Raw genomic sequence first — 144,179 nt, 5'->3', positions numbered from 1 at the left:
AGGAGAAGAGCTCGACAGGCAGTTTATTGGCCCAACATAAATTCGGACATCGATTGCCGAAGCAAGAGTTGTAGCACATGCAATAAATTTCAGTACTCGCAAAAATACGAACCACTCATTATGCGTGATACGCCGAATCGTCCTTGGGACAGAGTCGCGACAGATTTGTTTCAGCTTAATGGAAAAAACTACATTGTAGTCATAGACGCTTTTTCCAGCTACCTTGAAGTAGAAGCTCTTAAAACAATTACGGCAAATGTAGTAATAAAAAGTCTCAAACGAGTATTCGCCCGCCATGGAATTCCAATGGAATTACTGTCCGACAATGTACCCTTCGATTCATCTGAATTCCGTAAGTTTGCAATCGACTATGGATTCAAGAGTACACTTTCTAGTCCGCGATACGCGAGGTCAAACGGTTTAGCAGAGAAAGGAGTTCAAATAGCGAAACGACTTTTGAAGAAGGCTATAGACGCCAATGAGGATTTTGAACTTGGACTTCTTAGTTATCGGAACACTCCTTTGCATTGTGGGAAATCACCTTCGGAATTACTCATGGGACGAAATTGTAGAACAAGACTACCTTACGTCGTCAAAGCAAGCAATGTTACTTATCCGAAGAAGCAAAAGCAAACAACAAAGGGAAAAGAACTGTCGGAGCTCAAACCGGGTGAAGTGGTTCGAATTCACAGTCAAGGAGAGTGGACAAGGAAAGCGAAGGTGTTGAAGAAAGTCGCCATACGTTCGTATGTGGTTGAAACTACAGACGGAGCAATATTGCGTCGAAATAGACATCAACTGTTGAAAACGTCTGAGACTTTGCACACTGCTAAAAGAGTTATTTCGGGTTCCGTCCAGAGTGAAGCTACACAACGACGTGGCGTCCAAAGTCAGACATCTGAAACCATTCCAACACCGCAGATCTCCACACCGCAGATCTCCACACCGCAGATCTCCACACCGCAGATCTCCACACCGCAGATCTCCACACCGCAGATCTCCACACCGCAGATCTCCACACCGCAGATCTCCACACCTCAGATCTCCACACCCCGAGATCGTCAAGCACAAGTGCCAAACCGGTCAACTTCCGTTCCACAAAGAAAGTCGGAAAGAGTGAAACGCAAGCCACATAAACTTGATTTATAAGCTGAACATTATATTCGACGTCACGTTCAATTAAGTTTTATTTCATGTTTAGAAGTTAAAGTTAAACTTCAGTATAATCAAATTAAATTATGTTATTACATTTTAAATGCTTGGTAAAGAAACCATCTGAGAGGAAAGATGTAGTGATATCAGTTCTAGATATTTTCATAGTTTGGCCTACCGCCTCTAGGTGGCGCGCGCATCGGAATAAAACAGTTAGGCAGTTGTAAGATGGCGTCCGTAATAAACTCACGTTGTTGTTAACCTCTCGTTGTTGATTAAACCAAATATCATTACACATATTCACATTTGTCAGACGTCACCGCGTTTCAGGTATACGCGTTTGTTACGTTCGGCAACTTCTCGATCGTAAAATTACGGTGAATAACCTACTCTTTGAAGGGTCGGTTTCGGTTTTGTCATTCGATGCATCTACTTCTTTAGTTCATATTCAGATGACAAGGGAAAATGAACTATATAAACAAGATGTTAATTCATTTTTACTAACTTTGCTGATTCCATAGAGCATGTGTGTTCGGTCTGAATCTGGAATGTCTTTGAGACTTAAAACGCTTTTAAACTTGTCTTTGTTTCGGAAAATGCTATTGGCGTAAATTTCATCAATGACAATGTGTATTTTCACCCTGGAAAAATAAACCAACAGTGATAAACCAAATATTTACGGCTTAAAATTATAATTACTTCGCGCAAAAGTCCATAATGTCCCGAAGTAACGGTTCCTCGTAAATTTGTCCTATTGGATTTCCTGGATTTAGTAAAACCAGGCCACAAATTTTCTTTCCCTAAAAATGGTGGTCGCCATTACAATGATAATTGTATACTAAGATTTCCGCCACTGGGATGTACTAGATTCAGTAGAAGCGCCTAAACGTAGCCAAGGTTCCCAATTTAATTCACTTTTGGATTACGTCAGCTTGTTTCTTTTCCGGGGTCTATGAAAATCATGACTTGATATCTAGGAATAGTTTTTTGTAGGGGTGTGCAAATACCTTTTTTTGGAGACCAAATCAAATATCAAATATTTTTTTAAGATCATCAAATACCAAATCAAATATTTGAAAAGTCAAATAATTTGGTCAAATAGTATTTGGTTAAAAATATTTGATCAAATACCAAATAGTATTCAAATATCAAATACTAGATCAAATATCAAATAATTTGGTTTTCAAATAGTGTCAAATAGTTGTCTACAACCAGTTTCAATTTAAATAAGTAAAATAACTTAACCTCCATTTCATTTATATTTAACAATAAGTCAATTACTCAATGAAACTATCTTAATTATCATTAATCAATTAATCATCAAACTATTCAGTTTAACTATTTATAATTATAGATATTAATATTACGATCCATGGTTTTAAAATTTAAGTAATAGAAATTAAAAAGACAGATACTTTATTACCAAGTCATAAAAAGGTAGCTTTCGGCCCAAATGTTAACAATACTAGCACTTACAATATTTACAATTACATCGCTGACAATAAAAAATAATATCATCCCTTTTTTATATATTTTTTTTATACAACCTATTTATAGTTTGTTAATTATAAAGTGATTCCATTGTAATATCCAATAACTAATTTTATAGGTTTAATTTACTCCAACCAAATATGTGAACCGTGCCTTTATCTAGATTTATAAGTATTAAGTGACAATTAAGTCTAATAGAAATGGAATTTTAAATTGTTTCTTACCATTAGTGTAAGTTGTTCAAGTCCTAATCTTGAACTTTTCTAATTAACTTAAGTCTCAAACTATTTAAATAAAAGCATTTATTAATGCCGGTTTAACATAAATAAATTTAAATAATAATAAATTTAACTAAAACAATAGACTAACTAGTAGTAAAGAACGAAGTTTCTTTTACACTGGTCCAGCTTATAATGCTTCTTGCTTTGTGTTTTAGTTTCGCTTTCATATTTCCATTGTTCAGCCAATGGCCAAAGCGCGCGAGCTTTAAAATTTTTGGCGGGAAAACCCAGACAACTTCTAGCGGTTAATTGATTATTTGACTAATATATCTAATTAAAAATACTAAAATTTTGTTCCATGGTCGAATATCTTAATGTAAAATGTAATAAAAGTTCTGCTACTGCATGGAGGTCAAATAAAAAATAAATAAATTTTATTTTATTTGACCTCCATGCAGTAGCAGAACTTTTATTAAATTTTACATTAATTTATCTAATATTTGAAATTAACAAATTCTATTTGAAGACACCAAATTATTTGATTTTGGAACTATTTGACCAAATACCAAACTATTTGATATTATCAAATACTTTTTATAGCTATTTTCAAATATCAAATTATTTGGTCAAGAAATAAAATATTTGACAAATAGTTTTAAACACTATTTGATTTGGAAACCGGTTATTTGATTTGGTATTTGGTCCAAATAATTTGGTAGTACCAAATATTTTGCACACCCCTAGTTTTTTGTGCTGTTTTGATTAATTTAGTTTAACTTAGGGTAAGTTTAAGGCTAGGTTTCGGTTACGGTTCGATTAGGTTAAGGCTAAGGGTAAGTAAAAAATTATTTACTAAGGTATTTTAGTAGAAAAATTACTTTGGGCTGCTGTCGATTTTTGGCCAATGAAATCTGGGAACCGTTGCTACGTTTAGTCACACTTGGGCAAGCGGGCGTCTTAAGCAGACGGCGCGTTTTTCGACATCTCTGAACTGTTTCGTCGTCTGCTTAAAAGACCGATAGCACGGTACCACTCCTAGGGTATAAAATTTAAGTTTACACTTATTCCACATCCGTGTAATTAACGTCTTTACAAACCTTTCGACCAGCGCTTTCGTAGGAATTTTTTACGTGTTCCAGTGTTAATTTAAAATTATTCTGTAAAAATTAAACCACAAAATAAGCCTTTGCTCTTAAAAGTTTCTTTCTTCAGGAAACTATACACTTGGAATGTGAAAGGATCCATTGGCACAATTCTGAAAATGCATCTGGAGAAACGGGCGAGCTAATACTACGTTGGATATAAGATAATAATCAAGGCCACAATAGTCTTACTTATAGCGTTTTCCATTTGATTGCTCGAGATTCGCTATGAATCTGTCTCTGACGTCATAGATCTGGCCCCAATCGACTAGAGTTAAAAAGCAAATGGAACATTCCATGAACATATTCCCGCGATTTGTTGTTTTTCGTCTGCTTGTAATTTGAATTTTCGCGTCTTGGTCTGCCATTTTGCCAAAAATCTACAAGGAACACGCGAAAATTTGCTCCGATCTCGATCTCGATGTGTTGATCTGTCGAAATCGGCAGATCGGTTTTAGGCGATCTCAGAGCACCCGAGAGCGGGAAATGGAACACGCGAAACTTGATCGGAGCAGATCCGAGCAAGCAAATGGAACATAAAATGTTGATCAGAGCGATCTAGAGTGCTCGAGAGCAGTCAAATGGAAAACGCTATTAGACATTCCAAGCGTATACATATACAGTGTTCTGTTTGTACACTAGTCAATTAAAAAATAACAGATAATTTTAAAATGTTGTACTTGGCTTGTAAGCGGTATTGGCCACATTTCTAGTAATGAACGGTTTTTCAATATTGTTTCGATCATGGGATACTGCGGCGTAACGCACATGACGACATCTACAGGGATAAATAGGGATGAATCGAGTTTTCTTCAGCTTGTTGTATTTGCTTAATTCTAACGCGTACCGCCAGGATCACCAATAAAGTGGGCCAACACGTCCAAACAAGAGAGAGCTCCAGAACCGAAACGTATCTGGAAAGAGTAGTATTTGAAACTATAAGTAATTTTCGCCAAGTACCATAATTATGGAAGTGGTTAAAATTTAGTATGATAATTAATGAAGTGGTTAAAATTTAGTATGATGATTAATGAAGTGGTCAAAATTTAGTATGATAATTAATGAAGTGGTTAAAATTTAGAATGATAATTAATGAAGTGGTTAAAATTTAGAATAATAAATAATGAAGTGGTTAAAATTTAGATTATAATTAATGAAGTGGTTAAAATTTAGATTATAATTAATGAAGAGGTTAAAATTTAGTTTATAATTAATGAAGTGGTTAAAATTTAGATTATAATTAATGAAGTGGTTAAAATTTAGATTATTATTAATGAAATGGTTAAAATTTAGATTATAATTAATGAGGTGGTTAAAATTTAGATTATAATTAATGAAGTGGTTAAAATTTAGATTATAATTAATGAAGTGGTTAAAATTTAGTATGATAATTAATGAAGTGGTTAAAATTTAGAATGATAATTAATTAAGTGATTAAAATATAGTATTATAAATTATGAAGTCGTTATAGGCTAGTACGATAGTAGTCGTTGTCTTTAAATGATAATACCGTAGTTGATGAGTTCTTTGGAGGGTAATACGAAAGTTATAGCAATTGTTAAAACTTTAATACGAAAATTATAAAAGTAGCTAATGTGTTAAAATTTAATACTATATAGTTATCGATGTATTAAAAGGGTAACACGGTTAGTTATCGAAGTAAAAGAATTAGCTCACACAATCAGGATCAACATCTTCAGCGTCGAAGAACTTCACTAAGTAATTGGCAGCAGCTTTTCTAAGTCTGATAACACGGAACATTAGGAAAAAATGGAACTAAAAACCAAAACGTTCAACAAGTGGTAGGGATAATTACCGGGGAATGCCCTCCTCTTGAAAATAATCGTACATATTGTATTTTTCCACCGAATTTTCCGACAAGGCGGATTTGAAAACATCATCTTGCAACAACTATCGAAAACGCAAGAATACTATTATTCTTAATTGAATAAGGAAGTAAACTACGAAAAAATAATTTAAATAAACACTTTTAAAATCCATTCTTTAAAATGTGTCCTAATTAATAAACAGTGTATTGTAATATGAAGAATGTATTTATTTACACTTAGGGAGAATGACTATGCGGAGACGATGTTTAGAGTTGCTCCGAATTTGCTCGAGCTCGAAAAGGAAGCTCATTCCCCTTAAACAGGCCCGGACTGGCCATAGGGCAGATCGGGCAAATTCCCGATGGGCCGGTCTGGGCAAATTCTTGGTGGGCCGATCTGGGCCGTCTAGCCAGCGTCTAGTAGGGGCCGGCGTCTCTACAATGCCCGAGCCGATTTTAGGTGCCAGTCCGAGCCTGCCCTTAAACAAAATCAAACCAGCTCATTATCTCACTGGTTCCTTTCCCCAACTCGTGTCGATTCGGTCAATGATTCTTCCAAGTATAAACAAATATATTCTTCGTAATAAACAACCGAGTTGCCCTTTATGTGAGCTTTACATTGTAATTGATTGTGAAGTTCTTCACTATTGCATGGTGATTCAATTGAAAAATCATTTGAGGAAATCCAACTTTGAAGTTTTTAATTGCAGGAATTTTACCTGAATATTTCAATTTAAATATTATTAAGATTTAAATGAAATGATAAACAAGTTCGTGGTTTTAAAAAATCAGTAAAAAAATTGATAATAAGATAGAGTTTTTAAATAATACAATTTTACGCCAGAAAATTTAAAATAAAGATTTACGATAAAAGTAGAATATTTTTTAAATTCAGGTAACGAAAAACTATTTAAGCCAGCGTAATGATTTTATCAAAGACTTACTAAGAAATATTATTTTCTTTCCGAACCACTGCGTAAATTATCTTACGATATTTCAATTTCGATACCCCACCGTGATGAATTCGAATTTGTACTGATTTGGGATCATCCAAAATGTTTAGAGAATTCCATTTAACGAGTAATCGAATTTCAAAATTGCGTTTTGTTCGAAAACTGGACTTAGATTGTTTAAGGAACAAGAGAAAATCCGATAAAATTTAGGGTTATCTGGCTGCTAAAAGTGAGTATCCGATACCAAAACGCAACGCAGATAACACACAAGGCCCGCAAAGTTCCTAATCTATAAATCCATAGAGTAAATTACTTGTTTGACTTGCCATTATCCTTTATTAATTTTAAATATTTCAGTTTGAATAAGGTAGATAATTAATAATAAATAAAGAAAAATCTGGTGTAACCATTTTCGTAACATCTATAAGGCCTCTTACTATGAAATTTTATCCACTTTAGCTATCAGTAGTTATTTCAATATTAAGGTTGATAAAATTAGCGAATAAGTAGATAAGCCCATTATTAAAAGGGATAATAAAGCTAAATCCTAAACAAATTTAAATAAATTTAAAAACTTACTAATAGCTCGTACCGATAGGTCTTCGAGCAAACAAAAAACGCGAAACTCGGACCAAATAGATCTTCGAGTGAAAAATTAAATGAAATTAAAATAAATAGCCAGAAATTCCAACGGTAGACCGGTTTCGTCCTATTTGGGACTCTTCAGTACCGTGCGGGAAATCTTGCTTGCGACTATAGGTGGTTTTTTTCGCTTGTCCGGGGACAAAAGTGTAAACTTTTTACCCTAAGACGTTTTATTCGCCTGTTCTCGGGGTAAGATTTACCCTGTCCCGAATTTTGTTCGCTTGTTCCAGAGCTCTAAGGTTACACTTTTTACTCCTCCTCGAAAGGAGGTGTAGAGGGAGTAATCTAGCTTGGTCGTCTGCTTAAATTTCGTTTCACGAAAACATGACGAGAAACTTTTTATAAATAACCTTTAACCTTTGACTACTTCCTTCTTACTCCAACTCATTTTTTTCGTCAAGACAGAATTGAAGTAAAATGACGTCATATGGCTACACTTTTTAACCTGCTCAAAAAACCCAGAACAGGCGGAAAAAACCACCTTATAACACCGAATAGAGAAACTAAGCCTAAATATTAAAAAGTTCAAAACGAGTTGCATAGCAACGGAAAGCCGAATAGGGGGAGAGTGGTGGAGAATAGTATTTACGCAATGTTAAGTTAAAAGGAACATCCTATGGACTGCATTGTAAAGGTTGATAAAATTAGCGAATAAGTAGATAAGCCCATTATTAAAAGGGAATATCCCTTTTAATAATGGACTTATCTACTTATACTAAGGTGTTAAGAGAAACCTGTCGCTTCGGATATATGAAACATAATTGCGCGTTTCGTTTTGACATTTTATTAAATCTAAACCGAGATAAGCCTTTGTCTTTTCAGCAAAAGAAAATATTTCGTAAAAAATATTTTAAAATTTACAGAAACTTTTAAAACGTTTAAAATCATTTTCAAATAATATTATTACATGTTTCTACAATATTGTTGATAATATTAAATTAATCTTAAAAGAGCTTCCCTGCTAAAACAACGCCTGAAAACTGAACTGAACTGAACTATAGAGAAAAGTCAAATCGGTTGCGTTCTGCTTCAAGTTCTACCACATTTTCTACAATTTTGGACAAAACAAAATAGTAACTTGCCTTTTCGGAGATTAAATCTCGAGTCAATCCATTTACAGCCGTTCCCATGTTAATAAAACCCTAAAAAGTAAGCGAAAATATCCAAGATATATCAAAGATGATAAAGAAATAACTTTAAATAAAATATTATATTATATTACCTTGGGATTATTTTCCTTTTCGTACGGATTTTTAAGACTTTCCAAAATGTAATTAATTGATAGATCATCTTCGGCGATACTTTGGCATCTTGAAGAGAGTACTGACGCCATTACATGAATGTTCCAATTAATTCCAGTGTATGAGGAAAACGACCTTGCTACACGACGGGCAAAAGAAAATCGAGGTTGAATACGGTAAAACAACCATCAGTTTCTGTCTACTGTAACTGCTGTCGTACGCGTTTCTGAAACCTATCTCGCGAAAGATAGGAATGTCAAAAGTAATCTTTGATAAAATTCATACCATTTGTTCTCTATACTGAATGTTCTAAAAGTGCTAAGGACCAAGTATACTCTCAAGTATTTGGCCAAAGGAGTAAGCGAAGGAAAGTAATATAAGAGCTATAAGTATGACAATAATGTAAAGGTTTTTTTACAACATTTCTTCCCATTGACGTCAAAAAATAGTGAAATAGCGCTATCTGGCGGCCCTATATGTTGGGAGTACTATCTTCAGTACTTTCTACGCTCATTCAACCAGTAATTAATTAAACTAGGTGGTTTACCGAAATATTCAATAAACTAAAAATTACATGCAGTCATTTACTTAACGTTAATGAGTTATTGCCTAGTACCTTAGAATTAAGTATGGAACAATTAGAAAACTCAGCGGAATATTTCGTAGGAAATTAATGTATAGTTGATCTGAGAGGGATTCTGACCCCACCAATTAAAAATTAAATTACACGGAATTAAGAAAGGAGTTTAGAAATAAACACTTTCAATTTGACTAGAATTTAAAAAAATACACTTCTTTTAAACATCTCTTATCACGTTCGTATGATTTTCATAGGTGACCTGTTATTACATTGTAGAATGTAATTACTATTAAATTACTCAGAAATGAGAATGGAGTTTAAAATTAAACGCTTTAAATTTAACTAGAATTTTAAGTTATTTGTCATAGGAAAAGATAATATTGTTTCAAACTTTTCTTATTACGTTCGTCTCATTTTCATAAATGAACTGTTATTACATTGTAGAATGAAGTAATTTCTTTTAAAACAATTTCGACTAAATTATTAAGAAAAATATTTATAATTATAGGTTCGAAAATATTAAGTAATATCGATTAATTTACTCTGAAAAAATTTATTAATTTTTTAGAAAAATGAATTTCTCCTTATCGTACATATAAATTAGAAGATTATTCTTTAAAACTTATTTTTCATTTTAATTGGTGTAAAAAAAATAAATGAAATTGTTAATGTCTCCGGATTAAATGTGGAGCAAATAAAAATTTTAATGAAATACTGTGGAGAAAAATAATGCCGAAGTAATGGCTGTTTGTGTTTTGAATTGCGAAGAGATTTGGGGGGGGGCAACGCAACTTTTTAAACTTTAAATAACTTCGGTTTGAAAATGGAGCAAAATGTTTTGGAAGGAAGCGGGCGTCGGAGCAAGATGAGAAGTTAAAGAATTTACATTTTGATATTAATCGGAACAGATGGGGGGTATAAATGTTAACTTGGCCCCGGATTAAAATGTAATTAACTCCCTATTGCATATGGAGCAAAAGTTCTAACTAACTTGTAAGTGCAATCGTTAGAGCCTTAGAGCGAAAAATAGTATTTTAAGTTTAAAAGAGATCGGTGAACTGGGGGGCAAGCGTTAACTTAGCCCAAACAATTAGAAATTAGTTATCTCGATTAGCGATGTGGAGCAAAATCTGATTTTTGAGGGGAATAATAGAGCAAAACAAGGATAATTAATTTATCTATTTAATTCAGGGTTGCCACACGTCAGGGAAATCATGGAAAAGTCAGGGAACTTCAAAATGGGCCTAAAACGTCAGGGAGATGTCAGAGAAATTTAAGAATTTGTAAAGATTCGGGGAAAAGTCAGGGAATTCAATTTTATCATGGCACTTTTTGAGGGTATTTTTACTCTAGATATATGACCAATTCTATGATTATCATTTATTTCCTTGAAAGTTTGGCAAATTTTTTCAACATTGCAGTAACCTTTTTACTGAAATATAAGTTCATTTAAATTTATTAATTTCTGATAAAAGTAAAATATAGAAAAAAAAATGGCCTTAAGAAGTCAGGGAAAATCTCTTAACATGGTCAGGGAATAGTCAGGGAATTTGAATCTCAAAATTTTGTGGCAACCCCGTAATTGTTGTTTTATTATAAGTGGGGGGTCTAATTGTGAACTTAGCCCCCCTCCAATTAAAATGTTAATAAGTATTTAATAGAGGCGGAGCAAAATGGTTACGACAAGGAGCGTAATAGAGCGAAACGGGAGCAAAATATTGGAATAAGTAAATTTTATTAGGAGGTTTGGAGGGGCCAAGTTAACGGAGTCCCTTGACAGTCTTATGGTAGCTAGTATAAATAGTACCGTAAGAAAGTGCAATCGAAATTATTACTTTCTAACTTACCAACCGATTTTTTCAACATAGCTAAAGTGACCTACATTAATAGAATATTTTTTTTTAAATATAGGAAATTTATCAGTGGCAGAGTGGTTTGCGCTTTCGCCTTGCAGCAAGAGGATCCGGGTGCAAACTCTGAACAACTTCTTCCGCGTTGAGTTTACAAGTTCTCTCCCCACTGGTTAAAGGGGTTTTCCTCCGAGTTCTTCGGTTTATCCTTTACATATACTATTGTTGAGGTTAACGGTAATAGTGCGTGTAGGGGGCTTTTGGCTCGCGTGGCAAACTGTAACGTGAAACGGAATTAGATAATAACATAAGTTTATAATATACTAGCTAGTATATTATCAACTTATGGTATTTAATTTTCTTTTTCCAATTTTTTGAGAAACTTGCCTCAAAAATGTTGGTTCTTTAATTATTAATGCGCAATTAGTAATTTCAGTTTACAAAGAGCCGCGTAGCGGCCAACGCGGGAAGCTGATATACTGCTTCATTTTCGTCTGCTGAGCGGACGTTTTGTGATTTATGATAGCAAATTGTTTCTTTAGCAGACGAAAATCTAAAAGCTTATGAGATTCCCGCGTTGGCCGCGACGTGGCTCTTTGTAAATTGAAAAGGCTAATTAATACTCTTAGAAAAAACGAAAACTTCATTTTAGTTTTAATTCAAAAATAGCACGGTAAGTTAGCGGATGTGCACCACTTTTGATCAAATAACGCACTTTACGAGAGTCGTATCTAGAGCTCGGCGGAACAGATAAATTAACCCCCAAAATTTCAATTATTCATAAAAATTTCGGTTAAAGTGTTGGTTGCACGAAAAATCGATAGTAATAAAAACGAATGAATGCGGGCTTGTTTTGAAGCCCAGGACGTTCTCTTTCCAAAAATGTCATTGTCGAAACAAATTTCCAAGCCTAAGTGTATTAACTTTGAGTCGGAAACTGACCTTTTTCGCTCCTCAAAATCCTGAAATTTTCGGCCTCCGTAGCACGAGCAATTTGGGGCAAATCAAAGCTGTAGTTTTATTCCTAAAATAGAAGGAACTGAAGTGGAGGGATTCTGTTTACTTGTAGAAGTTTTCAAACCAGAGGTTTTTAATCATAATATTAGGCTTATTATCGAAATAAAAAATATTTTTTTTTACGCGCGCGCTAAGCGGCAGGCGCGACCCGACGTTTATCAAATAATTTACGAGGAGCCTTCGGTTTCATATCGTTTTTCTACTACGTAGGCTTGTGTATGCCTATTTCAATTACTACTGCGTAGGACTTTTTCCTGGGTGTTAAATCAACCTGCTTTTAATCCCAGATGTAAAGAAATGTATTACAGACAATTAGCCAATGATACGCTTCGCATTTTCTGACGTCATGGGTGCCGAGAAGTCTGGAAATTCGCCGAAAAACTCGACTTCCACCATTTCGACTTCTTTTTATAATAATTCAAAGACCACTTAACCGATTTTGATGAAATTTTCTGTACTTGCTATAAAATGTTTGCTCTTTTTAATGAACCATTAATTAGAATTTCGTGCAACCAACACTTTAACTGTTTAAAGACCCTAGGAGCAACAAACACAAGGAGAACGCAGCTAGCCTTTAAACACGCTAACGAAGGGTTGTGTACCAATTTCATTGGACGAGCGTTACGAGCCTTTACGCTGAACGTTTTACGGGCGGGGGGAAGACAATTTTCGAATTTTCCCCTTCCGACGGCAGCCGGCGCTAAAGCGTCTAGCCAATGAAAAACGTACACAAGAAAATCCACGACTTTTGACGGGTTGCGTTCTCCTTGTGTGGGGTGTTGTGTTTGTTGCTCCTAGATAGACCCATGATGAAAGTTGGGGGCCGAAAATTTACATTTAATAATAATAATAATAATAATAATCAGCTAGGCTAATACCCAAGGCACCACCTTAGGCCTAAGTCATCAAGCGACTTTTGAAGCCATTAATTCAGGTGGCCGGGTTACAATGCGTAGGAGGGTGGTGGCAAGCCCTGGCAACTCAGCATTTGGTCGGAACATCCGTTTCCTGACTTCCGCCTGTATATTTCAATGGCGGTCACGTGGTTCGAAACGTCACAAACAGGATGTTCCATCCAGAGGTCTAACTTAAGCCACGTCTGCGGCCCCTCTTTTGTTATGGGTCTATTCGCGGTTATAAAACGAATTAATATGCAAAACATAATATTTTATTCGGATAATTTTCGACTATAGATAAAAACCAATAAATCGCATATTTCTGATCCAAACGCCCACCTCTAGAGGTATCCATCTACGCCATGAAAATGAAAAATGATCATTCTCTCGAGGCAGTTTTCAATGGAAGCGATTTAAGCCATGGAAGCGGACAAATAAACTCCGTAAATGGTGTCTGCTATGGTCAAATTATAGAAAACTGCCTAAATATCAGAATCGAGGGAACATCATGGCCATCTCTACCATTCAATAAACACCCGGCCATGTGAAAAGGGCTGCCTGAAAGGTAAAGACGGGGAACATCATGGCCATCTCTACCATTCAATAAACACCCGGCCATGTGAAAAGGGCTGCCTGAAAGGTAAAGACGGGGAACATCATGGCCATCTCTACCATTCAATAAACACCCGGCCATGTGAAAAGGGCTGCCTGAAAGGTAAAGACGGGGAACATCATGGCCATCTCTACCATTCAATAAACACCCGGCCATGTGAAAAGGGCTGCCTGAAAGGTAAAGACGGGGAACATCATGGCCATCTCTACCATTCAATAAACACCCGGCCATGTGAAAAGGGCTGCCTGAAAGGTAAAGACGGGGAACATCAAATGTTGTAAAATATTAATAAAATGTTAATATGAACGTTTAGCTTCTATTTGATCCATCATAGCCTTCTAATACGTGTAATCGCGTACCAAGAATGTCTTAGCTAATGGCGGTCTACTGTGATTAATACTAAAGTTCTACGAAGAGCTATTTACAAGACATCTGCTTCTGATGAGAACTAAGCGAGAAATGGTCCTCAAGGGGGAACCAGGCGAAAAGGGGAGTATCTGTTTATACCCCTATTCAGTGGCGTAGACAAGGTAGGTTTTTCTGGGTCCAGACCCCCCTTGGGACTACCTTAGACTGTACTAAATTCCCACCCCTTCTCGACCCCCTCTTAACATTCACATACTTCGACCCCCCCCCCCCTTGACGAATTTCTGGCTACGCCACTGCCCTTATTACGTATACAAAAATGTAGCAACCTCTATGTTTCGGTATTTGGAAGTCTTTTTATTTTTGCGAATCACGACCGACTGAAAAACCGCGTTTTCTAATTTTAATTTAATAAATGAAGCTTTTCACTATGACTCGGTTTAATCTCGTAAAACTTTCACTCCCAATACATTAAATAAACTTAATTTGATCGACCGTTTCACTCCTTCGAAAACCAATTCTCAACTGGCAAAACCTTTTTTTTTAAACCTTTGTTTTGCGCGGACAGTGAAACGTTTCACGCACAAACTCGAGCAATTTTTTCAATACATTCCTAATCAAAAATGTAAGGCACAAAAGATATTAGTACGCGATACATGTATAAAACTATTCATTACAGTTCAAAAATAAAGTAATTCTTTTACAATGTTTTACAACTGAAATTTATATATTAACTTTCAAATATTTCCTTTTTAGATAAATATATTTTAACGAAATTCGCAACACCGCCTTTATGTATGTTAGGGTTAAAACGCAATTTAGCTGTTTTTAATATAAGATTGTTAGTTTGCATGCATATTCAACAGCCACCTATCTAGTTTTTCCACCCCAGTCTATTTCATGTATCAGTATAGACAGAAGAACACTTCTCTCATAAGATATGTATTTAAAACTAATGATAATATTAAAACTCCACGTCGAGGAAATGTTGTTCTTTACAGGAATCAGTTCTAGGAAGTTTTTGCAATAAGTAGCAGCTTCCCCACACTAATTTGAAAAAAATTACCTTGTCAAAAATGTACGTTGATATTTCAATACTGTATTTAAACATTTTAACAAATTTCTTTAATTTTGGTTATTTGAAATTTCCTTAGAATTACCATAAATATTTAAGCGACGGTAAAGGGTACGCAACAATAACTTAAATTATTAATTTAATAATCTTAATACAACCATTACTGTAGAAAATTACCTTTTTACACAATGCTCTATTATTTAATTGTAGAAGCAGATTTATCGAATTATACCAATATAATTTCGGAGAATGATTTCTGGGGGGTAGGTACATTTGTACGAATTTCAATCGTCCGAACGGTGGAACAAATGTTCGAATTTCATTCGTCTGAACCGCCGAAATAACAAATGTTTCAATTGTTCGAATTGGCGAACTTGTTGTTTGAATCGGTAGCATCACTTGTCCGAATTCTGTCGCTAAATTAGTATTTCTTATTGCTGTTTTAGGTTAGGTTAGGTTAGGTTCACGTTAATGTTACTATTTTCTTATATTAACGGACAAACGATTATTCGAACAAATGAAATTCGCCAGTAAAGTTAACATAAATTGAACGACTAAATCACCCAACCAAAGTTGTGATAAATTTTTTGGGCAATGAAATACGTTTTCGGACATACAATCCTGTTTTCCGGCATTCGGACATTTGTAGCACCGTTCGGACGAATGAAATTCGAACAAATGTACCCAAATCATTTCTGGCATTGCCCCTAAAGGTTCCTTCCAATAAACAGAGAGTGTAAAGATTATGAGAGGCGTCTCTCTTTCAAAAAAGCGTACTAACTTTTTTTTTCCAAAACTGTCCACTACTACCGTAAGAGCGATGGCGCCACCAGTGGCGCCGTTCTCACAGCGCGCGCGTTTCGATGTTAGGTTTAAAAGACGCAAAAACTTTCCCGATTTTTAATGCTAGTTTTACAAGGTTTTTAAATAGTTTATTATGCCTGGGATATATTGTTCCGTTTTAAATTGTAAAACATCAAAAATAAGAAATCCTCGTTTATCTTTTTTTAAGTTTCCAAAAGAAAAAGACCGGTAAATTCGCATTTTCATTAGATAGGCTTATTTGTATATTAACTTAATATAAATTTTAGTTCCATTTTGTGGCTGAAAAATGTAAATAATGATGGGCTTACAAATAAAACTACGGAATATTTACACGTTAACCATCGAATTTGCGCGAATCATTTCAATGATGACAGTTTTATGAATACTAGAACTAAAAACAGGCTCACACCATCCGCTGTTCCAACAATTTTCATTCTTAATGACTCTACACCATTGGAAATTTCAGAAAGTGGTAATTCAAAAGACTTTGTATCCTTGATAGCTATTAGATTTTAATTGATAAAACATTACAATGCCTACAGTGAATCAAAATGGAAAAAGAACTTTGGATTTAAACCTGGATTTTACAGAGACAGCTAAACGGCGTAAACGCGTACAACTAGATCACAGTTATAGCTTTAGCAATCCAACCGAAATAAGCGATCCAACAAAAACAATCCATCCAAACAACACCTGCGTAATAAATAACCATAATGAATATGGTATGATAAATATTATTTTTTAAATTTAGGGCATTTAATTAAGGGCTTTTCAAATTATTTACAGCACATCTAAATGTAGGAGCCGAAGTTTCAGTGAAGCAAAGCAATGATCAGGCTGTCCAAGTAAAAGGATTGAAAACAAAAAGAGAGTCAAGACTTATTAGAAAAACCAATAAGCAACATGCCAAAATTCAAAGAATGGAGAAACAGATAAGAAGCTTAAAAGAAAAACTGGCAGACAGTGAAAAGATTTGTGATGTTAGCAATGCTACGAGGTTCTTAACTGGTTTTTCGAAAGAACTCTTCGATTCAGAGTTGAAACTTCGACAAAGAAATAAAAAGGGAAGGAGGTATTCCACAATGCTTAAGAAATGGTCACTTTCTCTATTCTACCATAGTCCCCAAGCATATAGGATGTGGCAAGCTGTGTTATGTCTTCCAACGAAAAGAACCTTGGAGAAATGGCTTGGTCGCATGAAAATTGCACCTGGTTTTGATCATAAAACACTCGAAGCCTTGAAGATGAAATTCCAGAATAAGAAACTAAGTGATAAAGTGGTTTTAATTTCTTTTGATGAAATGAGCTTAAAAGAAAAACTCACCCTTGACCAATGCAATGATATTATTGAAGGCTTTGTTGATTATGGGCCACATGGAAGAACCAAGCAGTACGCAAATCAGGCCCTTGTCTTCATGGCTAAAGGCCTAAAACTAAAATGGAAACAACCAATTGGTTACTTCCTCACCAAGGATGCTTGCTCTTGGCAGACTTTGGAACTGCTCCTTAAAGATTGCATAAAACACCTTGAAAATATTGGCCTAATTGTCAAAGCCGTAGTTTGCGACCAAGGAACAGGCAACCAAAATCTATTTAAAAATCTCGGAATAACAACGGAAAAGCCTTACATTGAAATTGATGGCAAGAAAATATATTTCTTCTTTGATCCGCCTCATCTCTTAAAAAGTGTTAGAAACAATTTCAAGAAATATCCAATTATGGTAGAAGGCAACATAGTTTATTGGAAGGACCTAGAAATTTTTTTTGAGTTAGACCAAAAAATTGGAAAGTTCCGCGGTGCTCACAAGTTAAAATCCAAACATGTCAAGTTACCGGCATTTTCCAACATGAAAGTTAGCTTAGCAGCCCAAGTTTTCAGCCGAAGTGTTTCCAACTGTATCCAAACAGCGTGTTCATTGGGATTAGGAGACCTGACATTAAATAGCACATTCACAGCAGAGTTCCTTCTCCACATGAATGATCTTTTTGATTTATTCAACAGTAGGACCCTTAATAATGAAACGCTGTGTAAGAGAGGAATGAGGGATTCGTCAATTCACGTACAAATGTTGAATGATAAATTGGAATGGTTTAGCACATGGAAGCCTCAAAACTGCAGATATAGAACCCTACCTTGTATTGAAGGATGGAAAATTTCAATTCAAGCCTTGCTACTCCTCTGGGAAGATCTAAAGGAGAAGTTTGGTTTCAAGTTTTTATTAACGGGCAGGATTAGCCAAGATTTTGTAGAGAATTTTTTTGGATCTATAAGACAGAAAGGAGGCAACCGTGATCATCCCAATCCACAACAATTTCGAGCTGCATACAGGGCTGCCTCTGTGAATAATCTCTTGAAACCACCGGATTCTAATTGCATTGATGATTTGGATGAGTTCATTTTAAACATTGACACTTTTAAAACTGCAGCTCCAGGACCGGATGAAGATTTCTCCAATTTTGAAAATCTTTTAGTCTTGCAAAGCCAGGGGCGATGTTCCGATGAAGACTTAGAAATTTGTAATTCTATTGAAAGTCCAAACCTGCTAAAACAAAATGTTCTTAGTTACATTTCCGGATATCTAATTCACCGCTGCTACTCAAACCATCAATGCTCTTCTTGCATAAGTCAACTCAAAAAAGACAATCCAATTGTTGACCCAACAAATCTGCTCTCTTACTTTAAAGCGTTCAAAACATCAAAGAATTCTTCTATCAGCAGCCTCATCATACCAACTGATAATTTCTTCAAATTTGTAACGGAGACAAATGAAGTATTTGACACCAGTTTTAAGCTTTTATCGCACATGACAAATATTAAAGGACGTTTGGAGAGATTCATCACCCGAAGAATTGACAAGAAATGGTTTAAAGTTACCGAAGATTCTCCATGTGCAACTGCATACCAAAACATGATATCTTTTTTCATAGAATTCTGCATACATAGTTCCCTTAAAAAACAAGATCTCGACCATGAATACATGAAAACCCAGAAAAGATTAGATAGGAAACTGTTAAAAATACAACATTAATCTCATTTTACCTACTTCAATGTTTCCTCGTATTTTTTAATTTATTCCGCTCTAATTTGTATTAATTACATCATATTTTTAATTTATTGTGTTGTTAAGCCTCGGCCATTTCATCAAATTTACAATGAATTTCCTTGGTTAATCAAACAAATTAATTCTTTCTTGTACTTACGTTTCTTTATTTTCATGGAATTGAATTTTATTAATTTTAAATTAGCATAATTCAACTATGTTCAACAGCCATGACTGATGAAAAATATTTTCCGGATGTTTACAAAATTGAAATTTCTTTGAGTAGCGCCATCGTATGGCGGGTAGTATCGGAACCTCTCCTACGGGCGCGCGCTCTCAAAATCTTGTACGAAATTTTAACGTTACGGGAATGGGAAGAGACGCCTCTCATAATCTTTACACTCTCTGCAATAAAGAAAAATCATATCAGCGGGTTTTCTTATTGGTTCCACAAAGCACACGCCGGTGACGTTTTTAGTTCACCCCCTCTCGTTCTGGGGGAATGAATTGCCATTCTCCGCCTGTATAAATAAATACATTGTTGTTGTTAAATTTTAATTAAAATAATAATTTTTAAGAGCCTCTTGTTTTTATTTAAACTATCTGTATTTTATTATTACTTCAAAACAATTTAGCGCACTGTATTTGAAGGCAGGGGGCTGAAAATGGAAAATTATTTATAATATAGGATATCTATTTATAGACCGATTTTAGTTTTTCTAATTTCATTTCTTGATTGTGTCACTACAAGTATTACTCTAGCTGCTCGGGCTCGTCTCAAATAAACGTGAGTTTGATGACTTAACATGCATCTGAATAAACATAAAAATTCTTAAGTCATGCAACGAAATATTAATGAAAAGTAGACACCACATATACGAAGTATACCAAAATAATTTTTAGCTTCTTAGAAATTGACAAGACAGATATGATAACTTCTGCTTAATATTAATACTTATACCAATAGTTAATTTATATCGAGAATGACTACGTTGAGACGACCTACCAATCCCCCCCATTCTTTCTCGAAGAGTAAACTTCTTCCCCAAACAAAACCATATCAGCTTCGGTATCTCATTGGTTCCCTACAACTGAAGTCTTCCCGCTCGATTAAAGCGCATGCCGGTAACGTTTTTCCTTCCACCCTCTCGTGCCAGGGGAAAACTTCAACCTATAACTCTTACACTTGAAGTATTTAATTATACAGGGTGTTTCAAAAGCTTATGCAAAAATCTTAAGGAGTTGTAGGGGGTGCGTTGAGAAGTATGTCTGTTTTTTTTTTTTTTTTTTTCATTTTCCTACGATGAGTTGAAAGAGCGCCAGAGAGCTTCAAAGTGTGGCCAACTAGCCCCTGGAAGAAGGCTGCAACAAGCGCAAAACCAAAAAGCACGGAAACGCGAACATTAAGGTTTGGGTTCGTGTGACAGGTAAAAAAGGACTTTGTAAACAAATCGAGGTTAACCAGCGTAAAAAAGTAAACTTAAACAGTATTTAAAGTCCCTGCTGCTTGGTTTTGCGCTTGTTGCAGCCTACTTCCAGAGGCTAGTACGCCACAATTTGAAACACCTTGATTATTGACTATAGCGTACCAGAAACGATTAAGTCCTCTATTGCGTGTTTAGATTTTCTTTCTACGTAACTAGCTGTGTCGATTATAATTCATAAATATAAAAAGACGGCGCTGGAATCATCAAAGGAACCTCTTCTTTTAAATCCCGTTCATGCCGAGACACTTAATTGGAAATTGGGCTCGTGACATTGAGACGAACATTTTTTAACAATTTTTATATTTATAAATTTTATTTTTTATATAATTCGAGGAAAATTACTGAATCTGATAAAATTAAAATATTTAGCTCTGCGGTGACGGTATTTTACTGGGTGTCTTTGGTGTAATACGTACAAGCATCTAAGGGGTTTTTCCTTGGAGTCGCCACTTGCTTTAAACGTTAACTGATTGCCAGGGGTTGCATTCACTCCTCGCCTCTGAATTGGCTTAGTTCCTGTCCCTCACCCAGCCACGCGTTGTCCATTGAGTTGGGAATAAATAGAGGTACAACTAAATCTGGCTGGCGCGGGACCAATTTCGTTCAATAAGGAGACTTTATCAACTTTATCGTTCTACCGTGGCGGCATCTGTCTCTAGTGGTGGCAACTATATTGCAATTGAATTTTTTCGCGAATCTGATGCGAAATTGAAATGTTTAAAAATAATTTTATTCTGTCAACACGATCCTTTTTAACTCAAGTTACGGTGAGTTAGCTAATAATTATTTATTTTTAGCCATATAACTTTACAAAATATACATGGCGCTACCGCCTAATTATAAAGATGAATCAGAACAGGTACCGCGTAACCATGTCAACCGAAATCGTAATTGTAATTCTAGCAGTATTATTCCCAATTCAATGGCGTTGTCACGACCAAAACAGCATTTCCTAAATCTAGCGTCGATGGAACGACAGATTTTAAGCAAATCTGTGTTAAATATAAATCTATTATTAAATATCTGTTTTCTAAGCCACAAGTAAAATTATTTTGCATCTAGTAGTTTAGAATTTAAAATTAAATTTAGTTGTTAAATTGGTCGAGTGGAATAATGGACAAAGTATGGGTACTGCATTAACTACTTTATCGTAGAGACGATTCTGGAAAGAGAAGACTACGTTGCCAGTGGCGGCTTAAGAAGGCTGGGTCCCCGGGGCGGCGGCAGTGTTTGGTGAGACCCCCAGGACCGTGCAGAAGTTTTAACAGGTCCGTCTTCTTCAAGTTTAATCGAGCTTCCCCGATGGCACCCCTGGCTACCCTGGTACCCGGGGCGGACCGCCCCCTCGCCCCCCCCCCCTTACGCCGCCACTGTACGGAGCTATTTCAAGAGCTTTGTAGGCCCTATTTCTAAGAAGATATTTATTAATGGTTTTTTTCATACTCATAAACTTTTTTATGCCCCTTCAACCCTTCGTAGGCCCTGGGCACAGTGCCCATTGTGCACATTAGACATTGAATAAAACTGCCCTGCCTGGGAGTGGCTCCCTGTTGTCCCTACGCTTATCGCGTCTCTTAAAATATCAACTGAATACAAGTTGAACCCTTCTCAAATACTCTCAGCCTATACAGTCTTTTTCGCACCTTTTCCCCTCTCTTATACCCCCCCCCCCCCCACGCCTTCGCCATTACCTACACCCTCGGCGGGGAGTACATGCTTGGGTCTTTGGTTGGTGGATATGGAGACCTAGCCGAGAATGCAGCCCTTGTGTGTTTCGAGGCACTTCACCCCTGTAAGGCCCCCCTGCCCCTTTTCCCCATGCCAGAATTATCGGGGTACCCTTTTTCCCTCGCAAAAATAACTTAAAAACACGCCTTTCCCTCTCGTCCCAAACCCCCCAGTAAGGCACCCCTCCCCCTTTTTCCCATACCAGAATTACCTTGGTACCCTTTTTCCCCGCAAAAATAACTAAAAACTCGCTTTTCTCTTTCGTCCCAAACCCCCCCAGTAAGGCACCCTTCCCCCTTTTTCCCATGCGATAATTACTGTGGTACCCTTTTACCCCTCAAAAACTCTCCTTTCTCTCTCTTCCAAACCCCCATAGGCGTAGAGTTCTATAGACCCGTTGGGCCCGAGCCCTCCCAATAATTTTAATTGTGATATCGAGCCCCTCCAAAAAATTGCAAGCATTGTTTGCTGACAAATTTACTCCTAAGTTTGTTGTATTGTCCAAACAAACAATTTCGTTCGTCGTGTGTCTTACTTCAGTACAAATACCTAAGCTATCAAGGTATTTACCAAATAGTCGCCGGCAACTATCGTTGTAGATTCAGACCAGGTGATATTTTTTACGACCAAACGCTAGAGAACTTTATTTTATTTCTTCATGATTCCGCTTCACGAACGTATATGTACTTCCAAAACTTACGCATTTGTTTTGAAAAAAAGCTGCGGGGATTTTCCGGAAAATGGATAAATTGGTTATCAAACGTCCTCGGCTATCATCAGGTAATACTGAAAATACTTAAAATAAATAATTTAAGAAATTCGCCAACTATTGGAAATGGCTCTATAGAGTAATGGCAGTGTAACGTCACGGCACGTCACACATGCTTTCTCCTATAGATAAAAAATCGCGACCAAAATGGCGACCATGGACAAAGCTACGGAGTGCCATTACTCTAAAGACCCAGAAACATTCGTTGACACTTTGGCTGATGAGACTTTACAACTTGAGGGTGACCTGGAGTTATCGGATGGTGATAGGGCAAAGGACAGTAAAGGTCCTCACGTAGAGAGGCATTCCAAACAGCGAAATAAAGGACGAAGCTTCCAAAATCATTGGACAGAAGAATACCCGTGGATTTATTTTGATGAAGAAAAGAAGAAAGTCTTCCGTTCGTTTTGTCAAAAAGCATTCGAAAATAACATTCTCACTTGTAAAAAGATAGATCACGGGTTTATTTCGGATGGGGTTAATGACGGGAAACACGATAAAGACAAATTTAAGGCGCACCAGAAGACTAATTGAAATTATGAAGCTATTGAAAAATGTAATTATTTAAAATGAAACGTGAGCATATCGGACAAGCTCAATTCAGCGCATAGCGTAGAAATGATAAATTCCAGAAACGCTCTTCGCATTATATTTTCTAGTTTAAAATACCTTTGTTCGTGACCAGGCGCAGGGCAAATCTACCATTCGGGACTAGCTAAGGGAGCATCGATTAGAATGAATAAATGCAACCGTATTCATAATAGACACACTAATGAATTTAATTTCTTCTATATATATCATACATAAAAAACATGTTAAAACAATAAACGCAAATATTGGCAAATTGTCGAATAAGGAAACCGACAAAGGTGGGCAAACTCTCAAAATTCGCAACGATTCAACAACCTTTTTCGTCAAGGATTGCCCATTCGAGGACATACCGAAACGGAGTCAAATTTTTATCAATTTTTGCAAACATGGTCTGAAGATACAGTCTTGGTTAAAACGAAAAGAAAAATTGAAGTGGATATCGCCTGAAATTCAGAACGAAATATTACAAGCAATGGCGCATGACGTGTTGCGGAATGTAGTGCATTCGATTCAGGGCGAGATTCCGCCGTACTTTTCTTTGATTATTGATGAAACTACGGATATTTAGGACAAGTTACATAGGACAAGTTAGCATTACAATTCGGCACGTAAATAACCGCCTTGAGGTTTTCGAAAATTTCTTTGGATTTTATCAAACCGAAAGCACAACAGCAGAGACACTACTAAAAATAGTGGAAGACGTTTTCAAAAGATTTAATTTATCTTTTGAAAATTTCCGAGGTCAGTGCTACGATGGGGCGGCGAATGTAGCTGGTCTTCTAAATGGCCTTCAGGAAAAAATAAAAAAACAAAGCAGCCGTCAGCAATTTATGTTCATTGCACCGCTCATTGTTTGAACCTTGCAGGGTCTGACGTGATGAAACTTGTTACAATTGTGAGAGATTCTATGAACCTTGTTAGGGAGTCTAAAAAAGGCTTAGCAATTTTCAAAAATGTGCAACACGATGACCCTTAAGCCTTACGCCCTCTATGCCCAACTCGTTGGCTCTATCGTGTCAGTAGTGTTGAAAGCGTTGTAAAAAATTATCAAGAGTGTATGGAATTTCTTGAACAATTTGGAAATGTATGCAATGATAACGAGTTGGCGTCGAAATGCAACGGATTCTTGAAGAAATTCATGAATTTTGGATTTTACATTTCGTTAAAAATGATTGAATATACTTTGGGTATGGTCGAAGAAGTTAATGCCAAAATTCAAAGTCCACAAATGTCTCTAAGATCAGTTGAAGAAAAGCCCGATCTCCTTCGCGACGTTTTAGTTTCTCGTCGCAAAGAGGAATGTTTCGATAAATTGTGGCAGTTTTCGCTAGGTGAAACATCAAAGTTATGCCCCGATTTTACCACGGATACGAAGGGTACCGAAAATATTCGGCAGCAATTCTGAGCCTCACGCTTTTGAAACTCCGAAAGATTACTACCGAAAAAACTTTTTCGAACTAGCAGACACTGCCATTTGCACAATTGACAAAAGGTATAAAAATTGCGAAGTGTTTAAAAAATTGCGCAATTTAGAACAGGCTGTAATTAACGCTCTTAACTCGTCGTTGAGTAGTGAAACAACTGACTTGCAAAAAGTTGTGGAAGAAATATTCCCCGGGGATTTAAATTTTGATCATCTGAACTTACATTTGAAAATGTTGTCGGACATTTGCAAAACTCGCAAAATAAAACTAAGTAATTTTAATGATATTAAGGATTTACATCTGAGAGATGAAGGTGTAATGACAACTTTCACTGAAGTAGTGACATTAGTTAGACTATTTTACGTTGTTCCAGCTACCACCAGCACAGCTGAACGATCATTTAGAATGCTACGCCGTCTTAAATCGTATTTGCAGTCAACTATGAAGCAACTAAACCACTTAGCAATACTACATTGCTATAAGGAAATCCTTGATGAACTTTCACTTGAAAAGCTCATAAACGAATTCATTTAAAAAAATTCTCAACGGAGAAATGTGTTTGCAATTTACAGTTAGGCCTATGTTTTACATTGTAACGTAGTATAATAAACTAACTGCCCTAAAACAGTGCATTTCTTTTAAACACAATAGCCTCACGAAGGATAATGGAAACACCAAGGGCCCGAATTGTGTGAAGCCGCGCCGTTTGGTACTCTAAAAAAGAACTGATTGGCACTGAAACGCATTTTAAGACCTTAAATATTTATAATTATCAATAGAAAATGCAAATTTCAATTTTCTGCCGAAATTATGTGGATTAAAGACTGCAATAAAATTACGGTTAATTTTACTAGACTGGTAGTTTCCTGCAATTTTTATTTCGTCGCGTAACCTTCTTTACTCTTAAATATTGTTTTCACGAACTTTCGAAATTTGACGTAAAAAAGAACCCGTGTGTCCTCTCGGAGAGGCGTTCTTACCTTGGAAAGTCGGGCGCCACCTGCGGCTTTGTAAAATTCCCATCATGCTCTTTTTGGTCGGACGTCATCAAGCCACAATGATGGCAGATAAAGCTGACGTCCGACCAAAAACCGGGGTAGTCTGGGTAATTCTAACAGCAATAGGCGGGAAAGGACGTTCTTATTACCGCTATGGGATTTTCCACTCCAGAATACTTCCCATCTCCAAGTTCTTACTTGGTTAAATTTTGATATATTTGATTAGCTGAACAAATGTGCTAAAAGGTGTGTTGCTTATAAAATTTAAATTAAGTGCCAATGATTTTATTATACGTCAATTTTAAGTAAATTCGTGAATTATGCATTCTTCGACTCATATTAAGTATAATGTTGAGGTTGAATCGACCTATTTTAAGCGGTGTATGCCTATTCAATGTAGTCCATACGATCATATAAGTTAAAATATTTTACCATGGTTTTGTGTAGTGTGTAATACTTTTAAAATAAATATTTAATTCAGTGCACGACTAATACTTCATGGTCTTTTTATTTCAAATAAATTAAATTAAATTAAAAACCTTAACAAAAATTAAAAAGACATTTTACATTTACTACTATACGCTTCAGTGGGGGTGGGCATGTACCACTGTTCTCCCCACTTTGCTACGCCACTGAATCCCATAAAGGTATTGGCCGGACGGCCCGAGCCCCTCCAATAATTTTAGAAACTTTACGCCTATGCAAACCCCCTGTACCCCTGTAAACCCCCTGTATCCAATGGCAGATTTGCTCCCCCTCATAAAGAAAAGAAACAAATACGCTCGTCCCTGAACCCCGATTCCCCTCTGCCCCGCGCTGTTTATAGTCGAACCACCACCAGTAAGGCCCCTGCCCCTTTTCCCCAACCAGAATTACCGGGGTACCCTTCCCCCCGCAAAAATAACATTAAAACTCGTCTTTCTCTCTCGTCCCACCCCCCCCCCCACCCCCGTTAGGCACCACCTCTCCCCTTTTTCTCATGTGAAAATTTCCGTGGTACCCTTTTCCTCATAGTCGAACCACCCCAGTAAGGCAGTCCTCCCCAGAATTACCGGGGTACACTTAAAACTTGCCTTTCTCTCTCGTACCCACCCAACCCCCCAGTAAGGCACCCCTTCCCCTTTTTCCCATGCGAGAATTACAGTGGTACCCTTTTCCCTACAAAAATTACTCAAAAACTCGTCTTTCTCTCTCGTCCCAAACCCCCCTAGTAAAGCACCCCTCCCCTTTTTCCCATGCGAGAATAACCGGAGTACTCTTTTCCCCCCGCGAAAATAACTAAAAAACTCGCCCTTGTAACTCGTCCCAAACCCCCTGTATCCAATGGCAGATTTTCTCCCCCCCCCCCCCATGACGAACAGAAAACTACGCTCGTCCTTAAGCCCCGACTTCCCTCTGTCCCGCTCTATCTACAGTATAGTCGAACCACCTCAGTAACAAAGCGAAAGGCAGTCGGTTTCCCTCTGTTCCGCGGGTCGCTTTCTCTTCCCCGGCCCGCCTTCGCCCTTCTTACTGACTAACCAAAAGCTCGAACGACGAAGACGATGTGGTTTTTATAATATAGATAGGTAATATAGATGGGAGCTAAAAGGGGAAATGGACGCTCCCAACAAAATACGGCAAAAAAGAGTGTATTTTATTCACACCTCCATCAGTGTGTCTTTAATTTTCTTATCGTGTTAGAAAATAAGAATTACCACGCTACTCTGCTTTTTTAGTGTATATGACTTTGTTTGTATATGTTTGAACCATTTGCGTTAAATTGCTTGTTATTCCCATTTCTATTCGCCATGTACAGCGTGACCACCTTCACCAATTACCTAAAGTTGATTAGGTAACGAACATGTTGACGTTATTTGATTAACACCGGGTTCAAAATGGCTACCCTCCTCCCTCCCAGTAGCGGCCCCAGCAATTTTTTATGGTGGTGCGAGATCTCATTGTGGCGCCCCCCCCCCCCCCATATGCCGTCGTATATTCGTGATTTTTTAATATATTTTCACTGTGGAGTCTCATTTGGAGGCTGTGTATTTAGAAGATTAATTTTCTAAATTTACTAGCGATTTAACTCCTCTTGACTTCGGTTTGACGTACTCCACTGTTAGACGCTACCTACAACGACTATCGGTTGCTAAATCTCCAGGTCCAGATAATGTTCACCCTCGGCTGCTACGTGAGGGCGCTTCGATTTAAGCCTCGCCTTTACTCTCTCTTGATACGCGCTCTATCTCACTGGGTAGACTTCCTGGGTTGTGGAAACATGCGATCATCCGTGCTATCCGTAAAACCCCTGGCTCCTGTGCCTATGATAATTTTAGAGGCATTAGTCTCACCTGTATCCCTTGTAAACATTTGAAGACAAATGTTCGAGATACTTAGGTGTCTTTCCTCGAGGGCCGATCGTTCTTCTCTAAAGATCAACATGGTTTCCTGTTACGGCGATCTTGTTTCACTAATATGTTGGCAACTCTTGAGGCGGTCACTCGATGTCTTGAAGGTGGTGACTCCTTTTATTTCATTTATTTGGACCTGCGGAAAGCTTTTGACACGGTGCCACATTCTCTACTTATTTGTAAACTGGAGCTTTTAGAGGTCCCCTCTACGATTGCACATTGGATTTCTGAATTCTAGACTGGTCGCTCTCAGCGGGTTGTTTTGGGGGGTGCGCGTTCTTCTTGGTGTGAGGTGACCAGCGGTGTCCCCCAGGGTTCGGTTTTGTGTCAAACTCTCTTTGTCATCTTCATCAATGACATGCTACAGGTTGTCAAGGAGTCTTTTCTGAAACTATTTGCAGACGACAACAAAATGTGCCGCAAAATTTCGTCACTGGGTGACTCGACGTCCCTACAGAATGACATCCAAGCTCTTGAGCAATGGGTGTCTTCCAAAAGCAGGGGTTTCAACGCCTCTAAGTCAATGGTACTGCATTGTGGGGATAAAAACCCCTCTTTTGGGTACCGTTTGGGTGGTAGGCTGATTGACGCTCGAACTGAAGTCCGTGATCTTTGGGTTATGCTCTGTGGCCGTATGTTTGGAGCTATATACTCATAGTCGCGCTGCCACTGATCGTGTTATGCGCGCTCTCTGTTTACTTCAACGTAATTTTCGCATTTCAGTGTTAAGTCGTTTACAATAATTTACAACTTTTGTATATATTCGCCCTCATCTCGAATACTGCTCGAGTATTTGGTCGCCCCATCTAGTCAAAGATATTGAGCATATCGAGAGTACAAAAAAGACTCGAAATTGGTTAATTGTATGCGTACTCTTTCTTACGAAGAGCGCCTTAAACGCTTAAATTTAATGTCCCTTAACAACAGGCGTGCAAGAAATGATCTCATTGAGACGTTCAAAATTATTCAGGGTCTCTACAATGTCCAATATAATGAGTTTTTTTAGGTCAAATGGTCTGAGCGCAAAGCCCCCACAATTATCAAAAAGCACTGTAATAGCGCGCAACGCCGTGTGTTTTTCACTCAACGGGTTGTAAATGATTGGATTCAGCTCCCGACAATTGTGAAAGTTCAAACCTCAGCCCCAGCGTTCAAGACCCGCCTTGATAAGTTTTGTGGCTGGTAAAAAAATAAATAAAAAAATGTATATATATATATCTATATAACTTTCTATCTGCTGTATACCCATATTGGCCCTTAACGGGTCGGAGTGTGCAATAACTGGTGGCTTAACCGGGGAGTAAGGGTCCGAATCTTGTAACCCATAAGGGCGGTGGCGCACTGGGAGATGTTAGGTCAGGTTTGGGCTGGATTCTGAGCTTCGGCTCAGGCTAACGGAGAGGGTCCGTGCAAACCGGCCGCCTCGGTTGATTGGGTAGCCTGCTGTGGGGCGGCGGGCCTCCGTATGAGGGCACGGCGGTCCTGTTTCCCGGCCTCGTTGTTCCCCTTTATCTCACTCCAAAGCGTTTGACTCCTTACTTCCTTAATCCCACTGCTGTGTGCGAAGTGGGAATTGGTCCGCCCATTGCTGTACCTTCTGCTGGGTTGAGTGGCTTGCGTCAAAGGTGCGACCATCAGCTACAGATGCTGGATTTGTCACCGGTCCGGGCTAGGTGGACGCTAGCATAGGGCACTATGATGATAGACATCCGGTGGTATGGTCTTTGTTACTAGGTACGCCGGGCTATAAATTCTGTTTGTATATTTCGTGTTTCAGGGCTCAATAAGTGTATTTCACTCTCTTTTCCTGACTAATAAAATTATTATTATTATAGTAATAGTACTGTTTATAAAAAGTAACTTTTTTTATAAACAGGATTACGGGACTATTACTAATATTGTTCCTAACTTTCGTTATATAATATAACTTATATTTTGGCCAAACTAACGTTAAAAGTTTAGTATTCATTTCATTACTAATTACTAATAAGTTAGATACTGACACATAGTACCTGAAATTGTCTTCAGCTGAAAACTTGACTGCTTCTGTGAAAGTTCGTTACACAACTAAAAACTTTAATAAGGGCCTTTCGTCTAGAGTTCTAGACTACCGTTCTAAATTGACAATTTTAACTTATTTCACAACAAATAATTTGCTTCAAATACAACGAATTACGGTTTGTTTTTCTTTAGTACGTCGTTGGTTCTGCTCTATCGAGAATTTGATATCATTTACCGATTAATTTCCCAACGAAATCGAATCGAGATTACTTCGTGCTCGTTTAACTTGGAAGTGAAATAATATAGTAACGCAAAATACACGAATGGAAATGTATAGTTGGGCATGACTAAATATAATATGTTAATAGAATATATTTTATTGATTTTGTTTACTTACTTTGATATTTTTTTAGGGTGCAAAATTATATTTACAGACGTTTCGGTCTTGCGGTCAAAAGGTATTGGTCCCGTCGTCCCGATCCCGTTTCGGCGCACCCACCTATGACGGCGCCCGGTGCGGTCGCACCGTTCGCACCGCCCTAGGGCCGGCGCTGCTCCCTCCATCCCTTTACCTTCCAAAACAAAGGCCTGCACTCCGTTATAATAATAATCATAATCAGCTAGGCTAATACCCTTCGCACCACCTTAGGCCTAAGTCATCAAGCAACTTTTGAAGCCATTAATTCAGGTGGCCGGGTTACAATGCGTAGGAGGGTGGTGGAAAGCCCTTCATGCCACGCGAGCCAACAGCTCCCTACACTAACTATTACCGTTAACCTCGACAAGTTTTTATTGTTCCCTCTACCCTCCGGTCTATATGTGTCTCCCACCACCATTTGACCGTCAGCTCTCCGGAGATAAGGATTGTCCCCTCCACCCTCCGGAGCAAAGGTCTTCTTTCCGTAATTGTTCCCTCCTTCCCCCAGAGAAAAGCTTTACACTCCATAATTGGTCCCTCAGCCAAAGAATATCCACCCCCTGGAATGGAAAGTAGGATATTATTAGTCGCGGCTCCAGGTAGTCTCACGAACTTCCGGTAAAAGAAAAAATCGTCTGCTTATAGTCTGGCCTAGGTATTTCTATTATTGTTAATTTCTTTTTTACTTTGCTTTTTCCTGATGGTTTTATGAAAAGATCAAGTAGTGAAAAAAAATATAATATATACGTGATAAGTATGTCGGATATCAAACGAACAGGTAAACAACACTTAATCGTTTAAAAATCAGCAATTTTAACAATTTTTTCCTTTCATAGTTGCTTGTACTGCTGCATTGAAATGCACCCTAAAACACATGAGCAATAATTCAAAGGACTTTGCCCATTTATATGCTATTTCTTTCTTCAAAATGTTATCTAATTATGAATAAATATCATTTAAACATGTCTTCTTCTCTTTAAATGAAGTTTTAATCACATTTGTTAGGTTAGATGTAATGCAATGTAAATCCCGAGAGGATTATTTTGTGGAAATGCAGAAAATTTTATTAGATGAAGTTATTCGTGAAAAATTTAAAACCGTTTTTGGAAAATTGCAAGGTTTTGATGGTTTGGCTGACAACTTAAAAAGTTTTGCATTAGTAAATATATTCTTTGCAAGACTATTCCCACAAACTTATGTTGGAATTAAAAATTGGCGTTGAAAACAATGTTTTAAAAGATACCAAAAAGAAATAAAAAGGTGGAAACTAAGAGACGAGTTAGGAATAAATGACGTTGTGCACAATGTTACTGATAAGCCCAATACTCATCTTGATACGTTGCATTTTGTAGCAGGTTTTGTGGTGCAAAGATTGAGTGTGAAAAATTGTCCACAAACTATAATAAAAGCGCTTATAAAAGATACATCTGACTCTTCTAAGCCAAATGCAAGTTAAGAATGGACACTTGCTCTCACTAGAGGAAAATTAAGAATTGTTACTAAATAGTGTTTGGAATTATTTACCAAAATGAAAAACATTGCTGACAACTATTACAATTACAATTTGACCACACTAAGAGGATCAAATATAAAAGAAATGGCCATGAAGAAAATAACAGAAGATCTAATCAAGGATTGGGAACAGCTTACTAACGGAGATCAAAAATGGTTTTGTAAAGTTGTTGATGTTTTCCTCAATACTAGGGGAAAAGTTCTAGTAAAGGATTGTAAAGAGGAATATCAACATGAAAACAAAGAATCAATAAAGAGAAAATTTTCATTAAGAAAAGCCTTAAAGGAGAAAAATAAATAAGATGGTATTACTTTGAAAAATCCAAAAGCTGGAAAAGAAAATTATCCGTTAAAAAAATGCTAAATGTGAATCTCTCATATCTAGTCAAAGTCAACCGTCGGGTTCAAGATGATCCAGAAGCGGATTTATATTTGCAATATATGTAATTTTTACAATTACAAAAAGCACATTGTGAATTTCTTAATGAAATGTATCAATTCTCAATAAGCATATTAATAGTTACAGGGAATTTGATGACCTTTTTTATTGATGATAAAAAGTGCCAAAATATGTTAAGTAAAACTGGCTTAAATGCATTAAAAATTTTAAAAATTTATTCAGTGATTTAAGTTTGTCAATATTGCATTGGCATTGCCATACAGAAGGATTAGTATTTCTTCCGCCAGCAGCTCGGTGACGTCCTAACTCCTGTTCTAGAATATCTTGATTTAGATGCTGGGTTAGTACGTAAGAAGCTCCTTTCTTTAATAGAAACTTGACAATTGCGGATGATGATATAGCTAGTAAATGTAGACGTTAAGCTATAAATCTCAAATTGATATAAACATTTGACATTTAAAATATTGTACCGGTCAATTTCAGTCCTAAGCAGCATGTTTAACCTTCCTGATTTGGAATATTCCCCCGGTCTGGTCATGACTTCCCTTTCCCAGTCGTTCAAATAATTCATGAAGTCAACTTCCAACCACTCGAAAACAAAAAGCTTTTAATAACGTGTGAAATATATGAAAATAGAATTAACGACCTTTAATCTTTCATCATCTACAGTGCGATATGGAGCTTTATTTTCCTTTAGATACCGGGCCGCTTCGGTGCAGTTTTTCACATTGCATAAATCAAAGAATTTGTTGAATGTAATTCTTAGAAATGACACAGTTTGTCCTGTTTAACCACCATTTCAACTGCAGAAGCAACTGTTTCGCTGAGAACTTGTGTTGCGTATGAAACTTTAATTTTAGACTGGTTATTCAGAAATACATGAGAATAGGTCAATTTTGGCAAATGTTTCAACTCTCCTTTGTCTCGAAGTTGTTTGTAGTATAATCTTACAATCACTTTGGAATTATTAAATTCCCACTTTTCCACAATTTTCTACTTAAGGAAAACAAGGCTTTCCTAACAGATTTCATTAGATGGGGAGCATCGGAGATAAAAAAATTAACGATCTTCGTCAAAGGAGGTGAAGTAAGGCACATCTGCATTTCCTCCCTTAAAGTTGGTGTGGCACGTTCTAAAAAATTTGCGGTTAGTCGAAGCTCCATCTGCGACTACAGCAAGAATTCTGAAACCGTGCGATTCTAGTCTACTAATTGTATACAATGCACTAGATGTTGCTGTTGTCGTCGAAAAGTAGTCGAACGGTATCTTGACATTCGTTTGGAATGTTTTTGGGGGAAATACATATTCATTACAAGTATATTTACTAGGCTACAACAATAGAACCAACTATAGAGATCCTTCCAGAAATAGTTCCAAAAGGGATTATAATATGTAAGCCCAAACGGATTTCACCAGGCTAGCGCCATTCAATCTACACCGGAGAAAAACAAGTTGTCCTAGTCCTATATGCTATTTTTAAAAACACTAAAATATAGTTGAGTTGACTTAACTATTTCGACACACTTTCCAGGTGGACCGTAGCATGGTCCAATTAATGAATTTCAGATTATTCAGGTCATTTAATTAATTAACCTAATCTAACCTTACCTAAAGATAGTCATGGCTGTGAAACCTCCCCTCACCTCCCTTCAGCTAAGTTATTAACCAATAAGATAGTCAATATGAAGGGATACTGTCATGACGTTCGAAATCAAAGGATACTGTTATGACGTTCAAAATTAAGGAATAATTTTATGATGTTCAAAATAATGGAACACTGTTATGATGCTAAAAATAAAGGGATGATGTTATGATGTTCTATATCAAGGGATACTGAAATGATGTTCAATATAAAGGGACATTGTACGTTACGACGTTCAGAATTAAGGGACACTGTTATGGCGTTCAAAATCAAGGATTATCGTTTTTACCTTTGCTAGGGCCCTCAAAAACCTTGAGGGATATAGGTACGATGTACTTACATTGTTAGTTGAGCCCCTTAAAAACCTTCCCTCGCGGTTGTCATTAAGTGGCAGTCAAACAGTTGCATCGACAAGAGAAGGGTGTTCGTGTCGACCCCTTAAGGCGTATTTTTGACGATTCGGATTTTTAACCTTCTCCCCAACCTCCATCCTGAACTTACATAGTTTGACCATCGACAAATAACATAGGGACTCATAAGGCAAGCATAGAAATGTTTGTCCATTTATGTCTAGCCTAACTAACGACGCGCCCTCTAGCGCGACTCTCTGGAGTAAGAAATTTAGGGCAAAATGGCAACGTCCAAACGAGTCAACGAGAAGTCGCTAATAAAAGGTAAAAAATGTTTTTTGAGTAATTTTGATACAGGATTAATTAATTTTGTGTTAGTAATAATAAATTTTGAATAGTTAGAAAATGTAATGAATCTTTCTAGCCTTGTGTTTAAAATATTTTTTTTTGATAATTGCTTATGACTTCTAGGCCTTGGCTAATAGGTTTTTTTTTCAGATATTCTTAACAACGATTTTGAAAACCTAATATGTGAATTATTATAAACAGACTGATTAATTATCTTTCCAATTAGTGGAACTGGATGTGGATTTAAAATAGTTGGTCCAGATTGTCCTATGAAATGTAGTGAGCAAACATATTTGGCACTCTTCTTGTAGTCGAATTTATCAATATAGGCCAAGTCCCAACCGCTGTTCAATAACCACGTTTCAAATTTTGTAAATTGTTTTTCAGGGTTTGGAATCATTCTTGCAGTCGCCATAAAAACACTTTTTTACCGTCATTATACGTAAAATATTTTTAATTTTTCGTAAATAAACAGAGAGCTAGGAGGCAGCCATATTGTCCTATATTTTCTTTTAGTGTGACCGTTCTTGGGAAATTTCCCTGCCAGGAGTTTGGATTACCTTATGAGCCAATATGTTATTTGTCGATGGTTTGACATCCCTATTTGGGTTGTCATTAAAGATAATATAATCTCTGGTATTTCTGTCGCCCTCCGAGGGTTCCAATATTGTCCGCTGCCTCCCACGGCTTTTAACACCTGCGGCGCTGATAATCGCTGATTGTGAAAGGAATAAAGGAAATTGCTGGGGTCTTCCATAAAGAACGCGTTGTAGGTTATATTCCCTAATCTGTCAGTAAAAAGGATGCTGCAAAAACTCCTTTGTCCAAAGGTGAAGATTTTAAAATTAATTGATACCGGTATGATATCCTTAGCTGGGGTACTTAAAATCCTGCCTTGGGCTACCACGATGTCAAATCCGAAGTTTGGACAAAATCTGTAGAAAATTTTAGGCCCCCTAAATGGGATTTTAACGTTAGGCTAACGACTGGCCAAAATGGCTAATGTCAACCTGGCGGTGAAAAAACGAAACTTACACGCAAATCACCCAAACTGCTTCGTAGATGGCAAGAGCTATTATCGGTGGTAGGGGTGAGGGGAATTGGGTAGATTTGCTCTTTTTCTCCGCCAGGTAGCGTAGATCCAAATATTGATTTATCCCGCGCCTGTCTAGTGCTGAATACGTGGGCCCTTATGCCCAATTCAAACTTAGGGGGCCTTGATAGTATTATGATTTCATGTTAGTAGAAGGAGTCACGATGAAGTGGGTGCTAATTGCGAAAAATTCTCTATAGGAACCATAGAACCGTGAGCGTAAAATGAGAAAAATTCAATTTGGCGAAAAAACTATGAATTGTGTTGAAGCCGCCATTTTTAACACACTATGATTCATCGAAAGTTATTAGATTAGGTTATTGGATTCCTTAAAAAAATCATAATTATGGTAGAGAATACGAAGGAACGTAGCTATAATAGAGTGTAAAATTACGACAACCACATTTATATTTAAATATTTTTTCTTAAATCTCCGCCCTCTAATTATCATAAAAAACTTGTTTTCTGAACCAAGACGTTGTACTATAATAGTTGATTTTATAAAATAAAAAGTGGTCTTGCCCGGCTTGTTAAAATGTTGCTCTTACGTCAGAAGACACAGCTTTATTAGTATATTTTGCGCACGAGCGATTTGCACGCACGCTAAAAAAAAACAATATTCCTCGCGACTGTAGCGCGCGCTAGTAGGCTTGTGAAAGTAAGAGACTGTGACGTAAGAGCAACATTTAAACAAGAATGCCACGTTAGTTTATAAAAAGAACTATTCTACAATAAAATTTCATCTGCTCTAACAGGAATTAAAATAGTTTATATGATCTCTACTTGGGAGTGGCTTAAGAGAAAATGCTAAATGGACCGATTTCTAAATAACGTTTTCGTGGGCGACACTACCTTTCCATTATGAGGCTTATTTACTTGATTTTACACCTGTAACATGAAATGTTCGATGTGATAGTTTAACCCAACCCACGAATTGTTCGAGATTTGAAAATATATATATATATATATATATATATATATATATATATATATATATATATATATATATATATATATATATATATATATATAAATATTTTTCTACGTGATGGGCCAACTAAATTCACGCAGAATAAGGAAAATCGTAATGGAAAATTATTTAATATTTAATGCTCAATACAGCTTTCAAACTACGTTTTTCGGGGAACTTTATCAACAAAGATGGAATCATTGGGCAATACTCTGACATTTATATTTCGTATTTATTTCCTTCTTTCGAAAGTTCAGAGCTTAAACCTTTTATTTGAAATCTTCATACCAAGATATTTGTCTCGTTCAAATTCAAAACTGCACATTATTATCGGCCTACGTGGTGTATTGATACTTAACTCTAAATAGCATGATAATTATCTATTTATATTTTCTTTTTCTACCCTAGATTTTCCTTTTGCTGTGAAACGGGTGATTTTATTATTATTTTTAAAATGTATTTATTCGTACACTGAGATGGAAATTAAATGGGTAATACCGAGGGGTTGGACATTTGCCTGTTTTGTGTACGGGATTTTGGATTTTTTAAAAATCCAGGATTTTTTATTGTGGATTTGTCATACAAAGTCTATGGGAGCAAAATTCTTGGATTTTGGATTTGTGGATTTTTTTCCACATTTTGTACGGGATTTTTCCAAATGACCGACCCCTCGGGTAATACCATGAATATCGAACTATATAATTACCCTTTCTAGCATCTGGTGCTAAGATGGGCGATGCCATTCTGCGTAGTCACTTATGCCAATCAGGAGACAGATGTTTGTAGTAGACTCGATCCACAAAACGTTTCCGGGATTGCGCGATTTAACCGGTGAAGAAAATGACTCGTGATTCTTAGAAAAATACCTGTACTTTAACAAAATTACTTGATAATCATAAAATAATTTATTATTAATATTATCATGTATTTTAGATCAGTCAAAAAGATGTGTATTAAATATTTTATTTAAACTAAATTTCGCGCTAGGCCTTGGCACTGAAAGCTGGTCAAATTTCAAAACGTTGCCCTTCAATACAATTTTTCGGTAAGCCATTTTACGCGAAGTACAAAAGCGCCAGTGTTGGGTAAACTACTTCGTTCTCAGTATTTAAAATAAAATGCTAAATACTTGCTAGAAACAGTATTTAAAATAAAATGCTAAATACTTGCTAGAAACAGTATTTAAAATAAAATGCTAAATACTTGCTAGAAACAGTATTTAAAATAAAATGCTAAATACTTGCTAGAAACAGTATTTAAAATAAAATGCTAAATACTTGCTAGACACAGTATTTAAAATAAAATGCTAAATACTTGCTAGAAACAGTATTTAAAATAAAATGCTAAATACTTGCTAGAAACAGTATTTAAAATAAAATGCTAAATACTTGCTAGAAACAGTATTTAAAATAAAATACTTAATACACTTTGGAAAAGTATTTGAAAATACAAAATACTCTATTGAGGAACATTTGCTTTAAGCTAGGAGCAACAAACACAGCCCCCACACAAGGGGACGCAACCCGTCAAAAATTGTGGATTTTCTTATGTACGTTTTTCATTAGCTAGACGCTTTAGTGGAAAATTCGGAAATTATCTCCCCCCCCCCCCCGCCCGTAAAACGTTCAGCGTAAAGGCTCGTGACGCTCGTCCAATGAAATTCGTACACAACCTTTCGTTAGCGTGTTTAAAGGCTAGCTGCGTTCTCCTTGTGTTGTTGCTCCTAGCTTTAAGTAACAATAATTGCTCGTTTGTCGTTAACTCGTTCGAAAAATCGTTTTTGGAATTGAACGTAAAAATTCCTTCTAATTTATGCTTGGAGAAATACCTGTACTGCTTCAAAATCAGATGATAATTATAAATAAAGGTTTTCTCTGCTAATATTTCTACCTTTTTTCGTTCAATCGAAAACATGTATATTAAAATATTGCAAATTAAATTAGGCCCTGGCAATGAAAACTAGCCAAGTTTGAGAAAGTTGCCCATCAAACCAATTTTGGAGTGGCGACGATTAATCAACGTCAAAATAACGAGCTTCTGAAATCCTAGTGACTGAGGACAAACAACCGAATGCAGTTTGATGTCCATGGTGGAAATTCATACATTCATGTTAATAGAAAATAAATGATTCTTTCGACATCATTTAGTACAAACAATCGACCTTCCTTTCCGAGTTACGATATTTGTTAAGATAACTATAAACAAATATGTCAGTTGATTGTAGAGTCTCATAATGCCACATCAAATGGCCAAACAACAACGATCCGTCAAAGTAGAAATTTTGTAATAGCAGGAAACTATACACATTTGGAATTTGTAAGGATCCATTGGTAACGAGCGGGGCTTAAACTATGTCTAAATGTGAGAAGTAATTCAGTTTTTCAAATTCATTGGCTGGTTACCTTCCCTGGCCTATTTAAAGAAGAAAATTAAAGGACACTAACATAGAGCATAAACTTCCCAGAAAATGAATTTAAAAAACATCAATAGATGATTCCGAAAATGATCGGTGGTCACATGATTTGGTTAGTTAACTTAGTTTCGGTTACTTCGGTAGTATGGTCAAAGTATTTGAACCCGCGCTCTCACACTAAAGATTTTCGAGAATTGTTCACGAAACAAGTCTAGTTCTGCGTATTATCTCGCATTTAGATGGTTTTAAAAGAGAACAGAAGGTAAATGGGCTTCTATTTGTGACAAGGCTTAAAGTCGACTACGCGCCGAGTTTGGAAATCTCCCCTGTAAACCACACCCGTTTCTATAAGAATCATCGGGTCCATTGTAGTATTCTTAAAATATTCCAAGTGTATACGTATAATAGTTTTGAATATGCAGCCACTTAAACAACTTCAAACAACGCCCACTTTTATAACCCCCAAATTTAAAATATAAATGATCCAACTGTTGAAGGCGAAATTACCAGTTTCAAGATCGAGATAGCCTTGTTTATAATATCTATTTTATAATTTAGGATTTTAATACATGGGTGACCAGGTTTGCGATCCTAAAGATGGCCTTTTGAACGTCGAGATACTAGTTATTTTTTATTATAATATTTCACTATATTTTCGAGATAGACAATTTAAAGGTTGGGATATCCATTTAGTACATATCGTCAATTTGAACAACACGGCTCTGCAAAAAATGTGAGTCCATGAGTACATGAAATTTCTTAAAATAATGAGAAAGATTTTTACTCCGGCTGAACCTCTGGCTGGCCTTCTGTGCGAGTTTACGAGAAGATCCAAGTTGACCGTGGCTGCACACTAAGGGGCCAGGGTGACCACAGTTTTTCCTATATTTTCCTATAATTGACCGTTTCCATTTTATCTTATAATTTCATTAAATTTCTATAATACCCTATATTTTAATTCAAAAGTCTAAAGAAATTAAAATAGTTGATATTTTACCCTTAGAAGTCTTTAAAACGTCCTAGTTTTTATAGATGCTTATTTCCAACACTGTTTGGCGATAGTTTTCGACTATTTCTATCGGTTATCAACTTTATTTTAAATGTTATTCCCCCTTTAAACAATTTTGACAACCGTTTTCTCTTATTGTATAATTAATTTTATCCTATTTTTCTTTTATTTTCTCCCTACATTTTCTCCCCCAATTTTCTTCCTATATTTTCCTATATTTCACTTAGAAATTTACTATAATTTTGAAATATTCTGTGGTCACCCTGGGGTGGGGCACCCGCTTCTATGTAATAACGTGACACCGATCGTGGGTCGTGCGCCGTTATTTAATAAAAGTGGGTGAGCCCCCCCCCCCCTAATGTTGTGTAGCGCCGTCGTCAGCTTAGTCGGAATAAAAATCGACCTCCATTAACATTGGAAAAAAATAGTGCTCATTCTATACCACCGGAAGCAGAGCTCCCGATTTGGCGACGTTATTAGTCTTGATTCAAGTTACTCAGTCACTTTTGTTCTTAACTTTGCACTGTTTATGGCTGAAGTACTTGTTCAGAAAAAAAATTCCAAACAAGTAAACGTAAAAAAAGTACATGGTCACCGCCATAAAACCGGACCTGCGGGTAATATTACATTGTTGACCAGTTAAATGCATGTAAGAGGCGTACAGGCTGACGATAAATCCTAGGATCATTTGCGTAACTTGGGACACGGTGATACTCATAGCTACGTACCTCGATATTTTAAAACCCAAGGCTCTCAAAGAGAAGTAGGAGTACATGACCGAATGTACGGTGTAGTTCATGACCACGAACCATCGCGAGATCGGCACCCAATCGACTCCGACGAACCACGAAGTGCCGAGGGTTAACGCGTGATGCGCGATGTGCAGAAACGTTAGTTTCTGTTTACGTAGAACGATAAAAACTGTGTCTCCTAGCTCTGGAACTTTGGACACCAAGAAAGCGAAGGCCCAAAAGGAAAATATGTTGTTCGATCTCAAATCCGTGGCTTCGCAAATCGAGTGGTGGAAGCCTTGGTCTTTTAAAGCGGACGAGAAAATCGGTAACGTTCGGGCCGTGGCTACGGTGCTGAAGACAGCCAGTGCGGCGTTCCACAAGGCAAAGTACTTTTTCGGGTTGTAAGCCGGTTTGGTCGACATGTATTTTTGAATGGATAGGATGACCAGGACGTAGGCCAGAGAAATGTAAATGGACATTTGAACGTTTCGAGTGATCCATTGCCGGCCTTCCACGTAATTGAAGTTCTTCTCGAATTCAAAGTAGAATGTTTCGGGGTAGTTAGCCGCAGACCACATCTTGTTTTGTTTTCTGTAAAAAGGATACGGTTTCTAATTAAACACCTTTAGAAAATGACTTTTTTTAATGAAATTATGGGACGCTGGGAAAGCAGACGCGATATTTCAATAGAGTTTCCGCGAAATTAGTAATTTCAAATCAATGTTTTGGTAACCCTGCTTTCCGGTGACATCTCACTAAAGACCATGAAATGTTCGAAGCAAAAATGTTTTATTTTTGCTTAGGGTCAATAGGGTAAATTAATATGTTAAGACTATCCACGGTCCTCATGGTTGAATTTTCCCACTGGCATGAGAGGTGGCAGGGAAAACCAGTGCCCTTCAAATAAATTCAAACATAAGTTTCAGGGAACTAATGAGAGTGCCAAGGCCGCGTTTGTAGTTTTCCGGGTCCTAGGCAACGTCTTCTAACTGGGCCCCTATGTAGCATTTTATTTTAAGAGACCTAGTGAGCATTCCAGAGAGACGGTCACATTTCGTGAGCGCTCAGAAGTTCCAGCGATCAAGTTTTCCAGTAGAGTTCGCTACGAAGCAATTAACGTTAAAACCCACTTCAGATTTTTTGAAATCGCGAATTTTTCGGATCAACTTTCATCCGCTCCTTTCGGGAGTGAGTCGCCGGTGGAGTACGCTAATGTGATCACGAGCTATTATGAGATTGCCATTGAGGTAAGAAAACCTCACAACGATCGCTCCGAGAGCACTCGAGATCACATACAGTTTAAAATCAAAGTAACATTCGTGTTCAATTTCTTTTGGAACTCGAGTGAACAGTGTATAAAATGGGGTTCGTTGTTAAATTTTAAATAGCCTTTACTTCGCCATTGGCCATTCATGAGCTTCTAAACTTCGCCGATTTTAGGCGAGGCTTAGAATAAGGTACATTTCGTTACTTAAGTTTAAAAAAGTTGTACTTGAACAATCAAGTTGTAAAAAAATTAACCTTGAAGTTTTGAATCCTTTTCACAAATCGCGAATATCCAACATAGTTTTATCACAAAATGTTTTATATGTTTAAAAGAAGTAATAAAAAAAATTATAATTACTATAAAAAAACTAAAACTATAAATGGTTGAATCGTAATTTGAAATTAATATAAACAAATAATATCGTAATTTCAGTTACTATAAAATTAATCTGCTTTTTCAAATAAACAATTTCTTAAGTTTAAAAAATCAGAGTTAAGGTAATTTTATAATCGAAATACTGTTACTATATTTTTAAGTTCTAAATATCACGAAATCTTTTTCCATAAGATTAAATAAAGTTAATTAATATAGGAATTGTTCGAAGCAGAGTTACCATAAAGTTACCTACGACTTCTCAAATTCAGGTAACGATTTACTTAAATCTTGTGTCGATTTTAAACAAAGATGCGTCAAATTATAAGACTTGCGAATAGTGATATTTTTCTACCCTAGGTTTCAGAAACACATTCTCCACAAAAAGACAATTTTGAGATTTTATAAGAAAAATAAGAAAACTACGCCCTCTAACGGATACGAAATAAATAGTTTATATATTTTTTAGTGTCAAATCCAAATAATTGAACATAATGCGTTTTACACGGAGTAATAGGCCTTAAAATGCGTAATGCATTTGAGCTTTTCCAATAAATCATCCTCCCAACAAATCGCAAAGAAGTAATATTTCCGAGAACCAGGACCTGCAAGTCACGGTTTATATAGTGCTTGTTAAAATAATGGAAATTTTCCACCTTGGGAAAAGGTATTTCGTGTCGGTTTTTTGGTCATAACTTTGTTTTATGTTCGATCGTGCTGTAAATAACAATAATTTTAATGTTTTTCTACGGTTAAATATTGTTCGTTGAACTATTCTCTAGGGTATATATGTTTAGTCGAACAGCAACAATCGTAGTTTCTCGGCCTTTCGGCTAAGATGAAAAAGTAGTATTTGTTACGCTGTGCAAAAGTTTCTCGGTTCGAAGGAATAAATGCAGCTTGTAACAGTTGCATTAGACCTAATTCAGCTGTATTTCGTAGAGGTTAAGCTTACATTCAGGTGGAATATTCAGCAATCGAAGTCGGACCAGGGATAAAAATGAGCGCTTTCTTAAATGGGAACATCGTACTGCTCAAGGATAATAATATTTTGCGATTATTGAGAAGGTTAAAGGGATCCATCACTCACAACAGGGGGAGGCAGAGGGGTAACATAAAATCCAGACTTGCAGTGTGCTTCAAAACCAGTTTTTTTGTGACCCCTATGCCTTCCCCTGTTGTGAGAGAGGGATCCCTTTAAACCGACCCCCAAATAAGTTGAAGCTACCCGAAAATAAGCTATACCGAAAAAATTAGTCGTAATCGTTTTTTATTTCAAATTAAAAAATTACTTTTTATGTCTTGTTATTTATGGGGACCAACTAATTTCACATTTCTGCCAACAGGTTTAGCAAAAACTAGGAATAATTGGCGCTAGTCACGTTAGAAAGCAAACAACTTTTCGATTTATCATATATTCCCTTTTTACGATACGTTATGTTAATAATAAGTTGAACAATACTTGGTTCGTTATGGCTAGGTACTGACCGTACTGTCCTCTAGGTCGCGTTGTAGACGGTTCATCGTGATAGCAAGAATGTGGTTGGGGTTGCGTCGCGCGCCCCCAGCGCTCGAGCGTAGTGAGTGCGCGGCGCCGTTAGGCGCCAATACATTGCGTATGATTCTTAAGATTATCTCACATTTCCAGCGTAGTACAGGCTATAGTTCTGATTGAACTACGAATATGATAGGTGGCCGTTGCAAGCTTAGGCTAGGTCGGGTAAGATGACTCCCGCAGGCCAGGCAGATACCAAGTCGAACAGCTGTCGACTAAAAATATATTCCCAAGATAGTAATTCGACGAACAATATTTCACCTGAGGAAAACATGAAAATCATTGAAATTTACAGCGCGACAGGACCTTAATCGTACGCTAGCAGCTCAGGTGGATGCTAAACAAGGTTATTTATTTAAAAAAAAACCCGAAACAACCCTTCTTCAAGGAAAAATGTCTTAATACGCAATATTAACGTCATTGCTTAATATACAATATTTACGTCATGAGAAGCCGCGCTAATGGTAATCTGCGCAAATGCACAACCGCGCAAATGCACAACCGCGCAAATGCACAACCGCGCAAATGGTAGCCGCGAAAATGGGAACGGCGCATACGGACCCAAACCTTGCATTATACTCGTTTCTCATTATTTAGTTTCTGAAAATTATGACCTATTCGATTGTTTTTAAGTATCTTTTAATGCGATATTATACGGAAAATGCATTTTGTAAAAACATACGCGTTTCTGCAGATTATTTTCATAATCTTTGGGTTATAATGCGTTTTACCAGCAGCGTATCTCGGTATCTATAAAGGCTTCAGGTCCGATGTTAGTAACATCGAATTAATAAAACGCATATTCAAACTCAACATGTTAAAATGGTTGATAATGCGTTTCTGAAAAGTTGGGCAGTTTGGTCTATGATGTCAAATGGGGGATGAAAATTAAGAAATTATGTAAAGAGAAACGGAATAATAAAATTAGATGACTGTTTGAGAAGCAAGCAAGTTTTTGATTAGGAGTGACATTGTCAGAAAGAGTTGACAATCGACAGGAAAAGCAGATATTTTCAAATATATTTGAAAATTGTCTATAAACATTTCACATTAAATTGAGGTTCCTGGTGACCCCTTGAGTTCACTATGAATAATTTATTTCGAGGGTCCAAGCATTTTTTGGGAATCGCTTTCGTAAAAACCGTCAGTCGGAATTTTCGAATTGGAATGGCTTTTCTTGCTAATGAGCAATTTCAAAAGCGACGTTGCAGTCATAAATGCAAAATTTTCTCTATTGTAACAAAAGAAAATTTGTGAGCTTCTCTTATTGGCCGCTAGGCAGCTCGGTGTACACTGAGAAGGCTAATTTGGTGGAATGGGAAATATTGTCGCAACATCGAAACACCATCATTTAAACATTACATTGTCGGGTAATCGGTTCTCGGTTTTACACTGGGGCAAAAGTGTAGAACAGTTTAATTTTTATGACGTAGCTGTATCTTCTCTCGTATCATAATAAACTTTCGTTATTAATTAAACATACCTTTGCAAAAAGTTCCAAAAACCTTCTATATTCGGAAAATGAAATTTTGTTGGTAAAATATTGAACCAAGTCGCGAAATACGAAAAACTGATGACGCACACATGTATTTATTAAGACCGGTGCGATCGATGTTCTAATCTAAACTACCAGAATTGTCTCGGGTCTTCGAGGAAATTTATATTATTTGTCAAGAAAGGTTAACGTAAAACGAGTTATTTCAAAATAAGGAAAAGCGTTATGCAAATTATTGATTATACTTGGTACAACTTTATTCTTTTATTAAAACCTTCCTTTTGAATCTTCATTTCAAGGAATATTTTTATCGAATTGTATGTCAAAGCCGCACCTATTTTTGATAATTCATGAATTTTTAATTTAACAATTGCGTAATTTTGGTTTGCCTTGAATTGTAATTGATCGTAATTTATATTTTTCAATTTTCCATACACATTAAAAACAACCAACACAAAAGAAAGTCATTCTATAATATTTGGTAATTTCTAAATTTAGTAATTTAATTTTGGTACTTTTTACTAATTTATGAAAATTTGTCAAAATCGTACCATAAGTAATTTAGTAACTTACTACAAAAATCAATATAGAAATTTACTACAATAAGTAATTTAGTAATTTACTACAATAAGTAATTTAGTAATTTACCACAATAAGTAATTTAGTAATTTACTACAATAAGTAATTTAGTAATTTACCACAATAAGTAATTTAGTAATTTACTACAATAAGTAATTTAGTAATTTACCACAATAAGTAATTTAATAATTTACCACAATAAGTAATTTAGTAATTTACTACAATAAGTAATTTAGTAATTTACCACAATAAGTAATTTAGTAATTCACTACAATAAGTAATTTAGTAAATTACTACAATAAGTAATTTAGTAATTTACCACAATAAGTAATTTAGTAATTTACCTCAATAAGTAATTTAGTAATTTACCACAATAAGTAATTTAGTAATTTACTACAATAAGTAATTTAGTAATTTACCACAATAAGTAATTTAGTAATTTACTACAATAAGTAATTTAGTAATTTACTACAATAAGTAATTTAGTAATTTACTACAATAAGTAATTTAGTCATTTACTACCATAAGTAATTTAGTCATTTACTACAATAAGTAATTTAGTCATTTAGTGATGCAATTTACTACAATAAGTCATCTAGTGATGTAATTTACTACAATAAGTCATTAAGTAATATAATTTACTGCAATTAGTAATTTAGTGATGTAATTTACTACAGTGAGTAATTTAGTAATGTGATTTACTACAATACGTAATTTAGTGGTGTAATTTACAACTAAAAATTACATGTAGTAATTCTCAAAATTACTTTTTTCATTTAACTAGTAAATTAGTAAATTGATCAATGAGTAAATTGGCAGTTTGTTTGATTTTAAAATTATTCATTTGGTCAAAAATAAAGGATTGCTGCACCAGCGTGGTAAAAAGGAAAAGCACGTGCCAAAGTTGTCCGAGGAGGAAAAATGATAAATTATCCGTCACTTGGTGGGAAATACCGAAACTAACGTTTAGATTGGCTGAGCGCCGAAACGAGTCTAGGTGGCGTAACTGCGCTAGCTTCTCCGTGGTAGCGCCTATGATCTAGCGTCTGCTACAGTCAAATTAAAAAGTCATAAGAACGTTTTTTTTAATAAACTTCCAAAATATAAGAAACGATGTTAAAATTATTTTAAAATGTGAGTATCATTGTTTATAAAGTCAAATTTACCCATACCGATGAGGAAAATCTAAAACGTTGTCTTTGGCCGCTATCATGGTTTCAATGGTGAACCAAAGGTGGCGTAGCGATAGTTTTCGTTCGCGATTTCAATTCCTTAAAGGGTGTATGATCTAAATCAAAAATAGTCTGCTAACACTTGCTACGACTTGTATTTAATGTAACATAGAAATCCGTTCCATAATTCAGATACTTTTTGATTGACGGTTTTGTAACGAAGCTACTATCCACTTTAGGCACGTGACCTCCTAAGAATCGGGGTCCATCGGTTTATTGCTGTAGGGCGCTATCTAAAGTTGGTTACCATGGTAAAACGCAATCTAGAATAGGTCGTAACGTGATCGAATCGAAGAAACCGAGGGGAAACCAGACGTACGACGGTCAGAATACACACAATCCTTCTAATGTGTTTAGTTTGTTTGAGCTATTCACAGCAACCTGCAACGCTGGTATCAAAACAAAAATATATCCACGGTCACACATATATACATATTTACACTTATTTGTTACTTCTAGTCATGCTTTGAAAGCATCGAAGATTCCTTCGATCAGTGTCACTCTTATTTTTTACTTCTGATCACACCTATTAGTTACTACTAGTCAGCCGTTGGGTGTCACACTGATTTCTTCCGGTTAATAATAATAATAACAACAATAATAATAATCAGCTAGGCTAATACCCAAGGCACCACCTTAGGCAAAGACTAGTTCGATCAGTTTCATACTTATTTGTTAGTTCTGATCACACTTATTACTTCTGGTCATACGCCGAAGAGACTAGGTCGATCAGTGTCATACTTAATTGTTACTTCTGGTCATACGTTGAAAGCGCGGTGCACTCTGAACAGCCTTGAAAAACGCTAGAGGGAACCGGGCGCGTAGACCTCTATAAACACGCGGATTTACAATGTTGGAAATTGCGGGGCTCCGTATACACTGCCCAAAAAACCTTACTTAGAATTAAAATTCAGGAACGTATTTGCAACTCTTGGTTATATGTAAAGCACAGCTATTCAAAAATGTAACTTTCATGAAAATCCGACTTAAATTAAGGAACGTTATGCCGACTTTCAGGCGGAAATATAAGTGACACACTTACTTGTTACTTTTGGTCATATTAGAACGGCCTCCGATAAGTGGCACACTTATTTGTTACTTCAGGTCACATGTTTTAAGCATCGCGTATTACTCCGATAAGTGTCACACTTATTTGTTACTTCAGGTCATACGTTGTAAGCATTGCGTATTACTCCGATAAGTGTCACACTTATTTGTGACTTTGGGTCATATTAGAACGGCCTTGGAAAATGCCAGAGAGCGTAAAGTCTCTATAACCACACGTATTTCCAATGTTGGAAGTTGATGGGGGTACTTATACGCTGTCCTAAAACCTTACTAAGAATTAAAATTAAGCAACGAAATTGCAATTCTAGGATATATGGAAAACACAGCTATTCAAAAATATAACTTTCATGAAAATCGGACTTAAATTAAGGAACGTTATGTCGACTTTCAGGCGGAAATATAAAAACACGAACATTAGGGTCCCGTAAATAACCCCGAAAACTATACTTAAATTTAATATTTACTGATATAAACGAAGTTGTAGTTCAAATGAATCCTAACCTATCCAATAATATTTTTTTAACGTTACCGGACTTAATTTTTAACAAAATATCAACCACACAAAGCCAAACTACCGAAAACGGTAAATTTAGCAAATGCCCAACTTCTTGGGCTTCGATTTCAAAACTTTATGAAAGGCTGTCAATGGCGATGCATGTACATTCGAACGAGATATCATTGACTCTTCTAGCCCTAACCGTTGAAGAGGTATGCGCGACACGGCGGCATCGGCATCGGCATCGGCATCGGCTACACTGTACGTGAGACTAATACACACAAATCCTTAGGAAGAATGAATTTTTAAGAAATATAATAATACATTTTCAATATTCATGTCAGCTTCATAATTAAGTAAAAGCAGGAGCCGCGGAATTGGGGGGCAGGTAGGGCCAAATGCACCCCCATTTTGCCTGGTAATCAGTCAGGGCCGGATTAAGACGACTTTCGCCCGGGGGCAATTTCCGAGTGGGCGCCCACTGGAGCCCGAGGAGCGTAGGGGGGTGCCAAACTTAGCATTTCGTTTATGTTCTGAGTGAAACCGCTTAGATACCAATTGAAGTAGCGTGTTTGAGGTGTACTCTATATATAATAATTGTCCGCGCAAAGGATTAGGTAGGGTACCTTGAGTTAATAAAAATTCGGCACAATTGGAAACCTAAGGTTCATTTTGTAGTTCGGCTTTCAAAATACCAAACACTCATATCTTAATCCAAATCCTACAAAGTTGATTTCCAAATGTCAGGAAACGATTTTTTCGATTCGCTTTACGTTAACATAAGCATTATTTCTATTACGGAGAATATGGAAATAAGCTTAGAGAAAATCCAATTCTAGTAGTTGAAGAATTCGGTAAAAAGGCAAAGGTAGAAAACCTTAGAATGTCTCACATTATTTCCTAAAATTATTTCTTTGTATAATAAAGATAATATATTTTTGACAATAAAAATACATTGATATATATTTTGTGTATACCACTTAGGGGCCCATTATCTGACTGTTGTCTGTTGACTCACTGAAACTATTACTTGTTACCGATATTAATGTCCAATAACTTAACAATTACCTAATTAATATTGAATGTCCATTTAACACGCGATATATTTAAAATTACATTAAAAATTTAGGTTGAGCTCGGAATTAATTAAACCTTTTTAAATTATGATTTAAAGTTTATTTACATTTGCAAATCCAAATCCAAATAACCAACAATTACCGTCAATATTATAACATTAACTGTTATAAAAAGTTTAATAAAAAACAATCAAAATACAACAAGGGCTAACATTTACAGCGACGAGTAGACGATTCCCAGATTACGTCACTAACAGCATATGTAACATATAAGTATGCTACTAGCTCTATTTCTTCACTAACGGTTTGTTTCACAGATATTTCGTCATCCGTACCCTACGTTATATTTGACGTCATATTTGATGTCATATTTGACGTCATCAAATCGCAAATGCCGATAATACCGTCGCCCAATTAGCTCTACGTCTGATAAACCGACGGCCATTATTTTAGTAAACAAACCGGTTTGAACAACCAAGGCTTAGGAGCTAAAATGAACTACTGTCAAATTCTGTTAATGTAATTAATTTGAAAATTAATGAAGTTCTCGGAGACTCACGTTCTAAAATAAATTTGCATTGTCAAATAAAAGAAGCAGGTGTATTGGAAAAAATAGTTGAAATTCAGGTTGAGCTTTTCTGGCGCATCTACAAGGTTGGAGTCTTTCCAGATTCTTTTGAGCCCAGAGTTGCCAGAATAATATTTTAGATCTCGCACAAACCAACTTTACAACTAGCCCAAATTCCCGCACAAGCCAAAATCTGATTAACCCCAAAAGAGCCCAAATTCCCGCCCAAGAAAAATTACCGATTTCTGCTATAGAACGGGAATTGGCGCGTTATTTGAAAATAATTTTAGAAAATTATTGAAAACATCACAGTTTGCAAAGCTGGTTCCAGCTTATATTTTCTAGGAACGTTGATTCCCGTTATGAAGAATGGGGTTGGAAGGGGGAAAACCGGTACCCCGTTACTTCGCCTCGAATTTTTGGCACCAGCCCAAAAAACCGCCTCCCGCCCAGAGGTTTTTTTCCCCGCAACAGCCTCCGCAAAGAAGCCCGATTTGGGCGGAAAACCGCCCATCTGGCAACTCTGTTTGAGCCTAAGCCTAACTCTTCTAGGCTTGATATGGGTTTTAATAACGCTGGTGGAATATCCCACTTCGACGACTTGTTCCATTTTCGGAAAGCGATCACTTAATTGTCATTTTTCCCAACCTTTTATTTTTCTAAATTACTCATTATTTAACTTCATCCGCACAAACCGAGCGAGTTTATAAATTTCAATAAAGCTACATTGGGCTGACTAAAATTCCGACGCAAAAAATTTCTTCTCAATTTAGAGGTTTTCCATTGGCTTAAATAAATATGTTAGTAGCCAATAGTGTGACTCCCAAAATTACTAGGATGAATTAAAAGGTTAAAATCTAACGTAGTCCACCTTTTTACTGGTTCGTGGTGAAACAAAACGTTAGTGAAGATTTTTGAATGGAATAAAGCTACAGTGGCATACTTATGATAAATTATGTTACATATGCTAACCGTAGGGAAGTATAACCCGAGGAGAGACACGATTGCCGTGGATGGTGCTGGCTGTCGGAACATTATCGCCCTAACGCGAGATTGCTCATTGCTGTTATGCTAGTCTATAAACAAAACGTGGCTACGTTCTTCCCTCTCAGTCACTAAAACTAACTTTTAAAAAAGATTTTCTCGCGCCAAAATAAAGTGTGTAACAATGCCATTATTCAAATTTCAAACGGGTAAATTTTATTTTTAGATATTTTTGTGTTTGCCGAATCCGCTATGGGTATAACAAGATTTCTTCAGCGCCCCTATTTGGATGGCGCCCGGGGGCAATTGCCCCCTCTGCCCCCCCCCCCCCCTAAATCCGGCCCTGTAATCAGTGTTTCCACATAGCGGGAATAAATCCCGTTTTCGGGGAAAACTGACTAAGACCGCTGCAAAATATTCTAAAGCTGGAAAAAGGCATAGTGCCGCTTGTAAGAACCTTGGGAAAAGGGGAAAAAAGCGGGGGAAATCACTCAGAACGGGAAATTTCACGGGAAAAGTTAACGATAGAGAAAACTATAGATTCTTTTATGCGCGTATTTCATGTGAGTCACCATTACCGTACTGCAAGCCAGAGAACGGGTTTTGGGGGAAAGACATTTCTACAGTAGTGCAACGTGCAGTACGTCTATGGCGGCTGCCTGTGGAGGAAATCGTGGGAGGGATCCTTGATGGGGGAAAACGCGCGTAAAAGAGTGTATAGGAAAGAGCATGGGTGACGTACTAGGACGCCCAGTGCCATTACTCTATTATAGTCTTTTTTTTCATCATTTATTTGAAATCAACACCCTTTCTCCTATTCCCTTCCGCATTAGAGCTATACAACGAAAACCAACTTCACCATTGAGTTGAGAATATTAATTAGCATTTTCGTACCCAAAAAACTACTATTCGAAGTTATGGGAATTCAAAGTTATGGGAATTCAAAGTTATGGGAATTCAAAGTTACGGGAATTCAAAGTTATGGGAATTCAAAGTTATGGGAATTCAAAGTTATGGGAATTCAAAGTTATGAAAAGTCGAAGTTATGGGAATTCGGAGATATGGGAATTTTGTATTCCAGGTTGTGGTTCGAAGATATAATAATTCTACGTAATGGGAATTTTAAGTTATGGGATTTCGGAGATATGGGAATTTTGTATTCGGGGTTGTGGTTTCGAAATTATGAGTCGTTCCCGAATGGACACAAAAGTGGAAGGACAAGAGCTGATCTCGTTATCGTTGTTGGGAAATTAGCCGTTGCAGAGGGAAGGGCATTTCGGGCGTTTGTGACCCCGGTTAAATTAAGGCCTAGCACTTTTCCAACCAGTTTAACCTCACGTAAGGCCAAAGTTTATTTGAATTTTTAATAATAAAATTAAGTTGCAACTATGAATATCGTAAGTCGTGTGCTCGTCGCTACCTCCATGCCAAGTCATGTTCAAGCTAGAAATATGGCTACCCTAAAGGACATTCGGCTAAGGCTTAAATCTGTAAAAAATATCCAGAAGATCACACAGAGTATGAAGATGGTGTCAGCCGCAAAATACGCTAGAGCCGAAAGGGATTTGAGACCGGCAAGATCGTACGGAGAAGGAGCCCAAGCTTTTTACCAACGAGCGGAAGTTGGAGGCGAAGATAGCAGCCCTGGAACCCTGGTATTAGCATTGACCTCTGATAGAGGTCTTTGTGGTGCCGTTCATACAAGCGTTGGAAAAAGAGTTAAAGCTATCATGGCTGAAGCCAAAAACCCGGAGAAAGTCAGGATTTTCTGCATCGGAGACAAGTCTCGGGCGCTTTTACAGAGGCAGCATGCTAATAATATTGAAATGGTATTTAACGAATATGGAAGGAAACCTCCAGTTTTCGATGATGCCCTTAAAGTTGCAAATGCTGTCTTGAATTCCGGAGAGGAATATGATAAAGGAGTTATTATTTATAACAGATTCAAGACTGTTGTATCGTACGCAACTACGGAGATGCCAGTTTTTAGTCTTGAAGCTATTAATGCAGCTAAAAAGTTGAGCATTTACGATAGCTTGGATGCTGATGTACTTCAAAGCTACCTCGAATTTTCACTGGCTAGCATGATTTACTATGCCATGAAAGAGAATGCCTGCAGCGAACAGAGCTCCCGTATGACTGCCATGGATGGCGCCAGCAAAAATGCTGGTGAGATGATTGATAAACTCACCATGACCTTCAACAGGACCAGACAGGCTGTCATTACTAAAGAACTTATTGAAATTATATCTGGAGCAGCCGCGTTATAAACTACCATTTCTATCCATTAAAATTTAAAATGGTTTTAAGTCTAATTGGCCGTATTAAAAAATGTTTAAATTATATAAAGGATAAAAACATTCTGTAGGCCATGTATTGGGTTGTAAAGAGAAATAAAAATATAGAAGTACTCCATTTTGTTGTACAATTCTTTTTTAATTTTTCATCTGCTATTTTAAGTTCCAAAAGGTTATTGAAACCAGCAAAAGGCAAAGAGCATCAGGCTGTGCCGAGGGGTCGGACATTTGCCTGTTTTGTGTACGGGATTTTGGATTTATTAAAAATCCAGGATTTTTTATTGTGGATTTGTCATACAAAGTCGATGGGAGCAAAATTCTTGGATCTTGGATTTGTGGATTTTTTTCCAAATTTTGTACGGGATTTGGCCAAATGTCCGACCCCTCGGGCTGTGCGCTGGTATTAAAGGAATGCACAAATAAAAAAAACCAACAATTACTCAAAATAAAAGTAGATTTTATTTACAGGACAAATATAAAACTAAATCCTACTAATATTAAAGTCCCAGATGCAGCTTCAGTTCCCTCAAGAGCTTAGAGCGAAGTGGTTGGGTAATAAGTTACACTCTTTGACCATATATTAGGATTTACTTTAATTATCAGTCTTGAAAAATAAGAAAATTGAGGGGCAGGTAATTAAAGAGAGTAAAACTTCAGCAGGGAAGATCTAGCATCAGCCAATACTACCTCCTGATGGGGTTAGTATTGGTGGAAGCTACAGGATTATAGTTATTTTTATTTATTTACAAGTAAGGACTGCTATGCTAAATAAGCTTGTAGGCAGTTCATACAGAATAGGGAAAAAAAAAACAGAATAATAAAATTGTTGAACAAGTAGGCCCGGCAGTCCCAAATAATAGTTTCACATGAGCCAAGCTTTACGAACACAACGAATAGTAGTATACCGGTAGTCATGTCTCCTGCCGGTAACGGAAACATGAACAAATAAAATAAACGGTCGAGAAAAACCACTCGAAATATTTTTGTGGGAAATATGGGAACCGCTCGAAATATGTTTGTGATAAATATAGGGGTGACAATTGATTACTTTAGCACAATGATCCCGGGTACGGCGTAGAGAGTCAAACTGTAGGAAATAATTTTGTAAAATTGGTTTACTTTCATAACTTTAAGTAAATACATTTTAAATCTTTAATTTAATTCAATAAAAAAGGTAAATATGTAGGTTACGTAGATTCAATAACAATAACAGCGCTTCAGTAACCCACGGACTATATTATACCTATGAGTAAAGAGTAAACTAACCATTGAATTGGGAATAATACTACTAGAATTACAATTACGATTTCGGTTGCCGTGGTTACGCGGGACCTGTTCTGATAAGACTACGAAATTCATCTTTATAATTAGGCGGTAGCGCCATCTATATTTTGTTAAGTTATATGGCTAAAAATAAATAATTATTAGCTAACTCACCGTAACTTGAGTTAAAAAGGATCGTGTTGACAGAATAAAATTATTTTTAAACAACTTCAAAGGTTTGTTTGTTACGAGTAATCATACATCTCAATTTCGCATCAGATTCGCGAAAAAAATCAATTGCAATATAGTTGCCACCACTAGAGACAGATGCCGCCACTTAGAACGATAAAGTTGATAAAGTCTCCTTATTGAACGAAATTGGTCCCGTGACAGCCAGATCTTGTTCCTCCAAGGCCAGATTTAGTTGTACCTCTATTTATTCCCAACTCAATGAAACTAACCTCCTATTAGGGCTTCCACATCTGATATCTAAAATTTTCCTTATGCGTTAATTTCATTAAATGAAAAATCCTTTTTTCCCTTTTTTGACTAGGAAATTCTCATTTTTTATCCCTCTATATTTTGGAGCTTTTGATACTAATTTATATAAATATTCAGTTTAATTCTGAAAAGAATTCCAAATATAAGGTTTTATTTATTTCAAAATTACTTATATTTGAATAATTTTGCCCAAATATATAAGTCGCAAATGGATATTTAGATCATGACATTCATTACCATCAAAATAACTAGCATTTTAGGAACGTATTAAAAATATTTTTTACATCTGTGACTCATAACATATTCATGGACTAAATATACAATTAGAGTAGACTACAACCAAAGATAATATAACTACGTAGTTATATTATCTTTTCTACAACAGGCAATCAGAGGCGTAGTGAGAGGGGGCAGGGGGGCATACGCCCTGGGCGCCGACGGTCAGGGGGGCGACAAAGGCGCCTAAAGTATTAAAGCGGATATTGGAAACTTGAAATTTTTTTAATATATCAATTAAATTGTACTATATTAATATTTATTTTGTTATTGATAATTATTAGGTTTCGTTTAAAAACAAGGAATTTTATGGCGGAAATTGTGGCCATAAATGGGGGGGGGGCGCAAATTTGGGAGTTTGGCCCTGGGCGCCAAATAACCTCACTACGCCACTGCAGGCAATGATATCAGAAAAGCTAAAAATTGCCTTTTTAGTTTCACATCGAATATATATTCGAAGTTTTACTATTGCTATGGACGGAATGTCGTTACGTGTTGTTTGTTTGGCGTAGGCGTCGGCGCCGTGGAAAGCGACTACACGGTAGATGGAGCAAAGATAATATAACTACGTACCCTAGATTCGAAATCTCGGCGTTTCTCGATAGCCCGTTTTCTCGTGAGGCTTTTACTCAGTTCGCGCCGGAAGTCGGAAAAATCGGGCTCCATAGCAGGGTGAGAAATAAGGAATTTCAATAGATAACCCAAAATTATATTACTAACCTCTAGTTTTCTTTCGTTTAGAATTTTTTTTTAGAGCTACAGGCATGATCCATTATTGTTTTAAAACAATATAACGCAAAAATATCTGGTATCTTGAAAACCGCAAGTCAAAAACCACGACGCAATTTTCACTAAAACGTTTTAACTAGATGTCGGTAGCCCTGCCAGCAGCGGCTCTATGGAGGCAGTTTTTTTCGACTTCCGCCGGGAACTCAGTAAGAACCTGCATTACGTGCAAGGAGCTTGATTTCCAATCTAGGGTACGTAGTTATATTATCTTTGGATGGAGCGGCGAAAAATAATTTTTATTTTTATAATTTATATTATTGGCGACATTGGGATTCGAACCCAGATGTCTGGCCGAGTAATCTCCAAAACCGAACCCTATACCAAGCGAGCCACGCCGTCCTCATCAAATTTCATGCTTGAACTTTTAGCCTTGAACACTTTTATAGTTTGTATAGTTGGTCCAGAGATTTTCCGCCCCCTCCGACCAACCCCCTTAAAGGGAGAGTGACCGAAAAAAACAAGTTGGTCTCATTCGATAGAACTCTTTGACGCGCACGCAGTGCCGTTTATTTCCGCCCCCTCCGACCAACCCCCTTAATGGGAGAGTGATCGAAAAACAAAGTTGGTCTCATTCGATAGAACAATAAAAGTAAAAGATTGAAATCTTCTACACTCGCGTCTACGTGAAAGAGTGAGACCAAAAAATCCAAAGCAGTCGAACTTAGCACTTTGGCTAGGGCTTTTGCAACAGGCCCTAAGCTGCAAAGTATGCGACCATCTGGACAGAATCTCCGTCTTGCCATATTCTTAGTATATAAATACATTCTTGCAATAATATGATTTATGCAGTTGTTCATAATCCATGTTAAATATCTGCTCTAAGAAAATACCAATTTAATCACCGAGATAATATAAAATTTGAGAATGACATATTCTATTAATTTCTGTTCTGCAAAATTACAATCATGTATATTTTTTATGAATTTGCCTAAACTACCCAAATGTTTGATATAAATTTCCTAAAATAAACACATTTGAATCCCAGTTTAAGAATTTCTTTAAATCATATTTCCACTAATTTCAATAATTTAAAAGAATTAGGTTCGTCCTGTTTTGCTTACCTATTTCACCTTTGATACTTTCCATCTATCTAACGATAGGAAATCACATGGCCTCAACAGCTTTTGTATTGCTTTTATGCCCACCCGTGTATCCTGAGGGTGGGTGGCGCCCAAGTTTTAATCCTTCAACTTATTATGGTATTTTATATATCTAACGATAGGAAATCACATGGCCTCAACAGCTTTTCTATTGGTTTGCATACCCACGTATCCTGAGGGTGGGCGGTGCCCACTCTTTAACAAATGATGGTAAATTATATATCAAACAATAGGAAATCACATGGGCTCAACGGTTTTTATATTAGTCTCCTGATGGTGGGCGGCATCCACTCTTTAACTTAGGATGGCAATTTATGTATCAAACGATAAGAAATCACGTACCTCAACAGCTTTTGTATTAGTTTGCCTACCTGTGTCTACTAAGGGTGCATGGGTTTGCCCACCCGAATACACCGATGTGGAACTAATATTACGGCTGGGGTCGACTTGTTTCCCGTGCAATGAACACTTTCCCTCATTTTCCCCCGAGAAAGGCCGTTTTCCCTCTTAAATTCCATTATTCCCTTCTAGCGTTCTGGAAGGTTGAAAAATCCCGGAAAATGAAAATATTCCTCGCATTTGGAAGCACTGCCTCCTATAGTTGAATGATAATTCTGTGACGAACATTAAATAAGGCCGGGAGTAGTGGCGTACTCCTGTAATCCCAAGCGTCTGGGAGGCAGAGTTTGTGAATGGCCGTGTGAGGACGACCACCAATCCCCAACGGGTGGTCGGAATACATCCGCCACGGGTGTCACCCCCCTGGCCCCTGTGGCCATTACACATATCTCGCCCTGATTAAGCCGGTGGACGGGTGGACCGCATTTGTCCCCCCCCCCGTCCCACTCACGCCTCAACAATCTTCGCCCGGCTCGCGGTCTTCTCAGACCCACTCAGCCCTTGTATCTTCCTTCCTTGAATGAAAAAAAAAAACATTAAATAAAGGCCGTGACGTAAACGAAGATCCAACCAATGCTAAAACGAAAGCATTTTCCTGCCGGGAGTAGTGGCTCACTCCTGTAATCCCAGGCGTCCGGGAGGCAGAGTTTGTGGAAGGCCGTGTGAGGACGACTACCAATCCCCCAACGGGTGGTCGGGATACTTCCGCCACGGGTGTCCCCACCCCTGCCTCCACGTATCCCCCCGTTGGCGTGGCCGTTACACATATCTCACCCTGATTAATCAGTTATTGTGTGTGTTCTGGTGTCTAAGGCCTCGGGTCGACACCGATGTTTGTGTATCTCAAAAAAAAAACGCATTTTCCTTTTCAAAAACCACATGCCCTTCAATCAAATCACATGATTTTATGTTACACATTTCAACTTTAGGCTCTTAGGTTTGGAATTTGATTTTACTTTTATTATCATATTGATTCGAATTTGTTAAAATTAATTTAAATTATATTAATATTTTTGGTTAATATTGATCAAATTTTTCCAGCAAATTAGAAATGACAGATTTTGTTCAAGAAACGTTTGAATTAAATGGTGGCAAAACATTCATTGTTATCACTGGTGCTAGTCGTGGTTATGGACGTATCATAGCAATTGAATTTTCAAAAAACATTGGAAAAGATTCTTTAATGGTTTTGGTAGCCACAAACCAGGAAAAACTTGAAATGACCAAGAACGCTGTAACAACCGCAAACGCAAGTGTAAAGGTTGTCACTGTTGTCCAAGATCTGTCTTTATTAAATGGAGAAATGGCCCTGAACTTCGTCAAGACTTCTTTGGGATCTGAACTAACAACAACATTTGATAAAACTATTTTAATACATAATGCTGGGAGTTTAGGTTCAATTTCGAAAACTGTTGATCAATTAGACAACACACAACAGCTTCAAGACTATTTCAACCTAAATCTGCATTCTGTTTACATGTTAACATCGGCTTTCCTCAAAACTTTCTTAAAATATACGGAGCAACAGGGTAAATGTCTTATCATTAACATATCATCTCTTTGTGCAATATCACCTTTTTGTGGCTGGGCCCAGTATTGCAGTGGTGAGTTGATGTTTTATTAATTTTGCTTCAATTTATTGACCTTGTTTTATTTCTTGTGATAAATTGAACTCAGTTTTCAACTTTTCACAATAAACATTCACTGTTTTATAAATATCAAATTTGGGCCTGTTTTTAGAAATTCAGAATTACACATTTTTTTAAAGAATACACTCTTTTACGAAGTCGGCCATTTCATTACACGCCTAATTTAAAATAGTACAGGCAAGGGCGCCTGCACGTGCTCATCAGCTCGAGACGTTGCATGCACTTGACCGCGTGAAGCGGCCTTGCATGCACTTTTTGAAATCAGACCTGTAATAAAATGGCAGCTCTCACAAATAAGGATATAAAAGAGTGTATAATTTGATAATAATAATAATTGGGCACCACCTTAGGACCAAGTCATCGAGAGACTTTTTATGCCTTTAAACAGGTGGCTGGGTTACAATGCGTTTAGGTGGTTGGAGGCAAGCCCTTCATGCCAGGTGATCCAACAGCTCCCTACACTTACTATTGCCGTTATATAAATTTTAATAAATGTTTTATTAAAGTGGAAAAGAGTAGAAATATAACAAACGCAAGAAGAATAAATTTTAATGTGATAATCTTAGCAGGTGCAAATCCAAAATTCCTTGCAACTTAAACATGCACTCGAAGACTTGTAAAGATAAGAGACAGTGACATAAGAGCTATATTAAAGCCAGATCATATTAATTTATAGGAAGACCTATTTGAGTAAACATAAAATTTAGAAAACATGTTGTACGAAAAAATGTATGTAGCAAAAGTGTTTATCAGAAACTTGTTATAAAATATTTAAAAAAAAAAATTTTCATTTATGGTATACATTGAATTTCAGTTAAAGCTGCAAGAGAAATGTACTTTAAAGTTTTAGCAATTGAATATCCAAGCATCAAAGTTTTGAATTACGCTCCTGGGCCTATGGACACGGACATGGTTGATCAAATTATAAAGGAAGCGTTGCCCTCAGTCCGAGACTGGTTTATAAGTAAGTGTCAAAATATTTTTTTGATAAATAGGAAAAGTAGATTAATAATTTAATTGTTTCCCAAAATATAAATTTTTCATTTCAGATGCCAGAAAAGATGATACGCTAGTATCTTGCGAAGGCAGCGTTAAGAAACTGCTCAATATTGTGAAAGAGAGAACATTCGAGTCTGGTACCCATATTGATTTCTTTGACTAAATATTTCCATTAATGTATTTTTATACATGTATTATAAAAAAAAGTAATGTTTGTTCGGCTCAACTTAAGCAGGTAGAAAAATATTTAGTCTTTGGAAATGTGACCAAATATGTGTGTGTAAATACAGGGTGTTAACTAAAAACGATACAGAGATAATAAGTTTAATAACTCAATTTTTTGAATCTGGGAATTTGAATTTTTTAGGACACAGAATGTACAGGTGGTCAATTGACAATGGAAATTTAAATACCTTAAACCATGTCTTCAAGGTCATTTAAAATTTATCTCGAGAACCATTAGAGTTAAAAAGTTGGTTTCAATTAGAGAAGTGTTCCCCGTCACATTTGATGTCTAAATAGCTTTGATACCACCTAATATGACCAATAACCAGTCTAGGGAATTTAAACAAAAACAGGAAGGTTGTGTTGAAAATAATGTACCAGAACCAATTTGAAGGGCTATTAACTCTAAACTTACTCGTGCTAGAGTAACAAAATTTTCTAGACATACTCATCTAATAGGAAGTCTTAAGTCTAAATGTCTTTTACCCAATGTAAAACACCATTCAAATTGGAACCATTTCTCTAAATCCATTGGCTCTTGAGATAAACTTTGATGGACCTTGAAACATTAGTTAAAGGTCATCCAAGTTTACAAATACTAAAGACGCCATACCAGATGAGTATGTCTAGCAAATTTTGATACACGAGCATGAGTATTATTTGAGTGATTAGCCCTTCAACCTGGTCTCTGGTACATTATTTTCATCACGACCTTCATGATTTTGTCTAAGTTCTTTTGACTTTTTAATGGTCGAATAAGGAAGGATCAAAGTTATTTACCCCTAAAATGTGAAGGGAAAACGCTTCTCTAATTGAAACCAACTTTGTGCCTCTAACGTTCTATGTATCATAAAAGTTTAAAAAAATTGGTAGTTATTGGCCTTGTATCGATTTTTAGTTAACACCCTGTATACAAATCGTAATGATGTGACAAAATATTAAATTTATAGTCTTTGATATTTATAACTTTATAAGTAATTTAAAGGGTTCCACCAGCGTCATAAGGTGAAGAAAGTAAGAAATATTCCCTCCTGAAAGTGTGCAAGTAGAGAGAATAGATAATAAATTAGTCTGGTCTGGAGCACCATTCTCATTTGGTGGGAATTATTAAAACTAAAGTTATTCATATTGGCTGATCATGGACGCGCGTTACTTCCCTATCGAGGCTGGTGGAACCGTTTAAACCTGGTTTTAAATTTTTTTGCATAGGTATGGACACAAATTTCAAGCCTTGAGAAATGTAATTAGTAAGAATTCAATGGCTTTATTTTTTTTAAAAGGAATATAACCTCAGGTATTTGGTGTGGAACACCAACGTTTGCAGCTCCGGCCTTTAAAAATGTTTTGCGCCATTTCATTTAGAACAAACTTATGGTGTTGGCCAAAGGCCATAGACACCAATGTTTGGCGCCACTGAACAGGAAAAAATTGAAGGAGTCTTCTTTAAAGATAGCTTTGCAGCTTATAGTCCCTTTAAGCCAAAAAAAACTGAGTAGCTTATTATTCTTTTAAACTTGTTAATTAATTACCTAAAATGCAATAAGGCTTAGAAAATTTTATTCCTTATTATAATACAAAAAACTCTAATTTTGAGAAATTGTAAAGGTTTTTGAGCTTCTTAAACACAGTGGAATGATAAAACACGCTTTGAACTATATAATTAAGGTCTGAACAGTCTATTACTTAAATACTGTTTTAATAATACAAAAATAAAATGTTTTTTCTTCTGTTTATTACATAGTACCATTTAATTTATACTAGGTACTAATAATTCTTAATTTATAAAAGTTACTCTTAAACGTTTATATTTGCATTTATTGTTTTTAAGTTTAATAGTTCTTTGTTAATATCTATATTAAAATACATTTAAGATTTACTATACTATATATACTATTTCTAAAATAACACGGAAGTACATTTTTCCTTTGGAATTATTTTTTTAAGAATTAGGCTTCAAAACGTTGGTAGGGGTTATCGTCCTTCATGAGACCTGAAAAAATGATTTTATATTTTTATATAATTCTAATGATTAAGCTTAGGTCTAACTACAATTAATGTAAAATTGGGTTACCAAACATACCTGAAGCATCTAATAACAAACCTGATAGCATTTAAAAGTAAATTTACTATTAATTTATCTTTTATTAAGAATTAACATGTAGCATTTTAAAGTTAAAAATTTTATGTTGTAATTCCCAAATTATAGATATTAAAAATGTTCTTACCATATTTACGTCGAATTTCATCAGTTCGTGATTGACGTTCATTTTTCCTTTCCTCTGAACGCATTTTTAACTCCTCGCGTTGCCTTTCAAATTTAGCTTGCTCTCTTGCCCACAAACCCTTTTTGTGTTTACGGCAACAACAACAGCAGCAGATAATTATTGAAATAAGCAAAACACCTCCAACAACACTCAAACTGATAATCAGTACTTCGAAGTTAACTAAAAAAAAATAGGAAAAAAGTTGTAGAATACGTTTAGGCAAACAAAATATTGTTATGGAAAATAAAAAAAGTGCGCACTTATGCACGTTCCCCAAGCCATATCATCCAGTGAACCGCACTCCTCAACAGGGATCAACTTTGTATATTTGTAATAGCTGCATGTTTTTGTCTTATAACAGTAGTAGCACTATGTTATCAAAGAAATTGACTTAGTTCCTCAAACAGAACTTTCAATGTGAGGCATGATGTCATGCCTCTTAAATATAGTGTGTTTTTACATACCTTAGTACTCGCTTTAACACATTCATCACAGCTACTGTTATGATGGCCACAAACTATTGCAAAAATAATAAAATGATTACAGGCTTTTTGTATTTAGGTAGGAAAATTTTAAGGACTCGTAGACTCATACAAGTAATTGGGTCTTCTGTGGTTGTTGGTGGAGCCAAGGAGGTAGTTGGTACATCAGTTTCTACGTTCGTACATATAGCCAAAGGTAAAAGTAGTAACGCGAAATATTTACAAATTGATTTCATTTTGAAAGTTTTTCTGGTTCTCAAAACTAATCCAGTTATTTCAACAAACAATGCAATTTACTGTCCTTCGACTACTTCCTCTTACGCCTACTAACATTAAGCAGACGCAATTTTCTTAAGAAATGAGATATGAGGCTCGTGGCGTCATCTATTTCTCTTTTTCAATAATAATGGTTAGTTTTTTAAGCCACTAGATGACAGTACAGTCTTCGTGAATGGGCTTTGGCACCATAGAAATATAAATTAGACTAGAAGCACGATTGGATTGGGCGGGGACGTATAAGCTAGAAGGCTGCCATCAGAGTGGAATCGCGATAGTCGCGCCATCTCATAGAAAGAATTTAAACTAAAAACTTTTTTTATTTATCTGACATTATATTAAGTTATTTAAACAGCTTTAGGAAAATCATAAAAATCTCAAGAATCTACTATATCTACCGTGTCACCCTTAAAGTCACACGTTAACTTTGCGCAATCATTGTAAGCCTGAAATACCACAAATCATCACAGTGTAACTAAATTTTAATTATTTCAGTGTGGTTCAAGGACGTATATAAGGGGGGGGGACTTAGGTGGTTCAACCCCCCCCCCCCTAGGACTCGATTCCTTTCGTACGAAAGGAGCTCAACATTAAGAAATAAACAGAAAGACGTAAAAATCAATTGAAACATCCGCAACGCAGCACAGTAAAATATATTAATATATTAAATATATTAATATTATAATTTTCTCGCAAATGTATTAAAAAACTTCGTTTGATACACGTGCTGAAATGTCATTGTCACACGTCCCGAGTCTAGCCAGCACTTTAAATATGCGTTATTGCTAATTTCGCGCTCGCAATTTCATCTGGTTGTGTTATAACCCCCCCCCCCCTTAGACTTTCTATATCTACGTGGTTGGTGTGGTTTAAAATATGCCTACATGAGATTCCAAATCTTGGTTTCAGTGTCTTTTAAACTATTATCAGTATTAGTCAAGTCAAATTGAGTGGTTTCCGGTAGTTCACTTTTTCCGTAAATTTTCTGAAATAACCTCTGATAAATAGGGAAACTAAATAACAATTACTAAAATCAGTAAATTGGCATACTCTAGAAGATATGCTTTGTTCTGGAATAGATATTTTTGGGAGCTCTTTCAAATTCTTGTTTTAATAAAGAAATTATTCATATTTCAATTATTTTTTTATTTCAGAATGTATAGGGTAATTTTTACTTGTGTAGGTACAGCATTTGCTTTCAAATGGTGCCTTCCATTTTTAAAGTAAATTTCATCCGGCAGAAAATGTTTACTACACAGAAAGTCATATCATGAATCATGCTCATATGAAGTAATTGAAGATGGAGTCCAATTTTCGCGATTTACCGCTAAAACCCATTTTCCTAGTAATTCATCATTTCTCAGAGGAAATCTTGTGTTTAAAAAAATCTCTTATTCCGAGATTATTATAAAATATTTACTATAATATTACATACTTATGAAATGAGAATTTTATTTCTTTCCCAGATCTCTCTTTACAATGTGAAAAAGCGCAGTTTTTAACCATTTTTGCGGATATGCTTTTAGACGCAAAAATTTAAACACGAAAAGACCGCCGCTGCGCACGACGTGGTGCGCAGTGGATCGCCTTTTTTTCCCCTCTTCGAAATTCGCGTCGTAGCCATGGCGACAATGTTTAACGCGTTTGTCAGATGGCGCGTACATCGCGATTCCACCATAATGTCAGCCTTCTAGCTCGCCTGTTTCCCTTGGGATTGGCGGAAAGGGCAGTGCTTCTAGTCTAATTTCTATTTCTATGTTTGGCACGGATTTTCTACTTTCGTGCTCAGTGATTACAGATTGAGGAAAACTTTCCACATCTATTAAAATTTTGACCCCTTACCCCTAAAACCAGTTACAAGGGAAATCCAACCAAAAATTTGCAAAATCTAGGGAAAATTATTTTATTCAAAGCTAACATAAAAAATGGCACACCTTCATTAAATTGACTTATTATGAAAGAGTCAATTAATACACTCTTTTAGGAGCGTATTGAGTAGTTTCAGTTCGTAGCTTTGGCTATGGCTGCCATTTTGTGCAGTATTTTTTCTCTATGGGAAAAAGCATAGGTGACGTCGTGTCACGTGATACTGAAATCACTATATAGTGCCCCCCTCCCCTCTTTTACAACGTCCCATGTGGCGCCCGCCACGACCGTACCACCTTTGCCTCCACTATTGGAATTTCGTTTTCCCTAACGGGTCCCCTCCCCAGGTAGTCAAGCTATAGATTCCTCCACCAATATTCTCCATAAAAGAATCTATAAGATTATTTTACCTAGGAGCAACAAACACAAGGAGAACGCAGCTAGTCTTTAAACACGCTAAAGAAGGGTTGTGTACGAATTTCATTGGACGAGCGTCACGATCCTTTACGCTGAAGTGAGCGTTTTACGGGCGGAGGGGAAGACAATTTCCGAATTTTCCCCTTCCGACGGCAGCAGGCGCTAAAGCGTCTAGCCAATGAAAAATGTACACAAGAAAATCCACGACTTTTGACGGGTTGCGTTCTCCTTGTGTGGGGTGTTGTGTTTGTTGCTCCTAGATTTTACGGAGAATATTCGTATCTAAGAATTTTGGCGGATTCGCTTTAGCTGGCAGCCTGGCACCCCAGCAATTTTTTTTTATTATTGGCAATTTGGAAAGTTGTCTGCCAACAAAGATATAACTACGTATCCTAGATTCGAAATCTCGGCGTTTCTCGATAGCCCGTTTTCTCGTTAGGCTTTTACTGATCATGGCGGTTTTCTTTGGGCTGCTCTTCCTTCCTCCCGGAGTGCTCCGAAAGTCCTTGCGTGTCCCATTGGGCTTTCGAGAGCAGATCCCGCAGAGATTCGCGTTTACCATTGGGACGTTGCTCCGCGAGAGAGTGGCTGATTTCTTGCTCTCTGTTGATCCGAGATAAGTGACGGATCAACCCAGACTTGGAAATAGTGATATTTTTTACGGGGTCCCTGCGGGCCCCCGACCCCCTTAAGTTTATTTTTATTGAGGGCCACTGGCCCAGGGGGGGGGGGGAATTGGGGGAAAAATTTAAAATTTGGTCTACAGGGAAAATAGGAAAATAAAAATTGGTTACGTTACTTACATAATATTTATTAACTTTAAAACAAGCAAGTATATCATAATATCACACATAATCATTTGTAACGCTAGATCCGAGGGGCTGATCACTCCGCGTAATCGGTGTACAGAGCCGTACCAATAGCTGAAAACTATTCGTGAGTTCTGAACCGTTAAGAGAACGGCCTAGGACTGAGCTGTGACGTCACGCAAAAGTTCTGGATAGTTCAGAACTTTTGTGATTCAAATTAGGATCGTACGATTTGACGTACGCAGCCCGATGTGCAGACGAATTTAGAGATTTCAACCTTGAGTTCCGGCCAGTACTTGCTCTTGAGTAGGTACCATTTAGAACGGTTCAACAAGAGGTTCTTGTCTGCGAATAGTTTGCATTTGGGTAGTTCTAGAATTTTTTTGCCGAATAGTGCGCATGGGGACTGGTTGAACGGTTCAGAACTCACGAATAGTTTTCAGCTATTGACTGTACTAATGGGATTACGCGTAATCTTTGAAGTCCCTGCCTTTGGCAGTGCTAATCTAAGCGTAATCCGGCGTAATCGGTGTACAGACTTTCTAAGAGTGGTTAGCCCCTCGGCTAGATCCCGCTCTCGTATAGGGTAGGAAAACAGAGTTTCAAAAAGGGCGTATAAATCATGTTCCAGAAATTTCTGTAAAATGTTTAATAAATATTTTTTAATTAAATTGAGAGCCCTGGTGACCCGCAACCCCCGTTCGAATGATTTATTTTAAGAGCCCACTGATATTTATTAAGAGTCATTGGCCCCAAGACTCCCGCTAATTCCAAGTCTGGATCAACCGTACGGATTCGGAGCAAGTTTTGTGGAAAATGGCGGCGGTCAGGGAAGAAGATTTACGAATTATTTTGCTATTATTAGAATCTTCATCATCAAGTTCAGAGGAGGAAGATTTTTTTGGAACATATTTTTAAGGATAAAGCAGTACATCCGAAAATTGAGGGATTTATTAAAAATTTAGTGCATAGATTTTCAAATGAAGAAGTACATAAATTTATTACTTCCTCTACTATATTGTAGTGTAAATGTAAACTGTAGACTAATAAGAAAAAATTATAGTTTAGGGATAATTTTCGATTAACCCGTGAAATGTGTTATTCCCTCGTCGCGGAATTTGAAGCTTCAGAGTTCTTTCCATTAAACAATAAAGTAGTACTATTTCTGCCGAAAATCACCTTTTGATTCATTTTTACAGCGTTCTAGGCCTAATAAAACGCGTCTGAATTATATACAAGAAAGTTGGAGAAACAATTGTTTCTCATTGGGAAAAGCGCGCCAAAAATACTGATCCGAAAAAAGTTACGTTTATCATTGGAAAAGTACTCTCGTCCGCTCTCTTAAGGATCGATGACGTCACACGTCAATTTGTTTTGATCCGAATGGGAATTAAGAGCGGTTTCGGAGCAACCCAAAGAAAAACGCCATGACTACGCGCCGGAAGTCGGAAAAATCGGGCTCCATAGCAGGGTGAGAAATAAGGAATTTCAATAGATAACCCAAAATTATATTACTCAACTTTAGTTTTCTTTCGTTTAGAAATTTTTTAATAACGCAAAAATATCTGGTATCTTGAAAACCGCAAGTCAAAAACCAAGGCACAATTTTCACTAAAACTTTTTAACTAGATGTCGGTAGCCCTGCCAGCAGCGGCTCTATGGAGGCAGTTTTTTCCGACTTCCGCCGGGAACTCAGTAAGAGCCTGCATTCAGAGATGGGCAAAAATTACGAGCGCTCAAATTTGAAAGTAAACTAGTAATGAACGAGCACTTAAAATTCGAAAGTCGGCTGATCTTGTTCAGAGAGAGAGATAAACTGAGCAAGCTCAGGGCGAACGCAGAATAGTTTTTTTCACTGGCTGATAAATCACGGCGCGGTGAGCGAGATCGGCCGATCAACGGGCTAATCTTTTCACTTTTTAGCGATAATCCCTCTAGCGGCGCAGCAGTTTTTCAGTTGAAAGCGAATAGCGGGGCGTCGAGAAATATCTTCCCGGTTGACGGAGTTGGATGTTCAATTTTGAAAACTGGTAGAGGGCGAATCTTGATCACTATGAGCAATGGCGTGGTTTTTTCCTCGAAAATCGTTCACCGGGAGGCGAACCTTCATTGAAAATATTTGGTTTTCTCATCGATTTGTCTATTATTTTTTTAATAAGTGGCCGTTCGAATAATTGTTTACACAACGATTTGTCTATTCTAAAATTGGAAATATCTAGGCGGTAATAGCAAAGAGTATAAAAACTACGTAACCTAGAGATATAATGACGGTCGAAAGCAGTAAAGGAAGTTGTAGCAACCGGGGGGGAAGTCACTCAGTGAATTTGCACTTCAAATTTCGGTACCGCAGCGCCACTACGGCAGTTTTAAGTGGCAATCATTTTGATTTAGTTCAACATTCTTGAAAATTCCTTAAGGAATTGGTTACCTTTAGGACTTGGCAACGTTAGAGAACAAACGCCTTATTCTTCACTTTTTGAAAATAAACACCGAAACAACGAATCCACAAATTCTAACTAAAAAAATCACGAAACAGTAACCAATTACTGTCACTTTTTTGAATTGACAGATATTCGACAATTAAATATCCAAAATGCCAAATTTAGCACCTCCGCAACACCGTAACTGCCATTTTTCTCCGGTTTTATTATTTATTGTACTAAATACTGCCGTAGTGGCGCTGCGGTACCGAAATTTGAAGGGTAAATTCCCCCCCGGTTGCTACAACTTCCTTTACTGCTTTCGACCGTCATTATATCTCTAGGTTACGTAGTTTTTATACTCTTTGGTAATAGAAACATTACTGTTATACTTTAAATATTCCACACTTTATAATTATTAAGCCTAGTTCACACTGTACAATTAATTGGGCCACTTAACGGTATCCAGCTATTTGTAAGGCTGATAATTGTATAGTGTGAACGGAAAAAGTGGGAACAATTGTTACAATTGTCCTGTTCAATGTATACAATTTTCTTCCTTACAATTAGTTTGATACAATTAAGTGGGCCAATTAATTGTATAGTGCGAACTGAGCTTAGAATACAGTGGCATATTTATTGGTTCTTTTTGTGATTGTTGTCGTCCCCCCCCCCCAACTCGTCCCGGAAACGTTACAATGGCTAACTTGTTCTTTATCATTGTTCGGAATGAATCGGAACCAAGCTTTAACAATGCAAAATATACGATAAAAAATTTCGGGAAACAAAAATGTAATGTACACAAAAAATAAAGAAGCCCATGGACATGATTTTTAAAGTGCTTAATAACGCCATTACGGGCTATCAAATTCCACCCAAGGAAACCTTGAACTCCCAAAGGGAAGCTAATTTAACCGCTAGAAGGCACAGCTGACAAATGTTTGTTATCGGTTAATCACTGTTAATTTTTAATCCAAATATGCAAACATTACTTAAATGATAGCGGGTTTTTTTTTCATTTCGCCGATTATTCGGCGTTTGGATAAACTGTACCCTTTTCAGGGGCGGACTGACCCGGTAGGAAGATGGGCGCTATACCACGGGGCCGCGACCACAATTACCTTTTAGTTCGACATGGGGCCGCAAGTCAACAATGCCCACCTCACAAAAAAGGCGCCAGTCCGCCCCTGACCCTGCTTGTAATGCTTTTTACCAGTGTCCGGGTTATTTAATAATAATTAGCTAGGCTAAAACCCTAGGCGCCACCACAGTCCCAAGTCAGCTAGCGACTTTTAATGCCTTATTTACAGGACTGGTGGCCGTGTAAAATTGTGTAGGAGTGTCGTCAATTTTAATTTAAAGTTTTACGAGAGTTCAGTTCCAAGTTACTCAATATCTACGGGAGGGGGCGGGAACTAATCGTCATTTTAGCGAAAACGTGGTACACACCAATGAAGTGGACAAGCATTATGCTTTGTAAACAATTCTGTCGGTTAAGATGTGTGGCAATTTTTTTATGAAATAGTGGAATATAATTAATTACAATCGATACTATAATTTGTTTTTAAAATATATTTACAGCGTTTATAAATCATAACTTATGTAACTTATGAGTTTAATAACCTGTAATATGTTTAAAAAAATGCTTGTGCCATTTCTTTAGCAAGTTGCGCTCCAAGATGTAATGATTGGTTTTATCGCACTTAATAATATCCTATTGGTAGAAATAATCCAATAAAAAGTCATCATTGCGATATCATCCATGGGTTTATATATTTGAATGAAAATAGACCTTCACATTATCTACCAATTCAGATAAAGGAAAGCTTAATCGGAACATTTAAATTTATACGTTTCACCTTTGACCCCTCTTATCTGTATGACGTTCAAACCATATAAATAAACCGTCGCGTATGATCAGAATTCAATTATCAAGTTTACCTAATTAGTAGGTCTATCTGAAAAAAAAAATTGTTCGTTGGGTAAATTATCCAATAAATAAAGAAGACATTCTATCAGATAAAAACAACATAACCTTTATCTCATTCGTTTTTGTAATATACTTGGTTTTCGCAAATGAACATTGCATCGGTTAATCTAATTTTTTTATCCGATTATCCGTTACGCGGTAGGCTACATAGTTTGGTAGAATTCACAGGTGACTTGTAAACTCAGTTCCTGAACAACCGGATTTTCAAACGGAAGCGTGGCAGGCACCTCTAAACTGCGAATTGACGTATATGGAGACGTAAAAAAAGTGTCGTTTGGACCGTCTGAAGACGGAAGTACAAAATACAAAGTGGCCAAATGCCTTTACTGCGCGGACTATAAGCAAATGCAGAATTATATATTTCTTATGAGAAAAGTAACATCGCTTTATATTGTGACCATAGAGTAATTAAAGTGCTTCGTACACGCGAGCAGTTTCAGTGATACAGGTAGTCCACTAAAAAACGATCCAGGGCGAATAACTCAAAATCGGTTTTAGCTAGGATTTTGAATTTTTCAGGTCACATAGCAGGCGTAGGGGGCATTGGACGATGAAAATTTCAAGGTCATTCAAAATCTATCTCGAGACTTGTAAAAATCCCTGAAGAAGGAGGAACAGTTCCTCCGAAACGTAGGATTTTTTAAATAAATAAATTGTGAATTTTAAAACCGTTTTAAGTCTCTTTTCATTTAGTGTTTCACAATGTGCTTCTCTTCACTTCTATCTCGAGAACCACATTCTACGTCTAATACGCTTTGATCCGATGTAAATTGAAAAATAAGAAGCCGAGAAAACGAAGAAATAAACCTGGGTGGTCATCAAGCTAAAAATAACAAGATTCCAACCAACCTGTTTTCGGCGTTCAATTTTTAAGCTCCCAATTTATGAAATTAAGTCAATTCAAATTTATTTAGACATAAAATTTTATGAGGAAAAACTTTCACTACTCTACTTTGTCCCCTTTTGCTAAGTGGGTTCTGAAACTTTTGTTACCCTAGCAAAAGTAGTCTTGAGTTTATTAACGAACCAGCGTGGAATCTTTGTTATTTTTAGCTTGATGACCACCCAGTTTTCTTTCTTCATTTTCTCATCTTCTTATTGGTCAATTTACATCGGGTCAAAGCTTATTAGAGGTAGAATGTGGTAGCACAAAATCTCTAAACCCAGTGGTTCTGAAGTAAGATTTTGAATGACCTTGAAGACATGGTTCAAGGACATTGAAATTTTCATCGTCCAATGGCCCCTGGGCGTGCTATGTGACATGAAAAATTCAAAATCATAGCTAAAACCGATTTTGAATTATTTGCCCTGGATCGTTTTTTAGTGGACACCCTGTATAACAATGGTCGATGCCCCGTAAGATGCTTGTTAAATAAAAATATTTTCAAACAATTCCTTCAAGATTTCAATTTGGTTCAAAACGTCACAAAGAAAAACGTTGTTCACGGTTTTAACTTCGATATTACTTAACTCCACAGCCAGAACTTGCCCCTGTTCAATTTCACAGCGGGGGCACCACCCTAGCTACTTTTCTTCGGGCATATATTGGGCAAAGTTGTTGTTTACTCAAGATTCGAAGGTATTTACCGTAAATAATAGGTTTTTTTACCATATTGTCCCAGACATCTTGTTTTTGCACGGCTTTCGTAAAAACGTTGGCACGCGCCTGCTAATTACCCACCCGTGGAGGTTTGTACGGTTCTAGCCAGTGCCTAAAGTAACCCACGGGCGTAGCACTGTATGCCAACACACCCTTGTTAGGGCTAGAAAAGTCAAAGAATGTACTGCATCAATAGCCTTCATAAATTTTGGGAATCAGAGCCCAAGAAATTGGACATTGCCAAATTTACTGTGTTCGGTGGTTTCGCTTTGTGTGGTAGATATTTTGTTAAAATTAGGTCCGATAACGGCCAAAAAAATGAATAGGTTAAGATTCAGCGAACCTATATTTTCCGTTATATCAGTTAATATTAATTTTAAGTATGGTTTTCGGGATAATTTACGTGGTTTTATATTTTCGCCTAAAAGTCGAAATAACGTTGTCCGATTTTCACGAAAGTTATATTTTTGAAGAGTTGTGGTTTCCATATAACCTAGTTTTGCAATTACGTTTTATTATAAACCTAATTTTTTGGAGCAGTATACAAACCCCGCAACTTCCAACATTGTCCATCCGTGTGTTTACAGAGGTTTATACGCGAGTTTTCTTTTCGCATTTTTCAAAGCTGTTCTCACACTCAACCAGTTGCGTACCTAGACCCTTTGACGCTCGGGGCGCATCACGAATTTGCCGCCCTCCCAATTTCCAAAAGTGTCATCGTTTAATCGTTAAAAACAGTAAAAACTACAATACAAGGCACTGTAGGCACACCCTAACGAATAATGGTGTTCTAAAGGCTAGTAACCTTGCTTTATTATCTACAAATTATTGGAAATATTACAGCAAAAGTGCCTTGGGTATTAGCCTAGCTGATTATTATTATTATTATTATTATTATACGCATTCATTCTTGCCAAATGAACAAAAAGCGAGTCTCACTACGAGAAAAGGATTAACTTTAACCATTACTAAAAACAGGCTATTTTATTTACTTCAATGAAGGTGGTGCCTTGGGTATTAGCCTAGCTGATTATTATTATTATTATTATTATTATGTCGCCCTACAGAAAATGTCGCCCTGGGTGGACAGCCCCCTCCGCCCTCCCCTAGGTACGCCACTGCACTCGACGGAAAATTAACAACGTAAAGTTGAGCGTTAACGGTATATCGAATGTGAAACAAAATTCCGCGCGGTGTTTATCGTAGACACTCCGTCGAGTGTGAAACCAGCTTAAGTCGTATGCCTCGGTTTCAACGTATGACCAGAATTAACAAATAAGTGTAACACTTTTCGGAGCAGTACACGTTGCTTCCAACGTATGATCCGACATAACAAATATTAGTGTGACACTTATCGGAGCAGTACGCACGTCGCTCTCAACGTGTGACGAAAAGTAACAAATAAGTGTGACACTGATTTTAATCGGGTTTTCGACAGGATTGTGTGTATTCTGACTGTCGTACGTCTTGTTTCAAAACGAAGGGCTTTGTAAATATCGGCTTGCATAAGCAAGGGGTCGGCCTTATTCGGCCCACGGGCTTTGACGGATTTCGGGTGGCCAACCACACTCATCTCTAAAAAATCGGAAGAAAAGTACTTCGGTACTATTATGTTGAAATACGCTTACGTGATATATTTAGTTATATAGCAAAGAACAAAAACCGTATGTGACGGTACCATGGTCACATTAGGACAACACGAACTTTCAGGACAAATAGTGGTTTCCCTAAGAGATGTAGACTGGCGTTGTTTAATTTATTTTAGTTACTTGCAAATGCTATTTTTTAAATTGTCTGATTTTTTTCTTTTCGTTGAATAAAGAATTGACATAAACTTGGTTCCCGATTCTATATCATTAGTCCTAAACAATTTCGTATATATTTCCTCAAATAATAAAACTAGCTTTCTAGAGCATTGTGGGAGTGCCTACACCGACAAAAAAATGTAAACAGAGCCACGCGAGTCCGTCCGTGTAAAGGTTTGATATACGTTTACCAAATGACAATAAATTTTTAATTTAATTTGCATATATATATTGCGATATCATTATTAATCGTTTCCAATCGACGTTAATCGCATTAATTTTAATTAGGCTTACGTTAAATTTAACATGTGGCAACATTTTGATGAGGGGGTATGAGTCTACCAGGGGTTGAGAGATACACAACATTGGACAAGTGGGGGTTGAGTCCAAAGAATGGCTAGATCACGCGTAAAACATATCACGCCTGTATTGGCTTCCCTCTGGCTACAGGCCTGGTGTCTACACCATCCGCCCACCCTTTATTTAGGTCGCGCTCGCGATAGCCGTTGCCCAACCCACAACGTACGATGATTTATTCTTGAAGTGACGACATGGATATTGGTCAAGCTGATTATTATTAATTTATTTATTTAATAATAATAATAAATATAAATATAAATTATTTATAATAAAATATATATTTTTTAAACTTATATATATTTGTTTATGTTATATATCATTTAATCTTTATTATTACATTTTATATGGATAAGTTTAATTCCATCTTTGCAGGCGACCTGCGCAAATGTATTATAATTCTTCAAACATTTTGTATTTTGTTAGGCAGTTAGTGTGTTGTTGTTACGCACTTTAAAATTTATGTCCGTGGCCCATGGACTACTTTATTTTTTGTGTACATTACATTTTTGTTTCCAGAAATTTTTTATCGTATATTTTGCATTGTTAAAGCTTGGTTCCGATTCATTCCGAACAATGATAAAGAACAAGTTAACCATTGTAACTTTTCCGGGACGAATTTGGGGGGGGGGACGACAACAATCACAAAAAGAACCAATAATGCCACTGTATTCTAAGCCCAGTTCGCACTATACAATTAATTGGCCCACTTTATTGTATCAAACTAATTGTAAGGAAGATAATTGTATACAATGAACAGGACAATTGTAACAATTGTTCCCACTTTTTCCGTTCACACTATACAATTATTAGGCTCACAAATAGTTGGATACAATTAAGTGGCCCAATTAATTGTACAGTGTGAACTAGGCTTAATAATTATAAAGTGTGGAATATTTAAAGTATAACAGTAATGTTTCTATTACCGCCTAGATATTTCCAATTTTAGAATAGACAAATCGTTGTGTAAACAATTATTCGAACGGCCACTTATTAAAAAAATAATAGACAAATCGATGAGAAAACCAAATATTTTCAATGAAGGTTCGCCTCCCGGTGAACGATTTTCGAGGAAAAAACCACGCCATTGCTCAGAGTGATCAAGATTCGCCCTCTACTAGTTTTCAAAATTGAACATCCAATTCCGTCAACCGGGAAGATATTTCTCGACGCCCCGCTATTCGCTTTCAACTGAAAAACTGCCGCGCCGCTAGAGGGACTATCGCTCAAAAGTGAAAAGACTAGCCCGTTGATCGGCCGATCTCGCTCACCGCGCCGTGATTTATCAGCCAGTGAAAAAAACTATTCCGCGTTCGCCCTGAGCCTGCTCAATTGAAGATAGATAAAATAAGATCGCCTGCCGTGAACACTCGCTCACTTGAAAAATCAAGGTCAAAAATTATGAGCGTTCATGTTGGACAGCTGCTCACAATTTTTGACCACCTCTGCCTGCATTACGTGCAAGGAGCTTGATTTCCAATCTAAGGTACGTAGTTATATTATCTTTGCTGCTAAATAACTGGCACACAAGAACAAGTCCGAAAGCAGTGTTTCCACTTTGCGGCGAAAAACTGTCTTGATGAGCACTAGAAATTTTAAAAACTGCGAAATTTGGGGCGAAAATATTTTTCGATATTTTCAGTCAGAAAAACTAAAAAATTATCGTCTCTGTGCTCCCCCTACTGTGCACCCAATGGCAACCCATTCAATTTTTTGGCAGAGATATACTATATCTAAAATGTTTTTTTTTATTTAAAAAACAAATAGTTACCTTTTGTAAAAAATAAATATATTGCCTAAATCTAAGATTGGAAATAAAGAGAAGAAACATTTGCAGTGACACAAAAGGAAATTAAGGTAAATCTATGGGGGAAATTATGGCGAAAAACAGAAATCGGATAACAAACTAGAACGATTTTAGTTTGGCTGACAACGAAAGTTACGCCATCGGTGCCGCACTGGTGAACTAACATTCTATTTCGCCTAAAATGACCGACTTTAGCTCGACGCTAACGCGGTTTTTTTTTGACATCTTTAAAAGGACTTATGTTTAATTAAAGTTGAAGAAAGGCTCAAAATTGTGTAATGAAATCGTGTAAGAGTAAATACACAAAAGAAAACATCTTTTCACAGGTTAGTGTTAGAAATTGTTTAGTTTGAGGTTAACTTCCCTAGCCGTGCGGAGTGGAGTAACTTGACCCTCGGTACCAGAGGAGAGATCGTCTGGTTTACCGATGGGTGTAAGGCCCACTATGGCACCGGTGTGGGGGTGTATTGCCTTACTAATAAATTTGGCTTTTATGAAAGCCTAGGGATACACACTAGTGTATTCCAGGCAGAAATTTTGCTATCTGCTCCTGTGTTGCTTATTGTTTACATCAGGGGTATCATTTGAAGGTTATCCAGATTTATTTGGATAGCCAAGCCGCACTTAGAGCTCTCAGCCAGTATAGTATTATTTCTAAACTGGATTCTAGCAACTTAGATCTCCTCTTTGCTCTTGGGATGCACAATAAAGTTAAACTTTATTGCGTACCTGGGCATAAGGGGCATCTTGGGAACGAAAGGGCCGACGCCTTGGCCAAGGAAGGTATAAGGGCTAGGTTCATTCGGCCGGAACTTGCTCTCCCCATCCCCCGGGGACTTGTACGCGGCTTGATCTCCAAGTTTATGCCAGATCGTCAACTCAGACAATAGTTTGAGATGGAGGGTCAACGGCCAGAGAATTACTCTCGCTCTCTAGAGCTAGTATTACAGTAGCGGCGCTAAGGTTTTTTCACAGGTGGGCTAATTATTTTGTGGCCCTTACAACCATGGAGTGTAGCTTCACTCCATTTTACAAATTTAGTGACCCCTTATACATTTTTCAGGAAGCGAGAAGAGCAAGGTCGTTTTCTTGTTGCGGCTCTCGTCGGGTTTACTGGACCCCTATATGACCTTGTATCCGACCTGGAGGGGACACGTACATGCCCGGGGTATTTCCATAAATTTCCTTTCTTTTATTTCTATTGTCCATTCAACTTTCGGGAGGAAGGGAGCGGAAATTGAATGTATCTGTTTATGGTCTACTATCTTATTGAGTAAACAAATTGATTTTGAAAGGCAATAAAACAAATTTCTAGAGATAAAGAAAATTCATAAATTAAAATATGTGGCCTCTTAATTATAAATTTGTGGCCCCTTTAATATAAATATGTGGCCCCTCTCGGAAATGCAGGGGGGCTAAAGCCCACTTCAGCCCACCCTTAGCGCCGCTACTGTAGTATTAGGGTGGTCATTGGCCTACTTACAGGTCATTGCCATCTAAATAGACATTTAACTCTTATTGGGGTCAGCGATAACCCGATCTGCAGAGCTTGTCTATCTGAGGAGGAAACTGCCTCACATGTACTCTGTAGCTGCGATTACTATGCGGCCCAGAGGTTTGAGCATTTGGGTATGCACCAGTTGGAGACGCATGACGTTTCTAACATCATGACTAGGCAGACATTAAGCTTTGTGTCAGAAATAGGACTTACTTAAGTCATCTGGTTTGGGGATGCACAATGGACCTCGGGTCGAAGTGCTTGGCTTGCCACCCCACTCAATAATAATAATAATAATACAGCTAATATAATGATTTTGTCAGTTCGGAGACACTCGAGATTAATACATCTAGCACCTACTGTTGCACAAAAACATAAAATTCCCAAAAACGTCATCGGATGTCCAATATGAAACGTTCTATGGTCTCGACACTCGAGTTAGAAGCGTCATCCTCAGATAAAGAATATTCAGAAGAAAATAGTTGCCCTAATAATTAATATTCCGTGATTAATGTTATTTAAAATTTGTAGTCAGTATGGACGAAATATTTCGTCCAACTTCAATAGAACTGTTTAAATTTTTACACCAAACTGGATTGAAGAATAAAGAAACAGCAATTCCCTCAGTTACTTCGAAGCTTTGCCATGACAGTTCATTTTTATTCTCCGAAAGTATACGATTTCTTGAGAATGTATACACAAAATCGGTCCAACCTGACTTCACAGCTGAAAGTTTTAACTGCATTAAAAATGAGAGTGACAAATCAGATCATCAACTTTTAATAGCATTATCTATTGATGAAACGTCAATCAAGAAGCATACTGAATGGAAAGGAAATGAATTTTCCGGATTCGTTAACTCAAGACACTGACGAAATTGCAACATCAGCCCTTGTATTTATGGCTGTGGCTATTAAAGATTATGGAACAGAACCCCCGGACAAAATCCCCCCACTGCCGGACAAAATACCCTCAAAAGTAAGAAAACACGAATTAATGGTTTTCGGTGCTAGTGCAGCACGAATCATCTCGGGAATCTGCGTTTTTTTATTATATTCTATTTTGTACCGGACGGGTATTGTTTTTTCGTTTTTAATACCTTAGGAAACTATCCCTATATTATATTTTATATTTAATGGGGTCTTGTAGGTCTAAGCAGTATATTGGTTGTCGGGATATAATATTACAGAAATGAAATCCGAATTTTCATGGTTCTCGGCTGTGTCGCTAAGATCAAAATGTAGTATCTGTTTTCAGATTAAAAGCTTATGTACACTTACGGTAACGGACAAATTAACCTAACCTAACCTAAATTTTAATAGAAATATTGTATAAAAAGGTAGCATGTTAGTAGTTGAAACTAAAAATAGCTATATTTTTTATGGTAAAACCTAAATGTAAGTATAAATATTATGGAAAAGCTGACATTTTTATGGTAAAAACTAAATGTAAATATTAATATTTTGGAAAAGCTGGCATTTTTTTATGGTAAAAACTAAATGTAAATATCAATATTTTGGAAAAGCTGGCATTTTTTGTAGTGGGAAAATAAATTTAAATAGCAATAGTTCGGAAAAGGTGGTATATTTTGTGGTAAAGAAACATCACCACATTTTATAAATATTTAAAACTAGAAGAAAACCCGAATGTAAGAAAAAAATATGCAATTAAAAAAATTATTAAGCCAAAAGTATATGCAAGAATTTTATTGCATTTGAAATATCCTTATTTTAAACAGCATTTAATATTTAGCGTACAACGTTTCTACCAACAGAGCTCAGAAAATCAGTTCCCATTATTGTATTTTTCCTCTGTTCCCGTTAGAAGTCGGAAAAGATAAAGCTTTTGTTTTTAAATATGACCCTTTCCGAAAAAAATTACACACAACTCTCTAATGTGTTAAGTTTGTTTGAGCTATTCACAGCAACCAATATCTCCACGGTTACACATAATTGTATTTACACTTATTTGTTACTTCTAGTCATACTTTGAAAGCATCGAAGCTTCCTTCGATCAGTGTCACTCTTATTTTTTATTTCTGATCACACTTATTTGTTACTACTAGTCAGCCGTTGAATGTCACACTTATTTATTCTGGTTATACGACAAAAACACTAGTTTTATCAGTGTCATACTTAATTGTTACTTCTGGTCATACGTTGAAAGCGCGGCGCACTCTGAGCGGCCTTGAAAAACGCCAGAGGGAAACGGGCGCGTAGACCTCTATAAACACGGGGATTTACAATGTTGGAAATTGCGGGGGTCCGTATACGCTGCCCAAAAAACCTTACTTAGAATTAAAATTAAGGAAAGTATTTGCAACTCTAGGTTATATGTAAACCACAGCTATTCAAAAATATAACTTTCATGAAAATTGACTTAAATTACGGAACTGTATGTAGATTTTTAGGCGAAAATATAAAACCACGAAAATTGGGGTCCCGTAAATTACACTGAAAACTATTCTTAAATTTAATATTTACTGATATAACCGAAGTTGAAGGCCGCTGAATCCTAACCTATCCTATAATATTTTAACGTTATCGGACTTAATTGTAAATAAAATATCTACCACACAAAGCGAAACCACCGAAAATAGTAAATTGGGCATTTGCCCAACTTCGAGGGCTCCGATTTGAAAACTTCATAAAAGGCTATCAATGACGATCAAGCCTTAAGCTTAAAAATGACTGTTTTCAAAACCACGGGAATCGCGTTCCCGGAAGTTGGGTTAGATTAGTTCCTGCCGCCGCTACCGAGTGACGCTATTTCGAAAAATTTTGGACGTCACTGTGAAGAAAGGATGTAGTAGAACATTTTCCTAATGTCATACTTAGGGGTATTATGTTACTTATGGTAAAAAACCTAGATTCCCGAGATGATTCGTGCTGCACCAGGGACCCTATTCTCTCTCGATCTCGAATCGCTCTCACGAGATGTCGAAAAACGCTATTCTATAAAATATTTGTAGAAAAATGCTACTCGAATTCGATGGACTTCTCGAAGTCGATCTCGTCGTGTCCGACAGAGGTTTTAACCAATCATCGAGCTAGTAGTTCTTTTTAACTACCTCCCCCCCCCCCTTCTCCCGTGTTGCCAAAAAGCTACCACTACCCAAACCGTCTTTCTTAGGGAAAAAAGCAATGGCGCTTGCTATAGCTCGGCTTGTATTGTTAAATATAGCCTTAGAAATCGATAATAGCAAAAGTAAATAGGGGGAGAAAGTCTATCACTGGCTTCAGATTTTACCTTCCACCATGCTGGACACCCTTTTTGAAGAGCTAGTGATCACGTGATATTTCTAACCAATAAGGATAGCACATTACGCGCGAAGTAGTGCATTTGTAGTATTCCGGTCCGCGCTCAAGATAAAAATTTTGAATTTTATTCCCTGGCAACCATGTCACCGCCTCGCGATTTCAAATAGTCTCTCTGTCAAATGCTGACCATTATTTCCTTCGATAACGGTTGATTTTAATTAATAATTACTATATCAATTGTAAAATAAACAAAAAAAGCTCGTAGCTATTATTTCAGTTAAACTTGCAAATTGTTAGGCCTTAACATCGTAGATTTACCAATTAGTCCCGATCTCTGCTCTTAGAAGGCGCCACGCTCTCCACGACTTAAGCGAGCGTTATTCTAGTTACGGTTGATTACTTTTCAAAAGTCGTGTTATTATTTTTAAAATGTCGCATTTTAGTTTCTATCATATATCTACTTTATTTAGGAACTAAATTAACCAAATTATCGAAAGCAAAAGTTTAATATTCACGTATTTTATAGAGAACTATTTTTCATCGTGGCGGAGTACAACCGATACCTTTGTGTCCCTGTAAAGAGGCGAGGGGGAAGTTATTTCCGAAGCCCAAAAATTTTACCCCTCAAGTGCCAGACTTTCTCCCCCTATTTACTTTTGATAATAGATGTAATTTTCAAAGATAAAGAGTTATAAGAGACCAAACAATAAATCCTTTGGACTTAGAGCTCGGCGTTTGGATAAGAAATAATAACTTTATTCATTTTTATCCACAAACGAAAATTATCCGAAAAAAACCCGATTATTTTACATGTTAAATTGCTATATAGCCGTGGATAATATCCATGGATAAACAGTTAATCGTAATTTTTATGGTTAATCAAAACTTTAGCGGTTAATTTAGCTGTTTCGCCGAGCTCTATTGGGACTTTAAATATATACTGCAGTGTTACAATGAAAATAAATATCCTTTCTCTAAACTATAAAACATGGGCGTTTGTAATCCGCTGTTTTTGTGATGGTGTATTCTTATTGGTCGGAAAATAGAGAGCCTATGCGCGATTACAACCGGAAATATGTAGAACCCACGTGGTCTACTCGCTTGTCGAGAGTCGAGATGTATCACTTCGAAGTCGAGCGTTTATCGAGAAATGACTTCTCGATCGAAGTGATCGCCTTCGAGATCGACTTCGAGTCGACATCGAGAGTGAGATCGAGATAAATTAGAGAATAGCCTCCCAGCACCGAAAACCATTAATTCGTTTTTACACACAATCCTAAGGATTTGTGTGTATTAGTCTCACGTACAGTGAGGCCGTTCTAATATGACCAAAAGTAACAAATAAGTGTGACACTTATCGGAGCAGTACGTGATGCTTGCAACGTATGACCTGAAGTAACAAATAAGTGTGACACTTATAGGAGTAATACGCTATGCTTACAACGTATGACCTGAAGTAACAAATAGGTGTAAATACAATTATGTGTGGTCGTGGATATATATTGGTTGTGATACCGGCGTTGCAGGTTGCTGTGAATAGCTCAAACAAACTTAACAAATTAGAAGGATTGTGTGACTACGGTTACATGGAGCTCGGAGTGTCGACGTAGGGAAACGTCGACGTTTATTTTTCTCATGTATCCGCACGAACGTCGACGTTCGGAGAGATACGTCGACTTAACGAAAACTACCTCGAACCGTCGATTTAACGCCTTACGTCGACGTTCGGCGCTGCATGTAACCTCTTTACGACGACGTTTCCTTGGCCAGTAGGGATTTTTCCTACCGCATATCCGACTGTTCCGAAATAAATTCGTTTTAATTAAAGTTTTTTTATATTTATTTATATTTATTTTTATATTTATATAATAATTATATAAATATTATTTTATATAGTTAATTTTATTTCCTATTAATTTATAAATAATTTCAAATATTTCGAAACAATTTACTAAAGTTTCTACAAATTGCAATTTATAATTTATGAAACTTTTTAAATTATACTGAAAATATAATGAACATAATTTATAATTAATTTATATAATAAATTAATCAACGTATGAAAGATGTCATTTTATATATTATTATTATATGAAATACTTGATATATTTATATTTAAAAATGTATTATTTTATAATTGAATAGCAATAGAAACTTTACATAAAATTATATACTAATAAAACGCAAGTAAAGCATATTTTTAAGGAGTGCCAAAATACCCTGTTTTGGAGGGAAAAATCCGAAGTATTTTTTGAAACGACGATCATGTATGATGTAACCACTCCCCTTTTCGGAACGTCGACGTTCGTCGAAAGTCGACGTTCCCTTACGTCGAGGTTCAGAGCCCCATGTAACCGTAGTCGTGTATTCTTACCGTTGTACGTCTTCTTTCTTACTTTTGGGGGGATTTTGTCCGGCAGCGGGGGGTTTTTGTCTGGAGGGATTTTTGGGGGGGTTTTGGTCCAGGAGGATTTTGTCCGGGGGGGATTTTGTCTCATTACCGCTATCAAAGATAATTTAAAATCGTACCCTAGATTCGAATACTGAGAGCTTTCCCATTGACGGTTTTGTTACGAAGCGTTTACCCTTTTCCGGCACGTGACCGGGCTCCATCGGTTGTGGCACAGCGCGTGATCGAAGTTGGCCGTGGTTGCGGTAAGGCGCAAACCATGGAGCGAATTGTTTCCGAGTTCCGGCGGGAAGTGGGTAAACGCTATCGGCAACGCGCGAGAGAGTGATTTCGAATCTATGGTACGAGTTTAAATTATCTTTGCCGCTATGAACAGCCATTGGAAAGTCCCCATAGGATACTTGTAAATATAAGATAAAGAAAAATCAGCAGATACATCAACGATAGTCAAAAGAAGCTGTTCGAAGAAAACTTACCACAAGAATCATATTCCAAGGACAATATTGTATGCAATGAAAGTCTATCAGAAATATATTATTACGATTGATAGTTGTATTTAATCTTGAAAAATAGTGGTAAATTTACCTTTTTTCTCTCGAAATTTCGACATTCTGCAATGACGTCATAGAGCCCAGCTGGTTACTATAAAGGGAGTTTAGTTTCAAAGGGTCCGTTGCAAAAGTCCTAGCCAGATTTCTAGCCCATCGGCTAGAAATCGCAAATCGGCTAGATCGATTGGCGAGCTAGAAAAAAATCGGTTGCAAAAGTCTCCGAAGTGCGAGCCGAAATTACGCCCCGCCCACTTTATAACCAATAGGAGGGTCCTATTTTCGCGGTAAATCGCGAGTTTTTTAGGCAGACTAGAAACGGCTTTCGTGAACTCGGTGAAAATCAATATAGTGCTTTTCTTTTACGAACCTTGGGTGAAAATGATCTTTAGTGAAGTTTGCTTTCAAGAATTTTTGATAATTTTGTGTAGTTTGGTGGTTGAAACGTAAATAATGATGGCACCGCGGGAATTATATCAACCAAATTATAATGAAAGAGAAAAAAAAGGCAGTCATTTCTGGTCTGGAAGTCAGACAAGGTTTAACAAATCGAAATATAGGGTGTGGAAAAAATACCAGAGTTGCAGAACGCAACGGTGGTCGAACCCTCAACCCTTCAGGCTCAAGATCGAGTCGTAGTTCATTCCCTGACTTCATAAATACGGGTTTTGGTAGTCGGTAATACTCTAAAAACTCTTTTTCATCAAATTCCAATGGATTTTGACGTATATGTTGTACTCTGCTACGTCTTAAAACAGCTTCTCCAGCTTCGTTTTCACGATTAAAAAACCCGCCTAAATCCAGTATTGACAAATATTCCACCATTTTTCCCGTTCTCGCCGATTGGCGAGTGGGTTAGACCAGTTGCCAATGGGCCAGAAATATTTATCGCTAGTCGAGTTGAAAATTATACTTTTGCAACGCGTTCTGGCGTTTTCCATTGGAGTCCTCTGAGCGCTCCTAAATATAAAACGTGTTCCATTGGGACAAAAAGGGCAACTCCAAAAAGGAGGCACGTCTTCCATTGGCACTGTTGCTCCCTCGCGGATTGATCCGAGCTGCCCCAACTCGAGGGACGGGGCAACCAAAAAAGAGCAATTTTTAAGCAAAGTGACTCCGAGAAAAATTCGTATTCCATTGGGAGGGCTGGAAGTCTAGTCCTCCGAGCACCTAGCGGAGTTCTCCGTGGTAGAGCGATGACGTAGAAGGCAAATCCGGATCACGCTCGGAGCAGTCCCAATGGAAAACGCCATAAGAAATGACGGCCATTTTCCAAGATGGCCGACTTCATCGGTACAAACTATTTCGGTACTGAAATTAAATAGTTTATAAGTCTGTTAAGGCTCTGTGAAATGAAGATTGCTCTAAGCATGAAATTTCTTAAGTGTTGGGGTGGGGTTACACTTAAAATTTAATAATTAGCTAACTACTTTATCAATTTATTTCTATTTAAATCGCAAATTGGTCTTAAGAAAGAAGTTCATCTCTAGCTAGAATCGCCAATCGGCTAACCACGCCTATTTTGGCTATAATTATGACGTAACATTCTAGCCAAGCCGACTTTTGCAAGATGGCCCATCATGGCCGTTTGTGGCGCCACGTGTGTTCTTGCCTATAACGCATAGCTCGCGTAGGGGTATAGCGCCACCGTGGAACAAACCCTCAGATTTCATTGGGTCTATGTCTCTACTTATTTTCGATATCTATGGTTTAGGTAGCCACGTGAAAATTGAAACAGACTTGCGTAAGGCTTACGGTAGATTGTATTAGATAATTGGATTAGATTTCCCTTGGATCTTTAAAATGATAGTTTATTCAGAGTCGCACAATATTTTAGCGCTTAAAATTGCTTTTGCATCTCAAATTAAGAAAGTTTCGACGGTATTTGAAACACCAAAGGCTAAAACTTCATGTAATTATGGCTGAATCGGTTTTGAGATTTATTTGGTTGAAGAGTCAGAACATGGACTCAGAAGCTGGTGCCGGTTCAGTGCTGTATACAAGGGGGCTGCGTGTTCATAGCTTTGACTCCACCCAAGTGTCTCCCCCACTTATTTATTTATTTGGGTTCCAATTTTTTTTACTTTGTTTTAAGGTGTGCAAAAGAGCATTCCTTTCATCGAAATTCTTCCTGGACATTTCTTATTTTCTTCTAACAATATTTGCAAGTAAGTTACATAGCCACTTTTGGTTATGGCTTAACCATTTTTTACACCATTTTTCGAATACATTTTTTTTTCCAATTTTGACAATTATATTTTACATTTAAATAGGTGCATATTTGCAAGTAAACAAAATGAGAAAACTGATGAGTGTTTGGAATGGGAGAACACTGTTCTTCTGGTAATATTCAATTTGTGTCACATTTTCACGCGTAAGAATATTGGTACTGGCTTTATTAAATAATTCCTAAAAAGTATTAAATGCGTCCCCTTCATATAAAATCTTGAAATATTTGATATTATACTTCTATAGTCATTGGAATTAGTTGGCAGTGATAATTAAAACATGAGGCTTACCTTAACTTAGGCCATCGGTGAAACAACACTGGTGTTATTCTACTGGAAATTCTATTTCCAAGTAAGTAAAATAAGCCTTACTGCAACAATTTAATATTATAATTTTTAAATTTAAAAACATCTATTATCTTAAAAATGTAATACGAGGCTACCTTACGAGCACCGTATTTTGATTGTTAATATTAGAGTTGTTAATTTTTCACTTTTCTTTTATCGTTAAAATAAAAAATTGAAACATCCAATTACTTTTAAGGGGTTTTTATTCTAGACTAGTCTAGGGGCTTAGTTTTATTTTTGAATTTGACAAAATGAGGTGAAAATGCCAAAAATATGGGAAGTTTTCAGGAAAAAAGGCATTGGTAATTTTCCATGGACTTAACACTCTAGTTAATATATTTAAAGTATTGCATTTCGTATGTCTATTCCTATGTCTGAAACGAACTTACAACAGAAATATTATGACTCAGAATTATCAAATGAAAAAAGTTGTAAAAAATGTGCATCAAATAACTAATATCCATTTATTTATCTTAGTAGTATTTAATGTCAAATTATTATACAGTTTTGCCATACTGAAAGGCATAGGGTTTAGGTATTAATTTTTTTTCGTTGAGTGTTCACATTTGTAGCTTTTTTTGGGAAAATATAAGAAATTCAGTAGATAATGCCTGTAGTGCATAAATTTAATTAATTTGGTGAAATATTTTTACAGTCTAAATTGCAAAAAACCATATTTTTCAGTTAGAACACGAACATTTGGTAAGAACTAATCTTACTATTATAGGCCTAATGTACATCATGTAAAATACAAGAGGTTTTTTGTATGGTTTGTAGGATATTCTCCGTTAAATAAAGTTTCTGTGGATTTTGTGAAAATTTTATACACTAAGCCCTCATCTGAACGTAGATTATTAATGATAAAATCAGTACCAGTATTTCTTTTGAAAATATCAAAATTTTCTTCACTTCCGGTGATTGGAGGGGTAAAAATAATTTATTTTTAGTAGTAGTGAATTATCTTTTGTCATTTACAACCTTTTTTATTTTTTGTAGCCATATGTCGTTAATCTTGTCCAGAGCTCTTTCGGATCCAATAAAATCCCTGAAAATGTGAAAACCGGACTTCATCAATGCCTTAAGCATTTAGATACTCAGTTAATAAATGACAAATCATTCTTTAACAAGGTATTATAATTAGTTTTAAGGGTTGCACCTATTTTTATCTTAACTGAGGTGAATAACCAAACTCTGTGTTTTATAGACCAATCCCTCCCTAGTGGATGTTATTATTTGGTCAACTCTATATATATTTAGTAGCGATGCCAAGCTTAAAAAAGGTTTTAAAAAAATGCCGCATATTATCAGTTTCTATGAATGTATTTAAATGGTTTTTATCTGTGATTGTTTTAGAATTTTTAGAGCAGTATTCAAATTTGTCATCTTGGTACAATGATGTTGAAAAGTCAGATTCAGCTCAACAAGCAATAAAGAGCATTTTGAAAGATAAAGATAGGAATTCTATTAAGGAGGTTTTATCAAAAATTTCACTGCCATTATCCATTGGAGCTTTGGCATCTAATTGTACAGCTCAATCGTCATCGATAACTCATAACGAGTTGAGTAGTCCTGCAAATGATGATGAGACTGAAACAGCTGTTACTCAAGAAGAAATTATTGCTTCATTAAAATCTTGGTCAGCAACTAATAGACCTGATGGAACAAGGCGTCCTGTTAATTGTCCTGTGTAAGTATTTACTTCTGTAATTTCTCTCATTTTATGGTACATCAATTTTATTTTTATGGTACATTAATTTTATGTTTATGGCACATATTAATAATTTATATGATAAATTTTATTTTGTGGTACATTAACTAGTTTGTGGTACACAATTCCTTTCTGTAAATGCTGGACAATCTATAAATTTTGGATCTTACAACTGTTTTTTTTTAGTGTGGATATTTTGAATTTTGTAGGCTTCCAGTAAAAGGAGAAAGGAATATTCTTATAACGAGTGCCTTACCATATGTCAACAATGTTCCTCATCTGGGAAATATAATTGGTGCTGTTCTTAGTGCGGATGTATTTGCTAGGTATATTTTGATTCTTAGTATTAGCATCGTTATAAATTGTAGTAAAGTGGTTAACCATTTAAAAAAAAATTAAGGTACTGTCGGCTTAGGCAGTATAACACAATTTACATTTGTGGTACTGATGAGTATGGCACTGCAACGGAGACCAAAGCTTTGGAAGAGAAAACCACCCCAGCAGAAATATGTACTAAATATAACAAGCTCCACAAAGAAATCTACGATTGGTTCAGTATTTCTTTTGACCACTTTGGAAGAACGAGTACTGAGCATCAGACAAAGTAGCTGTCTTAACTAAAATTTACCTGTGTTATTTTTGAACATAAACTTTATTTTGAAAATAGAATTTGTCAAGATATGTTTTGGAAACTGTACAATGCGGGATATGTTCTTACAGATACAACGGAACAACTGTTTTGTGACAGCTGCAGTCGGTAAGTTATTTACTCCCCTAGTAATAGACAAATCTTGTCATAATAAGAATATTTTCAGGTTCTTAGCTGATCGTTTTGTTGAAGGAATTTGCCCTTTTTGTGGTTATGATGATGCACGTGGAGACCAATGTGACAAATGTCAGAAGCTCATTAATCCAATTGAACTGATCAAACCTCGCTGTAAAGTATGCAATCATGAACCAAAGCTAAAATCTTCAAAACATTTGTTTTTAGATTTGCCAAAGGTATGCCTAAAATTTAAATAAATTCTACTGCCATTGTTATTTTGTTGAATATTGTTGACCGCTTATTTACAGCTTGAACCTCTTCTGAAAGAGTGGTTAGATGACGTTACCGCAACTGGGGATTGGTCGCATACGGCTAAAGTTATCTGCTATGCCTGGCTGAAGGATGGTTTGAAGCCAAGGGCTATAACACGTGATTTGAAATGGGGAACTCCAGTACCCCTCGAAGGCTTTACGAACAAGGTGAGTTCCTAAAACTATAAATTTCAATTTATTTAGGTTTTTACCATCCTATTGTGTTAATATTTTCCAAGGTGTTTTATGTGTGGTTTGACGCACCAATTGGTTACCTTTCTATGACTGCTGCATACACGCCAGAGTGGGAGAAGTGGTGGAAGAATCCCGAAGATGTTAATTTGTATCAATTTATGGCAAAAGATAATGTGCCATTTCATGGTATAATTTTTCCTTCAAGTTGCCTTGGAGCTAATGATAATTTTACGACAGTTGGAAACCTAGCTGCTGTTGGTAAGTGTTCATTTTATATTTCAATTACAGTAAATTCTTTCTAGGCCTAATATTTTGTAATTACTTTTTAGAATATTTGAACTATGAAGATACTAAATTTTCCAAGAGTAGGGGCATCGGAGTTTTTGGAAACGACGCCCAAGATACCGGAATCCCAGCTGATATATTTAGGTTTTACCTATTGTTTCTTCGTCCAGAATCACAGGTTTGATTAAGATATTATAAATCTTATGCTTTCGTACAAATGTTTTTAGAGTTTTTAAATGTTAAATATTTGTTTTTTAAAAGGACACGGTTTTCAGTTGGTATGATCTTATGACTAAAAACAACTCTGAGCTTCTGAATAATCTTGGAAATTATGCCAACAGGTACTGGACTTTTCCTTTTATGAACCCATTTGGTTTAATTGTTAGCGTAGATAAATCCTGTTTTATTATAAGGGAATCCTCCCCTTTTTAAATCAAACATAAACTAGGCTACTGTTTCGATTTATTTTTCCCTCTTTGTAATTTTTATATTTTTCTGTTTTACATTAAATTTCGTTATATTTTTAGAGCACTTACGTTTATCTACAATAATTTTGGTGGTAAGATCCCAGTTATTGATCTTTTGGATGAAGACAAATTATTATTAGCAAAAATTTCACGAGAAATCACTGGGTACATTGAAAAAATGGAAAGAACAAGGTATTCTGTTATCTACTTTGTTAAATAGCTATATTTAAAATAAAAACTTACTCTAATTATAGGTTAAGGGACGGTATTCGCCACATATTAACTATCAGCAAGTTAGGAAATCAACATATTCAAGCAAATAAGCCTTGGGAGCTTATTAAAGGAGACGAAAAACAAAGGTTTTTTGATAACTCTTAAGGCTGGGCGAATAGCACTTTTAGACTATCGAACACCCAAAAACTTTCTAATCGAATACCGAGACTAATAGTAGTTTTCCAACCAAATACCGAATAGTTAGGCGTAATGCAAATACTGCCTTATTGAATAGTCATCGAATAACAGGTCTAATAGTCTAAATATTTCAAATTTTAATATCTAAATGGTAGAACTGAATTATTTAATGACATAAAACAATCTGCTGACAGCCAACTGACCAATGACGTAAATTATTTATATAGAATTGCCCATTAGATTCTTTTATTTGAATTTTACTGGGCGCAGAGGTCAACCGACAAGCAAGAGCTCTGCCATAGATATTTCTTCCCCCCCAAGACAGGTTATGGCTTCACCCTCCCCGTAGACAGCTATGCAGTGGCACAGGTCAATTGGGGAGGCAGGAATATATATACTGAACTAGCCGAGAAGCCCGCCTTACAGGCGGGCCCTCAGCTAGTTGTGTGTCTCGAGGGACTCCACCCCAGTATGCCCCCCTAACCCCTTTTACCCATGCGAGAATTTCCATGGCACTCTTTTCCCCATAGTCGAACCACCTCAGTAAGGCCCCCCTCTCTTTTTTTCCATGGGATAATTTCCATGGTACCCTTAACCCCATAGTCGACCTCCCCCCGTAAGGCCCCCTCTCCCTTTCCATGCGATATTTTCCATGTTCCCCTTTTCCCTATAGTAGAACCACCCCAGTAAAGCCCTTCCTCCCCCTTTTCCCCATGTGATAATTACCGGGGTACTCCCCATTTTTCAAATTTGATAATTACTGTTCCTCCACTTTTTTCTCATGTTATAAATACCGTGGTACCCTTTTCCCCATAGTAGAACCACCCCAGTAAGGCCCCTCCTCCCCTTTTTCCCATGTGATAATTACCTGGGTACCCCTCCCCCTTTTGCCCATGTGATAATTACCGTGATACCCCCTCTCCGCTTTTCTCATGTGATAATTACCGTGGTACCCTTTTCCCCGCAAAAATAACTCAAACTCGCAGTCCTACCAAACCCCCTGTATCCAATGGCTAATGCATAAAGGCCACGGGACTAACGTACGCCGAGAGCGCCACCGGACTTTTAAAATCGGAACGACCCCGAAACCCCCCCCCCCCTCCCTCCTCGTTTCCGAAACTCGCAGTCCTTCTGAAACTACCCCATACAATCCCCCCCCCTCCGAAATTCGCGGCGGAAACAGAGAGAAAATTTCGAATGTATTGCATGTTGGGACAAACACGGCCCAACTCTCAGGGGCGACAGATTTTGAGAAAATAGATAGTCGAACCGCCTCAGTAACGCTGCGAAAGGCAGTCTCGGTTTCCCTCTGTTCCGCGGGTCGCTTTTTCCTCGCCGCCCCGCCTTTGGCTTCGTGACAGACTATGCAAACATTCCTGAAAGCTCGGACGTACGACGACGACCAACGTACCAAGCGCTCCTTATAATATAGATAATAGAAATTTTATTCAATATACGATAAAATACCAAAAGAGGTGTTAAACGGATATTGAGACGGTTATTCGACCGAATTATTCGGTTAATTTGGTTATTCGCCCAGCCTTAAATTAATTTTTAAAAGTTTTATTTTTGCTTTGTTGTTAATACTTCTAATTTGTAGAGCTCGTGCTGGAACTGTGATGGGCTTAAGCGCAAATGTGTCTTGTCTATTATCCATTTTAATGGACCCTTACATGCCAAATATTGCTGAAGAACTCCGGTTGCAGTTAAATTTCCCATGTGAAAAAAAAATTCTTACTCCATATTTTTCACAATATTTGAGTGAGGGCCATCCTATTAATAAGGTTTGTATTTTATGTATTATTTACTATTTAGGCTTTGGTTATTCACATAGGATTTAGAACTGGCGGTTATTACCTCTAGCCTATGGGTTTATTCGCCTAACCCCTGGTGGTTCTCTTAATCGATCTTGTGTTATTAATTTTATAGTTCAGGGTTTAATTTATTTGCTTTAGGCTTTGCTATTTTCAAACAGCAAAATATTTTTATTTCCTTTTAAAAATTTTCAGCCGATTCCACTTTTTAAAAAAATTGAACTGAATGAAATGGAAAGTTTGAAGGAAAAATATGCTGGAAAGCAAGATTCCCCCGAAAGGGTAGGTTCTCATTTTTTTTTAAAGATATCTCGTGCTTAATTTTGCATATTATACATTAGCAACTTCAACCGGAAAAAAAAGAAGACTCTTCACCAAGTCCAGTTGCTGATCCTTTGAAAATTAAAGAAGTTGAGGAGAAAATTACTATACAGGGAGATAAAGTTAGGCAACTCAAGACTCAGAAAGCTGAGAAAAGTGCTATAGACATTGAAGTAGCTGAGTTACTACGACTCAAAAAAGAATTGTTAGCTATAGGCGGTAGTACTCCACCACCCAGTCAAACACAGAAAAATAAAAAGGGGAAAAATAAGTAATATGTAAATTTATTTAAATAAACTAACTGATAATTAAATTCATAAAGTCATTTTACTTTTTCTGTAGTTTACCCTACAATTCAATAAACGAAGTATAAAGTGTCATTGGATCAATGAAATTAATGTTGTGGCTGCTTTGAACACTGTTTATTGTTTTTAGGTTGTAAAGTCTGTAGGAACCTATATTTCTAGCAACTAATGCAAGTTTTGCGGTGGCTCCTCATAGCCGAGTGGAAGTTGTTTGGTTCAGAGATGATTCTGTTGCACCTCACTGTGAAAACTTTGGTATATTTCCATTTGGTGTTTTCCCAAAGTGCAGATTTTGTTAAAAAAATTACTCTGCCCACAATTTTCAAAACATTATACAACCTTCTATAAATTTTCTACTTCACTTTAGTCTTGTCTAGGTAAATGCATGGTTATCCCCTATTGTAGCTGGTGGAACTTTAACATGTTTGTCTGTGGAAAACTGGCTAAGCCTTGTACATACAAAGAGGTTTTAAAGTAAATTCTACTATTGCAGTTTTTGTGCAATAGTGGATTTTACTTTAATTAATAATAATTATTAAGTAGTTTGTTTCTTGAACAACTTCAAAGACTATTTGGTGGATCTGTATTTTTGAAATTCAACCTTAATTTTTGATGTAAATAAGTAAATTTTGAGATTTTCAATGAGGATATCAGCTAGGACGGTTTCGAAGCATAATGATTGAGTAATTTTAACTTTGAAAATGATATTTATTAGGTGCTTTCATAAGTTACTTAGCAGAATTTTATAAAAACTTTGAAGCAAATTATGTACATTTTTCGGTAGGGTTTTTAAGACATCAATCTCAAATAGTTTTAATATTTATATTGTTAACTGTATTTACAAACACTTTATATACACATATTTTTGCACTGAATTGATCAAGATAAGTTTTGAAATTATTTAAAAGGTACTTCTAAATTTTGATTACTTGATTCAAAAATGAAATCTACTCAAGCTAATGCTCTTTCAGAATAACTTTCATCTCTTGCAGCGCTAACAATACTTGACAAACAAATTAATGATGTCCAAGTAACGGTTTAGTGCTGAAAAAATGCGTTCAGGTAATATTAAATAATCAAGAGCTATTTACAAAAAACCTAATATATACAAATATTTTTCCACTGAGATTAAAAATAATTTAAAAATCGAATTTTAAGTTTACATAAAGCTATGTAGCGGCAAATGTGGATATTGGCTGCTCTATATAAACTAAAAGGGCTAATTAGTTAAATAGTGCATATAATTTTATTACTATTGTTAAATATATTAGGAAATCTATCTAAGCTATTGGTCTTGCAAGAAAAATTTTAATTTCTTGCAGCGCTGATAATAGTTAATAAGTACATAAACAAATTAATAATATCAAGGTAAAGATTTAACGCAGCAAAAATGTGTTCTTCAGGTGAAATGGAATATGCATGGTTTCCACCCATTATTAACTGTGTATCATATATTAAGTACTGTAAAGAAAAACAAAAAGTTACCATAAGAAAATAAGTATAAAAAAATTATTAACAAAGAATATTAAAAAATGAAGTGTAAACTAATTATTTTCCAAATGTTTTATCATTTTTTTAGTTCCACTACACTAAAAATTTAACATTTGGAGAAAAAAAGATACGGTGCTCTTAACTAATAGGTTTAGAGATAAAAATTTATTTTTGTTCCTAAATATTGTAAGTGAAGCTTGAAATTTTGGTTAAAAGTTCATTAAATTATCGTAAAATCAAAAATTTGTACTAGTGTTTTAAACGCAATAGAATTAATAATACAATCCAGTGCTAATAATTATGAATTTGTTTTTGTGCACCATTTGACTAGAGGGTCATTGAAAAATTAAAAATCAGTAACTTTGAACCAAGGTCTTCTAAGAAGAATTTAAAGTCATTAAAAGAAGTATAAAGGCTTAGATTTTATTGGTCATCATACCTTAGTCAAGTTTTAGTTTATTAAAGGTCAATTGTTATAAAAATTTAATTATGAACGACAGAACTGTGTTACGGAAATTTTTATTTTGTTCTCTTGGAAGTTATCCCTTTAATGGATTCCATCATCAGGGGGAGAAACAAATGCCCCACACCGGTACCTGTCTGAGATGGCACAAGTTTGGAGTACAGAAGAAAACATGATAAAATAGTCTAGTCCACAGGGCCATCGTAGGTATTCCCCTTTTACCAAGAAGCATTATCTTCTTTTAAAAGCGTACTTTCAATTTTTAATAAGCCTTGGTTGTTCCGTTAAAAAGGCTAACGGGGACAACTTTTCAGCATTTATTATCCAATAGTTTTCAAAGACAATGAACAACTAACGGAGTATTATTAGTCTTTAGCCACATTACGAATTATGTGGCCATTGACGAAACAGAATATCATTAAAAAAGCATTGAGAGAATAGCGTTATACTTATTTTTGGTATGTTACTTATCTTAATTTTCATTATTCAATGACTATCTGCACATTAATAGAGCTGGATTGTTTATATGTGTATATCGTGAACTAACTCAGAGTGACAAATATAGAATTTTGGTTCGATTGAACAAATGAAAAGAAAAGAATTATGCAAAAAAACTGGTGAATAGTGAAAATATTAGAAGATAAACAAATATTAAAGCACAAAAACGAGTGCTGAAATGTTACTAAAATTACAAGCCTGCTTAATCGCTGGAAGCATAACCGATGATTTGTAAAATGTACGTGAAGAGCATAATAATATCCACGTAAAGGTTGAGAGCGGCAAAGACATATTCTTCAGGACTTATGGAATACTTTTTCCCTCCCATCATTATTTGAGTGTCAAATATGATGTACTATTCGCAGCAGAAGTGTAAAGAGTTAAATAGTAAGTTTGTGCTCTTAAAAAACTGTCTTACACATACTGCAAGAAAATTTTAGTTGTTGCTAAAAATAACGCTATCTTACCAAGGAAAATATCAAAGCTCCGGCACATGCGTAGAACACTCTCAGAACCTTGAAAAACAAAAGCAAATTTAGGATTTTTCACAGCTTTTTCTTCATCAGGCGTGAAGGCTTTGGCCATTTTTAGTTAGAACTAGTTTCAGTTGCAAACTTTTATTTTTGTACTTGCACTAACTAATGTTAACGTATTTTCTCATCCTGCGCTTAAAATTTAGTCAAATTATAAATCATATAGCTAATTAGTTATAAACTGTTAAAGTGAACTGGCGTGGAGCTGAGAAACTGGATTAACACAAAACTGATCCTAATTTGTGGCATTTATCTCATTAAAGTATTTCTAGCACTTGCGAAAATAGTTTTTCGTTGTAAATGTGAAACAAAAAACTAGAATAATATTTACCGGTAGAAAGATACTCAGTATGCCAAACAGCATAAGAATGATCACAGCAGCAAACAGAAAGCCTCCACACATGGTGAAATCGATCTATAATTATGAAAATTAACATTTAAAAGTATATTTCAGTTTTATAATTAGTATTTATTATTTACCTTAGTTTGGAACGCAAAGAGAGTCAACGCCAATGATATAGCCTTTAGAAATGCAAGTTAAATTAATATGGCGATGTGTTTTTAGTTTTAAAATGACTATCTAGTTTACATAAATCATAGCCTTACTAGTCCTATAATTGCTTAAATTAAATTTTAATCAGAAAAATTCTTACAGCACAAATTCCAACAGCGAGCAAGACTTCATATTTGTCAAAACGACTACAAAATAGGTAAGAAGTTTAAGAGCCATTTATTAGTTTTTTTTAATTGTATTTAAAATTTCTACTTTTATAGTAATAATACGTACCTTGCCGAACAGCCTAATAAGAATGACTCGGCCAAAGTCTAAAAATTTACATACAAGGGAAATAAAAAGGTTAATAACACATTGTCATTTAACTATTCAATTTCCTGTTGTTTTATACTTACGAAAAGAAATAGGCATATCAAATTCCAGGGATGTAATCTTCGTACACTTTGGCAGCAAGCTAATACTATCATCATCACAATCACAGTAGCGCTATAAAAAATATCAAACTAAGAACCACCTTATTATAAAATGATTTAAATGTTTAATTGATTACGGACAATGCCAACCAAAAGAGCCATTGATTGTTTCTAGCATACAATTTGACTTCTTCACTGTTAATGAAAAATAAACCATCAATTTGTGCTAAAGACACTCCTAATTGTCTAGCGAGGATACGTACACATAGAGAAACATGCATATAAATGCAAATGTGATGGATAGCTGAACTAACAAAATGCCATAGACCTTCCTTATGAAACCTGGTCAAATTACAATTTTCATACTTTATGATTATTTTTAAAATAAACCATAGTTTTAACAACAGACCTCTCCTAACTGCTTTATCCGAAAAGGAATCCATCCCCATTTCAGCGAAGTTTGAATCTGAATCATACTGATTCATTTTTGATTGTAAGGGTTTTCGTAATTTGAAGCACTCAGATCTTTTATATTTAGTAAAGAACCCTTAAAAACATAATTCGTTTCAGATTTATTTTAAGCTCAGTGATTGATTTTAAGAAAATTGATTATTTCAACGTATATGTCATAGAATTCAGATGTTAACTTTATAATAATCAATAATAATAAAGTAAATCGCTAATTAGAAAATTACCTAATTATTCCAAATTCCTGATGTCCAGAAATTTCAAGATGATTAAAACGCCAAAAATTAGAAAGAGCACTTAAATTTTGGCCTTTGAGGAAAAATCTGGAAAAATTGAAGCGTTAGGCTTACGGATGTATTGATAACGTTGCAGACGATAAATAGAATCAGATGACTCCTGTGACTTCGTGTCTATTTTCGAGTATAAATAGTCTCAGTAAGATATTAATATTCAAAATCTATGCGAAAATAGTCCTTATTTTGTAAACCATCTTAATTTAATTACTCAAAATTAATTATTATTTTTAATATAGTTTCATCATCATCTTATACTAATATGTTGTTTGTAAGACCAAAATATTTTCTAGGGAGAATTCCAGTATTATGTTTAGTCAATTAAATTGAGAGTATGTTAGTTTATTTTGGTGATCAATTTAAACGTTTAAGAACTTTAATTTGTTTGCAACAGAGCCACCCGAAAACTGAAAACTGCTGGATCCCATATTAATCAGTATTATAATCTTTTTAAATTAATTCAACCTATTTGGTTTAAAGCTATTTCTACCCCTAACTTTGTAATTAAGTCCCAGGGTGAAGCAGAGGACTGTGCACTGTGCAAGGTATTTGTCACTGTTTGATTCGACCAAATTATTTGGCGAAATTTCAGGTTTACTATTATAGCTCTTTCTATAAAATAATATATACGCATATATGAGTGTATAAAAAGTGTTATTTTTTGGAGCGCGCGCTTCCTAATATTTCCGTGTAGAGGGTCTCATGCGTCTTCCCGCGAGCTCAAAAAAAAAAAATATGCGCGCGCTCTCGTAAACTGCACGATGAATCTAACGTAATGACGTGACCTCTCGTATTTTATATAAAGAGCTATTCGCACCGACGAATCGAATATTTGTTATTAATAATCTAGAATATGCGCTTAAATAAATCATCTTCAAAGGAAATCGCCAAGAAGTAATATTTCCGAGAGCCAGGACCCGCAAGTTCTTGTTTAAATATTGCTTGTGGAAACTTTTCACCTGTAAACTGAACGTCGTGTTTTTGCCAAGCCTGAATATGTTAAATAAAAGCTACCCGAGTAAAAGGGAACGCTTTCTACCGTCGTAAAAGTGAAAATTTTCCATTATTTTAATAAGCACTATATAAACAGTGATTTGTAGGTCCTGGCTCTCGGAAATATTACTTGAACTTCTTTGCGATTTAATTTAATATTTATTGAAGCGTCTATTCCAAATAATGAATTTCAATTTGAAAAATCTGAGTATTCTATTTATAAATTTAAACTATTTGATTTGGTAAAATTTGAGCTAAATTTATCAAACTATTTGGTATTCATATAAAATTTTCGGCTATGAAACCCATAGAAATCTTATAGTCCTACCTAGAATACTCTCGTCTACGGGAGAACCTGACGCCAAGACATTTTGTAGCAACGACTAATGATTATATAGTCTTTGCTTAAGCTTCAGCCAATCAGCGGCTATTCATTGACTACGGCAAGCCGCTATAGCGCCATAACATGGCGGTTAAAAATAGTAGAAGCTCAGACGATTTTTACAGGATCCATCCCGATCCATCCGATCCAAGCTCGCAGAATTCCCATAGGTTTTTGCTGGAGTTTTTCACATGAACCACTTCAACGTTTTTGAATTTTTATTTAATAATAGTGTTAAGATTTTTTGAACGTTTAGTTTTGATTTCATATTTACTTATTATAAGGAATATGTAAGGATAAATAAGATTTCGTTTAGGTTCGCTTTGAAGATATTTAAGCCTAGGCCTGACATAGGCCTAACTTTTAAAATAGCAGGCAATGTCAATGGCAGTTTTGGGAGAAGCAGTATTAACCTTTGTATTTAAAGGTTATTTCACATTTAAAGTAAGTAATATTATATTTATTATTATGTTTGTAGAAACTTAGATAAACAAAAACCTTATGAAAGAGTAATTATATCCCAGAAAAAATACATTACACTAAAGAATGACACTTATGACGAATTGACATAGAAATCTCATAGGTAACTAGAATGCTGCCGACAGGGGGCCATGACTCAATTGACGAGGGCCAATCAAATGCGGGTTCTTAAGGTGACGTAATCCTTAATCGAATTATTATTTTCTGTAACTCAAACTAGATGGCAACGAGTCGTTGCCGTAGTCACTCTTTGAATCGTGATTGGCTGATAATGACGAAACCTCCGAAAATGTAATTAGCCCATTTTGTATTTATACGGAATCATTATATGTTATAAGATTTCTATGATGAAACCTGCATCTTTTGCGAGAGGGTACTTAATTATTTCATGTAACATTCTCACGAGGGGTGTCACCACCTCCTAACACGCGCAAAGTCAACAATGAGTGTTGGCCGGACCATCGACGAATTACTGAAGGACACTTCTCGGGCCGCTTTTCATTTCTCGCTTACGTTCCGTAGGCCGTAGCAACTAGAGATGGAGTTAATTCGCGATTATCTCATAAGGGCGCGCTGGCTTCGACTTCAGGGGCAAACAAAACGTCACGTGACCACCGAATCCCCACGTGTATTTAAAACAAGCCGGCGTGAGATTTTTTAAAGGTCTATTGGCAATTTAAGTAATTAAAAAACACTTTATACATTTATTAAAAACGTAAAATAAAATGTTTGAATATTTCTCGAGAGAGCAGACAGTATTTTATTTATAATAGTTCCGAATTTCGCCAAAAGAGGGCAACAGTATTTCGCGAGTGATCACTTCTCTTGCCCCTGAAAAATTCCGTTATTATACCCCGAACACGTGTCTTCCCCCCAGTGAGATAAATCTGCCTCGATACAGAAATCAAACTTTGGAGATAGCGTGGTAACGTGTTGTGTATTTAAAAATTCCAAAAACCGCCTAGAGTGCCATCTGCTCTAAAATTTCTGAATTATGGATAACTTTGGCCTTTTGTTCGCCTTTACGGAAAGTAGAAGATAGAAGAAGTTTAAACTATGATGTTAAATTTTTAGGTATAAGATTTGTTCATTTCAAGATATTTATCATATAAATATCTAGATTTCTTATTGATATACTTCAGAAAAATGAACACCAATACGCATATAAGAAGGGAGAAGACCCTTTTACAGGGGTACCGCCATTGTGTGTAAATGTTTAATAATCTACTTGCTACTAGATGGCGCCATCAGTTCACAATCAGAAATATCAAAAATGATAAAACCCGCGAAAGTCTAATTTAAATTGTCGTTATTTAAAAGCTGGAATTTTGTATAACTATATTTTCTAAAACATTTTATATAAACTTTCAGCTTGAAATAGCACTTAAATTATTATAATTATATGATAAATATAATAATTTTTTTTCAAATTTTGCACCAAAATATCCACGCTGGCGTCATCTAGTGTAGAAATACGAAATTAAAATTTTATACTCCATGGAAGTTTCTAAATGTTTGTTTCCCTGTATGTAATATGCGAATTGGTTTAACTATTTACTTTTAAAGGGCTAGGATTTCTTCTGTCCGCCTTGAAATTTTCCTACCCACAACAGGTATTTGGACAAGATCGAGCATTCTGCTTACTTCTTTTGCGGATGGTACATTTCCAGAGCCACATATGGTATAAATTCATCAACGCAGGTCAAAGTTTTTACCATCGCCTTCGCTACAAGGCATATAGTGCAGCAAGCATTTTTACGAACCTTGGCTACAAGGTAACACTTGTTTGTATTAGGACTGTTTTGCGGTATACGTAAATGCAAGGGGAAGCGTTGTGGTTAAGAAAATTGCAAGGCAGACAGACAGTCTTTAAATATTATCTTGTTGTTCATATTTTAATTATTCAGTGTAAAGGCTCTTCCAATGAAATTTTTACACAACACTGCGTTAGCGCATGTACGAATTACCGAAGGACACTTCTCGGGCTGCCTTTGTAGCTCATAAGCGGGCCTTTTATAAGTAAAGTAGTCCAGCCTGTGTTAGTATATAAATCGTGCCATGATTTACATCTCTAGATTCGTTGCTGAACCACTAGCAGACGACAGTTTGTATAATTAGTAAATCAGCAATACATATAGAAATGGCGCCACGATGACACAGTCCGATCTGCTTATTTGATAGAATGTCTCGGCTCCTTCGGCCGAGACGGTTTGGCTTTGGTCCATTCTATTGGTCGTCGAATTCGGTAAGCTACCGGGGAGCCGCGTTCCACGGCGTTTTTGACTCAGCGGATAGCAATCGCAATACAGCGGGGTAATGCCGCGTCGGTGTTGAACACTTTTCCGCCCGGCACCTCCCTCGCGGAATATCTTTATTGCCTGTAAAGCCATTTTTGTGTTCTTCTATGTACTTTTATAATAAATAAATAAAACAAATCTTAAATGTGATAAAAATCAATTGTGTTTATCAAATTGATAGAATAGGATAACAAAACCAACTAGAAAAAATAAATTCGTGTACATTTTGAGAAATTATTTCTAACGTCTCTATTTACGAAGATAATGAGTATGCTTATGTAAAAACCCAAAATTGCGTAATTTCGTTTTGATGTAAAAGAACGAAAATTTTAAGACTTCAAAATACATATATTTATCAAAAAATGGCTTATGTTATGTAGTATTTAAATATAATGCATGTGGTAATCATAATAAAAACAACCAAAGCATAAAATAACTCTGCAATGGGCGTATTGAATAAATCGATCTTTCAACAATTACTTCGACTACATGAGAAATAGTCGTTCGTTGTGAACGTAAAACACGCTTCCTTCACCGAATAGAAAAGTGGCAATAAACAGTAAATAAAAATAAATAAATAAATAATAAATAAAATAAGACGTATGTACCATGACAATTACCTTTTATTTCTTATACATTTGACTCGAAAAAATAGAAGTGTTATCTATGCGATAGAGAATATCTGGTGATTCACGCCCTATTAATTAATTTTGGGTTTTACTGTAGTATAGTCTAAACCTTTAAAAAGTTTTATCCGGAGTTCTACGGTACCACATTTCCGAAGATAACACTAATACGATATCTGTTCTTTAGTAGGTGGTTTTTTTCGCCTGTTCTGGGTTTTTTTCGCAGGTTAAAAAGTGTAGCCCTATGACGTCATTTTAGCGAGGGGCAGGTCACTTCCATTTTGGGTGCGTCTTAATCATAGTAAAATGATTAAATCAGGGTAATCGTGATTAAATCAGGGTAATCAAGATTAAAAAATCTAATCAAGATTAGAAAATATAATCAAGATTAGAAAATATAATCACCATTTAATCAATCTAATCATTGATCTAAACGACATTTAATCATTCTAATCATGATCTAATTTTCTTAATTAGTATTTAATCAGATTGAATAATTTTAATCATTTTAATTAGATTTAATCATTTTATTCACGATTTAATCAATATAATCGGTTGAATCGAGATTTTATAATTAAAATCAAAACTAAAGTACGATTAATTATTAATATTGATGGCTCTATCGCAATTGTGTTTGACTGAAATGATTGAAAAATTAACTTATCACATTTTGTTTAAACATCAGAAAACATCACAGCTTTGTAACAAGTTATCACAGATTTGTAACACGAGTTATCACAGATTAGTAATTAAGGTAACATTGTTATAGGAACTACTTTCTATATTGAATTATTCTAATCCGCTCGTTCTAATCACGCATAATTATATTCATTCCAATCACCAATATAATAATTCTAATTCTCGTTCTAATTTCTAATCGCGATTTAATCATACTAATCACGATTTAATCATTTCAATCAGGATTTAATCATTTTAATCGGATTTAATCATTTAATCATGAATAAATCAGATTTAAACATTCTAAACAGGATTAAACGTGTTTTAATCAACATAATCGTGATTAAATTGAATTTAATCAAAATAATCACCATTAAATCGGATTTAATCTTTCTAGGGGTGCGTCGTTACCCTTACGAAAAAAACATCAAATTCAAATTGGGACCCTATTAGCACCAATTCGGATATGTTAGAGGCCAATTAGGGAACACTTGGAGATGAAATTTACAATTGGTACGAATCTGACCTTAATTGAAACCAACTTGTTATAATGAAAATTCCAATTGGAGTATGCGCAACACAATTGGAACTAATTAGATATGAAAAGGTCCCCAATTGGAGTGATAATGACCACTAGACTCATTTAAACCCTTTCATACTTTTGCCTCAAATATTATCCCAATTGAGACCAACAACCCGGAGGTTGGATCCAATCCCTTACGAAAAAATTAGGTGGTACCATTGCATTACCTAGTGGTTCCATTTGGTTTCCTGGTGGTATCTAATGAGGTCCATATGGGACAACTGTTAATTCAATGGGGTCTATGGTGTTCTAATGGGCACCGTTGGTACCATTTGGAAATCAAATGGACTCCAATGGTTCTTGATGGAAGTCAACAGGCTCCGAATGGTTCCTGATGGAAGTTTTGAGGCTCAGAATGGTTTCTGATGGAAGTTTCCAGACTGCGAATGGTATCAGTTAAAGTTTGTTTGTAAACCAAATGGGTTCTAATGGTTTCGATTGGAACTCAATGGGCTCCGACTGCGACTGGGTTTTCTTTAGGGTTCCATTTGGAAACCTAATGGGCTCTAATCATTGATTTAAATCACCTATTATATTTCAATGTAATTTTAAATGTCAATTTAGTTAAAATGCTAGCTACAGCCCTGGGTTAGTGATAGCCCACTGCCATACTTTTTGAGACATAATTGCTGCGAGTAAAATTAATTTATCCAACAAATACCAAACTTTTTTTTCTATTATAGTCTCCTCAGAATTGCTTTATCATCCAACTAAACTGACTGTAATAAAATTAGATAAAATTTCTCTTTAATATTTCCATTCAAATGCATCCGTCTTAAAGGTAAATGCAAACAGTAACCAATCGAATGATCTCCCTAATTACATTTCTTGAATTGTAACAGTCATATTCATTACTGTAAACTGTAAAAATATAATGTTATCGGCAAAGTTCAATAACTAGTTAACTATGATGTTATCATTATAATTGTGGATCATTTATTACACTATGTAATGTGTAATTCCAGTGTGAGTACCAAAACCACGTAACAAAAAACTGGGGTGTCACGACACGTGTACAATTCGCGTAATAAACTGGTTTGTTGATATAACACCAATTTGAACCACTGTAAAAATGCAATTGGAACCACTATAAACCCCTACACTACAATTGGAAAATCTAAGGTTACGTTCAGCAGAGCTCATCGGACTCACCGATTAGTAATCGGTGAGCTCGGTTTCCTACTGTCACGATAGTCATCGGTTACTCACCGAAGTCATCGGCTGGAAGAGTCGGTTTTTCCGATGACTGACGTCATTACTGACGTAAAACTATTATAAAAGCTACGCCATTTTAAAAAACACCGATGACTGAATAAAAGCGTTCAGCAACTTACGACGTCATTATGACGAAAAAGCTCATCGGTGGAAAATATCAAATCCATCGGGTTTTTTTCCGTTGACTGCTGCTGAACGTAGCCTAAATATCCCATTTAAAAAAAAACACACACAATTGGAAAAAAAATTCTACAATTGGAATAATGAAATATCCCATTTAGAACCAATAAGGAAAACAATAAACTCTACAATTGGAAAATCCAAATATCCCATTTAAATACAATAAACAAAACCAATTGGGAAAACAAAATATCCCATTTAGAACCCATAACAAACCAATTTAATCCATCAACAATACCTATGTGGAAACAAATGGGAATGGTCTAAAAATACAAGTGGAACCAACTAATTGTTACCAATGTGTAAAAAACAAATGGTTTCTATTGATTTTTTTGTAAGGGTAATCAAGGAAGTGACCTACCCCTCGCATTTTACTACAATTCTATCTTGACGAAAAAACGAATTGGTGTAAGAAGGGAGTAGTTAAAGGTTATTTATTTGCCGTAGCAGCCATAGTTTTGTTTTAAGATGGCGACCGGTGGTGAGGTCATCAATATCTAATTTATTTAATAATAATAATAATCAGCTAGACTAATACCCAATGCACCACCTTAGGCGACTTTTAAAGTCATTAAATAGCATTTAACAATTGGATTTTCGTTAAACGATGTTCAAAACCAATCACGTTTTCGTGCAACGAAATTTAAGCAGACGAATTTTCTGTTTAAAGGGAATAGAACCTTCCACGCATTCTTTATGGAAGACCCCATCAATTTTCTTTATTCCTTTCACAATCAGCGATTATCAGCGCCGCAAGTGTGAAAAGCCATGGGAGGCAGCGGACAATATTGGAACCCTCGGAGGGCGACAGATATACCAGAGGTTATATTCCCTTTAAGCTAAATTACTCCCTCTACACCTCCTTTCGAGGAGGAGTAAAAAGTGTAACCTTAGAGCTCTGGTACAAGCGAACAAAATTCGGGACAGGGTAAATCTTACCCCGAGAACAGGCGAATAAAACGTTTTAAGGTAAAAAGTTTACACTTCTTGTCCTCGGACAAGCGAAAAAAACCACCTAATATTGAAAACATTCGCTATAAGTAATCAAAAGTTACATTCTTACAAACTAATTTCAATTAATAAGTGTTTAATTTCTTACCAACTAGTTATTCCTCTACTAGCAAAACGTATTAAGTTAATATTTCACACATGCTTTTCAATATCTCTTTGGCAAAATGTTTTTTCTTTTCGTTATACAAATATGAACTTGCATCGTACGAAGGGAATTCTAATTCAACTAACTCTTTTAAACACTGCACAACATTTACTGGATTAAAATCCATCTTCGCATTTGCCAAATTCGAAAGTTAGTGACTTCGGTACCGAAACAACCGATATTGGTTAATAATTATAGAACAAAGTGAATAAATATACCATTTGACTCAACTATCTAATGTTATTTGCACAATATTTTTGCAATGACATTCTATTTATTATTATATCTATTATTTATCCAAGTTTACCCATTTTGATCATTTGACAAAAATTAATCAAAAAGTGTTCTAATATATCGTTTTATCAAAATTTATACCAATAATACCATATTATATAAAATATCAATTTTTATTAATTTTAGTAAATTTTATCAAAGTTAATCAATATTTTTGTTAATTTTATTAAATTTTATCAAAATTAATAACTTTTTCCAAATTTGGTCAAATTTATCCCATTCTATCAATTTGATAAACACAATTAATATTTATCACATTTAAGATTTGTTTTATCAATAAAATCCATTTTAATTAATTTTCTATCAAATCATTTGCATTTTTACCCATTTTCAAAAATTTTAAAAATTGATAAAATTTTGATCTATTTTATTTTTTTTGTCAATTTTGATAAAATTTTTCTAGTTTTTGCATTTTAAAATTTTTAATTTTTTGGAAAATTTCCCAAATCCCAGGTTATTTTCGGTAAGGAATTTTCCTTTTTGTGTTGTCAAAAACATTTTCGGTTGCCATGGCAAAACTAACGCTCGTTGAAATTTTTCCTTTTGGGAATTTTCTTAATTCATTAAGGCCTACGTAACCCCCGAGTTTGAACAAAATCGGTGTGTTAGTACTTTCAATGAAATATGTAATTTGACCATAATTTAATTTTTGCAAAACAAATGGGCTCTTTGAAACACATTTTTATAGAAACATCGCGAGTTCTACGTTACTTTGAGAATCATTAATTTTGTTAAATGAGGAAACCATTTATGTAGACTATTTACAACATCCGCCGCAGAGTAGCGCTTCTCACAAAGACGATCTTTGCTTACTTAATTCAATAGAAAACATACATTAGGAATAGCAACTTGGCCGATTTATCGCTTGGGGTTACTTAAGCCGGTTGTTTTCTGGTAAAATTACGAATTTGGTTTCGTCTATTAAGATTACATTAAACAGAAGTACAACACGCCAATTCTTAGCATTTGCACCCTAACATTATGATTCATTTTAAATTTTTGTTACAGCTAAAGTTTTTAATCTTCTTATGTGTTTTCTATGTCTATCCGTAACTAGTTCTGTCTCTACTCTTTGTCATTAGCTACTCTGTGACTAAAGCAGACGACAGAATGAGAGATAATGACAAAGTCCGAAGGAAAAAGGTTTAGGTAACAATATATTTCATCCTTAATCTTTTATTGTGTTTCTCTTTAATTTAAATTAGATTTAAATATTTGCTGAAAAACATTGAAATTGTATTAGATAGGTGTGTTATATGTAATTTTCAGAAACGTTTTTTAACTTTGAAGTTATTGTCTCATAAAGACTCATATGGCCTCTTGGCGATTTTCTTATTGGGGCATTAGATTTGCGAGATCATTGAATTTGGTTTGAAAACCCCTTATAATTTACACATTTAGCTTAGTTTATGTAATTTGTTAAGGGGGTTTGGGTGCTACTGAATTTTCCTAGCATTCGAACTAACGTTTTCAGCATCTCTGTTGAAAACAAAAGCGTAACAGCCAGGGTTGCCAGATTCAAAGCTTTGGATAATCGTAAAGAGTTTCGGTTTCAACCGTACGAGATTGTACGGCTCAAAACAAGTCACTTAAGCCCAAAAGTATTTATAGATAGTAGAGAATTTAAGCAGGACGCTCTAGAAGTTTGAACGACAATGACGGGAGTATCTAGACGTTCGTCGTTCACTCGTTCGTGAAATTAAATTATTTAAAATAAGTTTAGCGTGCTTTCACTTTGACTGCTAAAGATAATATTTACAGTTACAATAGAATTTGAACACAATTATAAATATTTGCTAACCGGATACATGACGAAAATAAAAACTGGTTTAAGCAAAACTCAAACGCTCCTTTTATATTTCTATGAGCATTGTCTAAAGACAAACAGTTTTTCGGGTACCATGCTTTACTTTAAGTTTAAATGTGTTATCGTAGTCAGATTCCGTCTATAATATCAATTAAAACCAGTATTTAAGATTGCCAAAACGTACGTTGCTAGAAAAGGAACAACCTGCCATCTAGGAGCAACAAACACAGCACCCCACACAAGGAGAACGCAGCCCGTCAAAAGTCGGGGATTTTCTTGTGTAAAGTTTTCATTGGTTAGAAGCTTAAGCGCCTGCGGCCGTCGGAAGGGAAAAATTCGGAAATTGTCCCCCCCCCCCCGGCCCGTAAAACGTCCAATGAAATTCGCACACAACACTACATTAGCGTGTTTAAAGGCTAGCTGCGTTCTCCTTGTGTTTGTTGCTCCTAGCTGCCATAATTATCTCGATTTGTTAAGCAGAAAAGATGTAATATTCAGTATTTTTAATTAAACTAGAGTAATGTGACGTCACCCATGCTCTTTCTTATAGATAAAAAATGCGCGACCAAAATGGCGGCCATGGCCAAACCTAAGGAGTGCTACTACTCTATAAACGCGAAAAGAAAACCGTGGAGAACGATCACGTGACTCTCGTCGTTGTCGTTCGAACTTCGAGAGCGCTCATTATTTTTTTAATAAAAAGAAAGTGGTTTTAACCAAGGACTTTTATCGGTGATTAAAACCAGTTTAAACCAGTCTGGCTGGTTCTTGCCAACCCTGTCAAGAACTCTATATCATACTGGCAACCAACTTTTCAGTTATTTTTATTAATTTATTTAGAGAGGTTATCTACAAAGCCGCAAAGGCCGACTGACGCGTAGACATACAGAATAGCGGGATTAAAAATGAACAGAATATAAATTATTTAAAAAATATTTTCTATTTGTGTGCTCTGATAAATTTTCGCCCGTTCCTTTAATCGCTCTAGAGCGCTCTGCTCGAAACCGATCTGCCTATTTCCACAGATAAACGGTTCAAGATCTCGAGGAGTCATATGGAAAACGTAATAGCTGTCCATTTCCCCGCCGATATGAGGACAATGAGCCTTTTCAATTCCCATAGAGCTAGGTTGCGGCCCACGCCGGATTTTCGTCTGCTTTGTGTTTTATAATAGCAAATATGTGTAAACTGAATAGGCTAATTAGAAAACGCGATGTTTTCCACTGGGCCCAGGAACGCCTCTGCAGGGCCTTTCGTGATCTTTAGACGAAAACTATTAATTGACATTATTTATACAAAAACAAATAATACATAATTTTGTTTATGACGGCCACAACACGTTCAAGTACGCTACTCCAGTATCTTTGCTCCTTTTCAGTTTCTTCCACCAAAGAACGATTTATAGTTGAGCCACGCTTTCTTGTTACATACGTTAGCAAAAGTGTGACAATCCCTGTACTTTCGTATGCTAAAGGTTTAATGAATGCTCGACTCGAGATCGACCACTTAATAGACTAAAAAAAGATCCAGAAAGGCGACAATAAATAGTCTATGGTATTATATCGTAGGTAGATGGCGATAGCTTCTCCACAGAACGACGAAATATCAAAAAATACACTAACTTTGACCAGTGCGAGGTGGTTATCTCTGATTTGGTTCAAACTTGGGTGGTATGTAGACCTTCATGTAACTTGAAAATCCGTAAAAGGGTGGACAAGAATGGGCTTTCGTTTCGCTATGGCAACCAAAAATGTTTTTAGCAACTTAAAAACTGATTTTTCTCTATGATAATTAACATGGGAAAATCGAAGATTTTAAGGGTCCCCCTAACAATATTTTTCAAAAAATTAAAAAAGGTTCATCAATTAGATACATAATTCAGATCATGGCTAAATCTGGTACATTTGGACCAATATACGTCAATTTTGGTAAATATGAGTAAATATACATATATTGGATAAATACGAGTAATCAGTTTTTAAGTTGTGAAAAACATTTTTGGTTGCCATGGCAAAACGAAAGCCCATTCATGTCCACCCTTTTAGGGATTTTCAAGTTACATGAAGGTCTACTTACCACCCGAGTTTGAACCAAATCGGAGATAACCACTTCGGGTAGTCTGCTTGTTAGTTCCTCCGTTCCTCACTAGAGGCGTTATTTGTTGGTTTTAACTTCCTTCCCTCCCCAAGGCATAGAGTAATGGCACTGTGACGTCCTAGTACGTCACCCATGCTCTTTCCTATAGATAAAAAATTTGCGACCAAAATGGCGGCCATGGCCAAAGCTACGGATTGCTACTACTCTATACCGCATACTTTCCCGTCTCCCCTCCCAACTTGTATTTCGCTCGTAACATTCATTAAGAAATAGGTCTTATTGACACAGTTTGGGTAATTATGTCACTTTTGGTTAGTAACGCCTTTCTATGATCTTCAGAGTTTTCATGTCCTTGAATGAATTTTGGGCTTTCGCCAGTCACTAAACCCATTTGTGAATGCAGTCACCGAAGATTAAAATACATTTTACACGCAAAACAGAACACACACCCAATATAGCGGGAGAATAAACTAGCCACGCATTCTCTTTCATATTTTTCTCCATTAACTTAAATTGATTGAAAGAGATTTTTGTTGCAGAACCTTGATTGGTCTTTATATGTTCGTTTTGTATTAGTAAAGGGGCTTTCCCAATTTTGCCATTCTGACGGACCTTTTTCTAACCAAAATTCAATATCACTCTCAGTCTCATTTATTTGGAGGCCCCAAAGTCCAAGGTCATTATAATGATTAGAGTATGGTCCGGCTATCGCTATCGGTACTCTAGTATCTGTATCTGAAGCATCTGCGCGCGTCTCCGATATCAGGTATGAAGAAGGTAATAACCGTTTTGGCAAAACCTTTATCATGATCATTATCTGTATTTAATAATAATAATAATCAGCTCGGCTAATCACCGAAGGCACCACACTAGTTTCAGTAAGTTCAGTTGTATGATTTATATCATCATTTAATTCTTTTTACGCGGTTACGCCGTAAAAGGGGGATCTACAATCTTAGAACAAAGAAAGCAAGTGTTGAGAGGGGCACCTCCACGCGCTCGATGCGGACGATACGCGGGAAAGAAGTATGATTTTGATTTTTCACACGAACTAAATCAAGAGCACTTGGCGGGTCCAATGGGCAATTGTCATTGAATTTTACTCCTTGGTGCCTCTCTGAACTTGTTTTATTAAAAGGTATATTTACAACTGTATGTCTGTATTAGACAAAAAGTTTGCTTAATTCTAAGTTAACATGGTTATTTACTGAATTTGACTCATTTCCTTAATTTTAAAGGTTTAGAATATTTATGAAATCGAAAATTTGTAGGCCCCTTCCAGTCTGAGGCTCTTAGCTGCAGCTTACTTAGCGTGTTCGGTAATCCGGCACTGACAATTGTGAGTATAACCCTAGCAAGGAAGGTCGAGCTTCTGTAAACACCTACTCATTGCGCGACAATGTAGAACAAAAAAATCATGCCAAGGATTCTTTATACGGTAAAACCTGTATTAGAGAAACTGTATAAAGAATCCTTGGTTACGCGCGAAGTAAAAGTTGCGAGGCGTGGAGTTAGGCTATTTATTGGCGAGGGAGCGAGGGACGGAGTGAAGTTCAAAAGGAGAAACTGTGTCGCCTGGTGAGAGCTTCGAGAACTAAGGAAGCGCTGGAGAAGCCAGGCGAGCATGCTTTATGATTTTTTGCCATTGGACGGAAACCCAACCGCCATCCTGCCTCCAGTTTATCTCGATAGCCGCGTGTAGTAAATCTTAGGCATCATAACGTATTGCAACTTACAGACTTTTGGTAATTATGCCACTTTTGGTCAGGATCGTACAGTATTTATGCCAGCTTAACCTTCCCTGCTAGGGTTAAAGGGCAACGCAAGTGTCCATGATTTGGAACTATGTTTTCTTCTACAAGTCGTGAGTTGGTATTCCAAGGAGGATTTTATACCGCGTGAAGACCTTATTCTCCTTGGTGAAGCCACGTGGTGCAATTTCGCTCTCGTTCGCGAATTTTTCGACAACAACAACGAACCCATTATTTTAGGCTAAACTTAATTTATTTATTATGGAGAAAATAATTGAGTTAGTTTCCGAGAGTTTGACGTTGATATTTTCGATTAAACAATGTTTTAGAAAAAATTATTTGCCAATTGAATATTTTCAATTATGGAGGCGGTATATCTCTGCCGCTAGCCTCACACACTTGGCCCTATACCCAGTCTCCCTACACAATTTCTAAATCATTATATCCCGAGTTCCCGACCGAATATTTAGCTTTTTATTATTTTTTGTATAAAGGATCCGATTTGTTGGTAACCTCGAAAACTTCACTTTCCTCGGAATGCGTGGATTTTGCTTAAGCATAAGAACCGCGAGAGGCGCATTTATACAAAATAAATTCGGCAAATATGGTTCTGCTTTTTTACAGAGGGAAAGGCTATAACAGATAGCGCACTCATTCTTTTTATAAGATATTTTACCGCCTGCATGGTTTGGTAAATAAGATATTTGTCATTTTGGATTAACTAAATTACCAATTTTCACGAAAAATTATGGGAAAAATATGACAAAGGTTTTCAATCCTAGGTCGTCTCAGAAAGTATTTATTTCAACTTTGGAAGAATAACTGTTGAGACGTTTTTTCTTTCAAGGATCCCTGCGTACTATCATAAGCAATATAATAACAATTCGTATAACACTTCCTATGGTTTTAATGCTAACTGCTGACCGAACCTTTTTTCGACCCTGACATTCTCGCCAAGCTCCGACGTGGACGTGCGCGTTACGTTATCACGTTATGTTACCATGTTATCGTCCCCGCTATTAGTATATTTCCCCTTGAACATATCGAGACACTAGGAGGCTCTGCGCTGAGAACTAAACCTTAATTGCGCAATAGCTCTGAAAATGTGTTCGGTGATAATTTTTATACTTATTGTTATTATGTTAATTATGGTACTACGTATTGGTCTATGTTATATCGTTGCCTCCCCCTAAAACGGGGGTACATTTTAACAAGGCGACGATTTTTTTTGCTTTTTATTCAAGAGAGGTGGCGCTCGGATCTGGACTTAAGAGGTTTCACGAAATTGTTTGTGAACTTGTGTGGGCGTTTGATTAACGAAGTTAAAAAAGGCGTAAATTACATCACAAATTTGTTATAGCGCAACAATTGGCAACTAAATATTTGTTTGTGGGTCTTCTTTCTTGAAACCTTGTCGTTGCCTAGGTAACGAGGTCCAGATACAAGAGAATCTTGTAGCCTGAATTGGCCAACTAAAATGGCAGAAATTTACTGAAGAAATTTCCCTTGCACGGGTCTTTACAATAATGTATTATTAAGTTGCTTGATAACATCGCGTGTCCTTCTTTCCAATTTAAATAATCTTCCTTTTGAAAGGCTCCCATTTTAAACCATAAAATTATTTTGCCGTCTATTATAGGTTACAGAAAGCGATTGTCGAAGCAAGTCCGCATGGCCGAAAGAAACAACGAAGTGGATTTTTCCATAAACCGGGCGACGTTGGGTCGAAAATGTTCCCACGGCCAGATGTACGACGCGTCCACGGATTATTTCGTGGACGAGTTCCATACAACCGGTTCAAACTCGACCATGAAGTACGAGCAGTTGAATGTCAGTCATATTTCGCATTGTACCAGTGACAGTTTCCACAATTACGTCCAACACGTCTTTGGCATTGAGAACGAACAGTTTCTCAGTTTTTTGCTCGGTCTGCACGAACAGTGTCCTTTCACCACCATCGCCAAGAGAATGAGACACTCGCGACGTAAAGTCGCTGCCGTATTCGTCCACAGAGCCCTGGACGAAAAATGTTGGTTGACCAGTATCGAAAGAAGCGCGCGAGACCTGGCGACATTTTACCCCAAACATTATTACGTTAACGGGGTTACGTATGGTAAATTAGCGGTTCACATTTTTCGTCTTAAATCCAAAGTGGCTGGAATGGACAGTGAGCGAGCGAAGGCATCTTTGCACGCCTTCCTGTCGGCGTTGAAGGACATTGAGGCCGGGAACAACCCTGAGGACGTTAAGAAATTAAACGGAAATCCGCTTTTAGAGAATATGACCATGGAGACTTACTTCAACGATACGTACCAAGTATCTACAAGTAGTTCCAACATATCGGAAATGCTGGAAGCTACCTTTCGAAGACTTACGGCCGTGTCTAACGATTCGGAACCGTTTCCCTTGGAAGTTTCTCTGTTACCCATTGAGAAACACTCCGACCAGAATATCCCCGTTCAACCCTTCCCGTTGATAGACGGAAATCTAATCTCCGTACTCCAAGAGTACGAATACCGCTTGAGACGCACGCAACGAAAACTGAAAGCGTCGCGCGTTCAGTGTCCTTCTAACGTATTGGACACTTTTACGCCACGAATTCAAAAGATCAAGAGAAACGTCGAGGAACGACGCAAAGTCATCCTGATGGAAACCTTATACAATGTCCTCGGAAATAGGATCAAAGGAGACGATTTAAAAATGGAGGACATCGTCAATTCGTGCCAAAGAGAGATACAACGCCTGGTACAGTGCCAGAAGCTTCTCGAAAAGACCAAATCCGCGTTTCTCATGAAAATCAACGTCTTGGAAAAAGTTGTGATAGCCGGTAACTCGACAGTCATCACATGCGCTAAGATGGACCGACAAGAAATCTTGCAGCTTCCAGAAGTGTTTTTACTAGTCTATTGCTGTGCCCTCGACCTCGATTTCTTCACGAAGGTCAAATGGACATCAAACCTTGAATTCTTACTGGAAGTCTCAGCTTCTAAGAACATCAAGAATTTCGTAATTGAATGCTGTGGGACTTGCGAAAAATTGCGAAATATTTTAAATCAACACGGGACTTTGTCCATTCATCATCTGAAAATGGGAAAAACTATTCGCATTCACTCCTCGCTTTCTAAAATTTATACGCCTTTTTTTCAACACTATAAAAATATTTGGAATCCCGGACCGTCTTCTGGTCTTAACAGCGATCCACAAGCGACAACCTCTCGTCACAGAGACGTCTGCGAATCTTTAACCATCGTGAAAGGGTCTAAGTCTAGGGAGGTATTTGTTTCACTTATCGTGTCTCAAACAACCGCGTCGTACTTATCAGAATCATCTTCAATTCCCTCGAAGTCTATCGAACGAATGGTTCCTTTAAATGAGAGGAAATCGAGTGATTGGCTAAGTTCTCAAGGACAGAGACGAGGGTCCGTGGAAAATTGGTTGAGCAGCCCTAGAAAAATGAAGAAAATCAACGTTGGCGATTGTACTCAACGTGAAAATATCAAGCCTAGTCCACCTAGTTATTTTCATGGAATTGAACATCGTAAAGTGAAAATACTAAATTCGAGTTATTCCTCGAGTCTCACTGTCTCTCATCCTGTTAATGACATTTCCCTGCCGCCTCTTGTAGATAGCTCAGAATCTGCATGGAAACGCCTGGAACAAAGAAGATTCCCAGCTGTAGAAGACTTAACCAGAATTCGAATCGATCCTACTGAACAGAAAACCACCAATGGAACTCAAGAACAATTGGCTGTTTGTACGGACAGTTCGGAAATAAGATTTCTGGTTGACGACCAGGTAAACGGAATTGCCTTCCACCCATCCTCTACAAATATAACTACCGATGACCCTCAAAGACACACGAAACGAAGTTGCAATTTCAACAACGAAATCAGTAACATGTCGAACGTTCCATATCAATCACTCCCTTCTACTATGTCCAAGGATCAATGTGCTTTGAGCAACCGCGGAGAATCTCTTACTGAATATCGTAAACGTTTGAACGGAATCGGATCTTACGACGTCCATCATTCACCAACTTACGAAAGTCTGGATATTTCCGAAGATGATCCATTTGCCGGTGTCTACTGCTTGGCCAAATCGGATAGTCCGCTTGTTAGAGCCGTCGGTATATATTTCGAAGAAGAGTTCCGAATGCCGTGTCCTTGTTCTACGGAGCAGAAGACTCGAATCGTTAGATCCTGGCATTGCTTCGCTTGTAAGTCCAAGTTGTTGTACGGATACTACGGTCTTTTGTGTTGCCGCAGTTGCGGAATGGGCAAAGCGAACCACTTCCGTTTTCATTGCGGAAGAACTTGGCACGGAGAGCAATTTATCAGAATTGATGACGGACCGGGTTCAACTGGAACTCAAACGAGTCTGGAAGGTGAGCAGTTTTTTAATATTGTCATGTCGGGAGATTCCGGAGTTGATAATCGGAGACTGATAACTAGTCTTCAAGAACCTTTGGTGACCGCTTTGAAGTTAATGAACGATTATACGGATATTATCGACAGAGGGGTTCAGGAGGTCGCTAAATGGAACGAGAAAACATCTTCGCAACTAATGGACATGTTTCTAATCCCTAATATTAATTTGAAAGTTTTGAGAACTGATCCCAGCTTCGTATGCGAATCGCCATTTTGCGCCGTGAAGAACCTATCGGGGTATTTGAACGCTCCCACGTGTCACGGGCCTTGCAACAAGATCGACCCGAAGAGCTGCAATTTAATGAACGTCCATCCAAAGTGCCAGAGCTGCGGTTGCGATTGGCTAACGCACAAACATACCAATTACGTCATCGCTTCACGTTTCCAAGGAACGCCAATCAGCGAGATAGTCGACTTAACGTTCGCTGGATTATCTAAAGAGAAGCTACCTCAAATGATTAAAAAGGATTTGGAAGAACGATTGGCTAAAACTCGGGGCCACGTTTCGTTTATCTTGAAAACATTAGCGAAAATGCACCATTTCACGACACGCAACGACGTCGAAGCTGGATTAGAACGGCTAATTAGCATATTTTGGACATCTAGTTCGGCGATTGGACATCGGGACTCGGGTTTGCTCAACGCTTGCAAACGACTAAATGACACCAAAGCTTCCTACTTGGAAGAACTCCAGAAGACGGCAGCGGAAAATAAGGTCTTCGATTTGGAACAGTTGTCCGTTACGATCAGCAGTTTGTACGAAATGGAAGTATTTGGAGAAGTCATTAGAGAAGCGATGACCTTGGAAGAGCAATTGATCACCTACATTGAGCCCACCGAAAATACGCTCGAAACGAAATTATTGTTTTGAATTAAGCTATTTATCTAATTTATTTGTATAGAAAGCTTCTATACGTTGCATTTAGATTATATTGGTTAAATAAACTTATAATATATTTTTTAAATTACCACATTGCCCACGGAAAAGACACTCCAGACGAAATTTAGGTTTTTACTTTGTATAGAAATTTTCTATTCGTTAAATAAATTTATAATCTTTTTTAAATTACAATATTCCGCTTTCTACCATCATTACATGAGTTTGATTATTACGTTAAAGTACAGTACGAATCCCAATATACATTTATGCATGGAAGTTGTGTTATGCTCATTTTCTTACCGAACCATTTTTCGACACTAAAGTACCGTTCAGACTATTTAATTTTATTGGGGCCCAATTAATTGGTACAACGGACCCACCAATTAATTGATTACCCTATACCGTTCAGACTATTTAATTTTATTGGTGCCAAATTAATTGGTGCATCGGATCCATCGATTAATTGTTCACACCGTTTTACTAAAAATGGGTTTATATTGAATTTTTGTGGGCCGCAATAGTACAACAATTGTTTACACGAGGGCTTACGATTTGTCCTCCTCTAATGGTATTAATCACTCCATCCACAAAACATTTCTGGGATTGTGTGATTTAACCGGTGAAGAAAATGACTCGTGGTTCTTAAAAAAATACCTGTACTTTAAAAAACATTACTTGATAATCATAAATAAAGCAATTTATTATTAATATTCTTATCTATTTTCGTTCAATCAAAAAATGTGTATAAAAATGTATGAACCAAATTACCGCTAAGCCTTGGCACTGAAAGCTAGCCAAGTTTCAAACGTTGCCCGTCAATACAATATTTGCGCGTCCGCGCGTAACCAACGTCACAAAGCCCCTCCCATCCTAGCGACTAATGCCGTTCGATAATTCATGGTTGAAATGATTACATTAACGATGTTGTTCATTCACTCATCAAAGGCTTACCCACTAAACTACTGTCTATTTATACCAAATTTTACGTAAATTTCTTTTCGAATAATTAAATTTAGCTATGACATTATAGACAATGTTTTTTTAATCTCAAAATGAAACTGTACAAATCGTATTACATTAAGAACTCTAGCGATAACTCTTAACACCTGTCTGTATGGTATATTCCCATTCGATTGAAATCTCATTCGATCGAATTCAATATGTTTCCGAAATGTAGCCCAAAAGGCGGATTCGGTTCATTGGGACCTTTTGTTTTGCTTTTTACTTCTGCCCCGAGATATAGCAGGGTACGCAAAAAACGTTATACCTAAACAAAATTGCTACAGGTGTACTAACGGTAAGGTTAGGTTAGCTTAGGTTAGGTTAGGTTAGTCTCTCACTTCCCTAGGGTGGCGCGCTTTTATAAATATATTTATGCTTTGAACTTTTTATTTATATCAAGAATACAATAATTTGAAAAATTTCATTTTTTAATGTGAATGGTTAAGTTTGTAGCAATTGCGTCAATAAGACTATCAACACTTATTTATATAAGAAGTAAACCTATTTAAAAAACGTCTCATAAAAACGAAATTTGATGTACTATAAAAAATAATATAAACGTGCAAAATTGGGCTGTAAACCGCACAATTGGGGTATTTTCGATCGATTGGGACTCAATGTTAAATCGTTTTCGAACGAATGGGATTTCGGTCGAATGGGACCAAAGCGTATGTATCCCTTTAAGGGGTTGCCCAGAGACCCTTTATTGTTTTTTGAGTCTATCGTCAGGTGTCTGCTTAAAGCTCAATCTGGATCTATAACGTTAAATCCATCGATATTTTAGGTATTGTTTCTCAGGGAAATACTTCAGGACTTCGAAGAAAATAAAGCGATAAAAAAAAACTTAACCAACGGTCATACTATAAATTGAAATTGAAATTAATTTTTATATCACAGATCACGAGGCAAAAGTCACACCATCCAGCGAAATAATCACTATCGCAAGAGCGTCTTAATGTCATGGTAGACCTATACGCGTTAATAGCAGCCGTACACCAAAAAACACTTCATTTCTGATTAAATTCATTTCTCAAATTTTTACGATGTGGTGGGCCGCCTTTTTTTCGTCGCGTATAACTCGAGAAGTACTCCATTGAAATTAACAAATGAGAAGTCGTTTCTGATTCTAAGGTAAGTATCTATCGTATGCAATTCACCAAGTCTGAAAAATGTCAAAATGTCGAAAGGTCAAAGGTCATTGATAAAAAATCTTATTACCACCCCATAAAACTGCAAAAAACTGCCGTTTTCAGTCATGTAATATAAAAAAACTAAACAAAAATCTATTGAGATGAACCTCTTTCTTAAGACCAATCTGCAATTTTAATAAAAATAAATTGATAAAGTAGTTAGCTAATTATTAAATTTTACGTGTAACCCCACCCCAACACTTTTACCTATGTTGTGCGATCAAACAAAAGATATTTCATGTTTAGAGCAATCTACAAGTGAATAGACTTGTTTGTGGTACAAAATATTATTTTTCCGGCTTCGTTAATTTTCTTTAATTGACCTTTTGAGTCGTATAACTTGACAACAAACTCATCTAGAGTTTCTACTGGTTCGAGAGGCAAAAGAGGCAGCGGGCTAGAAAGGTTCAAGAACGCGAGTTTCGCTTTGTCCATTGCAGTCCAGACTTTCCAAGCTGTCTTTTTGCCCTTTGATGAAAAAAAAAGATACACTGCCGCATTCAGTGAAGCTGTGGAATCCAAGTGAAACTGGAAGTAATATTAAACTTGAAATATTAAGTATATGGTAAACAAACAAACCTACGGTGAGAACCTGCAATCATATGCGCAGCAATATAATGTCGCTTTGCTCCAACTCCGAATGAGAGCCACAGCTGCTGCAATCCAAGAGCTTGAAGTTTATGAAAGTACATCAGTATCTACAGTACGAATAACGACACGTCGCGCTCCATGGCATGGAGAATAATCCGACCATCAGCTTCGTACATTTCCTCGCAAGAGCACCTATTTAGATAAGTTTTAGTTCCTTCCGATGAGTAGATGTTTGGTCCAATGTTTGTGACAACGCTTAAATCACCTATGCCATTTACGGCTAACTCTCCTTAGAAATCTACCCAGTTTACTGGTAGTTTTCCCTTTGAAAGAACTTGCCGTCGAGTACCATCCAATCGACGTTCGTGTACGGCGTTCTTAATACTAGAAGTAGAATATTATTTTTTTGCATTAAGGTTAGAGGCGTTTTTTTAACAAATGGTTAAAATTGTAATTCAAAGTACTGCTGAAAAGTCTTTGCTGAGTGGGGACTTAAAATATGTGCCCGTGCTGCCCCGTCATATACAATAGCATTGAAAGATAGGGGGACAGGTGAGCTCTCGATCAAACCTTTAAATATAAAAGTACATTTTAATATATAACCAACAAAATAGTGATACCACCCGGCACCCATACCTTCTAAAATATGCGTTAGATCTGACTTTTGTCCAGCTCGTAGTGCACCGTTCTGAGACAGAGAGGGTGCGAAAGCCTGATTCTCGTGTTCGAAAAAGTGGTCTCTAAATCCCAGTTTCTAGATTTGCTCACCATAAAAAGTCTTGAGAACCAACTAATGTCTGATCGTAGGCACTTCATTGCATTTTCATGCACCAGGTTTTGCGATTTAAATTTTCGGAAAAGCATCATAATAAGCTTTGTTTTCTCCACTCCACTAATCTCTCTCGGACGAACGATTGAAACATTTTTAATCATTTCTTATCTGCACTGTATAGATTCTCTATGCCATATTTATCAATAATTTCACGACTGTCGAGAACAATTAAATCGGTACGTGACGAAATAAAGAAACGCTTAAAAAAATACTAAAAACAAATATTTTAGTTTTTGTGAATCCCTAGAGCTGTAACCTTTGTGCACTTTACGTTAACGATAGTTTTCAAACTCTTGACGCTAGGTATTGTTCGTAGAAAAAGAAAGACACCTCATTTGTTAGATTTGGGTAGATAGGGTTCGACGTATACGCTATTAAGAAATGACGGCCATTTTCCAAGATGGCCGACTTCAACGGTACAAACTATTTCGGTACTGAAATTAAATAGTTTATAAGTCTGTTAAGGCTCTGTGAAATGAAGATTGCTCTAAACATGAAATTTCTTAAGTGTTGGGGTGGGGTTACACTTAAAATTTAATAATTAGCTAACTACTTTATCAATTTATTTCTATTTAAATCGCAAATTGGTCTTAAGAAAGACGTTCATCTCAATAGATTTTTGTTTAGTTTTATTTTTTATATTACATGACTGAAAACGGCAGTTTTATGGGGTGGTAATAAGATTTTTTATCAATGACCTTTGAACTTTTGATATTTTTGAGACTTGGTGAATTGTATTCGATAGATACTTACCTTAGAATCAGAACGACTTCTCATTTGTTAATTTCAATGGAGTACTTTTCGAGTATTACTATTTAAAAAACTTTCTACGAATCCCAAAAATTTCAAACGTACTAAATATCAAAACGTATTTTCGTATCATAAATTTGAAAACATATTAAACAAGTTGGCAAGCCAAAATATACCTCTCCTCGGTAGAATTGTCCCTAGTGGTATTAATTTCTCGAGATAACCCTTAAAGATATATCTCCGCAATTTAGAGTTATTTGTTAAAAATATTAACCCATTTCTATCCCGCCCGGTATAAAATTTTAATTATAATTAAAATAATTGAGACGAAACGACCAATTTTAATTTATTCAGAATATCATAAGTTAAGTAGTTACAACAGTAAGTTAGACGTACTATAACAATGCACAATTGAATTAAACCCTTTTACAGAACAAGTTTATCAGTTAAATATAATACGAAGCAAATTTTAATGAAAGAAATATCTACAGAGGCTTTTTGGAATTACTCGCTTACGAAATACTTGCCGCATCTTTAACGCTCATTTTATTTCAACACTCGCCCTTGATGAAGATACCGTAGATATCTGGTAGTGGACGACTCGTTCACTTCCTGTTGACGTTGTGACGCATACCACATGAAAAAGACCAATGCCGTCCAATTTCCAATATCATATAATGACTCGCACACCCAAGAAATCATTGACTGCGTTAGAAATCGTAGATATCCAAATATCCACACCAAATGTATTTACAAGAAGCAAAAACCTTACCATCAACAAAGCACAGAGAGCCACTTGACTAACCGCCACCTCTTAAAGCAATTAACGTTAAATTATCTCCTTTGAATTAACAGAACTATATATAGGTCGTTAAGAAAGTGGACCACCCACAGGGTCTACCCTTTAACCCTCTAATCTCGACTGACTGCGCTAACACAAGATTTAACCTTTAAAAAATACCAGATTAGGCCTTCATAAATTCATTAATAAAAAAAGACTTTATTACCTATTATGCTTACGATGCCTGTCTTAATTTCAGTGAATCTAAGCAGCTATCGGTGGTTCTGTGGTAGAGCGCTCGACTGCCAAGCCGAATGGTCTGGGTTCGAAACTTGGGTGGCGCATTTGTTTTTAATCAATAGAGAAACGCTAAATTAGAATTTCTTCGATGCAATAATTTCAATTTCAATTCTATTTCAATTAAACCAAAATTTCGTACTCTATTAAATACGCTTCCGATAAAGCTGAAGGTCTAATTTTCAATAAGGCGTAACAAGTGTCGGTGGTTCTGTGGTAGAACGTCCGCCTGTCAATCAGGAGGTCTCGGGTTCAAATCCCGCCCGATGCGATCGCAAATTGATACTAAGACGAATACCGTGTACAACTGGTGGAAACCCTGCCATTGGACGTTGAGAGGTAGCATTACACTCAGCACTCGGTCCGTCCCAAAGTCATTAAGAAGAAGTTGGAGAGAAAACGCCCATATAAACACAACAGACTCAACATGCACATCCATCAGAACACAAACACAACAAATTCAACACTCACAACCTACGCATAAACATTACAAAAACCGTAATACACCAAACCGTCACGACGGTGAGCGAAAAAACACCATCCAAACCAAACCGCAAATGCATCCGTTAACGCTCACCGTCACACGGTGGTTTTGCCAACCCTTTGAGAAACTGCGTACGCAGTGATTACACTTTGCACCGAAAATGCGAACGCGTTCGCAGTCCTGACAGACAGACCCACCCACAGACAGACACGGTCGTTGTATAAAAGTACAAATATACCGCTTGGAACATCATTGGTTATACGCGACGAAAAAATTGCGGCCATTTTCCAAGATGGCGGCCCTCCACACGGTAAAAAAATAGAAGTGCTTCGGGTTGAATCGCTTCTGTTGGTCTGTAACCCCTATGCAATTAGGCGATTTGCTTTTAACCAGAAATGAAGTACACTACCGTTTTTTTGTGTAATGATAAAAAGTGACATAATTACCAAAAGTGTGTCAGTGTAATGGTTTGTGAAATGCATGTTAAAGGGAATATAACCTGCAAAGCAATCTTTATGGAAGACCCCTTCAATTTTTCAAATTTCCCTGTACAGTGGCGCCGAACATTTTTAAAGCCAAAGCGAGCCAAAGGCAAGAGCGGCCAGAGCTGCAAACGTTGGTGTTCCACACCAATTACCTGAGGTTATATACCCTTTAAGTTACTTCACAACATATGATACATTTCCATTAATTAAAATTTAATTAGGAAACGCTATATAACGAATATTAAACATCTTAGGTAATCTTTTTGTTTATAGAATTAGAGATTTAAAATATTTTAGTCGGAGTTGACAGCTCCGGCAGGTGGTGTATAATAGACCCCGACGCCGCCGAAGTACGCGCCGGCGCGCCGCCAACCCAGATTTTTTTTCAACGCCGCCGCCGATTTGAAATTTTAGTCGGCGCGCCGCCGCCGATTATTTTCCAGCGCGACGCCGATTAAATCTGTCTAAAATGCTGCCACGCGGTTTTTGCGGTATTCAGCAGTAGCGAAGCTTGGAATTACTTTGGACAATTGCAACGTTATGAAGACGGAATTATTATATTCTGTTAACACATGTAACATAATTACTCATAAGTATGCCACTAGCTCTTTTTCTTCACTAATGGTTGGTTTCACAAATATTGCGTCATCCGTATCCTACGTAATATTTGGCGTTATATATATTTGACGTCATTGAATCTCAAATGCCGATTTTGCCGTCGCACAATTAGCTGTACTTTTTATAAACCGACGGCCATTATTTTAGTAAACAAATAGGTTTGAACAACAAAGGCTTAAGAGCTAAAAAGAACTACAATATACTGTCAAGTGCTGTTCATGCAATTAATATGCAAATTAATGAAGTTTTCGGAAACTCAGGTTCTAAAATAAATTTGCATTGTCAAATCTTGGATTAATAATCCAAGGTCAAATAAAAGAAGCAGGTTTACTGGGAAAAATAGTTGAAATTCAGGTTGAGCTTTTCTGAGGCATCTACAAGATTGAGGTAGAATAAATAGAGATCCAAACCAATCTGGGATTCGTGGGACACGTTTTATATGAGTAGGAGAATTAGGCTTAAAGGGAATATAACCTCAGGTATTTGGTGTGGAACACCAACGCTTGCAGCTCTGGCCGCTCTTGCCTTTGGCTTTAAAAATGTTTGGCGCCACTGTACAGGGACTTTTGAAAAATTAAAGGGGTCTTCCGTAAAGATTGCTTTGCAGGTTATATTCCCTTTAAGATTCAACTCTATCGAATCGTGTTGGCGCCATCGGTTTCTATAAGCAGACACTTTTGCAAAATATATTAAAGTTTATTTTTCCAAAAACACGATCGATGCGATGGCGCCAACATGACTTGATTAAGTTCATTTACTAGGCCTACCTCTCCAACTCAACAAATACTCTCCCGCGAAACGGTAGGTCCTGGAAGGCGGATTTCGATCTCTATTCTACCTCATTGGTTGGGGTCTTTGTAGATTCTTTAGAGCCTAGGCCTAACTCTTCTAGGCTTAGTATGGGTTTTAATAAAAATGGTGGAATATCCATCCCACTTCGACATCGACTTATTCGCTTTTCGGAAAGCGATCTCTGAACGGTATTGGTCATTTTCCCCAACCTTTTCTACTACTACTCATTATTTAACTTCATCCGCACAAACCGAGCGAGTTTATAAATTTCAATTAAGCTAAATTGGGCCTAGGAATATAATACTCGTACCATCCTCCCATGGCCCAAATAACATTATTTGGCCCATGATCCCCCTAATAACTTCCATCCTCCTATAGATTGGGCTGACTAAAATTCCGACACAAAAAATTCCTTCTTAATTTAGAGGTTTTCCATTGGCTTAAATACATATGTCAGTAGCCAATAGTGCGACTACCAAAATTACTAGGATGAATAAAAAGGTTAAAATCTAACGTAGTCCACCTTTTTAATGGTTCGTAGTGAAACAAACTGTTAGTGAAGTTTTTTTAATGAAATGAAGTTTCAGTGGCATACTTATGAGTAATTATGTTACGTATGCTGTAAATTATTATTCAAAACTAGCGTAAATAAAATAAGCCTATACTCGGAATAAATTAAACAAGGAGCAGGACCACAATTAGGTTGATTTCTACTTTCTAGTATAAAAATATTTTAAGTCAACGCCGCCGCCGCCAAAAAAATCGGCGCACGCCATTCGCGCCGCCGCCGCCGACTAATATTGACCGGCTCGCTGCCGCCGACAAAAATTTCGCGGCGTCGGGGTCTAGATATAATATGTTGAAATGTATAAATCCTTGCTCTGGTTACAAAGCCACTCTTCAGTGACCATAAGATGGGGTTAAAAGCGGTAAAACCCAGCAGTGGCCATATTTGAAAACGTTTCGATGATTCGATCTAATGTAATCGATCACACTCTCGGTGACGGTGTACACCGTAATTACATATTACGTGGTATTACATTATTATTCTACGGTAATACATTATTATTTCAAGATTACGCCGGATGCATAGATATTACACATCATATTTTCGAGAATACACTTTTACTAGGATATTACACGGTATTATTAATATTTTGCGAAGATCTCAGGGCAATAAAATTTTACTTTTGCACTGATGCGATATTATTTCAATATTACCCAGTATTTGAAGACGATTGCAAACTATATTAATATTTATTAATATCAAGAATGTATTTATTTATACTCAGGGAGAATGAATATGTCGAGACTATCGACGGACACGTTGAGGCCCTAACCTCGTCACGCTAAGGGGGGGGGAGGAAAAAGGAGGAGGTCTTATTTTTTGCGTCCTCGCAGCAGCGTTAATCTTGTCGAAAAACGTAATTTTTAAGAACCAATGAGATTGCAGTATTATTTAATTTTATTAAAGCGGAGGAGCATACCGGGGGCCCCAAAGGGTGGAATTGGAGAAACGCTAAAAATAATCTCGACATATTCATTCTCCCTGAGTATAAATAAATACATTCTTGTTAATATTTATTTTCGATATTTCTCATTTTATAGAAAGATCTCGTAAATATTAACAGTATTATTTATGTAATGCTATAATTGCATCTTGTTATCTGTAATATCGGAAAATTTTACATTATTACAATGCTTTTTTGATTGCAATATTAAAATAATACTGTTATCCGTATCACTAGGGTAATTTAGCATGTAAAATTATCGTCGAAAAAGGCAGAATTCAGCCAAATCTTTTTATTACTTTGATTACCACTAATAGGAACCTTTATGAAGGGCATCAAGCTAATTTAAAAAATAATTAAGTTTTTTTAAAGTAACTTTTTGGCTAGATTTTGCGTAGTCATTGCACGTACGTGTTTTTTATTATCGCCGGGTGACCACATGTCGAATTTTTTTATGATCGACTCACGCAGATTCGAGCCAAAATATTTTCCCCATATTGAAAATTGGCACTCACTCGGACTTATATTAAACTGAATTTCCTTCAAAACCAAATGTTTCCACAATCATAAATATCTGAATCTTTATTCTTCTCAAATTTTCGATAGAAATGATCCTACATTTTCCTATACTTTACATATAATCCTCAATATAAAATCATAAAAATCGACAACACGTTTCCTACTTTTCCTGTTAATCATTTATGGGTTTTAGCGTGGTCACATTGGTATCGTTATCGGAAAAGTCTTTTTATGTATGTAAATTAGTACTCGTTGCTAAAAGAAAGTGCTAATTGCGAATATTAAATTTATTCACTCTATAGTGGCTTTGTTATAATAGAGCTAAATATGGAAGTTGCGAATAACATAATTTTACAAAAAGAAACACATTGATGACCAGGGGCGGATTAACCCTTTTGGCGCCTCTAGGCACAGAAAACTTTGGCACCCCTTGGCATTGTCTAAAGGGTTGGTCAGCTAAGTAGGGGCAAGCCATGTGGTCAGAGTTTATATACCGGTGCTCCAAGCGAATCAAAAAGCCTACTACACCGGTGGTCTCATCAGAATGCCCTACGTCAGCGTCCACAAGCCCGGACAGGTGACAAATCCAAGTACTTCGACGGTGGGACTTTATCAGAGTTTTGGCGCCCCTAGAAAATGGCGCCCTAGGCACGTGCCTACTCTGCCTAATGGTTAATACGCCCCTGTTGATGACGCCAGGCTCGATCTCCCCATATAAACCCGTGTGATTTTTTTCTCTGGAGTCATCTGAAAGACGGAAGTGCGAGACGTTGAGGACTTACGACAACGCGTAATTGAAGGGTGTGGAATTTTTGCGAGAGTTCGTGAAGCATTCATTAGATGGGCCCATGCATGTATTCGAGCCGGCAGTGGTCGTTTTGAACCATTTTTGATAATGTTGTGAACCTTATCTTTAAATTTAATTAATTTTATTAGTACCATATGCATGTTTAGCAAAAATACAATTAACATGTTGGTTTTTGAATGGTATCGAGTCATTTAAATTAGGTTGTCATAACTAAGATCATTATTAAACAAAACATACTTCTAACATTTCACTAATCAACTTTTGGCACTTGTTAATAATCTGATCGTTTCATCAAAAAAACAAAGGCTTATTCAATGCAAACAATTTGGTTCAAGGCAGAATACCGTTCGTACATTTGATCGATTTTAGTGGTCTTGGACAGTTTTTGGAGGCCCATATTTCAGAAACGAAGCACTGTAGGACCCATGTTTATTAGACATTTTCAACTCATCTGGACCCAAAGAACACGCCGTCGAGTTCTTGACATGCTTATTCAAAACAACCTGTATACAGGATGTTAAAACTAGTAGAGGTAATCAATTTAAAATAAACTTGTTTGGTCCAGGAAAGAGATAGCAAAGATATGCACTCATTTCCGTATCATGGGAATCGACCGAAAACTCCAATTAAGGAATACCTGTACAGGGTTCTTAAAGTCAAAATTAGGCAGACCCAATCCACGAAACCTAGGTTTTACATTACCAAACAGAGATAAGGGAGGCGATCTACCGATAGGGGCCCCTGCGGGCGGGGGAAACGGGGGGGGGTGAAACGGGCCCCTGTAGGGGCCCCCATTTTGCGTACATTTCGGCGGGTCAAAAGGTTAGGTCAATAGGTTAGATGATTTACCCTGGGTCAATAGGTTATCTGCCCCTATGGCGGTGTGGACAACGATGTTATGCAAACAGCCGTTAAATAGGGGAAACGGGGGTGAAACAGGCCCCTGTAGGGGCCCCATTTTGCGTACATTTTCGGCAGGTCAAAAGGTTAGCTGATTTGAGGTCAATAGGTTAGATGATGTCGCTATTCGGCAGGTGGTGTGGACTGACACGATGTTATGCAAACAGCTATAAACCGTTAAATAGGTCCGTCAAAACCTATCCGTCATAGTGAATGTCGGGCCTAGGGCACCTGTCTTTCGAGTTGGTAATAAATAGTTCAAAGGGTTTTCGCCGATAAACACTTTCAAACACTTTCGGGCGCCTAAGGGGTGTAAAAGGGTAAAATAGCGGGTGGTCATCGGTGAAAGTGTTTTGGGAAAAAAGAGCAGAGTGTATACAAATTATAAGGTTTTATTATTGCTCCCAATCGCTAGAAATTGGCTTTTTTTTTCCCATTCACTATAAATCGCAGCAGTTTGCCAGAATTAGTTTTATCTCTCCGAAATAATTAATGTACCCAAAATTGGACCGCCAGTTTATTATTCTTTTTAGGGGGATCTCTATGGGCGTTTAACATTACAATAAAGCTAAAAGGTCCAGTTTGGGGTACATTTGGTCCAAAATGGGGTACATAGGGGCGAAAATGGTGACTTTGGTCGTTTTTAGGGTACATTTGGTCCATTTGGGTCCATTTTTGGGTACATCCGAATTGCAATTGGAAAAACGAAGAGCCGTAATTTGTTCCACCCATCCCTAAACTCCTTAAATTTATTGCTATAATTTATTTATCGCTGGCGAACCCTAAAATATAATTAATAAGGACAAGTTATTTAAATTTAATTTAGAACTTTTGTTTACATGATTACGACTAATCCGATATGATATATAATCCGTTTAAATCGTAATTTATCTATATAATTGTAATTAATTCGACATTTTAAAGGGTTGAAACGAACGACCTTCTGCAACTTGTATAAATAATTTAATTAAAAGTTCTAAATCACGTATTTGTAGTGTCTAGCCGCAGTATCGTCTGACATACGAGGGACAGCGACTTCCCACCCCCACCACACCCCACAGTCGCATTCGAATCTTCTTTAACTAAGAACTCTCTGCATAATTAATTTTTATAAAGTAAAAAAATAACCTTATTAATAGTTAATTAATAAGATATATAAATAATTATGCTTTATATGCTTTACGTAATGTGTTTACTTCTATATTAAGCTATTTTAAATACCATTATTGGCTCAAGTACATACCATAAATATAATATAGCAAATTTGAGGGTGTGTATTGACAATATAAATACCAAAACAGTAAAAAAAATAACCTTGTTTAGCGTTTTACGATTAGACATTTATTATCAATGATCGTTATATAGTGATATGCCATTTCTTATCTTGATAAGTTTACAGATAGAGGTAACCATTATTACGTTACAATGCGGTTTTTGTTATGGAACCAATGACAATAAGCTTTAAAATTTGCTTATCTTTGAAAAAAGTCTCTTATTTCCAAGAACTATCTTATCGTGTGTAGATGCTCTAGAATTTTTAAAGAGGAAATGGCTGTGCGATATAATATTATTTTGGCGTATTTAAATAGGTTTTTCTATAAAATGTTCAACGGCCGGTCTCCGTCACGCAACGCCAACTTCACTAATAAAAGTTGGCAGTACTTTTTTATTTCCTCTTGGCCATCGAAATCTCATATGTATCTAGAATGCTGCCGCCTAGGGCCGAGCTTGTCGCCAGTTCGTTTTGAACCTTCAGCCAATGAGAGGCCGTAGAGTGGTGCCACCAAGGAGGATAATAATTCTCCTTGGTAAATATAATAAAATAGAAACTTACTTTTTTTTTTCTCTTTGACGGTACAAAGGGATACAATATTTCCACCAACGCGACTTCCCACCCCCACCACACCCCACAGTCGCATTCGAATCTTCTTTAACTAAGAACTCTCTGCATAATTAATTTTTATAAAGTAAAAAAATAACCTTATTAATAGTTAATTAATAAGCTATATAAATAATTATGCTTTATATGCTTTACGTAATGTGTTTACTGCTATATTAAGCTATTTTAAATACCATTATTGTCTCAAGTACATACCATAAATATAATATAGCAAATTTGAGGGTGTGTATTGACAATATAAATACCAAAACAGTAAAAAAAATAACCTTGTTTAGCGTTTTACGATTAGAAATTTATTATCAATGATCGTTATATAGTGATATACCATTTCTTATCTTGATAAGTTTACAGATAGAGGTAACCATTATTACGTTACAATGCGGTTTTTGTTATGGAACCAATGACAATAAGCTTTAAAATTTGCTTATCTTTGAAAAAACGTCTCTTATTTCCAAGAACTTGTATAATTATCTAGAATGTACTAGAGCTATTAGATATTTTGGATGAAAGGTGATCTAAAATTTATGCTTGTTTACTTAATTATTTCATTTAACCTCATTTTGGGTATGATCACTCTAGTACAAACATTGATCATAATCGATATCCTGAAACAATCATCAAATTGATAATATTATATTTTTAATGATTAATTAATCGCTTGTTTTATTTTTTTATTACCTTAAGACATTTTCTCGTTATTTAATAAATTAATTGTACATTATTTATCGTTATTTAGTTTTTCGTTGAGCAAAGTTTTTTGTCTATGATTATTTGATAAAAAACGTCTCTTATTCACAAGAACTTGTATATTTATCGAGAATGTACTAGCGCTATTAGATATTTTGGAGGAAAGGCGATCTAAAATTTATGTCTATTTACTTAATTATTCCATTTCACTCTAGCCTTAACCCAACCAGTGTTTATTCTTTATATTTAAATAAAGCATATGATGTTTTTTATATTGACAACATTCAGATTAAACAGAAGCGAAGATATAAGAAAAGGTTTTTATTGGAATATCCATTTCAGAAGACCAACGTCAGTGAATGAATTGGGCTAAATTTGGAATGATGTAATGAATAAGGGAATTATACATAACATAAAACTGAATTGTTGGAAGATACAGGGTTATATCAAATGAAGGTGCTGAATAAGTAAACGTTATCTGAAACACTTAACTTGGAAGAAAATCAAAATAGGGCTGATATTATTTCTACCCTCAGAACCCACATTTTATACTTTATATACGGAGATCCCTCAAAAATCGAGAACAGTTTATGAATAGACTCGGTTCGAGTAAAACGTATGTGTTTGTCTTCTTCGAATATAATCCAAATGGGTCGAAACAAATATATTCAGTGTCCAAGTTGCGAGAAACGAATACGGGGCTATAGATTAAGAACCCATAAATGTAAACGTACATCGTGTACAACATGCAATAAATCGTTTAAATCACAACTGAGTCGGCATATTAGACGGTGCAGTCTAAGCCCTCACAAAGTAAACTTAGGTAAAGTAGAAGCGGAAATTGATAAACAACGAGTCCGCGCAGAAGCCGTTGCTCGATCGGGACTACCATCGCATCTTTTTGGAAATTTGACAAGTGCTTGGGTGGAACAAATGAAAACCCCTAAACGAATAAACAAAGATATAGAACTTAGACCATGGCAGAAAAGTTTATTGGAACATTTAATTCTCTCAGACAGAAAAATAATATTTGTAATAGGAAAAGATGGAAATGAAGGAAAATCGTGGATGTTAAATTACTTGAAATCCCGTAAGCCCAATTTTGTACATTGTCAGCAAGTGACAGTTTCGGGGAGTGAAATGCTTTTTCAATTGAAAAAAGTTTGCTCTGGTGTGAACCACTTTTTCTTTAACACCTTGAGAAGTATAAAAATATGCGACGAACACTTGGCAGTATTTGAAAGTTTAAAAGATGGTGAAATTGTTAGTACGAAATATAATTGTGTGAGTATAAATATTAGTACTCCAAATGTAATTTGTGTTTTTGGAAATTATATGCCTGAATCTTACGGTTTAAGTTCTGATAGAATTGTACGATTTTATATAAAAAATAATTATTTATGTAAATATTAATTATAAAAAATATGTATAGTAGAAATGTTAATATAAAATTTGCATAATTGAGGACGTGTGAATATAAAAATAGTAAACTTAAGGTTGTTTGTGTTTAATTCCCGATTTTTTTGGTATATGTTCATATTATAGCCGTCCTCAGGTTATCTATATAAAAACAAATGGTTGTATAAAAAAATGAAAAGAAAGAATAATAAAATTGTTGATTTAAACCAGAAAAGGTTTATTTCATATACATTTCTACGTGTTTTTATTTCACTGTAATAAAGTCTCTAACACTTATGAATAGATAATTGTATAATTGATTTACAAGTTATTAGAGTTAGAAATTTAGTCTTAGCAATTGTTTTTTCACGCTTTATTTAAGTCAAGCAATAACATTTTTAAAAATGAAAGCTGTTAAACGAAATAAAATAAGCATTTCTGAACTTTTTATATTAATTATGTTTTATTATTTATAACGATATGGATTTCAATACATTTGAAGAAGCGAGTAAACTCAGCTTATCAGACTTGGGCAAAGTGGTTTTTAATTGATGGTGTTAAATAATAAAATATACTTCAGCTTTTGAATAAGATTTTTTTCTATCCAACCGATATCCTTTATATAAAAGCTGAAGTAATTTATCCATTCAATTCAACAAGCATTAAAAAACCCGGTTCAAGTCAGAATAGCTGTGCAAAGTATTAATAACGTAGAAAATGTTTTTGGGGGTTCCATTGACCTGATGAAAAATTTTCATATGATAAAGTTACTGGACTGATGGAAGCTTCAGTGTTTTCAGAGCGAAGTCTTAATTGCATATTCTAAGTTTTTTTAAAAACAAGTTTATTTCTAAAAATGAAAAGGACATGTTTTATCGGGGGCAAACTTTTTCCGTGTGAATGGAGAAATGATAATTAAAGAGTTAGCTATTTACGATGCGGAAACGGAGAAGCATAACGTCTGGACCTTTAAACCACCATATCCATATTCCAGTCTTACGGAAGACGATAAATGGCATTGTAGATGGTTGTATTGGAACATTTGCGATCTCCGTTGGGACGACGGACAGGAAGACTACAACAGCCTAGGAGCCCTCGCGAATTATATAAAAGAACAAGGGTTAAAGTTTTTTTTGGAAAGGTTTAGTAAAGGCCAAAGTTTTATCGGATTTCATAGGAGTTAACGTCAAGAACGTCGAGGATTTAGACTGTCCTAAATTATCTACCATTCTTTGTATAAGTGCTCCTGAACATTGTCATTTTCACCGTGACCATAATAATTGCGCCGTTGTGAAATCTCACAAAATCGATGTGTGGTACCGAAAAATCGTGTGTAAGAAAATATAAGTCGTTTTAATATTATTTTTGTTTCATCACATTGGTTTTACGTTATGTCTGTTTTCTAAAATTACGTTTCTTAAATAGCGTAACGTATTAAAGTTGAATAAAGAGTTTTTCATTTTATTTTAATTTTAGTGTTTTTATAATATCTTTCTGACTACATGTGTATTGTTTAACTTCTTTCATTTTTAAAAATGTAATTGCTTGATTTAAATAAAGCGTGAAAATTATTAGTTTCGAAATGATATTTACAAATCTTATCCAATCTAAAGTCCATCGTTCGGGTATTAGTAAGTATTTCATACAAACTAACTTAATTAAGTATTTTTAGAAGTGAAGAGAAAACACATTGTGAAAAACCAAATGAAAAGAGACTTTAAACGGTTTTAAAAATCTTAATATATATATTTAAAAAATCCAACGTTTCGGCAGTGTAGCATATGAAAGTATTAAGTTTCAAAAAGTGCATTTAAATTGAAGTGAGGCCTATTTTGGTATTCCCCTTGTTCCTCCTTTTTTCAAAAATCTTAAATCAGTAGGTCTCGATCCCCTTAGCGAACACCTTCGTGTTTTTGGGGCCATAATGCTAGGTGGGACTCAATATACATACTAGCTCGACCCAAAATTATATAAAACACAAATTTTAAGGTACGCGAATCCATCGAAATTTAAAAAAATAAATCTGCGCAATGTTTAAACCGTGACGATGGTCCCTTTAACGTAGCCACGTTTTCTCCACTTTTTAAAACGTGTTTATGGGCCTCACCCTCTCACACACCCACAACAAACCAATTCCTCCCCTCGCAGAACCCACCCATTCAGACAATAGTAGCCTCGAGCGCGAACGAAGATATCGAGCCCGTTGCTCATATAACACTTCGACGGGGGTCGACTAGCCTTTGAGAAAAAACGCGCGCGGCTAAAGAACAGTAGCCTCCACTATATGTATGCATAAATATTTTTTCGTCCCAAAGTTTTACCATTGTACTGTCAGACTTTTAAAAATCCCTGAAGAAGGAGGAACAGTTCCTCCGAAACGTTCGATTATTTAAATAAATATATTGTGAATTTTAAAAACGGTTAAAGTCTCTTTTCACTAAGTATTTTTCAATATTTGAATATCGGAATTGTATTTTGCCGCGTTAAAAGTAGAGTTTAGATGTATAGTCGTTTTAAGAAATACTCGTGATATAGGTTCAAGTGCCAAGCATATTTAAGTACTACAATGATATTAAAATAAAGTTTAAAAATATTTCCATTCTACGTTACTTTAACAACGAATATTCTATGACGTCAAAACACTCAAATCCATGTTTCAAATTCAAATTAACCGCGCAAAACACGCGGTCTGGGGCGCGGATTTCTCGGGGGGCGCGGTCTGGGGGGCGCGTCGCGGTTAATTTAAAAATCAAATGAAAACATAGATTTAAGTGTTTTGCGCGGTTAATTTGAATTTGAAACATGGATTTGAGTGTTTTGACGTCATAGAATATTCGTTGTTAAAGTAACGTAGAATGGAAATATTTTTAAACTTTATTTTAATATCATTGTAGTACTTAAATATGCTTGGCACTTGAACCTATATCACGAGTATTTCTTAAAACGACTATACATCTAAACTCTACTTTTAACGCGGCAAAATACAATTCCGATATTCAAATATTGAAAAATACTTAGTGAAAAGAGACTTTAACCGTTTTTAAAATTCACAATATATTTATTTAAATAATCGAACGTTTCGGAGGAACTGTTCCTCCTTCTTCAGGGATTTTTAAAAGTCTGACAGTACAATGGTAAAACTTTGGGACGAAAAAATATTTATGCATACATATAGTTTTCACGCTTTATTTAAATCAAGCAATTACATTTTTAAAAATGAAAGAAGTTAAACAATACACATGTAGTCAGAAAGATATTATAAAAACACTAAAATTAAAATAAAATGAAAAACTCTTTATTCAACTTTAATACGTTACGCTATTTAAGAAACGTAATTTTAGAAAACAGACATAACGTAAAACCAATGTGATGAAACAAAAATAATATTAAAACGACTTATATTTTCTTACACACGATTTTTCGGTACCACACATCGATTTTGTGAGATTTCACAACGGCGCAATTATTATGGTCACGGTGAAAATGACAATGTTCAGGAGTACTTATACAAAGAATGGTAGATAATTTAGGACAGTCTAAATCCTCGACGTTCTTGACGTTAACTCCTATGAAATCCGATAAAACTTTGGCCTTTACTAAACCTTTCCAAAAAAAACTTTAACCCTTGTTCTTTTATATAATTCGCGAGGGCTCCTAGGCTGTTGTAGTCTTCCTGTCCGTCGTCCCAACGGAGATCGCAAATGTTCCAATACAACCATCTATAATGCCATTTATCGTCTTCCGTAAGACTGGAATATGGATATGGTGGTTTAAAGGTCCAGACGTTATGCTTCTCCGTTTCCGCATCGTAAATAGCTAACTCTTTAATTATCATTTCTCCATTCACACGGAAAAAGTTTGCCCCCGATAAAACATGTCCTTTTCATTTTTAGAAATAAACTTGTTTTTAAAAAAACTTAGAATATGCAATTAAGACTTCGCTCTGAAAACACTGAAGCTTCCATCAGTCCAGTAACTTTATCATATGAAAATTTTTCATCAGGTCAATGGAACCCCCAAAAACATTTTCTACGTTATTAATACTTTGCACAGCTATTCTGACTTGAACCGGGTTTTTTAATGCTTGTTGAATTGAATGGATAAATTACTTCAGCTTTTATATAAAGGATATCGGTTGGATAGAAAAAAATCTTATTCAAAAGCTGAAGTATATTTTATTATTTAACACCATCAATTAAAAACCACTTTGCCCAAGTCTGATAAGCTGAGTTTACTCGCTTCTTCAAATGTATTGAAATCCATATCGTTATAAATAATAAAACATAATTAATATAAAAAGTTCAGAAATGCTTATTTTATTTCGTTTAACAGCTTTCATTTTTAAAAATGTTATTGCTTGACTTAAATAAAGCGTGAAAAAACAATTGCTAAGACTAAATTTCTAACTCTAATAACTTGTAAATCAATTATACAATTATCTATTCATAAGTGTTAGAGACTTTATTACAGTGAAATAAAAACACGTAGAAATGTATATGAAATAAACCTTTTCTGGTTTAAATCAACAATTTTATTATTCTTTCTTTTCATTTTTTTATACAACCATTTGTTTTTATATAGATAACCTGAGGACGGCTATAATATGAACATATACCAAAAAAATCGGGAATTAAACACAAACAACCTTAAGTTTACTATTTTTATATTCACACGTCCTCAATTATGCAAATTTTATATTAACATTTCTACTATACATATTTTTTATAATTAATATTTACATAAATAATTATTTTTTATATAAAATCGTACAATTCTATCAGAACTTAAACCGTAAGATTCAGGCATATAATTTCCAAAAACACAAATTACATTTGGAGTACTAATATTTATACTCACACAATTATATTTCGTACTAACAATTTCACCATCTTTTAAACTTTCAAATACTGCCAAGTGTTCGTCGCATATTTTTATACTTCTCAAGGTGTTAAAGAAAAAGTGGTTCACACCAGAGCAAACTTTTTTCAATTGAAAAAGCATTTCACTCCCCGAAACTGTCACTTGCTGACAATGTACAAAATTGGGCTTACGGGATTTCAAGTAATTTAACATCCACGATTTTCCTTCATTTCCATCTTTTCCTATTACAAATATTATTTTTCTGTCTGAGAGAATTAAATGTTCCAATAAACTTTTCTGCCATGGTCTAAGTTCTATATCTTTGTTTATTCGTTTAGGGGTTTTCATTTGTTCCACCCAAGCACTTGTCAAATTTCCAAAAAGATGCGATGGTAGTCCCGATCGAGCAACGGCTTCTGCGCGGACTCGTTGTTTATCAATTTCCGCTTCTACTTTACCTAAGTTTACTTTGTGAGGGCTTAGACTGCACCGTCTAATATGCCGACTCAGTTGTGATTTAAACGATTTATTGCATGTTGTACACGATGTACGTTTACATTTATGGGTTCTTAATCTATAGCCCCGTATTCGTTTCTCGCAACTTGGACACTGAATATATTTGTTTCGACCCATTTGGATTATATTCGAAGAAGACAAACACATACGTTTTACTCGAACCGAGTCTATTCATAAACTGTTCTCGATTTTTGAGGGATCTCCGTATATAAAGTATAAAATGTGGGTTCTGAGGGTAGAAATAATATCAGCCCTATTTTGATTTTCTTCCAAGTTAAGTGTTTCAGATAACGTTTACTTATTCAGCACCTTCATTTGATATAACCCTGTATCTTCCAACAATTCAGTTTTATGTTATGTATAATTCCCTTATTCATTACATCATTCCAAATTTAGCCCAATTCATTCACTGACGTTGGTCTTCTGAAATGGATATTCCAATAAAAACCTTTTCTTATATCTTCGCTTCTGTTTAATCTGAATGTTGTCAATATAAAAAACATCATATGCTTTATTTAAATATAAAGAATAAACACTGGTTGGGTTAAGGCTAGAGTGAAATGGAATAATTAAGTAAATAGACATAAATTTTAGATCGCCTTTCCTCCAAAATATCTAATAGCGCTAGTACATTCTCGATAAATATACAAGTTCTTGTGAATAAGAGACGTTTTTTATCAAATAATCATAGACAAAAAACTTTGCTCAACGAAAAACTAAATAACGATAAATAATGTACAATTAATTTATTAAATAACGAGAAAATGTCTTAAGGTAATAAAAAAATAAAACAAGCGATTAATTAATCATTAAAAATATAATATTATCAATTTGATGATTGTTTCAGGATATCGATTATGATCAATGTTTGTACTAGAGTGATCATACGCAAAATGAGGTTAAATGAAATAATTAAGTAAACAAGCATAAATTTTAGATCACCTTTCATCCAAAATATCTAATAGCTCTAGTACATTCTAGATAATTATACAAGTTCTTGGAAATAAGAGACGTTTTTTCAAAGATAAGCAAATTTTAAAGCTTATTGTCATTGGTTCCATAACAAAAACCGCATTGTAACGTAATAATGGTTACCTCTATCTGTAAACTTATCAAGATAAGAAATGGTATATCACTATATAACGATCATTGATAATAAATTTCTAATCGTAAAACGCTAAACAAGGTTATTTTTTTTACTGTTTTGGTATTTATATTGTCAATACACACCCTCAAATTTGCTATATTATATTTATGGTATGTACTTGAGACAATAATGGTATTTAAAATAGCTTAATATAGCAGTAAACACATTACGTAAAGCATATAAAGCATAATTATTTATATAGCTTATTAATTAACTATTAATAAGGTTATTTTTTTACTTTATAAAAATTAATTATGCAGAGAGTTCTTAGTTAAAGAAGATTCGAATGCGACTGTGGGGTGTGGTGGGGGTGGGAAGTCGCTGTCCCTCGTATGTCAGACGATACTGCGGCTAGACACTACAAATACGTGATTTAGAACTTTTAATTAAATTATTTATACAAGTTGCAGAAGGTCGTTCGTTTCAACCCTTTAAAATGTCGAATTAATTACAATTATATAGATAAATTACGATTTAAACGGATTATATATCATATCGGATTAGTCGTAATCATGTAAACAAAAGTTCTAAATTAAATTTAAATAACTTGTCCTTATTAATTATATTTTAGGGTTCGCCAGCGATAAATAAATTATAGCAATAAATTTAAGGAGTTTAGGGATGGGTGGAACAAATTACGGCTCTTCGTTTTTCCAATTGCAATTCGGATGTACCCAAAAATGGACCCAAATGGACCAAATGTACCCTAAAAACGACCAAAGTCACCATTTTCGCCCCTATGTACCCCATTTTGGACCAAATGTACCCCAAACTGGACCTTTTAGCTTTATTGTAATGTTAAACGCCCATAGAGATCCCCCTAAAAAGAATAATAAACTGGCGGTCCAATTTTGGGTACATTAATTATTTCGGAGAGATAAAACTAATTCTGGCAAACTGCTGCGATTTATAGTGAATGGGAAAAAAAGCCAATTTCTAGCGATTGGGAGCAATAATAAAACCTTATAATTTGTATACACTCTGCTCTTTTTTCCCAAAACACTTTCACCGATGACCACCCGCTATTTTACCCTTTTACACCCCTTAGGCGCCCGAAAGTGTTTGAAAGTGTTTATCGGCGAAAACCCTTTGAACTATTTATTACCAACTCGAAAGACAGGTGCCCTAGGCCCGACATTCACTATGACGGATAGGTTTTGACGGACCTATTTAACGGTTTATAGCTGTTTGCATAACATCGTGTCAGTCCACACCACCTGCCGAATAGCGACATCATCTAACCTATTGACCTCATAAATCAGCTAACCTTTTGACCTGCCGAAAATGTACGCAAAATGGGGCCCCTACAGGGGCCTGTTTCACCCTTATTTCCCCTATTTAACGGCTGTTTGCATAACATCGTGTCCACAGCACCATAGGGGCAGATAACCTATTGACCCAGGGTAAATCATCTAACCTATTGACCTAACCTTTTGACCCGCCGAAAATGTACGCAAAATGGGGGCCCCTACAGGGGCCCGTTTCACCCCCCCCAGTTTCCCCCGCCCGCAGGGGCCCCTATCGGTAGATCGCCTCCCTTATCTCTCCAAACTGTTGAAAGTCATTGACAGCTAGGAGCAACAAACACAGCACCCCACACCAAGAGAACGAAACCCGTCAAAATCGTGGATTTTCTTGCGTACAATTTTAATTGGTTAAACGCTTAAGCACCTGCTGCCTTTGGAAGGGGAAAATTTAGCGTAAAGGTTCGTTCAATGAAATTGGTGCACAACATCGCGTTAGCGCGTTTAAAGGCTAGCTGCTTTTTCCTTGTGTTTGTTGCTCCTATAGCTGCCCGGAGCCTTTACTTTTAGGGACGGCCTTCGATTTGGATGTCAAACTGGAAAAATTTCACACTCTACTTAGATTTGGCCCATCTCCTCCAAAGTACAAGGCAACAATTTCGTTAAGCTCCGGCACGGCCCCCTGCACGCGCTCACACTGCTCGCGACGATAGCGGCCCCGGCAATCGCCTGAAAATTGCGAAAGTTAAATTAGTTCACTATTTTCCTACATCGATCTTTGGCGCTGACGTAACAACTGATAAATGGCTGCAGTATAAGGCGAAAACGTTCCCATTTTTAGAGTTTCATTAATTATTACTAATTGTGTAATTTTAAGGTTATAATTTATTTCCGTAATCTTTAATTTGGATATTTTTTAAATCAAAATACGCACCGAGAAAACTAGGCTGTCAACGTTAATAATGTAAACAAAAGAACTAGTCATGTGTCCGCTTATCAGCTGTTGTTTTCCGATTTTTTTCTTACAGTTCTTTGATAGAAAGTTGTTTCAATATTTACAAAGTTAATTTCAATTTAAGTAAATAAGTAGTAAATGTAATGCAGATAATAAAACTATGATATTATTTTTACAGTGAACAAAGTCGGACAATGTTGAAGATTGCTGAAAATCTATGTATGAGACATGTAAGCATTCCAAATTTATAATAGTCACAGACTCACTCGCCAGTAGCGGCGCTAAGGGTGGGCTGAAGTGGGCTTTAGCCCCCCTGCATTTCTGAGAGGGGCCACATATTTATATTAAAAGGGCTACATATTTGAATTTATGAATTTTTTTATCTCTAGAAATTTGTATTATTGCTAAGAAACGCATTTCTGGAAAACAAATCTTTCAAAATCAATTTGTTTACTCAAGAAGATAGTAGACCATTAACAGTTAGATTCGGGAGGAAGGGAGCGGAAATTGAGAGAAAGTTTAATGTCCAATAGAAAGAAAAGAAAGCGGCTTAAGGGAATTTAGGGAAATACGCCGGGCATGCACGTGTCCCCTCCAGGTCGGATACAAGGTCAGTAGGGGTCCAGTAAACGCTACGAGAGCCGCAATAATATAAAACTTCTCGCTTGCTGGAAAATATTGGGTTTTTCGATTTCACCACTTTTGCGAAATATGGCCAACCCAAGGTTCCCGCTAAGGGCCACAAAATTCTTAGGGGCCACAAAATAATAAGCCCACCTGTGAAAAAACCTTAGCGCCGCTACTGTCACTCACAGTTCACAATATGGGTTAACACTAACTTTTTTCTGAGAGAGAAATGTAGAGATTCCCAAATTTTTCTTGGTTAATTGCTCTTAATCCATTCTTGCCTAAGAATGCCGATAACTTACAAGTTGTTAGTAGTCCCACCCTCACATTAAAGTAAAATTCATCCAGATTCAATTAAGATTACTGGATGATGTTGATAAACATTCTTTTCG

General features: G+C 36.2%; 8 protein-coding genes across 13 annotated transcripts in view; 4 read left to right on the top strand and 4 right to left on the bottom strand.

The window, feature by feature from the left end:
• The window catches only part of LOC149921081 (uncharacterized), a 4,125-nt gene extending 2,976 nt beyond the window's left edge, over nucleotides 1-1,149 (top strand). Inside the window, exon 2 of the mRNA XM_090162720.1 lies at nucleotides 1-1,149. This exon is cut by the window's left edge and continues 381 nt beyond it. Coding sequence (XP_090018846.1) covers nucleotides 1-1,149 — 1,149 coding nt within the window.
• The window catches only part of LOC149921080 (putative inactive 1-aminocyclopropane-1-carboxylate synthase-like protein 2), a 14,455-nt gene extending 5,537 nt beyond the window's left edge, over nucleotides 1-8,918 (bottom strand). For 2 of the 3 annotated variants that reach the window (XM_090163130.1, XM_090163129.1), the window contains exons 1-9: nucleotides 8,655-8,918; nucleotides 8,515-8,574; nucleotides 5,823-5,917; nucleotides 5,684-5,750; nucleotides 4,854-4,920; nucleotides 4,687-4,784; nucleotides 3,962-4,021; nucleotides 1,852-1,952; nucleotides 1,658-1,793 (exon numbers count right to left, since the gene is read on the bottom strand). In XM_090163130.1, coding sequence (XP_090019256.1) covers nucleotides 1,658-1,793; nucleotides 1,852-1,952; nucleotides 3,962-4,021; nucleotides 4,687-4,784; nucleotides 4,854-4,920; nucleotides 5,684-5,750; nucleotides 5,823-5,917; nucleotides 8,515-8,574; nucleotides 8,655-8,765 — 795 coding nt within the window. In that variant the 5' untranslated portion in view covers nucleotides 8,766-8,918. The remainder of the gene's footprint in view (nucleotides 1-1,657; nucleotides 1,794-1,851; nucleotides 1,953-3,961; nucleotides 4,022-4,686; nucleotides 4,785-4,853; nucleotides 4,921-5,683; nucleotides 5,751-5,822; nucleotides 5,918-8,514; nucleotides 8,575-8,654) is intronic. The other variant, XM_090163131.1, reaches the window with a different exon arrangement.
• Nucleotides 8,919-38,644: 29,726 nt separating this feature from the next.
• LOC149921079 (very long chain fatty acid elongase 6-like) lies at nucleotides 38,645-45,997 on the bottom strand. The gene is made up of 3 exons (XM_090163093.1): nucleotides 45,894-45,997; nucleotides 41,211-41,807; nucleotides 38,645-41,093 (listed from the first exon to the last, which is right to left on the bottom strand). Exons 2-3 carry the CDS (start codon nucleotides 41,792-41,794, stop codon nucleotides 40,979-40,981), a joined length of 699 nt encoding a protein of 232 aa, XP_090019219.1. The 5' UTR covers nucleotides 41,795-41,807; nucleotides 45,894-45,997; the 3' UTR covers nucleotides 38,645-40,978.
• A 7,095-nt stretch (nucleotides 45,998-53,092) lies between these two features.
• Nucleotides 53,093-54,323, top strand: ATPsyngamma (ATP synthase, gamma subunit). The gene has a single exon (XM_090163736.1). It carries the CDS (start codon nucleotides 53,297-53,299, stop codon nucleotides 54,176-54,178), a length of 882 nt encoding a protein of 293 aa, XP_090019862.1. The 5' UTR covers nucleotides 53,093-53,296; the 3' UTR covers nucleotides 54,179-54,323.
• A 5,113-nt stretch (nucleotides 54,324-59,436) lies between these two features.
• On the top strand, nucleotides 59,437-63,198 carry LOC149921077 (sepiapterin reductase-like). 2 transcript variants are annotated; one of them, XM_090163843.1, is made up of 5 exons: nucleotides 59,437-59,470; nucleotides 59,575-60,137; nucleotides 60,997-61,146; nucleotides 61,232-61,318; nucleotides 62,616-63,198. In XM_090163843.1, the coding sequence occupies exons 2-5, from the start codon at nucleotides 59,585-59,587 to the stop codon at nucleotides 62,639-62,641; spliced, it is 816 nt and encodes a 271-aa protein (XP_090019969.1). In that variant the 5' UTR covers nucleotides 59,437-59,470; nucleotides 59,575-59,584; the 3' UTR covers nucleotides 62,642-63,198. The 2 variants fall into 2 exon arrangements, with proteins under 2 accessions (XP_090019969.1, XP_090019970.1); XM_090163844.1 differs by lacking the exon at nucleotides 62,616-63,198 and having other exon boundaries at nucleotides 61,027-61,146; nucleotides 61,232-61,527.
• On the bottom strand, nucleotides 63,022-64,495 carry LOC149921076 (pituitary tumor-transforming gene 1 protein-interacting protein). Of its 2 annotated transcripts, none has more exons than XM_090163846.1 (5): nucleotides 64,265-64,495; nucleotides 64,135-64,187; nucleotides 63,931-64,039; nucleotides 63,632-63,850; nucleotides 63,022-63,396 (listed from the first exon to the last, which is right to left on the bottom strand). In XM_090163846.1, exons 1-5 carry the CDS (start codon nucleotides 64,386-64,388, stop codon nucleotides 63,353-63,355), a joined length of 549 nt encoding a protein of 182 aa, XP_090019972.1. In that variant the 5' UTR covers nucleotides 64,389-64,495; the 3' UTR covers nucleotides 63,022-63,352. The 2 variants fall into 2 exon arrangements, with proteins under 2 accessions (XP_090019972.1, XP_090019971.1); XM_090163845.1 differs by lacking the exon at nucleotides 63,022-63,396 and adding an exon at nucleotides 63,443-63,507.
• Nucleotides 64,496-87,066: 22,571 nt separating this feature from the next.
• Nucleotides 87,067-94,452, top strand: LOC149921075 (methionine--tRNA ligase, cytoplasmic-like). The gene is made up of 21 exons (XM_090163333.1): nucleotides 87,067-87,127; nucleotides 87,311-87,383; nucleotides 87,489-87,558; nucleotides 88,447-88,493; nucleotides 88,569-88,717; nucleotides 88,788-88,919; nucleotides 88,996-89,071; nucleotides 89,145-89,478; nucleotides 89,709-89,825; nucleotides 89,900-90,103; nucleotides 90,167-90,256; nucleotides 90,315-90,501; nucleotides 90,574-90,744; nucleotides 90,816-91,029; nucleotides 91,101-91,234; nucleotides 91,318-91,397; nucleotides 91,584-91,715; nucleotides 91,778-91,882; nucleotides 93,535-93,718; nucleotides 93,944-94,030; nucleotides 94,090-94,452. The coding sequence occupies exons 3-21, from the start codon at nucleotides 87,512-87,514 to the stop codon at nucleotides 94,342-94,344; spliced, it is 2,745 nt and encodes a 914-aa protein (XP_090019459.1). The 5' UTR covers nucleotides 87,067-87,127; nucleotides 87,311-87,383; nucleotides 87,489-87,511; the 3' UTR covers nucleotides 94,345-94,452.
• A 677-nt stretch (nucleotides 94,453-95,129) lies between these two features.
• Lfg (Glutamate NMDA receptor-associated protein 1 lifeguard) lies at nucleotides 95,130-99,120 on the bottom strand. 2 transcript variants are annotated; one of them, XM_090162470.1, is made up of 12 exons: nucleotides 98,982-99,120; nucleotides 98,696-98,833; nucleotides 98,550-98,628; nucleotides 98,428-98,481; nucleotides 98,269-98,359; nucleotides 98,147-98,184; nucleotides 98,013-98,058; nucleotides 97,840-97,881; nucleotides 97,691-97,774; nucleotides 97,294-97,341; nucleotides 97,025-97,181; nucleotides 95,714-95,835 (listed from the first exon to the last, which is right to left on the bottom strand). In XM_090162470.1, exons 2-11 carry the CDS (start codon nucleotides 98,769-98,771, stop codon nucleotides 97,029-97,031), a joined length of 711 nt encoding a protein of 236 aa, XP_090018596.1. In that variant the 5' UTR covers nucleotides 98,772-98,833; nucleotides 98,982-99,120; the 3' UTR covers nucleotides 95,714-95,835; nucleotides 97,025-97,028. The 2 variants fall into 2 exon arrangements, with proteins under 2 accessions (XP_090018595.1, XP_090018596.1); XM_090162469.1 differs by lacking the exon at nucleotides 97,025-97,181 and having other exon boundaries at nucleotides 95,130-95,835.
• Nucleotides 99,121-144,179: the final 45,059 nt, after the last annotated feature.

The sequence above is a fragment of the Leiobunum rupestre genome, chromosome 11, assembly GCF_980474605.1.
Source record: "Leiobunum rupestre chromosome 11, qqLeiRupe1.1.hap1, whole genome shotgun sequence".
In the NCBI taxonomy this organism is placed as follows: domain Eukaryota; kingdom Metazoa; phylum Arthropoda; class Arachnida; order Opiliones; family Sclerosomatidae; genus Leiobunum; species Leiobunum rupestre.
Note: the sequence above shows the minus strand (reverse complement) of the source record. Positions and strands in the feature narration are given on the sequence as shown.

Excerpts from the sequence above, each read along its gene's own strand:
- LOC149921076 (XM_090163845.1), bottom strand. The coding sequence starts at position 64,388 with ATGAAATCAATTTGTAAATATTTCGCGTTACTACTTTTACCTTTGGCT. Across the intron at positions 64,040-64,134 it reads GTGTTAAAGCGAGTACTAAG|TGCTACTACTGTTATAAGAC; the intron begins GTATGTAAAAAC and ends TTGATAACATAG. Across the intron at positions 63,851-63,930 it reads GGCTTGGGGAACGTGCATAA|TTAACTTCGAAGTACTGATT; the intron begins GTGCGCACTTTT and ends ATTTTTTTTTAG.
- ATPsyngamma (XM_090163736.1), top strand. The coding sequence starts at position 53,297 with ATGAATATCGTAAGTCGTGTGCTCGTCGCTACCTCCATGCCAAGTCAT.
- LOC149921075 (XM_090163333.1), top strand. The coding sequence starts at position 87,512 with ATGAGAAAACTGATGAGTGTTTGGAATGGGAGAACACTGTTCTTCTG. Across the intron at positions 91,030-91,100 it reads TGGAAACCTAGCTGCTGTTG|AATATTTGAACTATGAAGAT; the intron begins GTAAGTGTTCAT and ends ATTACTTTTTAG. Across the intron at positions 91,235-91,317 it reads TTCTTCGTCCAGAATCACAG|GACACGGTTTTCAGTTGGTA; the intron begins GTTTGATTAAGA and ends GTTTTTTAAAAG.
- LOC149921077 (XM_090163843.1), top strand. The coding sequence starts at position 59,585 with ATGACAGATTTTGTTCAAGAAACGTTTGAATTAAATGGTGGCAAAACA. Across the intron at positions 60,138-60,996 it reads CTGGGCCCAGTATTGCAGTG|TTAAAGCTGCAAGAGAAATG; the intron begins GTGAGTTGATGT and ends ATTGAATTTCAG. Across the intron at positions 61,147-61,231 it reads AGTCCGAGACTGGTTTATAA|ATGCCAGAAAAGATGATACG; the intron begins GTAAGTGTCAAA and ends TTTTCATTTCAG.
- Lfg (XM_090162469.1), bottom strand. The coding sequence starts at position 98,771 with ATGAATCAGTATGATTCAGATTCAAACTTCGCTGAAATGGGGATGGAT. Across the intron at positions 98,059-98,146 it reads TTATTAGGCTGTTCGGCAAG|TCGTTTTGACAAATATGAAG; the intron begins GTACGTATTATT and ends CCTATTTTGTAG. Across the intron at positions 97,775-97,839 it reads TCTTTGCGTTCCAAACTAAG|ATCGATTTCACCATGTGTGG; the intron begins GTAAATAATAAA and ends TCATAATTATAG.
- LOC149921079 (XM_090163093.1), bottom strand. The coding sequence starts at position 41,794 with ATGTGGTCTGCGGCTAACTACCCCGAAACATTCTACTTTGAATTCGAG. Across the intron at positions 41,094-41,210 it reads TTGGGTTTTAAAATATCGAG|GTCCGGTTTTATGGCGGTGA; the intron begins GTACGTAGCTAT and ends TATTACCCGCAG.